The sequence below is a fragment of the Plectropomus leopardus genome, chromosome 20, assembly GCF_026936395.1.
Source record: "Plectropomus leopardus strain MGB_pleo_1.0 chromosome 20, ASM2693639v1, whole genome shotgun sequence".
Taxonomy (NCBI): Eukaryota; Metazoa; Chordata; class Actinopteri; order Perciformes; family Serranidae; genus Plectropomus; species Plectropomus leopardus.
In genome coordinates this window covers 20,717,561-20,861,739 of record NC_142195.1, presented here as the reverse complement: position 1 = coordinate 20,861,739, position 144,179 = coordinate 20,717,561, and the positions used below count along the sequence as shown (strand labels likewise).

At 39.1% G+C, this 144,179-nt stretch overlaps 5 protein-coding genes across 7 annotated transcripts in view; 2 read left to right on the top strand and 3 right to left on the bottom strand.

Moving 5' to 3' along the window:
* The window catches only part of smad2 (SMAD family member 2), a 24,796-nt gene extending 6,177 nt beyond the window's left edge, over positions 1-18,619 (bottom strand). The window contains exons 1-10 of one of the 3 annotated variants that reach the window (XM_042508731.2): positions 18,443-18,619; positions 13,633-14,162; positions 5,852-5,941; positions 4,913-5,106; positions 4,231-4,365; positions 3,969-4,031; positions 3,709-3,762; positions 3,245-3,457; positions 2,764-2,901; positions 1,831-1,975 (exon numbers count right to left, since the gene is read on the bottom strand). In XM_042508731.2, the coding sequence (XP_042364665.1) occupies positions 1,831-1,975; positions 2,764-2,901; positions 3,245-3,457; positions 3,709-3,762; positions 3,969-4,031; positions 4,231-4,365; positions 4,913-5,106; positions 5,852-5,941; positions 13,633-13,889 (1,289 nt within the window). In that variant the 5' untranslated portion in view covers positions 13,890-14,162; positions 18,443-18,619. Of the gene's footprint in view, positions 1-1,830; positions 1,976-2,763; positions 2,902-3,244; positions 3,458-3,708; positions 3,763-3,956; positions 4,032-4,230; positions 4,366-4,912; positions 5,107-5,851; positions 5,942-13,632; positions 14,163-18,442 lie in introns of all 3 variants that reach the window. The other 2 variants (XM_042508730.2, XM_042508732.2) reach the window with 2 other exon arrangements.
* Positions 18,620-20,119: 1,500 nt separating this feature from the next.
* Positions 20,120-24,980, top strand: LOC121959457 (N-acetyllactosaminide beta-1,3-N-acetylglucosaminyltransferase 2). Its single transcript, XM_042508733.2, has 2 exons — positions 20,120-20,207; positions 21,462-24,980. The coding sequence occupies exons 1-2, from the start codon at positions 20,120-20,122 to the stop codon at positions 22,826-22,828; spliced, it is 1,455 nt and encodes a 484-aa protein (XP_042364667.2). The 3' UTR covers positions 22,829-24,980.
* A 1,624-nt stretch (positions 24,981-26,604) lies between these two features.
* On the top strand, positions 26,605-27,346 carry LOC121960172 (heat shock protein 30-like). Its single transcript, XM_042509784.2, is given in 1 exon segment — positions 26,605-27,346. A coding segment is annotated over 1 exon segment (630 nt). The 5' UTR covers positions 26,605-26,716.
* A 902-nt stretch (positions 27,347-28,248) lies between these two features.
* On the bottom strand, positions 28,249-29,100 carry LOC121960068 (heat shock protein 30-like). The gene has a single exon (XM_042509667.2). It carries the CDS (start codon positions 29,022-29,024, stop codon positions 28,377-28,379), a length of 648 nt encoding a protein of 215 aa, XP_042365601.2. The 5' UTR covers positions 29,025-29,100; the 3' UTR covers positions 28,249-28,376.
* A 21,326-nt stretch (positions 29,101-50,426) lies between these two features.
* unm_sa34860 (un-named sa34860) lies at positions 50,427-128,625 on the bottom strand. The gene is made up of 19 exons (XM_042508910.2): positions 128,342-128,625; positions 121,897-121,961; positions 111,351-112,068; positions 90,386-90,541; positions 89,570-89,908; positions 80,222-80,346; positions 78,629-78,718; positions 78,350-78,419; positions 78,107-78,209; positions 72,636-72,703; positions 71,678-71,803; positions 70,719-70,904; positions 70,126-70,187; positions 66,015-66,082; positions 65,780-65,921; positions 64,133-64,282; positions 58,522-58,715; positions 57,142-57,306; positions 50,427-56,018 (listed from the first exon to the last, which is right to left on the bottom strand). The coding sequence occupies exons 1-19, from the start codon at positions 128,439-128,441 to the stop codon at positions 55,907-55,909; spliced, it is 3,039 nt and encodes a 1,012-aa protein (XP_042364844.1). The 5' UTR covers positions 128,442-128,625; the 3' UTR covers positions 50,427-55,906.
* Positions 128,626-144,179: the final 15,554 nt, after the last annotated feature.

The window sequence follows — 144,179 nt, the reverse complement described above, 5'->3', positions numbered from 1 at the left end:
AATAGGTTACTACTGATTCTAGAATATACAGTGGAAACCAATTATAGTGATCAGTTACATATATGATTTAAGAGCTTGAGCCATATTCGAATGCCTTTTAAATAATTTGCTTATAGTAAACAAGTAGTCTGTTTACAGTGTTCATTTTGAGGAAAAAGACATTTTAAACTACAGTAATTCTATATCTTTACGTGACTCCCATGATACTTTGCCTTGCAGTGACCCATCTGATTCCAGCTGACTACCTGAGGCCATTGCTGTGTAATGATTGCATTATGATGTGGAAAAAAAGCCATTTTCTCTCAATGAAAGCTTTTGACAAACTGAAAAAATAAAGAAAATGAGATGTAGTTATGAAAGTACCTGTGTATAGCCCCGAAAAAACATAGCAAAGTGTTTAGTTAGATGGGGGTTCAGCAGGATACTTAGTGAGACTGTGGCATTAATGTAATGCAGTAAACAAGCTAACAGCACTAAGGACAGATCTTAGGTGCACATCATTTTCTTGCAGACACTAGATATCAAACAAAAGCCAGAGACTGTCTCTTATTAAGTTGCTGTGAGCTGTAAATTCAAGACTTCTAGGCAGAAGAGAGAACATAATGTCTCAGAGACTTACAGCGCAGATTCTCTCTTCCTCTGTGTCGCTGCATCACGGCCGCCACCGATTGTACCAGAGTATCATAAAAGTCATGAGTGTTCGCTGGAGTTGAAGCAATCTCAGTCGACTGAGGGGTTTCCAACTGATGATTCCAATCTCCAGTTTTCAAGGGGAAACCCTACTTTTTTTGTTTAAGCAGTTGTGCCTTTTTCTGAAACATGATGTTTTGGTTTTTGAGTAAACCAGAATTACCACCTTGGGTTGTTTACCTCCATGAACCAGTCAAGTTGCAGTTACAGTTTAAATCTATGTCTGTGAAAGCATGGATGTGTCACACAGCAGCTCATACAATCTATACAGTCAGCACAGTTTCCAGGTGGGCACCCAAGATTAGTCACCAATTGTGTGAAAGTTAGTCATAATTAGCACGTGAATTCACAGTAGCCTTTGACTCCCAACCACCAAATTGTAAGTATTTCATCCTTGAGTCCAAGTGGAAGTTTGTGCCAAATTTAAAGATGTTTCCTCAAGGCATTATTGAGCCACAGCCATTGCCAGCACAGAGGCATAAAAACCTGAATAACCTTTAATTCCTCTGACACGCAGTCATACCTCAACAAAGAAAGATAAACAGCCACTGTAGCCAGAAACTAGGGATGCATGATATTGTTTTTATTTGCCGATATCCAGTATGCCCATATATGACAGTATGATGGGCGATTCTGATATTTAATTTTAAAGCCAATATCAGCAGATACTGAAGTTATGCCAATGTTATCATGCACCCCTACCAGAAACAGATAAATCTTGTTTAGCTTTATTCACTCCAGCATTCATACCAACAACATTTTGCGAAGAAATCAAATTTCAAAGGACATCACTATAGTCAATGAATTAAAACACAAGGGGTTAAGTAAATCTGACCCTTAGTTAGATTGCAATAAAGAGCTGGTGCTAAAGTTGAGGACAAAGGGGAGATGTCCAAACCAGGAAAGCTGTGTAATATCAGCTGTGTCACACCATCCAAAACTAACAGCAGCCACTGCACAGCCTGCAAGGAATCTTAATGTCGCCAAGCTTCCAGCATGACCTCTTGTGTGAGGACACACAAATGAATTTCCACTCTGGTCTCACCGCACTACAACCCTCCATTCATCACGGATGACAGTAAAAGACAGAATGGTGTGCTTTTGGGCTTATTTATGCTCATCATTGGATACGTAACATACCTGTACTCTGCTCCCCAGCCCTTGACGAAGCTCATCCTGATGGTGCACATCCTGGTTAATTGGTAGACCGCCTCAAACCCCTGATTGACTGACTGGGCCAGCAGTGCAGCAAACTCCTGGTTGTTAAAAATCTTCAGATTACAGCCTAAAAAAGGAAGAAAAAATGTATGTAAAAGAGATTAAGTTGGTAGAGAAGGGTGGACTGAGAAAACATTGAGAACAACAGAAATACTTTCAGGACTTTTTGTTGTATCCCAGATAAAGTCTGATATGTTTGATTTTTATGAATGCATTAGAAGGCTTAAGAATGATTCGAAAAGTTTCAAACTATAAATTAATTTACTGTATCCAGTGACTTAACAAATTGATTTTACCTCACCATTTCTTTGACCATAACTTCAAAGCACAAAGCGGATGCATTGTGAGGTGTGGGTGTTTTGTTTGTTAGTGATCATTCTCCGTAAGGCTGACAAGTCCAAACCCCTAAATGTCTACAACATCCCCATTTTCTTTCAGTACAATTCTGTGCCTCGGTAATGATACTGTTCACACTGCTCATTTGTCCAGGAACGAAACGTTCAAAGTTACATGGGCAAAGATGAGTCAGTGTGTGTGGGTGAGAGTCTGAGAAAAACTGTCACATTATGGAGGGCATTAGTGCTCTTCCTCAAGCTTTACTTCATCAATATCAGGTGAAAGAAGCTCAAGTTCCCCAATCCAGACACGTTTTTAACATGAAGGTTAGCCGGAAGTAATTGGGTAGTGCTTCTTGTTCCTCCTTATTTAAGTTTCAGTAGGAGCTCAATCCACTTTAAGTAAATTATTGTCAAAACTGCAATTTTATCTTTTTAGCAGACCCGAAAGGAAGCTTTCTGTCAGATGTGTATCGTCCATCTGGCTCAAAAAGAAAGAAACATTTTTTTGTTTACAAACCTGGGGGTATCTTGCAGACTGTGGCAGGGTGCCAGCCGTATCGCTGGTTGCAGTTGGGACTCTGGACAAAAATGGCACTGTCACTGAGGCACTCGGCGAACACCTCCCCTCCGATGTAGTACAACCTTACACCACGACCTACAGAGTGTGAGACAGAAAAATGTGAAAGGGGTGAAAGGAAAGGTAGGAAGACATAAATCATGAAGAAGTTCTGAATGCTGTGTTGTAGAAAATGTGTTTATTTAGCTGTATATCCATCCATCTATCATCAAGCCAAAGAACCTGGAGAAAAGCCACACTAACATGGAGAACTCTGCGACGGTGCTGCACCGCCGTGCAACCCCAGTAAATTTATAGTAAAACTAATTTTAAAATCTCTTGACTAGTGTATTTTTTCCAAAAAGCTTGACATCTCAGAGCCTTGACCTTTTTTATGATCTATATTCTGTATGTGTTTGTGTCGAAGAGCATGTGCTCGTACCTATATGTCTCCTTGTCATTTCAACAGTTGCATTCCTGTTAACGTTGCTGAGAAGCCCTAGACAGAAGCGTTCAGAGTTAGAGGGGTCGGTGAAGCCGTCGACTGTCAGAGACGGCTGTGAGGCGTGGAAGGTCTCTCCAACCCGCTGGTTTAATTCATAGTAGGCTATCGAGCACCAGAAAGCTGGTTCACTGTAGGTAACTGGCTGAAGGTCTGGAAAAAAATCAACGAAAACATTTATTTTGACATTTTAATGTCAACAACAGTTTCTGTTTCTCCATTTCCCACATGTGACAGCTCTTCCGTGCTTTAATTTGCAGAAAAACGTTACGATTTCTGTCCACTTATTCATATGACAAATTAAACGTTGAATGAATCAAGCAGTTTCTCACACATTTATTAACTTCCAAGAGCTATATCTGACTTACTATAAAACTGAAGAAGACTGATGAAAATAGTCTTACCCAGGCCATGACTGACAGGTGACAGGGTGCTGGGTGACATTTCTGCTGGTGAACCTGGGAGGAAAAAAAGACACATAACGTCCCACCTTTTTATTAACCATTACATTTGATGTATATAGTGAGCTTTATAATTTTACTGATGATTTTAGGTTGTCAAAACTGATCTTCTGATCCTTACACTGTTTTGTTTTTCAAACCAGTGAGATAAATAGCAGCATGTACACTAGCACAAAACTCAACTAGTCTACCTGATTCCATACTTTGATTCATCTGTTGGTCGCTGGTTTCCCCATCTTCACTGATGTAGCCAGGTGGAGGAGTCTCTGTAAAAAAATAAAATAAAACAAAAAAGTTCTTGTAAGTCAACATAAAGATGATGCATGTATGATGTTGTACAGTAGAAAAAAAACACAAGGCTGGAAATCTTACCTTTAATTAACAACTTTCTACTGAATGCAAATGTAGTTAGCTTGTATAAAAGCTAAAGTAAGGAGAAAATTAAAACATGCACTGCAAACACACCTGGTATGTAGTTATTCGGAGGGTCTATGCCGGCAGGGAAGTTGGTGTTTTCAGGGATGGAGTTTGTAAAGTCGTCTAGAGGAGGAAGCTCTGTCAGAATCTCTGTGTGACGGGGCACCAACACCGGAGGGAGCACTGGAGAGATAAAGACGTATCACTTTAAACTGTGTAATTAAATGCACTTTGTTTCTAAGAAAATATGCTGATGCAAAAATATTGTGCTTCTTATACACACCAAAACACAGAAAAATTAACACATCTAGACTGGTTTCCAATACACAAAATGGCAAATAGGCATGGGACGATATGGACATTTTCTGCCAAAATAATTGCAATTTGCGATCTTATCACGATAATCATCAAAATATGCTTTAAACAAATATTTTATTAGACACAAATCTTTTTAATGATTTTTTTTTTAGTGGAAAACAAACCTGAATATCCAGATAAATGTAAATTCCCCAAAATCAAATTATTTCTGAGGGCTTTTTAAAGTCACAATCCACAATTGCTCTATCCCTTATGGCAAATCTAAAAGTGATAATGAAATTCTAAACTCTTTCATATGCCAATACCACTGTGATTATAACCTTAATAGAGGACACCTTGAAGATCACAGCCAGCAGTAATAAGTCACAGAAACTCGGACAAGTAGACACACAGAATTCTCAAGAATAATTACCAGGCGTCTCCACTCTCTGGTAGTGGTAGGGATTGACACAAACTTCATCCTTTTTGAGGTTGAAGGCAAACTGGCAGGCGTCGATGGCCCTCAGCTCATGGTGGCTGTGAAGGTCGGGCCATCTCCAAAGGCGGCAGTAGATGACATGGGGAAGGCCCTTACGATGGGACACCTGAAGACGCCCATCCAGTGACCTGAGAAGGACAGGAGAAAGATTAATACTGACTCAGAAATGTGTCCAAGTCTGGACAGGAGACTGTAACCTGAGAGGAATGCATTAAGATGTTTTTGTTTTCTTTAGTATCTAGTTTAGTAACCAAGAAACACCACTAACTATTAGAGTTCAAAATGCTGGTTTTATAGCCAACTTTTATTTTTTTAAAAACTTTTCAGCACTTAAATTACCTCTCTGAAACTCAAACCTTGCAAAAAACACATTTATCTTGTAAAACAACCTTTACTTGACTAACCATGTTTACAGAAAAACTCAGCATCTCTATGGATATTATAACGAAATGCATCTTTATTCATGTATTTTGATGAGTAATCAACACTGCTGCTTGATCTCATAGCACAGACAGAAGACATCACTCATAATTTGAACTTAATGTAATAGATTATGCATCTGCAGCACCACTTACAAGCTTTTTTTTTTTTTACTAAAATACAGCTCAATTATTTATTTATTGGCAACATTATATAAAGTATTATTACACTAACAGTAATAAAGTTTTCTATAATATAATTGCCACTTGTAATACACTCAAAGTCTTTCAATGATCTTAAATAAACCAATACATAGCCATAGCCAGTGTTTAGTGATACTGTAAATTACAGAAAGATAGACAAACATTAAAGCAACATGTGGGCATCAGCATTTTTATTGCTTAACATTTGTAGGAATGAAGAGATTGATAGAGTGCGTGTGAGTATATTCACCTGCTGTGGTCATGGTATCCGTACATGCCTGCAGAGTCCCACTGCTCTATCGTGTGGCCTGAGCCCAGACCCCATAGATCTGAGCAATTACTACAGACACACACACACACAAACACACAGGACAAGTGCAAAAAGGATAAAAATGAAAGAAAACAGATGGTAAACATGAGGCGATTCATTCCAAATTAGTAGGATGAAATCACAAACATGTACAGTTGGTCTCTTATTGACACAAAGGAGGAAAATAAAGAGATCCGCCCTCAAGTTTTTCAATAAGAGATCCTAACTGGATGGCAGGTGATCATGTGACAAATCCAAATCAGACAGTGACATGATGCAATCAGGTGATGCAGGGAAAAGACAGGATTGAATTGTTGCTCCCTGTTAAAACTTTGAGATAAAGGATGATGCTGGATGAACGTATCTTCCAATTTATCTTTCATGCTTCAATTTTTGATAAATTATGTCAGATCATTTTACTTGTTTATAAGGCTTTAAATGAATACTTCAGCTGCAGAACGAACTTTTTTTCATCGATCACTTACCCTGTGCTATGTTAAATGTATTTTTCTGCATGCTGCCAGTAAGCGAAGAATCCAAAAATGAAGAAAATTCTTGATGGATTGAAGTAAAAGGGGTCTGTGTTTATCATCAGCAAAACTATCAAAACATCCGTCTACAGTAGTGTGGTCAGTACTTCCTAAACAGATAGTCCTTCACGGCAGGGAACTGAATGGGAAGTGAAACTTATCCATGCTCTCTTCAGAGTCCATTGACAAAAACAGTACTTTTACCTCACTGAACATGGGAGCTTGAATCTGACGTTTGTTTGTGTTATTGAGTGACTGGTGAACCAGAACTAACCCTTTTAACACCAAAGTCACACAATAACACACACTGATCGAAACAGTGGTAGTCCAGTAGCTCTGGTGTTCAGCAAGGTAAAGTTACTGTTCTGTCAATGGAGTCTGGCTTTGAAGAGAGCATCGATGAGTTTCATTTTTAGTTCAGTTCCCCGACGGAAAGGGCTTTCTTTATTTTTGAATTCTTCATTCACCAAAGTGAGAAAAGTTTTCTTCATGCATTCTACACAACATGTGGTGAGTAATTGATCTACAAATGGTCATTTAAAAAGGTTAAGTTTTCCTTTAAGGGTTAAATAAACTCCTGCAATGCCTGATGGCACAGAATATCTGAAGAACACATACAAATGATTCAAATTTCTGCAAATATTATTAAGTCATGAGAAGTGTGATGTGTCTACACAATAATATGAATGAAGAAAAAAAAATGTTTAATAGACTATAACAATGTGTCAAGACGTGACAACAGAAAAACCAGATACAACACAAATGTGTTTAGAAATCTACTACGTGTGTGTTTTACATACATCCCCACTGTTGCTAACATGTCCTCTGACGCTCTTATCAGTTTTTTCTTGACATGTCAAATAGAGAGGAGATTCTGCTGTCTGATCAGAGCAGGACCTGTCTGTACAGGACCTGCTATCTCTACATTTATCAACCTACTCAAAGAGTTCTACAACTACAAGCCCCGTGCAGACCATCTCTTGTCACAGCTAATGTCTTCCCTGCCTCCTTTCTCACCTAACACCAGTAAAATCCCAAGTGTCTATAAAAAAGTGCCTTTTTTTAGCAAGACTCTGGATCCTTGTTTATTCACCTGTAAGTCGCTAACCAGTTTTCCAATGAATATCCAAGCAAATTTTAAGCAAACTTTTGAAATGTTGCAATTAATAAATGTGAATTAGACACATTTCCATCAACTGATTTGGAGCGAATTAACTAGGCTCCGCGAATCATAGTTTCATCAGAAGCATGCAATGTAGGCTACACAGAGCAGAAGAAGTAAAGACATTTCCACTTCTTATTTTGACAACCCTATTTTGACAAGCACAAAAAAACACCTCAACCTCAAACCTGCTATCTCCTCACAATCCTCGACACACCTCTTTAACATCCTCCACCACCCAAAAAAGAACAAAAAAAAAAACAAAAACAACAAATGAAAAGGTTAAGAGCCAGAGCAATTTATCTTCAGCTTTTATCAACCTTACTTCTCCATGTTCAAAGGGAAGCGAGCTGAGCATCAAAGGCCGGACGTGTTATCTGCTGAAAACCACTGGCAACTGTCAAGTAATGCATCTGGACCTACTACTCCATGGAAGGGTTACCCCTATGCAGTCATTTCAACCAAACCACAGTCAACCTGTGAAACATGATGTTAACAAAAAAAAACACTTTCTCCACACTATTTCTGGACAGCGATACTTCAGTTCAAACTCACTGATTCCAATGTTTAGCATCTGGTGAATACAGGACAGGACTTGTTTAACTGTGCCCAAATTTATTAGTTTATCAAACAATGAGAGATAGCACTATATCATGCATTCATTGTATTTATTTGTACAACAATAACTGCCACCTTCACTGATTGGTTTGGTACAAACATAAGATGCAAACCAAACAAGAAAGATAGTTGAAAGAACGCACACTTTATGGTTCAAAGGCTTAAATCATGAGGATTCTTTTCAACTTGCATCTTTGGAGATTGTAGACAGCAGCAGAATTTAAGTGAATGTCTAACAAGATCCCACATCATCTTATCAGTACCACTTCAAGAGCTACTATCTAGCCTACATTCCTCAGAGTTAAGAAACACAGAGGCTTTGCTTCTCGGCTTTAGACACTTTAGCCACATGGTTCCACTTCTGCACGTCTTTATCCTATTTTGCCCACACATTTACAGTACTTCTGCAATGTCCTATTTCCTCAACAACGGGACCAGTTTCAGACATACTGTTAGCATACAGTATACAACTTTCATGTTGTGGCACTGCCCTGCTTCACACTACACTTAACCAATTACTCACATTCTTATACCCCTTTTCCACCACCATGGATCCAGTTCCACTCTATATCGCACACCTTATTTTAAACAGTTTGGAGCATTTCGACCAAAAATAAATGGGCTCGGAACCCAAAAAGTTGGTTTCCAGCTGAAACCAAAAACAGCAGGTCTTCCTTAACCTAAAGTGCGAACCATCACAACATCAGTGAGAATGTCATATTATAGAGGTAGGAAAGAGACGATGGAGTCTTTCAAGTAATAGTCTTTAGGGCTGCCCTTTGAGAGTCAGAGATTTGAATCATCAGTCCTCAGTTGACGGAGATTGCTTCAAGTCAAGCAGTTTGTTTGCTTTATTTGTTTGTTTTTGCTATTCAGCATGTGCAGTGTACCTCTGGGGATGGTTTGGACCGTAGATGATTTATGACCCATTGTTAGCACCATTAGCTTGCTTACTATCTGACTGAATGCCACTGCCACACTGACAACCTGCAGAGCCCTGTTTAACTTGAAAACTTTGGATGGAAAACAAAACAAATCATCGAGCATTCATATTGAACAGCCAAATCTGATTCCACGTGCGTTATTCTGAATTGTGTACAGCCCTAATAGTCTTCCACACCTCCTAATCATTAATAGGTGCCCCATGCTTTTTGTCGATTAAAACCAATATCTGAAGTAACAGAACAAAAGCTCATAGGTAATCAATGCAATCTATCATCTTGCTACTTCTGTTTACTGTTGTGCATTGTGCAATGCCCTCAAGGTTGAAAATTAACTTTTTTTGTCCACTTGCCACTGTGGCTGGTGGATTCCAAAATCTACCAGCCACTAAACAGATTACCATTGACATTTTGGCTGTTGATTGAAGAAAATCCAGCAGTAATTTGAAATTTTACCAGCATTTGGCTCATGGCTGGTACTAATTTCTAATTCTGAACACCTTCCATTGATGATGCATCCTTGATAACAAAGGTTCTGCTCAAAATTGGTGGAAACACAAGCTGTTTCTCTAGATAGCACCAATGTTACAAAAATCCTGAGCAGAACCGGTTCAAGAACCAGAGCTAATTTGGTGGAAAAGGGTGATCAGTGAGTTGCTCCACTGAGCTGCACAGACCTGAGTCAGCACTGATGTTCATGCTGGTTCAATTCTACAACTTTGATATTAAGACATGTAAGGCAGCTCGTCGATGTAAGGTGTGATCTGCAGAGCATGCATTAAGACTGCAGTGCGATTAGATTTGCCTGACCTCAGCCAGAGTGCATTGCTGAGAAGCTATCCACCCACCAGGGAACATTGACATCTGATATTGCTAAAGTCGTAGAGGATCCGATGAACCCTTCCATGGTAAAAGGAAAAGTAAACACCAGCAGCACATTACCACCGCCTCTGCTGACCCTGAAACTGTCATGTTTATTTTTCTTGCCACCTCTCCAGCTTCATCAAGCGTGGGCGCAATGACGCCAATACAATGCTGTAAATGCAAATGCACAATGCAATTGTTGTCTAACCAAATGCATAACAGATTTACATTGCAAAATGTGGTATAAATGAATTCCCACCAGTAGCATTTTTCAGTGAAAAGCCAGGGTTCCGACACCATTTTAAAAAAATAAAAAGCTACCATTTTGAGGTGTCTTTGAGAAGAAATTCCCATTAGCTACAGGTGAGCTGATCTGTGGCTGACATGGGGGTCGAGTGGGAGATGAGCAAAAAGGGGTAAATCTCTCTGCAAAGTAAAGTCTGTTATTGATACTTCATATTCAAAGGATTCTAAGATAGCAGGAAAGAAGAAAGGGTCGATTACACAGAAAACTTGAGAAGGAAAGCTCATAAAATCTTCACAGAGCAGCCTAGTTATCTCCCGTCTCTGCTGACCCTCAGTGGATTGATTGACGTCAATCACATGCTTCTCATGGGGCTCCTCTGACTTTGCCACCTTTATCTTGATAAGGTTTCACCTGGTCTGGTGACTTGGCCCGTGTACATTGTCATGCAGGAGAAATCTATACTAAAAGACACATGACCTGTAACTGTTCAGTCTGATCATCTACAGTATTGGCAAGTTTGGGCGTCCAGAAAACACATTTATACAAACTAAGTTTATTTTCAAGGTTGTCAAATGACTTCTTTTTTTTTAAACTGTGTAAGAAATGTGAAGATGTGCAACTTGAGTTCATGGTGTTCCATTTTCAGAGAGTACATAGAGATGTACAGACACAACGAATGAAAGGTGTCATTTTTCTCTTCTTCAGAACATTTGTAAAGAGTCTAGGGTGATAAGAGGACAGTTTCTACATTAAACGACTTCTTCACAGCTTTACAGCGCTTGATGCATTGATACTTTGTTCCATCATATCTTCTTTCTACAACTTTGTGTTCAGTCTAAGACTTTTTTTGTTAATAGTGTACAGTCTCTTCAACCTTAGTCATATATAAATCCATCTATACTTCTAAGGTGGGTAATGTATGCACCAAAGCCCATAGCGAATGTCAGATTATCAGTCATCATCAGCCATACAGATTGCTTTTTTTCAACAGTCCCTTTTATACTTCCTGTTTAAGAAGGGAATATCTCTCCGTTATGCCTCCTTGCCACTCTGTATAAAAGGAATTATTGCGGAATAGGGGGACAGAGTTATCCCGCCTTTGATCCAGCAACGGGAGACTTAAAAAGCAGTTAGCAGCAGTCATTGGCTAACTTGAAGAACAGTAGCTGTAAATGTCTGCAAATTGGGAAAACAATAAGATTTTGGAGCTCTTTGTCCTCCAAGCAGAGGACGAGATCAGCTGTCATTCAATAGGGACAGTAAATGATAGTCACTTCCGTGTTATGCGATTGTTATGGATTAGAAATGTTATATGTCACTCTAGGCTGATGCTGTTGTGTTATATCTCACTCCCGCCATGCCTCTTTCGCTTCAGTGTTGCTGGCATGCTGTATAAACTCACACACTGGAGCAGAATGATGCCGCTGTTGGTTGGTAAAAATGGCAGGCGGCCTAAACAAGCTACTTCTTTAGCAGCCCTATGGCGCAATCTCTGTATAAAAAGGGCTTTTGTTTTCTTAATTAAATATTTTCTTTACTGAAGAGTACATCTGCCTGACAAATTAAAGCTTTCCAGTTTTTTTGTTTCTTTTATTTCCAACAAGAGGTGCACAAACAAAATTTCTTCTGAACCAATTCAGACATCATCAACTTCAGTAAGTGTAGAGGACAATGCTGAGTACCAATCTAACATCACTCACACTCAAATGAATGCCATCAGTTAGAAACACAAAACTACTGCATCTGTCAAAAGCTCTATCATGCATTTTCCTTGAAGTTGCAGACTTTTTTTTTAATGCCAAAGAACATTTTTGATCAAAACCATCATAATACCTAAACTGATAATGAATGCTGCAGAGTGTTGGTGTGTCTCTGCTTTTAAAGCTATTTGAATAGTTTACAAAATATCTAAGAATGATGCTGTAAATACCTGTGATAAGCTCTCAACTCATTTAATTTCTTTTGATTAAATTTCTCTGATCTTAGTCTAATTAGCACCTCCTGACAGGCTACGTCAACAAATCTGATCAGCATAATGGGATGAAAGACAAGACTGTAACAAGGTTTGGCAGTTCCCAATTATGCAGCTGCAGAAGGATGTGGTGGAGGTGCAATCAGAGCCTGTCACACTTTTAGCAACTCAAACTAGAACAAATCATCCACGATGCTGCACACTATGTGAATGCACGGATATGATTTTATGCATACCGAGTTCTAACAATTTTCACTAAGTTTACAGAGTTTGGTTGGCATCATGTGTTCAACATGCATTTCCTCCGATCCAGTTTCACTTCTTCTGCCTTGCTAACCTGTGGCACAGCAAGAGGAGGAAGTGGACGTGTTGTTGCACAACAGAGACTTTTCTTCCTGCAAGCCTGTGGTTGCATCTCACTGTCATACTTTCATGTGTGTTGGCACACCTCCCTGTGCTGATCTGAATTGGTGGTATTGTGGTATACCAGTGCACAGGGACTGCGGATGTGTAATTGTGTAAATGTGAGCATAACTTGAAGAGTAAGTGCTAAAATGATGTGCCATTTCATCCATTCGTTTTGATGCACAATTGATTATTCGAGACATTTGTCTCAGTAAATTATAGTACATTTTTTATACTTATACAGAGTATAATGCAGGGTTCTCACACACTGTCATGGACAAAATTTCAAAATGATTGAATGATTTTTTTTTTCTTGCACCACTTGCTCGGGACCTTCAGATATCCAACAATAATTTTCTGGTTTTTACAGTTTTTGGCTATGAAAAAATTGTGTCATTTTGGTAATTTTGAAAGAAAACATGTCTTTTAATGTTAAAAAAAACTCCGTTTTTTAGGTTTCTTTATAAAAATGGCCAAAAAACTTTAAAGAAAAAAAATGCCAATTTTTTTGAAGAATTGCTGATTTGTAAGAAAACATGCTTTCCATATCCCTGGGCATGTTTTTAAAAATCTGCAGTAAAATAATTACAAAATACAGCCACTTAAAGTAATATGCCCCTCCCCTCAGCCACAAGGGCATACAAAATCATTTGAAATGCCTAATGGGCAGACGTGAAGGGAGAGTTAGAACACAGGGAGATAATGAAAAAAATGAAACAAATAAACAAAAACAACCAAAATGTTGTTACACATCAACGTACGGTATATTAGTTCATCAGCTACAGAAAATAAATTCACCGTTATGTAACACTGAGGTAATTTAATTTATTACACACAACACATTCCCATAATTTTTCCAGGCCTTGAAAATGTGGTTGTGAAATTCTATGACTTTTCCGGGTTTTCCATGACCGTGGGAACCCTGCAAATGTACAGAGCCAGAAAGAGATAGAAATACCAGATGTGTGTGCCCTCCTCTCACCTGGGTATGGTGACACACTTTGTGTTGCTGTTCTGCGTGCTGATGGCTTTCTCGAGCTCATCCAGCTGCCCGGTCTTCTTCAGCTTCTTCACCAAGCTCTTCACAGCCTTTTCGCACCACTTCTCCTCCTGTCCTCCCCCGTTTTGCTCACCTACTCCTCCGATGCCCCCCCCTGCTCCTCCGCTCCCTGCTGGAGTCTTCTTCCATCCCAGGAGGCGCTTCACAACCGGGGGAGTGAAGGGAAGGATGGAGGACATGGTGGCTTCTGTATGTATGAATTAATGTGGTTGTGTGTCGTAACGAGTGTTTGATGACCCCTTTTAAATTTGATAAAAAGATAAAAAGGGAGAGGGGAAGGAGGGTGATGCAGGTAATTGCAGGTAATTGTCTGAATTCTGGATGTTATAAACAAATATATATGTGTATGTATCTTTTAATTAATTTCTAGTCAGAATGAGGGCAATAGTTGTGGGGAATCTTGAGGAACATCAGATGGGAAGCAGGAAGTGGGAGGAGTGCATCCAAGAAACCTAAGAAACAAGAGGGGGGACAAGAGAAAGTATATATCAACACCTGTGAACAAGACACTTAAGAAGATGAAAGTGGAACTCACTGCATAATATTTTCTTCTGATATGACATAAATTATACCCACACATCCAGATTCGTGACAGGTTTTTTTTTTTTTGTCCAGAGCCACATCTATCATAGCCCCCTGCTGCCGGCTCTCCCACCACGTACAGTACTGTATGTACAAGCCAGAGTGGCAGACGTAGCACTACACACCCTGCACAGTGTTGAAGCATGAACTGATTCTGTTTCATATTCAGCATTCTTTCTCCTGTCATCCCCTGATGACTATACTCTACTGCTAGTGCACACTTTGCTGTGCAACTGTGAAGTGCTGTTTAGCACTTTTTCAGTTCGAACAAGATTAATCTCTGTTGTTTGCACAAAAAGGATTGCAATCCCACTAAACAACTTAAAGTCATTTACATCCTTAAACACAGATCTATTTTTGGGGTGCATTTGTTGATAATGGGCAATAACTGCTTACACACTGCATATTTTACCAGAATTTTGGCGTTGGTAATGTAATAAAGCCTGGGCAATATATCGCTATTAGATAAATATTGTGATCAGAGCTGCAGCAATTACTCAAATTAGTTGATCACATAATAATGAATCACCAAGTATTTTTATAATCGATGAATCGTTTCAGTCATTGTTCAAGCAAAACTGTTTAACACTTAAATGTGAGAATTTGCTGCTTTTTTTGTCATTTATGATAAAAAATTAAGTAGTAAATAAAGTTAGACAGAGTAAGCAAACTGAAGATGTGGCTTTAGGCTGTGGCTTTTTTAAATAAACAAACTGATTAAACAATCAATCATGAAAATACTATGCAGATTAGTTGATAATGAAAATAATCATTACTTGCAGCCTTAATCTTGACAAGAGACAATATATCATATTAGATTTCAAATGTCATAATATCGTAACCTTTGTCTTTTTCTGGTTTTAAAAGCTACATTACAGTAAAATTATGTAATTTTCTTTACTTACCAGACTGCTCGAGCTCTTTGGCTTTACCCATTTTGTCATTATATCCACATTACTGGTGATTAATTAGAAAAATATATGGTTAACCCTTCAATATTGTAGCAATATCGATATTGAGAAATTTGGTCAAAAATATCATATTTGATTTTCTCCATGTTGCCCTGTACCATCGATGATGAATTGATAAAGTTGCATTTGTAAAAACTTTAGTGATAGTTTTACAAAAACAAAACATTTTAATAGTGGAAACCGGGTGACACATATATGTCACGCATCATCAAGGCAGCATTTCACCATATACACCAGACTGCTGGGTCACAGGTCAGTTACTTAACTTCACAGACGCTGTTCGTACATCTGTAGCTTTGCACTAATCACTTAAAAACTTCCCAAATACCTAACTATGATCAACTGTACTCCAAATGGCAAAGGGGGTGGATGATCCTGTGTCAAATAATGTCTTTTCTTTTTTTTTTTATTTGGCCAATCTTTAAAATGTCATTGAAAACAACTGCATTTATAATGATGTTTAAGCATCGTCTTTTACAGAAAAAGAGCAAGGAATTTCTGGATGAGGTGTCAAACCTCTGTCAATATCTGCACTAATCCTATGCTAATCCCATAGTGAACCTATCCTTATGCTGAAACCAGTGTTCACCCTCTAATACTACAGCTTAAGAGTGTCACACTGTTAAAACCCAGTCAGGAGAAGGTGAGCGATTCAATGATTTGAAATTAATACTAAAGAGGCAATGATGCCGAAAACAGCTTGTAAAATGTGAAAATCAGTGGGCACACAACACACACTAAACTGTCAGCTCTGTGCGTTGACATGAGCTCCCACTTGCACATGTAACTTTATCCTATATTATAGCTCTCATTTTATTGCCAAGATCCAGTTTTCAGCTTAATGAGGAAACATGCTCAAACCAGGAATGACCAAGAGAGATTACTCGATTTGATTTGTTAAATTAAATTTGAAAAACATCTGGGTTTTTTTCCTAGTCCAGTCCTCTAAAAACAGTTTTGTTGTGTTGGGATAACTGCTTTAGATTATTGATCAATCTGATTTAAATAAATACAGACAGAAGCACTCAGTGATGTCGGTTTCTCTATTTAGCTGTGTGGGAGGAAGGGATAACTGTCCTTAGCATGGTACTCTGAAAGTCCAAGCTCCTTCTAAGAATTAATTTCACAGGCTTAACCCTTGGACTGCTTACTATTAGTGCAAGAGTATGGCTTGCAGAATGGGTCGAACCATTCCTGAAAATAATTAACTACAATCTGAGGACCTGCAGTTGCTTGATGTTGTCTAAACACTGAAACATGCTATCAATTAGGGCCAGCATACACCACATAATGACTGCTTCAGGGAGAAGGCTTTGATGCCAGAATAAGAGGGAAAAAATAGAGTGTAAGGGACTGTTCTTTATTTATGAGACAAAGGCGCTGGCCGGGGTGTGACTATGATTTTTTTTCCCCTCTTGAAGCTACAAAGAATTTTCCTTGAGCCTCCCCGGGTGACTGGAGAAAACGCATGACCTTCCCTTCACCATGAAGTGGTAGTTACATTTAAGAAAATGATTCTTTGATCTTTGAACTTTAGAAGTTGAGGACAGTGTATTAAATGTGCAAGCTGGTAAGTCAGTGCAAACATTTTTTGGCAAAATGTAAAAATATCTATATCTATCTTTCATTTTCTTTCTATAAATGGCTAAATGGCCATGTTTTGGGCAATTTTTAAAAGGTATATTTTCATTAAGAATCTGTAGTAAACTAAATACAAAATAAAGTCATTCAAAGTTGTATATCCCTCCCCTGAGCCAAAATATAAAACAAAAGTCATGCCCAGTGCTTAAAAAATATTTGACATGCCTGTCCCTTTTTCGAGGTTCCTGCAGCTTAAGACAAGGTCGATTTAAGACTTTTTAATTCCATTTGGAACTAAGTTTATGAACAGTTTTCTGATAACCAAAATTAAAGGACAACTTTGTTTTGCCCAAATGTTTATTGTAACACAAAACATGACTTTTCTTGTCCAGTGATAAAGTTAGATCATTTCCATCAAATGTTGGAAAAAGAACCCTTTCAAGAGAGGAACACATGGAGGAAAATAAACATATTATATTTTCATGAAATATCTATTTGGTGTACCAACATAAGTGGGAAATATCTAATTTCTGGGCTGTTTTCTGGGCAACTTTGTGTTTCTCAATCTGCATGAGAGATTCCACTGCTCGGACTCACATCATGACGAGTTTGAGAAAGGAAATGTATTCATTAATTTACAATAAAACCCAGATGGTACCTATTATTTTGAGATTTTACAATGAAACATCATAAAAAAAGATAAATAAATTCCTCCCACCCATGTCTGAAGACTTTCAAAAGATTATTTTAGGTCAATTTCACACAAATTAAGGCCGTTTCAACGCCTTTCAAGACTTTTTAAGGATTCTCAGGAACCCTGCTTCATGCACCACCCCACTCCCTTCTCACAAATAAGGAACAGTCCCTAAGTAAAATGTTCCAGGTTTGTCATCTTGATTGGGGTCATTGAAAAGTGATTGATTTACTAAATAAAGGATCGCGTAAAGGTAGGAATATGATCATTCATTTTGCAAAAGCCTACACAAAGAAGGACGTATGAACTCCATAACCTTTCGGTGTTTGGGGACGAAACCATGTCGTAGTGGGAGCCTTTCAAACTGAACACAAAGTCTTAATGTAAGGAACAAAAAGCACAAAACATGCTGCTGTGGCCACAGTTTAGACGTCTACTGGAAATGCTGACCACGGCTATCAGGGCCTTGTGAGCAAAAATAATCAACGTTATTTTGTCTGCAGCGTCTCGTCTTTTTTGGTGAGAAATACTGTCTGTTTGGGTTTCTTCTTCTCCGAAACCGCACACATAACACACACACGGTTTGAAGAATAAGCTAACGCTAACTAACGGCGATTTAGACTAAAACAACCAGCGCATATTGACTTTGACAAGCTACAAAAAGCGAGTTCATATCACTCAGGGTGTCATTTGAGGTGAGCCGCACGTACAGTGAAAATATTCGGGTTTCTTTTGTCTCGAAATGACTGGTAGCCCCCCTCCCCTCTCCTCCTCCTCCTAAAAAAGAGTACGAAAAAATCCGCTAGCAAGCTTGCTACTTTGTGTCACAGACAAATAAACAGGTCTGTTGCATGCTTTGTCGCTTTCAAATCAAAACCGTTTCATTGTTATAAACCACACTTACCCAACGAGGAGGTGAAATGGCGCTGTACGGTCACTCAGGTGCCTGTCTGAGAGGCCAGCTTGTTCATTTTATACGCATCCAGAGAGACTTTTAACTGTATTTTCCACCTCCGAGCCGCCGGGATGATGGCCCCTCATTCAAAGCTCAACCAAACATGTATCGCTTCACGCTACATAAGCGGCGGAGCGACGCCTCTATATCCCGCCTCTTCTCTCCTCCTATTGGCTGATTCCCGGGGTTCCGCGGATAACCTGTTGCCAAACGTGTGTTCTATTGGCTGGAGGTGAGGTCCGTCATACGTTGTTACGTACGAAGGTAAAGCGGTGATGTTTTTCAGTGGGAACCTTGATTGTCCTAATACAATTGCATAAAACTAGCTCGTCAATAGAATAGAATAGAATAAAACCCTAACCCTAACCCTAACACCCCCGTGTTGTAGGGTTAGTTTTATCTGCGAAAATGGTGAAATGATAGGGAATGAAACTTTAATTTTGTGGCAGTTTATGAAATACTATGTTTACATTTTTGACTTCTTTCTCTTAATGAACAATGTTAACGGTAGTGATCTCGTTATTTTCTTTAAGCGCTCTCTTAATCTCATTGTTTTTAAATGTTGTTTTGTTTGTAATCCATGTCATTGTGTTTTTGTGAAGCCAAAGATCTATCTATCTATCTATCTATCTATCTATCTATCTATCTATCTATCTATCTATCTATCCTTTTAAAAACTACCCTGATGACAAAATAGATCTCCTAAAATCACTGTAAACTCCATAAGCCTATAACAGTGTTGCAATTATACCATTAATCTATATGAAGCTATATTAGTATATCTGGCCTATAGACCGCGTGATTCAGCCTAAAAGCCTATAACCAACAATCACTAAACTGAATCGTATAAACATACAGTATAGCCATTTATTTTTATTATTTCGTATTGTTTTTTTCTTTCGGATTCTTTTTTCTTCATTTTTTTCCAAGCTGTTTTATTGATGTTATATATTCATTAGCTAACTCGTGTTTTGTTTTGTTTTTAATTTAAATATATATTTTTAAAAATAAATATTTAATTCGATTTTTTTAAAGAATTAAATTAAATTAAATTGCCAACTTGCTTGTTAATTTATTTATGCATTCAAAACTGCAAGCAACTGAAGGCTATAATAGGGACATTGATGCCCTCCAACACGCAGAGAATAGATTATGTGGTTTGCCAAGTACTTTTTCGAGTTTGTATAAGCAGTAAAATGTTGATCCATTATCATCTTTGACGGCCAGAAGGTTGCGGTTTAGTTCTCCAGTCATAGGCCATTTGAGCACATGATGCAAATAGCCCTACGCAGACAAATGCTCCCGCAGCACCTGCATGCAAATCAAAGTTTCTCTGTGGATATTTTATTCCATGATGAGGCTGCCACCCGATTTTAAATCAGTGCGTGTCAGTACAGGTAGACCCTTGCATTAATCCTGTGAGTATTTTTCTCATCAACACTGTGGTGTGTAGGAGCCAAAGAGGCGCATGCTCTGTGCGCACAGTCACTTGGGACCTGTTGCTCAGATGCGCCTGTACTGTGGCGAGAGGACGCGCTTAGATTTTAAGGATGCCTGTCTTTATTCTCCATCGTTATGGACGTAAATGATGCCTGATATATTACAACCAGCCTATAATCAAGCCGGATGAAACACTACAACATAAAGTGGACCCCAGAAATTACTCTGTCTTTTATCTTAGTCGGCTTTAACAAGGAAGGCAGCTCACACACTTGTAAGTAATTTTATGCTTTGTCTTCGATTAGCAAGGGCTTGGCAAACAGATATCATTGTCAGTGGACCTCATAAATTAAGGCAGGACAGGCACTCAAGGTTAAAAAGGGGCACCTGAGTCAAGATTTAAAGACAATTCACACCAACATAATTTAAAGCATAACCTTAAACTTTAAAACTATCCATATTCAAACAGAAAATAACATGGAAACGTACAAAAACCTTCATCTTACTCTCTTAGTGTCATCGTTCCCCTCTCAGGGAAATCGGAGGGGGGCGATGTTGAATAGCCTACATTTGATGAGTTGAGTGTGTTGTTATCTCATTTGAACTGACTTTCCCTTTAAATTTCTCAAAAACTGTAAAAGAAAATCACATAACATTTGACATGGAGACAGCCAGGCCACCTTGAACAAGGATCCTTTGAATTTTTAAATAAATTATGAATGCATTATAATGGCATTTTAATTGACTTTGGAGCTCCTATTTTAAATAAAATAACAGTACAGTATCTTCAAATTATAATGGGATTTCATGTAATGTGCAAAGTAATGTTATTTCACTTGATATGCTAAAATACAGGTCTTTCTTGATCCATTTTGGCCACTCAAAGCAACCATACGGTAACTGATCAAAATCCAAGCAGTGGCAGGCTTGGCTGTATATTTTATTTATAGCTGAATTTATTTTTATTGTTGAATTTATTCTTGATAAGGACCATGGGTATACGTTCACAAAAAAAAGAAAAATATCAAATATACTTGACTAAAATGCACTTCAGAGACTTTTGGCTAATAAGCTCTTTCCAACTGTAACAGTGAATATTTTGGGGGTAGTTGGGTGAGGCATTTTAGAAAATTCATAGTGCTGCTGTCAAAAACAAAAGGAAATAAAATACATGTAGCGGCTGTGTACAGCCCAAATCAAATACTATTGAAGCTAAATCCAAATTAACATGCAGTATTTACTCAACTTTTAAGAGCAAAGGAAGGAGTGAGTTAATCCAATATATTGCATATAAATGTTCCACACTATGTCTACAGGGGCTTTGTGCTTTTCAGGTAGGCACAAGATGATGCTCTGAATGTGTAGACAAGAGCAGATAATTACCCTCACTGGACCGTCACCAAGGAGACACTAACTCCAGAGGGCTGCTCACAGTGTTAGCTATAAAAATCTCTCAGGTAGGGAAGGAGGTGGGGAATTTGAATGTTTTCTCTGTTTAAAAAATATTTTTATGTGGTTCTTTTTTTAGGTGTGTGTCTGATTTGTTCACTACCGGCAATGGGCAAATGCTGCAAATGCAACGGGAGACTTCTGTGCATGTGCCTGCTGCCCTGCATGATGACCGGCCACCTCCTGATTTACATCATGGTGTCCATATTTGTCACCATCTCCTACACCCCTCCAAAAATAACCATTCACTATATTGCATCTGGGATTTCTGCTAACTCCTCTGCAATGGCCTCTCACCCACTTGGCCCATTCTGGAACCTTCGTCTGGAGGACAGTGCACTGTGGAACCAGCTGCAGCACGCTTGGGACCGCCAGCATAACCCAATACTGCTAGGAAACGCCACTGGGATCTTGAGGAAGAAAAAGATTTTAGCCGAAGTCGAAGATGAATGCCTTTCTGACTGCATGTCGCACAAGTGTTCAATCCCTCGTGTCCATGATTTCAACAGTTTGCCAGAACAAATGAGGGCATTTATATTGTCGATGCACTGCAGGGAGTACCCGCTCCTTATCAATCAACCTGGTATGTGCAGGAGGAACAACAGAAGCTTGGGTCTGGGCTCTCCCATGCTCATCATGGCTATCAAATCTCAAGTGGGGAACTTCGAAAACAGGCAGGCCATTCGTGAAACATGGGGACGCAGTGGTCTGGTGAGGGGAGAATCGAATAAAAGGGGCGGATTAGTGCGCACAGTGTTCCTGCTTGGAAGGCAGGACTCAAGTACAGGTCCCCACCCAGACCTCAAAAACCTCCTGGAGCTTGAGAATCAGAAGTACGGGGATATCTTACAGTGGGATTTCCGAGACACTTTCTTTAACTTGACCCTAAAGGACTTGCTGTTCTGGCATTGGCTCCAGCAATACTGCCCCAGTGCTATCTTTGTCTTCAAAGGGGACGATGATGTCTTTGTTCGGACAGGTGCCCTTCTGGATTACCTGAACAAGCAATGGGATGAGCACAACCTGTGGAAGGCCTATACAAATGAAACTAACTTGAATTTGTTTGTGGGAGATGTAATCAATAACGCAATGCCAAACCGGGAGCCATCCACTAAATACTACATACCAGAACATTTCTACAAAGGCGTGTACCCTCCGTATGCAGGTGGAGGAGGGGTGGTGTACTCTGGCTCACTTGCTTTACGACTGAAAGAGGTGTCTGAGAGGGTGCGCCTCTTCCCAATAGATGATGTGTATCTGGGCATGTGCATGCACAGACTCGGACTCTCTCCGAGCCATCACCCGGGTTTTTTAACATTTGATCTCCCAGAGACGGACAGGGGCAATCCTTGCGCTTACAGATCCATTCTGCTTGTTCACAGACGGAGTCCCAAGGAGATGCTGACTCTATGGAAGCAGCTCCACAACCTGCCAGGTCAATGCTAAAGCCTCATTTGCCAGGCAAATAGGATTCATTGAGTGCAGGACGAATGCTGTCACCACACTCATTTGGAAAACTTACAAACTGCGATTGTGTGCAGGTGGTCTGAAAGTCACATGCAATGAACCTTCCCCCCAGTGTTAAGTAACACGGAGAAGGAGACAGATCTACCTCAAAGTGTACTTCTATTCAACGTATCCTCATAGAATGGTTCATATATCTTTCCAAAATGCACACACAACAGCTCATATCTTCATACGAATTTAGGCCCCACAAATGACGGTGTGTCCTTAACATTAAGTTATGGAGGTTAGATTTTTGGAAAGCAAAGCTACTGTGGTTAGGTTAAGAAAAGAAACATTGTGACGTCACACCTTTACATCACTCAAAGTTCACTCAAAGTTCCCATGATTCCAAACGTGTCTAGTGCAGAAAATCCCAGGGGAAAGTTCAAAAGTTTTGAATATGTGAGTTATGCAAGAATTACTGAGGATTACATGGGATAGGTACGAATTTGGGTGCATGACCTCATTGACTTTAACAATGAGGGTGCAAACATGCTAGTTTTTACAATCAATACAGGTATCTGTATCCTTCAAACTTAAGTTATATTTTACTACATAAAGAAAATATAGAACCTTATATATTGTTTCAGAATGGTTGATAATTATATTACAGATATCTGTGCTCATTGATGAACATGAATTTATATATTTTGTCTTGTTTTACTCAGATTTTCTTTAGTTCCAGCTAAAAGTAGTTTTCAAAATGTCTCACATCTACACTGCCCATGATTTGAAATGCTACTAATTCTTTTTTTAACTTCAGCAATGATTTAAAACAATACTTTGACAGCCCTTATCACTTAGCCAGGGAAGATACAATTTATAGAAATTAATAAAGAATTGAATATATAGAAGTTTTTTTTTTTGTTGTTTTTTTTTTTACTGCAGAACATGTTGCTGATTTCAAAAGTGGCCTTAGATTTTAAAAGTAGTTTGTATTCACTCAGTTACAAAAGACCAAACTCCACCATGATTTGTTTCTCTTATCTGAGGGATTTTAAGCTATGAAACATTTGAATATGACCGACTCTGGCAACATTATATATTTTACTATGAATCAAAAGATTTTGTATTAAAATTGAACTGGATTCGAGTTTCATTACAGATGAACACAACCCCCCAGTGAAAAATAACATGGAAAAAACATGAACATAGTGCTACGGATGGTTGGCTGTATGTTATGTGCAGGAAAATTCTAATTTTGTGATCATTAATATATTTATGTTTTTACTAGGGGGTGTAAATCACACGTTTAATCGTGACACAGATTATTTTAATAATACAATGTTTTCTGATATCACAAAGTCTACCGCAATACAATTTCAATGCAATTCATTTGAGGTCCCTGCACAACATTATCTTCCTGGCGCTAGTCTTGTAGCCCTGTTTCAGTGTTTAGGAAGGAGATGTACTTGCATGGAAATGTTGACGGTGCTTTCACACCTGAAAGTCCGGATCAAGGACCGAACCAGGGTTCGCGTTTGTCAGTCGGTTGTGGCACATCTACAGAAACGGTGGCTCGCCAATTTCTTACCCGTGCTGCGCATGTTTGTCAGCAGGAATAGACAGCGAAAAATATGCGTTAATTATATTGACTCTATACCACCTTTAACTGTGTTGTCGGCAATGCAGGAGATGCACGACTTCATAGATGAGTGGAATTTGTGCTAATAAATGTGGAATTCATAGCAGCAGGCAGTGACATGTTTCAATGTGTTAACACCACAAGCACGAAACACGCTGCAGCTCGGCGAGGCTGCTGTCACGCACTGCTGACACGTGATTCTAAAGACTGCTGTAAAAAAAGTAGGTAACATCGGTGTTCCTTTGTACGGTTAGCCTGACGTAATTTCCTGTCATTGGTACGAAGGTCCGAATCTTTCAAAATAATGCTTTCACACTGGACACAAACCGAAACATGGTTCAGTTTGATCCGGACTGAGACCACCTCCTTTGTTCGGACAAAGGTTTGGGTGTTTGGTTCAGACCATGGTCCAGGGGAGGTTTCACACCTATCATTTTTGTTTGGATCAAACTGAAAAGTCCGAACCAAATGACATAGGTGTGAAAGCGCCATTAAATGTGCCATGTGTATTTCAAAATAAAGGCGAATCTTAATGACAATATGTATCCATGTTTTCACTTTGAAGCAATGATATTGGATCGTTTACCATTGAATCACTATATAGATCCAGATTGATGGATAGTTACACCCCAAAATGACCAAAAATCTAAAATTAGATCAGTAGAAAAATGTATTTGCATCTATTTTGAGGCATGCAATAAAAGTAAACTAAAAGGTAAATTTTTGTAACGAGGTCTGGTCGGACCCAATTGTAGCACAACAGAACAGGTGAGTAGTTGGTAATCAATCAGTCCTTTATTCCAGACTCAGGCTCCATATAAAAAAATAAATTAATAACCTTTATTGAACCTTTTGGCAGGTTGAATGGAGCAAAGGTGAGTATAGTCACGCTTGGCGGGAGGCTCTAAAAACAGCCAGAAGAATGGCGATCTCTTTCGACAGAGCCGAAGCAGTAGAACACCACACAGCTACAGGTACACAAGAAAGTTGACAAAACTCAAGGTTGGAGACAGAAGGCTGTTAAGGCTTAACGTGGCAGAGAAGAGGAGAGACGAGGAGAGGCGGTCAGAGTCAAGCAGAGTCGAAACCAGGAAAACAGTCTGAGATTGAGTGCTAGGAAGTCAAACATGGAAGCAAAGACAATCTGGCAAAGAGTGAGAGTGGAGCAGAGTGGAGTGAGGCTGTTGCTTAAATACTGGCTTGACTGGAGATGAAGTGCAGCTGGTAGCACCAGGTGGAGGTGATGAGGAGGAGTGGCCAGGTGGAGAGAGAGGTGGGGGTGGAGTAAATAGAAAAAATCCCACAGCAGCAGGAGAGAGGCAGAGCAGACTGTGACACACTGTCATTTACCCTGCTGGAAAAAGAGCCAGAGGAGATGGGAAATGAAAACCCTGGAGTCGAATCCTCTCCAGGGAGTATTAAAGCTGTTGCAGAAAAACACCAACAAAAAGAGACAGATAAGACACTCTGGATGAACCATTCAGCAGCGATCAAAAATCGTCTCTCCTTTCCTGCTGTCTTTTTATTAGATTAAAGCCTGTTCTTGTCTGATCGCTATCATCGATTGGGGTACTAATAGGCAGACAGTGGCTTCAGAGTAATGTGGTTGCAGAAGGAGATAAGTCTATCTAAAGTCCATAGCAGGAAGTCTACTGAGCTGCTGAACACTAATGAGGAAATTGAAATATGGAGGAAAAGTAAGCTAGATTTTGACATAAATATAACAAAATAAGGCTACAAACTCTATGCAAAAACTGCTCAGTTTTGAATACTGTTCTTATCAGAGATAGAACTGTTACTATAGCTGTGAATTATCTTTTAATTATTTGCTACAAGTGTTTTGTATATGTACAAACTGGGTTAAAAAAACAACAACAAAAACTACTATCTAGCAATGTGAGACACCACTGGGGGTAGCATATTATAATGATTACTGCAATTAAGAAATGAAAGGAACACTTGAATCTACTGACATGAGTTTGAGTGACATCTAGTGTTGAGCTCCTACAAATGCAGGAATATTGCAATCCTATAACACAGGACTGACCTGGTGACGTCAGCACTGCTGAGTAACAGCCCGACCCAGTGGAGAGCTGTGGTAATGACAGGAAAGTTCCTGAAGACTCTGGAGCTCCTCCAGTCAGAATATAAAAGCTGGGACAGTCCCACTGCTGAGACAGAAAGCACCACAGAAGAGAAGACACACTTTAACAAGAGGACGCAACACGAAATACACACTGAAGATGCTGTGCACTCATGGATTCCAGTCCACCCTCAGTCCAGTCATGGACTTGTACTGGCCTGTACGCAGTCTGAGGTCAGAGGTCAGACCTCTGCTCTACCAGCAGGATCTACTGCAGAAAAACCTACAGGAGCTCCGCAGCACTCTGGAGCTGATGGACAAACTTCAACACAAGATCCTGGAGGAGACGGAGCCTTTCCAAAGCAGCGTGGCCGTGCAGCCGCTCTCCTACCAGCTGGAGAAGGAGGGAGAGCGCTTTGGCCTGACCCTGGACACTCGAGGCTTTTCCCCAGAGGAGCTGTCTGTCAGGCAGGTGGGCAGGAAGCTGAGAGTCAGCGGGAAGACAGAGAAGAAGCAGGAGGACGAGAAAGGCTCCTACTCTTACAGACGTCAGGAGTTCAGACAGGAGTTTGATCTGCCTGAAGGGTCAAGCGCAGAAGCTGTCACGTGCTACATGGCTCCAGACGGGAGGCTCCACATCCAGGCAGCCAAAGCTCCATGTGTGGAGGAGGCTGAGAGAGAGCTGACTATCAAGAGGAACCTGGAGGAGGAAACACAGCAGAGTGTGTGTTCACACACAGAAGACAAAAACTCACAAGACACATCTGAAAATATGGATTAATCTACATGATGATGTGCTAATGACCTACAGTAAATGTGTTTTATACTTAAAAACAAACCCCAAACAATTCAAGTGTTAAAATTATGACTTCATGTGCTGTTGTGTTTTTATAACTGAGTATTATAAATAAATTGGTATAAACGGAAATCCTGTTTCTGAAATTTTTTTTTTTTTTGCACATATAGCTATCCTTTATGACAAATATAATACATACTTCCTATTTACATATATCTTTTCATACTTATATTTAGTTCTATGCTTCCAGAGGAGGGGAAAACATTTCACCAATTTATACTAGTAAATAGCTCAATGATTTTATAGGAAAGCTTATGGAAATGGTTCAAATGTTACCTTTGTCTGACATATAGAGATAACTTTACATGGACACACACTTGACCTTGTGCTTCCATGTGGTTTTTAAGTCTGGCCATTGATGATTTTTTAAAATTTGTTTATTTTTTTGTATTTATTTGTTTCATTTCCTGTGTGTTCATTCGAATAAAAAAATGGATGTCCAAAATTTCCTGCAGCTGAATGACTCCAAATCAGAAATAATGATAATACCCCCTCTGGTTCAAGCACTAGCACCATTTCCATATCTCCCATAGTCTGGGTGCCCTATCTAATAATATCAACACAAACAATTGTAGGTGTCATTTTTGACTCACTGTCACGCTTTTTTTTTTTTTTTGATGCCCAGGTGATTGAACTGGTGCAGTCTTGCTTTGCCCAAAGACATTTAGGAAGATATGGTCATGTGTTTCCTCTGAGGATTTAGAGAAGATGATACATGCTGTTATCTCTCCAGACTTGATTATCTTAATTACTAATATGAAGTATATTGTATGTAATATGACATTTGTTTCATACAGTAATCAAAGTTTTATGTGCAAAAGAAAAAAAAAATTACAAACATGATTTTAGTTTACACATTTATTTGTTATTCTCAGTCAAAAAAATGCAACAGCACATATAAACACCATTTAACACTTGAATTCTTCTTATGTATGAAACACATTTACTATATTTTGGTACAGCGTTATGTAGATGAGTCCATGTTTTTAGGTGTGTCCTGCGTGCTGCTGTGTGTCTCTGTGCTGTTGTCTACAGTGTGTGAACACACACTCTGCTGTGTTTCCTCCTCCAGGCTCCTCTTGATAGTCAGCTCTCTCTCAGCCTCCTCCACACATGGAGCTTTGGCTGCCTGGATGTGGAGCCTCCCGTCTGGAGCCATGTAGCACGTGACAGCTTCTGCGCTTGACCCTTCAGGCAGATCAAACTCCTGTCTGAACTCCTGACGTCTGTAAGAGTAGGAGCCTTTCTCGTCCTCCTGCTTCTTCTCTGTCTTCCCGCTGACTCTCAGCTTCCTGCCCACCTGCCTGACAGACAGCTCCTCTGGGGAAAAGCCTCGAGTGTCCAGGGTCAGGCCAAAGCGCTCTCCCTCCTTCTCCAGCTGGTAGGAGAGCGGCTGCACAGCCACGCTGCTTTGGAAAGGTTTCATCTCCTCCAGGATCTTGTGTTGAAGTTTGTCCATCAGCTCCAGAGTGCTGCGGAGCTCCTGTAGGTTTTTCTGCAGTAGATCCTGCTGGTAGAGCAGAGGTCTGACCTCTGACCTCAGACTGCGTACAGGCCAGTACAAGTCCATGACTGGACTGACGGTGGACTGGAATCCATGAGCGCACAGCATCTTCAGTGTGTGTTCACTCGAGTCCTCTTGTTAAAGTGTGTCTTCTCTTCTGTGGTGCTTTCTGTCTCAGCAGTGGGACTGTCCCAGCTTTTATATTCTGACTGGAGGAGCTCCAGTGTCTTCAGGAACTTTCCTGTCGTTACCACAGCTCTCCACTGGGTCGGGCTGTTACTCAGCAGTGCTGACGTCACCAGGTCATTCCAGATTGATCTGGAAGTTTGCTGTAATGCACAAATTAGTGCACATTGAGACCTGACCAGTTTTATAGACTCAGTCTGCACAGTATGAGTTTTGACCAAAATCAATACATTAAGGAGGAATAACTTTTAACTTTCTTTCCAGAATCACTTCAGCAACTATTTCTATTAGATGATGAAGATAATCTATTAATGCCGTTTTCTAAAACTGTAAGAAAAAGATACTGAATTATTATTATTATTATAATATATATATTACACAATATAATATATATTATTTATATATATATATATATATATATATATATATATATATATATATAAACACAAATACGCTCAATAATAGTAATAATAATAACAGTAATAATAATAATAACAATAAAAGCCCCTGATCTTGAATAAGTGTACTTACATTCCACCACTTTTAAAAAAAACACATGTAACTATTTTTCCAACTCTAGTTGATACATTTTAAATGATTTCATTTGTAGAGTATTCTGTACTCAATACTATTTATTTTTACCCATCACAATTCATAATATAAAAAGTAAAAACAAAAAAACACAAACAGTTTCAAGCATAAATTGGGAGCCAGATTGCATAAAAAAGCATCAAACCAGAGTTTGTCAACAAGAAAAAAAGGAAGGATCCCCCTGGACACCCCCTTAGGGGCTAAGCCGCTAATGTCCTCAAATCCAAGAAACATCAATGCATCCATCTATTAGAGCACAAATTACATTCACCCAGAGATACACCAACTACTTCAGAGAGAAAACTGAAATCCATGAGTGACAGCCTTTTCATTGGATGTTTAGTCTTTTCACTTTCTCAGATGAAACACTTTGTTAAGCATCTCAGCACGAGACTGACTTCTTATGTTATACAGATTTCCCAACACAGACCGTACCCTGTTATTTGCACATACACTAGATGGCAGCCTTTCCTTCCACATACATTTACCAGGAAACTGATCCTCCAAACTGTAGCCACTTTCCTGCTATCTCAGCACTTTGCCACTAGTTGTCATCCTAGTTTCACAAAAGATTAAAATAATTTACTAACGCATGAGAAAAGCCCCACTGTGCACCACTACCAATGATTATACACAGCTTCTAATTAATGCTGCAATTGTTTATTTGTGCTTTGCATTAGTACTGTTTTATTTTTGTGTCACATGCTGTTTTAAGCATTGATCTGAAGTGAACAACACAAACATATTGATGCTATTTTGCATAAAGTGATAACAATGCACTGATTATACAGCTTGCTTTTTAGTTCATATCTCCCTTGTGAAGAAAGATCAGCATGTGAGAGACCTAATCTAGATGCAAAAACTATAAAATAGTAGTTCACACCTTTCATCTTCCAGTTTTTTATTTATTTATCCAGTCAGCGTACAGAAAAGATTGATACTGAGGACTGCGTGGAGAAGTAGGGCAACAACAACAACACAGAAGGCAGGATTTAAACCCACCGTCTTCTTTTCAACATATTCTATATCTCCAAAAAACAAGGACGGATGATGAAACCTGGACTGGCAAACACAGCGCTTTGCTGCTTGGGGATATAGTGTCAAGGCTGGTGTCAGTATTTTTGACACAAAAAGAGAATATATGAGCTTTTTGAGAAGGGGGAGAGAGATACTTTTTTTGCCAGGCGTTCACCTTTGGATGAACTCCCCAAAGTGAAGGCAGGATAGAAGTGAGGAGGAGGAGGAGAACAAAGGGTAACGGAAACAGAGGAAGGATGAGGAGGAGGATGAGGAGGAGAAAGCAGGGCTCCATGTAAATCATCCGCATTGTTCTCCTAATGCTGCTTGTATGCACAAACACACATACATTGAAGACACCGGGAAAGCATCAAACACACACACACGCACAAAAGAGAATCTCAGGCACAAACTTCCTTGTTCCTGCCTTAGTTTGTCCCTCACGGAGATGGTTTTTAATGCGCCATAATCCCCCTCTCTCCCCTGAACACATAAAAGAGATATCCCTCTATCTGTGTAAGTGGTTCTGACGGCCACCAGCTCATCACAAACACACACATAGACACACACACGTAGAGCCGCCAGCTCATCAACATGCAGTTATTCCTTTGGCGCTGGATCGCAGGCTGTTAATTGGCTGCCAAGCAGAATGTGTGTGCTTCCGTGTGTGTGTTTGTGTCTGTACTGCAGAGCTGGGGTTGCTTAGAAATTCCCGTCACGTCTCCGAGCCTCGATTAAGACGTTGCTCCAGTTTCGAACAGACAGACATGTGGGGAGGAGGGGAAGAGAGAGAGGTGGAGAGGATGCAGCAGAGGTTGGGGGGGGATGAGAGAACGGCAGAGGAGTGGGAAGGGAGGAAGAGAGGTGATGAGGCGGGACCCGGCAAAAAAAGTGAAGGGCGAGTGAGAGAGAGGTTGTGAAATGCTGCAGTGGTCCTGTGTGGAGGACCTGGAACTGATAACTCTCCTGTACTGCCTTCCTTATCTCTATTATTGAGCTGCAGAAGAGGAGGAGTTATTTCGGGCGTCTACTGTAGAGTTCCAGTCGTGAGTCCTGTTTATTTTCTGCAGTGTTAGGTGACTGTCACAGGTGCACCTCAACAGCTTGGGAAGGTACAGTGTATCTCCTGACTGAATCCTTGGTACAAAAAAAGAAGCAACTGTGTTAGAAAAAGTCTGCTCCATTGATAAAAAGTCAGCAGTATATAGCATACCGGTAAGTCTATGATGATGACTCTAAACACAAGCACTAGCAGAAATGTGATGGCCTCACAATAAAGTACTGCTTTAGTTTGTGATTTCTCAAAACTGTTTCATGTACTTTGGGAGTATGTGGGCAGGTGTCTGATTCCTACTTTGTTTCCATTTTGGGTGAATTCTGTAACCGTGGTGCAGTGTTTTGTTTCCAATTGCAACAACAAAGCATTCTGAATTTGATGATATCCAACCCTAACTAGGTTCTTGGGTGACCTAAGGATGACACACACTGGCTGTGCTCCCAAGAAAAATGACAGAATTAGTTCTTGAGCAAATTCCCAAAGAAGACATATATTTACATTCAAGTGACAGGGATTTTGATGATTCTTGTCTGTTGGGAATTGAAGAAGAACTGGTGTGGTGTTGTTTTAGAGCCGCAAAATCCACAGAGGGAGGAAATTGGGATTGGATGGACACAAGAAACTGCTGTCCGTTTCCAGTTTTGATTGATAGCTAATGTTTAGTCTGTCTCACACATGCACTGTAAATATGAAATGATCTAGACATTACCCAATGGGTTGTATGTGAGAAAGCACATGTCATGAATAGAACGTTAAACAGTCTTTACCCTGTCAGCTCTTTAGTAAATGGTTAAAAAAATACTCAAAGCGCTTTGACACTACAGGTCACATTCACCCATTCACGCACACACATTGACACAGTGATGGCCGAGGCTACCATACAAGGTGCCACCTGCTACTCGGGAACCATTCATACACACTCACACTCCAATGGCGCAGCATCGGAAGCAATTTGGGGTTCAGTATCTTGCCCAAGGATACTTCGACATGTTGACTGGAGGAGCAAGGGATTGAACCACAAACCCTCCGATTAAAGGATGACCCGCTTGACCTCTGAGCCACAGCTGCCCATAGTACTTAAGTCTGTGTAATGTCCAATTGAGCCCAAGTGTGATTAGAGCAGGTAATTGTCCAAAGAATTCACAAGACTGATTAGGTGTGTTGATGACATTTCTATCATGAAACAAAACCGGAAAACACCCAAGAATGAAGAGGAAAGGTAATTTACACAAAGGCTGAAACGAAAATATGAAGCGATAATGAGATTCAGGAACTTCTGTCCTTAAAAGCCAAAGCAGGAATCGTCGCACAATGTAAAGGTATGGCAAGACACTGTGACCAAATTCTAGACTGTCTATGTGCCGCAATGTAATCCAACTCATGTCCTACCTCCTGCACGCCCTACCCAGGTGTTACCCCTCACGTAAACCAAATGTAGTATTTCCAGTTGATGAGAATGCTTCTTACACAGTCTATTGCTGTGTGCTACACGTCAAAATAAAACTCCAAACAACATATGAGAAAACCACTTTGGTTTCTTTTACCCATGATTAGGACCGTTCCCAGTCAAGTTATTACTGTATCTGTGACAATAAAGTTGCCATTTTAACCCAAACCACAATGTTTTGCTAGTCTTACCAAGTAGTTTTCATGCTTAAACTCAATTAAACCTTTATCATAGCACTGTAAGATCATACATACTTTTGATCTGTGATCTGAAACAGTTTGTTAAGCATGAACTAATTACTTCATTGTGCTGATAGGGGTGTCAGATTACAAAATGGCAGGCTTACATTAGAGGAGCAAACTACTGGGGAGCTATGGGGAGCTTGGCTCCTCCTAATAAGACATGAGCTCTCCTAAAAAATGTATTTGTGGAATTTTGGCAGCAGGTATTACTTACTTACTAACTTACTGATGATATGATATTTTTTGCCATAAATTTCTATTTTTCTATAAAGTCATCATCATGCATCATGCGTGAAACTCGGCTATTATTTATGTATGATTCATGCGTGAGGATGATTCATCATGAATTCACTTAAATAAAGACACGACCATCAATGGTATGCTTGCCATCGAAGCGTGGTGGCATAATATGAAAAAAACTTCAACCGATGTGAGTCAAATATTAAAAAAAAAAAAAACTTCTTTATATCAGATGTGCAGACATAAAGCAAATAGGCCTACATGCTTGCAGCTATGAATGTTTCTATTCAACAAGAGTCACAGTTAGTTGAGGCAAAAGAAAGCACATCCCCTCACCCTCACCATCCCCCTGCAAAAAATGAGCTCCCCTATAGTTTGAACACAGGTTTATATGCATCATTTTGAGGGCAACGACAATCATTTTGTAATTTAATTTGGGGACTTGTTGCAAATGACAGATTAAGAAACACCAGCAGCCAGTGTTTTCTATAAACTTGCACACTCATGTTGTCTCAGCCTATATCATCTTAGGTCAAGATGTGTCACTGTCCAACATTAACACTCGCTAACTCTCTAGAAAAGTAGCATCTTATCATATTCTATCACCAGTTTGGCATATTCTGTATGGCATGTTTGGTGTGTGCAGTAGGTTGTCAAATATATCAAAAATATTGTCAAAAAACCTTGAATTGGGAATTCACGTTGGGAAGAGATACTTTTGGTCACAGCTCCTCCCACTCTGCACTGTGCTTATGAGAGAGAGAGAGAGAGAGAGAGAGAAGTTAGTGGAAAAAGGGATAGATGACATTAAGAAAACTGTGAGAAGCTTGGTATGATAATACATAAGAAAAATAAGGGAAAGTGAGCAAAATATCTACAAGGAAAAGACACACACACACAGTGTGTCAAGGAGCGAGCAGGGTGATGATTTGAAGGTTATAGACTCTGAACTTCCAGTTTATTTCCTAATGAAGCCATGAGAGACTGTTCGACGTTTCTAGGTCACGCATACGCACTGAGTCACACGATACACAAACTCGCTTTCAATTGCATGCACATACTGTACACACACAAAACACACGCACAGATTTCACTGCAGATTGCCCGTTATGTAATCATGCCAGAGAGTGAGAGAGAGGACAGACACCCCTTCCTAATCAGACATCAGTATGTACACACACACACACACACACACACACGCACACACACACACGTCTCACAGCTGTCTGTCAGACATTGACTGCGGCCATGTTGCTCTTTCCCAGCTGCGGCATCCAAATGGCTTGTTTTGGTTTGGCATTGACAAGTCATCATCTGTATAAATATTTTGATTTCAGTCAGAAAGTCCTTGTCATCTATGTCATATGGTGACAGTAGACAACAACTGCTCAATAGCTTTGTCACTGACATGAACGAGGCTTTGTACCTCATGGCACTTAAGCTGACATTTGGTGCGACCCAGTCACCAGAAACCACAGACATGTTACACTTGCATGCTATTGTATAGCAGATACATTAAAACTTTATGTATCAATACCGCTGTGGTTAATGTATAGTTAGGTTAAGGAACAAAAACCACTTGGTTATGGTTTGGAAAGGGTCATGTTTTGAATACCCGGTTTTGTGGGCATAATCCCAGCAAGAAAAGCAGCACTGTCTCGATAAATAACAATGGCTTCAAAGTCATCAAAAACGATAGAAACATACATTTCATACATTTGGAGCGTTAAAAGCCAATGCAAAACGACTTGTCACTTCAAAACATCCATAATGGGAGCCTAAAAGCCAATATAAACACACCAACAGGTTGCTACCAAATTCCCACATTTGGAGCCAAAAAAGCAGATGGAAACACACTGACAGGTCGCGACAAAACACCCGTGTTTGGAGCCTAAACCCTCATGGAAACACACTGACAGGTCGCAACAAAACACTGCCGTTTGGAGACTAAAAGTCAATGGAAACCCTCCGCTGGCATGCTAAAACACAACTGGTTGGCCTTGGCAGGTGTTTTGCCATCTCCTCCACCTCCTGACATAAATCAACTCATACACTGCGTTACTTTAGAAATCTTGATCTGATACATATGAAACCTGTAAATGTTTCATTGTCATGGTTTTCAGAATTATTTCTCGTGACTGGACTGCTCAGTGGCGTGAGGTTGATGGCAGCACGTGCTTGCAGTTCCTTTACGAGTGTCATCAAACTGGCCATTAGTATGGAATTAAATGAGATAAATCAAATAATACAATCTTACCTAATTGCCTCATTTGTTATTTTTTTACTTTTCAAAGGTCAAAGAAAAAGGTTAATTAAAGAAGCCTCTATCTTTGCTCTTTTGTGAATGCAATTGTGTTTTTTTCTGAACTGGTGACCTTGATTCTCTTTTAATTTCCATGATAGTTAAAGGAAAAGTGACCCTCTACCTCGATGTATATTCTCTCTCTCCTGCTGTTTAGGGGTGTGTGTATATGTGAGGAAGCGTGATCTAAGTGATCTCAAGGTGCTATCATGTTTGTTTGATGGAGGATAATTAAATAGGTAACAGAAACCAGCCTGCTCTCATCAATATCGATTCATTTGCAGCACACACACACATGCACACACTCACACTCACACTCACACTCACACACAAGCTCAATACCCTAAAGCCTGCGGTCTCTAAGAGGAGATGTCTGATACTCCCACATCAGCTATCAACAAGCTTTCATGTTTTAATGGGTCTGTTTAACCTAATCCACATTAGCCCCCATCCTTCAACCCCCGCCACCACAAATTCGTCAGTGTAGCGGTCCAAATCCATTCGCTGAGTCCTTCACTGAAAAGTGTTTGTTTGATGAAAATCAAACAAATAATCCCTCAAAAGACTCATCCTCCATCACAAGTATTCTCAAGACCCATGAATCTGAAGCAAAGCCAAACCAAAGGGGTGAACTAAAGGGAAGAAGACATCTTGAAATTAAAGACTCACTGCAAATTCAACTACAACAACAGCTTTATATCACACGACTGTTGCAGTGTCTTGGTGAGAGCTCGCATAACTCAAAAAAAAAAAAAGATAACAAAGGATGACCTGCCAGTCATCACTGTGGTGTTGGAAGCAAAATTCATAACCAATGATTATTTTTGGAGCCTCTGGCTATATTGAGTCCTCCCTTTATTCAAAAGGAAGAGACATTTGAGAATAGATAATCATCTCTATTGGTATTAAATTATCTGGCGAAAAAACATCTGCTCCATGTATTTGGTAGAGACATTGCTGTAAATTGAAGGGTCAGTTTCCCCCAAATTACAAAAAAAAAAAAATATATATAGTTACATTTCAACTTACTCTTATGGTATCTACAGGTAGCTTTGGGCAGTGTAAGAAATATTTCTTTTGTCCATCACTGACAAGTGTAGACATGAATATATAAAATGTGATGCAGCCCAGTCACCAGAAGAAAATGTTGGCATTGTCATATTTGTATGATATGAACGTTTCTGAAGTGATGTAGTCCTAATTACATGTATATGAACTCATGAATGTACTGACAGCTAGGTGAGGTGGCTACCAAACTCCAGATCACAGTTTGAGCCTAACAAATAACAAAACCAGATGTTTTTTAATTTGAAATCTGCAGCATTTCCAGCTGTGATTGTGCCACTAAGGTGGATATTTTAAGCCAAATCTGATTTCTAATCTTTTCCAAACAATTCTAAAGTGTTTTTTGTGCCTAAACATAACCACGTTAACTACTGTGTTGTACATACAAACAAATATATTTACATTTATATCTACTGAACATTTTGCATATGGCATCTATTTCAACAGAGCGCCTGCTGTGTTTGTCTTTTCAAAGTGCGTCATGTTAATTTAACACAAGCATCATAAACCGCAACATGTTTCTCTGCTCCATGTGCGCCTTTGTTCTCTACGTGTGTGCCTTTGTTCTCTGAAATGTGTTTTGTTTGTCCATGTATCTGTATGACGATGATTAGCTGTGATGGATGATAGTGACCCAATAATTGTGACAAGGACACAACATTAACATTGAAGCAGGGACAATGGCGCTGCAGCTGCGTGGCCACTGCATTATTCAGACAGGATGGATAGATGGTTGGAGAAAAGGGGAAGGGGAGAAAATGGGGAGTGGGAACAGGAAGGAAGGATGAGACAAGGGAGGGAAAGTGGGGATGGGAGTGGGGATGGGAGTGGGGCGACGTATGTAGCGATTTATGGATGGAAATAGAATGGTGGCGGGAGGGAGGGGGCGCAGATGGATGTACAGTACAGATGGATGGTTGTAATGGAGGGAGAATAGGTGGATGGGGTTGGGGATGGGCTAACAAAGGAAAGGTGAGGTGGATGCATCTGCATGGGTGGTGTAGTATGTGGGCAGTGCCATTTGGGAGCCCTTACCCAAAGCAATATACATAGAATTAAACGTGTCATATACCTAAAAATATATGAATTGCGCGAGGGAGAATATTACATGAGGATGTTTATTTAATATATCTAGAATCAGTGGTGGACTTTGAGACAACTGGCCCCTGGGCACAGACATGAAGAAAGGCCCCTACACCTTTCTGTGTCGTTTTTTGCATCTCTTTGCAGTCATAATGCATTTTTGTGGTTTTGTGTCCCTTTGTTTTGCGTCTCTTTGAGGTAATTTGTGTCTCTTTTGGTTATTTTGTGTATCCTCTTAGGTCATTTTGTGTCTCTTTGGGGTTATTTTGTATCTCTTTGCAGTCATTTTGTGTCTCTTTGGGGTCATTTTGTGTCTCTTTGTGGTAATTTTGTGTCTATTTTTCTCATTTTGTATCTCTTTGCAGTCATTCTGTGTCCCTTTGGATTAATTCTGTGTCACTTAGGGGTAATTTTGTGTCTCTTATTGGTTGTTTTCCCCTTTTTTTAAAAAAAGAATTATTTTTAATCTCTTCCTGGTCATTTTGTGTTAATAATGTCGAGGGCTATAGTGAATCTATAAACATAGTCTTAATTGACTCTCTAAAATTAAGAGATTTGTCTATGAAAAAATCTCACCTGCCATTTATTATATAAAAAAAAGGAACCCCATGCGATTTTCTCGCTATATCCTTAAACAAAACAGAATCAGCCAGAACTGAACTTGCACTGACAGTATGACAGAAATACATATTTATGGCTCTTATGAATAACAGGGAACCCACTTTTCAAAGAATGAAAAACAATTATTTATGCGCGTATGTCAAATAATATTGATATTGTGACATCAACAGCTGTGAGAGTACATTTTCATAATATATTTGTTTCAGTGTTGTGTCTTTATAAAATTGAAAAGGCACTCTCCAATGCGATAAGATACAGGGACTGTGACTAATTATTACATTATATGTACTCACCAATGACTGGCCAGCACATCTAAAGAAAATGTATTAAAAGAACAAGACCACCATCATCCCCACACACACAACACCCAGCCCCCACCCTCGCTGCTATAGGAACTATTAGTGGAAACACTATGGGGACTCATGGATAAAGCCTCACATTGCCCAAGCACTGATCTGTAATCACCATTGTCTTTTAACAAGGAATAAGACAAACTGGGTCCAGAGGGCTCGTTTTTGTATCTGTTTAGTCAATCTCTGCGGCGTCAAGAAAAATGTGAACCTTATGTAAAATATCCTGTTTACACTTTGTCTAGACTCGAATTCTATGTGTCTATTCCCCTGTTAAATAACCAAAAGCAGACTGTGTTTACTCAGTATCTGAAAAAGAATTATAAATAGTGTGTCACAATTTGAATAATTAATCGAAGAAGTGAAACTTTCTTGTAAAATGTTTATAGAATATGTATTTGTACCATTCTAAACATGTTTGTGTTTGTGCAGGATGAGGTTAGGTGGCTTTTGGCCAATGAGGTCAGGGGGTTTAATATTGCAGTTCCTGTATTTGGTCCTATCATCGTCTATTTTAAGTTTTTGCTCTATGTTAAAATTTGTTCCGTCTTGCCTTTGGTGTCAGCGAGCTGATAAAATATGCATGGTTTGGACTTTTCACCTTTCCGATTTTTATTCCTTGTATAAATCAAAGGAAAATGGAGCCTTTTATGGTTGGAGCTCATCCATGTTTGATGTGCAGCCAGGAGGGAGACCTAGATAATAGAAGCTATCAGAGACATACAGCACTCTGCGTGTGTGTGCGTGCATGCACAGGCGTGTGTGTCTTCTCTCGGATTCTGTTTCATTCCCAGGCATTAATGGACTTGAATGTATTACGACATACACTTTCAGAAGGTCTGACACTGAGCTAAATGGGTTCACACACACACATATACATGCTGGTATTTAATAATCGTATTAAAAATTTGACTGCAGTAAAATGCAACAACATGAGACGGAATCAGCCTCCGCGCCAAATGAGGTCAAGCAGTCAAGACTTTCCTTTTCTTCTACTTCAGACAGATGTTAAAAGCAGAGACACGTTTGAATTGTGCGCTCTGAAATGTACTCATCTTTTAACCTTATGCATCATTCATTCACTCCTTATCCATTCAGACAAATTCACCCATTCAAAGTAATTCAAACATTCATTGATTTTTCTGCCAGTGTGAAATAAGAAGACAATACCTCTAGGGGAATATCACTAAGGAAAAAGCAGACAGTGATCAAAGAACAGCAAAGATATTCATCATCAGCTATGGATGATGACTGATCGTCAGCTGGGATTATTCTTATAAATACTTCACTCATATCCCTGTCTGTGTATTTTCTTGTGACCCTTAGCAGCTCGCTCTTGTAGCTGTGGGACAAAATCAATAGTCATTTTAGAAACATGACTTAATAATGACTCATTACACACTGCAGTGAGCAATACTTTTGAGCAAAGGTCAGTATGAGCAGCAATTTCTCAGAGATTTATGTTCATATGCAACCATTTAGTATTAGCAAAGCATATTTTTCTACCAGAGATATCAACGTATTAATTAAACATTTTCTACATTGAGGCGTTGTTAAGATGGTTAAGGCAGGCTTTTTGTTTTTTATCTTTAGGCAACTAGATGAGTTGAGATTGAGCACTTAGATAAGGTTTGGGAAAAGATAACAGTCATGCTTAACCGACTAAACATCATGAAAGTCTCTTTACAGTCCTGGGGAGGACTATGTGGAAAAAAAGTTGTATTAAGCCCTTTTGTACAGTGGATGAAATGTTTCGAACAACATCCAAACATCCAACAACATCCAAAATGCTTTGCAAGAAAAAAAACTCAAAAACCAAACCAAACCAAAACAAAACACAAGGGCACTGACGGACACAACACACAATACAAATGCAAAAGCCACAACACAAGTGAACGTCATGAGATATTTACAATAAACTTGCCTGTTTCAGGAATAAGTGAAATGTTGTTTGCTAGCTAACTATGACTGCTATCGCTAGCCTATATGATTGTCACAAATTAGCAATGTTGTTTAGTGTCTTATATTTTCATAATAATGTACTCTGCAGTCTAATGTTAGCGTTTGGAAAGCTGGCTATGCAATAACGTCATCATTAAGCAGTTAGCAAACATTAGTCAATCAGATGTAAACTAGACGCTGTTCCCGTGCAGGCCTAGACAGATATAGAAATATTAAGGCTGATTTATGGTAGGTTCCTTAAGTGTCTGTCCACAAAAATTACAAGCGCTGTGTTCAATTTTTGGTTTTTGCATTTATGTTGTGGCTTTTGCACTTGTTTTCCTTTAATGTGCTTGTGTTTTTGGACCCTGCAAAGGGTTTTGGAAATGCAGTTTGTCTGATTTATGTGATTTCAGAGGAAGCTGCATAAAGTCTGATCAAATATGAAATACATTTGTGGGTGCGGAATAAGAGTGAAAGAAGATTACCGGACCTCTGTTGCCCACTCATCATCTCTGCTTGAGGCTAGCGGCTACATTAGCTGCTAATAGCATAACATACCTGAAAATCAAACCAGTGCTTGAGGGTAGCACTGAGAGAATGTGTTGAATGACACAGATCAGTTGACTTTGATCATTTTCTATTTATTTAATTTTAATTTATTTTCTTTTAAACTGTCTATAATGAGTAGGTTATGTGAGAATATTTAGAAAGTACAGTGCAAAATCTATGGAGTCTCCTTTTAAGGGGTAAGTTAACAGATAATTTAGTATTTATTTGAACGTGATTCTGCTGCTAACCTAAAATAATGACGATGATGGAATTTAATTTGTGCTGCTCAAAGCACTGAAAGATTACATTTGAAAAACTCACTAGAGACAGTATGCCTGTCTCTCAGGATAATTCACAGACTCTGCTGTCAACAGTTTTTAATAGGACTATTTCTTCTGATAAACAGTAATTGCACACAATCACTTTTTCCTGTGCTACATAAGTGTCACACTATTCTGTGGATTGGCACTTAATGTGCATTGGCCGGTGAACGTAAGTCATGATTTAAATTCATTGCATGGTGTTCCAAGGAGACAGCGTTGGACTGGGAGCCACTTCATTACACATATATGATGCATGACACATGATACTGAGCAAGATGCTTACAAATGTGCAACAGACATAGGGAGACTAACTGCAGTAGAACATGGTCACATGCTCAAATACAGACACGCGCGCGCGCGCGCGCGCACACACACACACACACACACACACACACACACACACGCTTTTTGTTGAAATATAATATCCAGGTGATGCATTGCAGTCATTAGTTTGTCTATGCAGAGCACAGTGAATATCAAGATAAATGGGGTGTTTCTAACAGACACTGAGACATTCTCTTCGCTTAACTCCACTTTATCTGAGGAAAACCACAAATTTAAATATCATGCACTACAGAAAGTGGTGATCTTGCTTTTCATAAGGAAATTATATTTTCATATAAAAACCGCAGAATTGCTGCCTAATGTTTTTGTGCTCTATTTTGAGTCTGTTTTGATTTCAAATTTTTTAAAATGTGAGCCTAATCATCTTTCGAACCAACACTTTCTTGGATCAAAAGATTTGTTATGTACTGATTGGAACTGATTGGATTTTAATGAGTAGAAATTAATCTTATTACACTCCACACATTTCATTAAACTGATCTAAACTAAAATAAATTGAATTAATTGGACATATTAATGCAGATCTGGATCTCCCAAATTATAAAGATCAAAAAATTTGTTAGGCCTACATAAACTGCAAAAAAATTAATTCTACAGGGGAATTTTCGTTGTTTTTTAACTTCACAAACCAAAAATGTTGCGACAAGTTCAAACTGTGAGAAACATCTGGCGCTGCTCTCCCTCAGGGTGCTTTCACAGGAGGTTGCTGCTGCTTTGCATTACTGTATGCAACATGCTAAATCGAGTCAAAATTATGAGTTGGTGCACTGTGCAATCATCGCTGTGAGGGATATCACAAGGTTAATAAACAAAGTTATGGGTTTTGCATGTGGAAGCAGCAGTGTTGTAGTGAATCTGATATAAAGAGAAGCAAAAACAACTCTAATGAAGCCTCCAGTCCAGAAAACAAGCCTGCAAATCTGAATGTGTTCTTTCATATTTTAATAAATAACAGGACTGGACTGGATATCTTTTAACAAAATTTGATGTCAGTACCAATAGCAGTACCCTTACCAGCCCAGAAACACTAAACTGTCATCTAAGAACTAATGGTGATGAAGGCCAATGTTGTGTTGCTTCATGCCACCTGTGTCTCAGCCAAAAAGTTGCACCTGAACACTTTCACTGACAGGCTCTGACGCCGATTCAACGTGCTGAATTGGCCAAAAAACAGTGCAGTGTCCAACAATGCAGGACACACAGCCAAATCTAAGGGGACAAATTCTCACTGAAAGCCTGGCATTGATCAACTGCCGACGGCGGTCAGCTCGGTGTGTCAGGGCCCTGTGGTGATACCAATACCAATACTACATTTTATGCACCCCCCCCCAACTTCATTCACATGATTGGCATTCAGGTGTGTAAAATGCCACCACAAGCATGTATTACAGCCATACTTTCAAACATTTTGGTGGCATCATGGCATGCTAAACTGCATACTCGACCTCACCACACACTGTCTGGGTTGTGGCCGCTGTGTTAGTGGGCCAATCACATGTTGCATTAAATCGAAGAATGCTTCTGGTGATTAGTTAAGAGCAAAACTATACAAATAGTTTATTTTCAAGATCTAGATACAAAAAGGACCAAATGCAGGTTTCGTTTGACTCACTTTGTACTAGATTATCCGGTACTAATCATTATAAAAGCAACATGTAAAATGACTAAGGTTCATTTGTTAAATGCTATCCTCATCACTGCGTTGCGCACACATTTTGTACACACACACATGTATGCACAAATGTAGCCATGCATGGCGAGGCTGATTATGGAGAATGTATGGCAAGCAGACGCTGTGGAGAATAATTCCCTTCCAGCTCTCAGTGGGTAATGTCAAAATAATTATCAGACGAGACAGCTCAGTGGGCAGACAGCACCTCTTCATTATGGAGCAAGGTTGAGGGGGCTAACAACCTCCAAATGAAGCAGTGCACACTGTACAGTACATACAAGGTTTGACGTGAAACTCTTTTCATCCTTTTCACATCATCCTCAGTTTTTGCTGCTTTTTTAAAGTTTGTTTTATAGCACTTTATCATCTGTTTTTGCTGCTCTTGTTTTATAGCACTCTTTGGATCATGACATAGAAAAATATGGTCTGACTTAAGATGACCAGATTATTTATTTCACGGATTTGACATATTGGCAATAATTATGACACATTTTCATAAAGTCATTGCAGATGATTTCATCACTTAACATGGAAATTGGTTTGTGAGCATTCAAGAGAATCCTGAATGAAACTGTTTCGGATAAAGATGCTTGATTTGGTGGAGAAAAAAAGGAACAAAGACTGTGTGCCCTGCCAAGTCAGTTAAAACCTGTGTGTGTATGTGTGTGTGCCAGACTGACGGACCTCATTAGACCAGAGAAATAGCAACTGTACGTGTGTGTGCACCGTGTGGGAAGTATTGTAGTTGTTATAAATATATTACCTCCCTGAGTCTCAGGTCAAATGCACTTTCATCTCACCTTGACGGTCCTTGCGCACACATGCATGGATGCACACACACAAACTTAAACACACACACAGAGCCATTGCGCCAAAGGGACTTCACATTAGGGACATTTCTGCTCGTATGATTGACTGTTTCGAATAAAGGACCTTGGAAAAACATCTGGGCAAGTGACAAATACGTCCCTCTGGCTGCCGTAGTATGAGGGAGACAGATACTGTTGCCGAGAGAGAGAGAGAGAGAGAGAGAGAGAGAGAGAGAGAGAGTTGAGTTGAGTTATCTCTAGTGTTACACAAAGACCTGCCAGACTGCTGCCGCTGTCGAGGTTTCTCTGTGAGTGTGTGTGTGAGTATGTGTATGTGTGTGTGTAAAACGTGTGTAAACGTGTGTCCTTGCCAGCCACTTGACATCACAGAGCCCTCTCTCATGGCAGGCTTCTCGGATCAGTAGCAGAATGGATAAGGCTATTTACCAGCAGCTTATTTGGTCCGGGTCAGACCTCCTCTAACAGTTTAATGGGTGCTGAGGGGGGCTGCTACAAGGAGGCGAGTTGCTTTATCTGGCAACATGCACCTTGAGCTCACATCTGCATGAGAAGTGATTGAAAACATTACATTTGACAGCAAGGAGGTCAGGACCTGGACATAAGAAAAACATGATTCCAGGAGAATATGAGGAAAATATGTTTTCCTATTAAATTTTGAAAGTGGAAATTATAATTTATATCAATATTGGCTGCCAAAACCTGCCCATAGAAGTCTTTTTAATGCTGACAGATGGCAGTGGGACTGTTACACTTCCTTAATGAAGGGCTCATTTGCAAAAACAGATAAATCCACTTTAATTTATTTTCCTGAATTATGTGTGTTTGCCTGTGTGTGCGTGTAATTCCCTATAAGCCAGTGAATATCAGTTAAAATTGGTATTAGTTGTTTTAATAAGATGTTTTTCATTTTTCGTAAATCTTTTTTTTTTATGAGCACACAAATGAAAATCAGATGGTTTCATTTCAATAATGGCTTCTATCGTTTTTTTTTTTTTTTTTTATTAATTCACAAGTCGACTTAAAAGTGAAAGAAAAACCCCAAACATTGCATTCCGTAGATAGCCTATATATTATAAACAAGAGTTTATTGCAGGGAAATTTCTGCAATAGGAGTTTTTATAGCAATTGACACAATAGGCAAGCATGCTCACACAGGCAACTACTATTTCCACTCAGGGGGTGATTCCTTCCCGTGGAAAACAAAACAAAAGAAAAAAAGGAGTATTGGTGTGAGGTGACCATAACTTCACACAACTTACAACTTCCCAGCAAGACTCTGCATTTTTAAATGGCTAGATCGAGTCTACTTTAAATCAGCACTGCAATGTCAAATGCCCAAACTACTATGAAATCTGCAACAGAATCAGCTTTTGACAGCAACTTAACTCCCTGCATCCCTTTCCGACAGGACTCTTTCAACGATGTGATCTAATCCCTACTTGTCATATTTTGCAACTTGGGCAGAAGCATTGCATATTACTAAAATAATGCTAGGGACAACCTTTTGCATTGTATCTTGACACAGAAGGGATAGGGTTTAGGTTTAGGCAACAAAATTATTTGGTTTACAGTTAGGAAATAATTACGCACAATGCTAAAACTACTTTGTTATAATCAGGATAAAACATGGTTGACGTTAGTCACATGAGGCGACTCACGTTAGGCATTGACGGTTCAGTTTGGGCAAAAAGAAGTACTTAGATAAAATTGCAGGTATCGCTTAAAAAAACCACCCAGCTTTGAGTGGCACAAACGTGACAGTAAGAAGGTGTTGGTGGTTATATTTCGGCAACACTGCTTGGTTATGGTTAGGTAAATAAGGCTGGTGGTTAGGTTTGGGGCAAACAACTCCTTGATTATTATGGTTGGGAAAAGAAGAGGATGTTGCCTAAAAAAAAAAAACCCTCAGCTTTGAGTCCCACAAACTCTCTTGGAAAGGCAGTGGCAAACCTTAATGTTGTTGGTTGTTGTTCTCAAATATCACTTTGCTAAGTCAAAGTCCAATGTTTATTGGATCCATCCATCTCCCCTACTACCCACCCTCAGCAGACTTTCATGCTCTATAAACTTTGTCTGTTGCTCTGAGTATTTAATAATGACGTGGATGAGTTTACATTGGAGTTGGTGGAAAACAGGGGCCAGGGACAGCCCCCTGTCCCCCTGGTTTCATTATAGTCACGCTGGGGACACTGTCCAAACAGTGTATTTTGGCACTGTGTGAGTAAGACCAGGCTGCTTATGATGACCTTTTTCTATAGACAAAGAAATTGCATAAGTTGTCCAAAAGCCCATCAAAAGCAAAAGTCCAATGCAGACACATGCACGAACATAGATGCAGCAGTACAAATAAATGCATTCATACGCTCACAGACACGCCTCCATTCTGACATACTTACACAAAAACCCAAAGATTCACAGACACCCACACTATCACACCTAAACTGACAGCTAAGGTTCTGCTGAAGGTCATTCATAATGACTAAAGAGGCATCTCTGCAATGATTTTCAAATGACCCTGGGGACGCCTCGACCACTGACACCTCTTCAATAGAAAATTACTTTATCGTGCCCTGGGATACCTGTCTTTAGACTGATATGGTGGCGATGTAATAGACAGTGAAGACTGTAAAGAGCAGCGGACTGGGACGGAGATGTAGAGGAAAGCAGAGAGCCAGACAGGAAGACCTAATAGAGTTACAAAGTGAATGTCACGCAGATATGAAGATGTACAGGCGTGTAGCAGTTGGGCAGACGGAGCCGATCAAAACAAAAAGAGAGGCAGACGAGCAGGCGGGCGGGTTATGTGAAGACAAGCGTACATACAGGGGGATAGCCGGGCCTGCCCAAAGCGAGACACCCGTCCATCCATCCAAGAACAATTCCAGTCAGCACCAGTGGGAATACAGCCCCAATGCAATCCCAGCACACACACACACACACACACGCCCGCCCACACACACACACACACACACACACGCACGCACACAGCCTGCAGCTCTTTTCTTCAAGCCGCTGATACAGAGGTTTTGGTAATAGCCACACTGATGGTGTGATGGCTAATTTCACCTTCATACAATTTATGTGTGTGAGTGTAATAATCACCTTGAGCTATACAGGCACTGGATTCCCCTAGAGATCAGCTAGGCCTGACTTGATGTCATAACACACAATCTGGACATTTGGTGCTGATATTTACATATAAACTACTGTATCACTATAAGGACTGAGTGTCACCTTCACACATGATTCAAGGTTAACTCAAAAATCATGAAACTATGTGTGAATTTGATCTTTTTTATATGTACTGCAAAGAGATTAAGCAAATAATTTTCTACTGCAAAACCTATCATAAGGATTTTTAAGAAAAGAAACTCCACAATGACCATTCACTGCATTCTCTGTATGTAAAAACAGATAATAATCTTGTACAACACGCTAATTGTTAGCAAGGCATTCACCCTGGAGTGAACACACAATAACATGAGTTGCTGACATCAGCAGCTAACACATCTGACAGACACATCATTGCCTGGTCTTGCATCATCATGTTTTAAAACATCATGCATTTTACAGAACCTCACAGCTCATTATCACTATAACCCGGTGATGAACTGTATTCTGCTGGATTGTGTTGTCAGCCATGATGCATCGTCGACAATAACTTTCACCAAAAAGCACAGCACATAGATGGGGACTGTCTTATTTAGGGTGACATGCTTTACTGGGGCATTATTTGATTTGCTTCGTAGATCAAAAAATGCCTCTGTGTTCATTCATCCATCTGTCTCCATCTATCGCTCCCTCCCTCCTCCCCTTTCACAGACAAAGAGAAAATCTGCTAACTAGCTCCCTTGTTACTCTGACAATTGGTATCTCAACCAATAAACCATGTCTAATTGCATTACTGGGTTAACATCTTTCAGCAATTAAATTGTTTGGCTAAAATAGCTCATTACAAAGAAACTAACAGGGGATATAAAGACAGAAAAACAGATCACAAATTCTAACAAATTACAACACAATGAAATTTAAAGTCTGCTTTTTGGGATATTAACTGGAGAAGATTAACAGCAGTAAGAAGCTATAACATGCAGTTACATCCATAAAACATTTCATTACTAATTGAACTATGTTTTAAAGCAATCTAAATCCTATTCTCAGCCAAAACTGTGATAAGTGTAGGTGTTTCCAACATTAGCCAATTTCCATGAGGTAAACTAATACTAAAGTCAACATACTCATAATGACGATGCTTACAAGCAAATGTTTAGCAGGTATAATGTTTACCAGGTTTGCCACAAGCCCCTAGGAACAACGCTTGGCTTTAAAGCCAACATTCTGGTCTGTCATGTGATGCCACTGGGCGCAAAAAGACTCTTTCCCAAAGCATTACGTTGTGAGAGAGACATCTGTAAATCCACAGCCCCGCCAAATAACTTTTCTCTTTATCAGAATTCTGATCTATTTGATCCAATAACATTTAAAGTCGAAGAGCTGCAACATTAAATCATGTTATTCAAAATCAAGTTAGCAGCACGCTAAACCTCCACTAGAAGCCATCCTGGCCAGCAAAAGTCTCTAGTGCACTTCCTCTAAGTGCCCATGGATACATAAGACCTGGGGGATTTTATACCTGGAAATCAAACTTTTTGGCTTCACCTGCAACTGAGAAACTTTCACAGGAATAAACCAGGCCCTGGGTTTGATCCGTTATCCAGGTCTCTTTATACATCCATGGTTTGCCATCTTAGTTGTGTTAGCATGCTAACATTTAGTAGGCTAAATGAGCACCAAATGGCCTGAAGTACAGCTGATTTTTAATCAGTGTGGTTTTGTTTTGCAGCAATTTGGCTATAAACCAGTTATTGAACCAATAAACATTTTGGCCTGATGTTGGCAGTACCTGGGAAGTTAAGAGATCAATGAATTCCATCCATCAAATCGTTCACATAGATGTTGAGATATTTTACTAAATAAGTTAAAATTTGACCTGCTGTCAGTTAGATAAAAACATCACCAAAGTCAATAGGATTCAGCTTGTGGAGACCAGTGGAAATCCATCCCCTAAATATTTGAGTCTGGACCAAAGTGGTGGACAGACCAAGATAGTCATCCCTTGAGGCATGCTGTTAGCATGGCTAAAAATAGCTAAATATGTTGTATTGTAATTCTGTTTGTTCTATGGGTATAATTAAAGCATGAAAGCACAGATTTTTTTTGTGTTGGGCCATCATAAGCTAATTTAGTATTGGTGCCATACAGTAAAGCAATTATTAATGAATACCCTACCTGTAAAAGTGTTGTGTCATGCAGTAGCACTGTCTGAGAGGCTCAAACATATTCACAGAAATCTCAAGAGTTGATTTTTTGAAAGTTTTATTGCAAAAATATAGAATTTGATAACACACTACAAAAACATCAACACAAACATAATACATGACAGTCTCAAAGACAAACCAATAGCACATCAATAGTATCTTTACTGTGCTTTCAAAGAATCACAAAACAGTTTTTCAGTTGTTTAAAACCTTATGTTTGTGTTACTGATAACATGATTGTTGTCTTTGACCCTGGGGAAAACCTAATAACTGCATACCTGCCTTTGTTTGTTGATACTCTGAGTGAAAGCTGCACATTAACCCTAACCCATAAGACCATATTTCTATGACCCAATAAATGTACCTATTTTCCACTTCCTGAGAAGTTAACCATACAGATTTGAAGTGGGCGGAGCCATAGTTTTTTTTTTTTCCCACTGCAAATTTCCATTTGACAGTTTACTTTCAGCAAAAATCTCAATGTTACCCAATACTGGAGTCTTTGATTCCATTATATTGGTTGTAAATGTTTGAACTTACAGCAGCTTTTGGGACACATTTTTTTTGTCACTGACTGTTGCCATGACAAATATGTGAGCTACAGATGTGAAATTAGGTCAGGCTTATTCCAAATCTTCTTGAAACCAGGAACAAGACTCTTCACGTCCACTGTCTTGTGCCTTTGACTTTTTATCTGCACAGTTGCTCATTGCTTGGAGCTGACGATTCAACTGTGAGAAATTTCATACTAAGTGTGGGAAATACTCAAACAGCTTGTCAAAAATAGTAAAATTGTCTCACAAAAACATTATGACTGATACTGCCAAAAATGTGTCCAACATATAACCCTGCCCACTTCTCTGCTTAATTTCTGAGGTTTTAAAAGACACCAATGCTATGTTTTTATCATTATAAAATGTCTTGAAACCAGTCAGATATCAGTGCAACCTTTTTTTTATGGTTGTTATGTCCCCAGGTATTTGTGTATGCAAATATGATTTTTTGCTATTATTATCAGGTATTGCTTTTGTACTTTTGCTAGAATTCAGTCAAACCCCCTATCCAATGGTATATGCAGTGCCTTTATTAAGAAGCCAATTCCAACAAATCCTATTGTGTACGATTGCAAGAACTTGTTATGGAAATTTATGTGTATATAGATGTGAAAAAAAATTAGATTACCCTCCTCTGAAAGTCAATCTCAAACAACAGAGTTGTTGATTCAGATGTTACATCAAATGTGTTACATAATGTAATTTCACAAAAAAAATTGGCTCCGGCATAAACACTTCACTGCATGGCTGATGGGAACTCCAGCTGACAGTTACTGTAGAGTAACATCACATCAATACATCTTTACAAGTCTCTGCTGGTTTGCTGTGCTTTGTTTCTTCCTGCTAGATGACAACTGCTTAACAAAAGACGGTCAGGATAAAATAATGCCATTGCAAAAGTGCTGAGAATAAATAATTTGAAATAATGGAGATGTTTCGTGCAGCTACACACATCAACTGTATGTATTGTTTTCAATGACAACAAATCAATACCTGTTTTCACACTTTTGTACTAAGCAGTGGTAATGCTAAAATGCCGCAAACACTCAGACAAAATGTCTGGGTGAAGTTTGTTGACATCAAGGGCTAGTGCTATTGACGTTTGTAAAAAGTCATATCATCTGCTCTCTGTCCTAAAAGATTTCTGTCAAACCCTGTGCTTATACTTTCTGAAGGTGTATCATTGTGACGTACACAAGAAAATGGTGCTCTACATCAATGATGCTCTAGTTTTCATATATATAGCTTTGATTTGTTTTGAAAAATATTACCAATGCTTTGTGCTTAACTGTCAAATTTTATAATATGGGAAGCATTGAGAATATGAAGTGATATAATCAGCATAAGGAAACACAGTAATTCTAGGAACTATATAGTAAATTATTAAGAAAAACTTTGACACTAAAAAGTCAGTCACCTATAGACATTTTTAGTTAAACAAAAGGTCAACAGATTTCTCGTAAAGTGCAAATTAAATTAGTTCCAACATACACATTGTCTGACATTCTTCTTATTGCCTTTAGATATTGTTGGCAAAAGGTAAATACATAGAAAGTTGGGGCACAATTAGGGCATAGGATTTTGGCGAGGGAGGAAATAATGGTGCTCAAAGATGATAGGCACTTAAAAGGTTGTACAATTCACCAATTGTTCATGCCCCAGGCATAGGTTTTAAGCTGAAATTAGGTTGGAAAGGGTGGTTGTAAAAAGCCAATACCATGAAATTTGGGTGGGATCAAAACATTGTGAAACTTCATCAAGCTACTGTCGTATTCATATGACTTGGGAAACCACCCAGCACAATTACTGTCACTTTACATGCCTTACATGGTGTAATATAAACGTGCACCATATTACTGACGCATTCCCCCACTACATTAAAGATCTGCATAGCCACAATAGCCTACATATCGTACATATATTTTACTGTCAAGAAGTTGGTTGCATTGCAAGTGAAGAAAGATAATGATGCTTGAATAAAATAGTACACTGTGGTTTAAAAAAGGTACCAAACCACAGATCTAATGTTGCTAAGTGGCTCTTGTTCATCAACATTAAAACTAGAATAAATGAACAAGCTGGGCCCTAACCTCCAAAATGATAAATGTAGACTAAAGAGACTACGCAGATGTTTATCTTTCAAGCAAACTTTCACTCTGGTAGAACGTTTCAACTTTTAAAAACACATACCCATATAGAATAACAATTGTGACCCCTCTGCACTCACATTCTTTTACAAAATAAGTCAAGAAGTATGACCTTGACAGCAGGTGGAAAAGCTTAAACACCACAACTGAGGTGGCCTTCTTTTGCCTATCAGGGCTTTTAGCCTGCTTCGAATCCTCTTTCAGTCAGAGGGAGGTTTTGCGTGATTAAAAGCGAAACATATCCTCTAAAAAAGTGAAATACCCCTTTAAAACCTTACATTCTTCTTGCGTGTTTTTCTATGCTTTTCATATAGTCAAGTGATAACCACTTCTTATAAAACTAGCTTTACAATCTCATTTTGTTTCCACTCCAACGCCATAACACTAGCATTACACTGTGTATAACCAAGAAAAATATTAGCATGTCATCTGCAAAGAGGAATATATACTATATACTGTCAGAACTCAGTTCCTGCTTAGGTGGACACGAACGTGAAAAGGGTTAAGTTTTCACAATAAAGCACTGAGTAGCAATGTATAACATACCATACCAAAGATAAGTAAAGCAAGGGCTTGATCATTGACATCATTTTATACCTTTAAACCATACCAGAAGTTCATATATCAATCCCTGTGCACAATTCTCAGGCTTTTAGAGACAACAGCGTATTTAGTGCTGCCTCATTTAGAGCCACTGAATATATCTCCAGGTCTTGCACCAAAAGTTAAAATGAAACACAATCACCAACAACATAACATGAATATCTGATAATTCTGTATACCCCTCTGGGCACCCCTCCAAGGGGACAGATGTGCTGGTTGCCTCCACCTGACAGTGGCCCAGGTCTAAGAAGCAGGAATGCTGATTTAGAATATTTGTCACTATTTACTAATGTGTACTACTCTGAGATGCTTGATCAATACCAACTTGTCTACATGATGGTAGACTGAAGAACAATGCTCCCTGCTTTAAATATATAATACATTATATACATGAAAGACATGTAGGCAGAGCTGCTCAGTAGTCCAAGAGAGAGTATCATGAAGAAACACAAACTGTCCACATCATTTTTGCTCATGTTTTTAAACAAGTATAAATAAATAAATGATTATCAAGTCGATCAATATTGCCTCCCTTTTTTCAGCAGTTCTATCAGTGAGGTTTATTGTGGCGTGGCAGACGTGGTGGAGAGAGACTCTACGGCATGGTGATCTGAAAAGATTGCAGAGGGTTTTTCGCGGTACCTGAAGGTTGTTGGTTCTAAGTGAAGGCTCCATGAAAATCTGAGTGCATTTTTGAGTGAAGAGAGCTGCATTGGAATCCTCGTAGCAATTCCATTTGAATCTGAGCGAAGGTTTCATTAGAATATCCGTAAACTGTCCCACTTGAATCTTTGTGATCCTTTCCATGAGAATCTGACTGGCAGTTCCATTATTACAGGAGCAAATGTTCCATCAGGATCGTCTGAACTTTCCATGAATTTCCATGAATGAAATTTCCATTGAATTGAATGTTCCAGCTGAATCCTACTAGAAGTGCTTTTGAACGTGATGTGACATTTCCATTAGAAGCTGTTTGACTGTTCCATTTTAATGTCTGATGTGCTGTTGAGTTTGCATGAAGGTTCATCAGAATCTGGTTTAAGGAGCCATTAGTATCCCAGTGCAGGAGAATCTCAGTAAACAGTTTGTCTAGACTCGGAGTGAAGCAGACTAACTTGAATGTGTGATGTTGCTAGAATCCACACAGCGGTTCTCAGCATCGGAGTGAACATTCCACTAAAACATGCAGGAAGTATCCAGTATATGATGGAAGCTTCCATCAGAACCTGTCAGGAGTGGATAGCTGTAAAAGTTCTGCAGGAACCCATCAAGATCTTACTGGAGATTCTGACAGATTTTCAAAAAAAAAAAAAATGTACAGAAAACCAGCCGAATATCTTAAAATTTAAATATAAATAACATTTAAAAAATTTGCTGCTTCATTGAGAAGCTGTTTTTTAGGACCAGATTGATTCTTTTGCTACATTTTATCCCAATTTGACACCATTTACATATCAAACACAACCACTTGATGCTGCAACTGAGAGTTGTGTTCAGTGTGGTGCTATACATTCAGCCAGACGAATGGTTGTAGAAAGTGTCCCCAAAGCCCTGTATATTTTTGCACTTGTCTTACATAGCTTCAATAAATCTTCAGCAGAAATCAAGAGCCAGACGGTTTCCTTGTCACAGACTTTGTTGTATTTTAAATGTCAGCCTCTTTAAATAATGGTTGCAGTATGTACTCTTGTCTTGCATCGCTTTGGAAATAGTAAGGTAAACGTTGCTGACAATGAGTCCTTCTGTGAGTTGTACAGCTGGATTATAATTGCAGTCTAGTTGCTAGAAAACAAAACCGGAAGCATATCAGCATTGCAAAGCAAAGACTGAAACGAATGAAGACGTTGCTCTTGGTCCGTTATTACTTTTTCTCCCTGCCTGAGAATGTTGTTCAGTTCATTGACTTGCGATAAAACAGTACTTCCAGAGAAAATTGCCAGAGAAAAAGTCAGTGTTGTTCAGATCCACTGGGTTCAGATCACCTGAGACAGGCTGAAAAAGTTCAGTTTGAGCCCGCTGCATGAAACTCCCGTATTTGTGATACAGCCAAAAAAGTGCTGGTTGCTCTCAGAGCCAGATCTGTGTTTTATGTTTCATGTTTGATCTGAGAGAATCCAAACAGTGCACAGAGATATCACAATCCCCAAGATTCACACGAATGGAATAATTAAAATGAAAAATCTTCACTTCACTTCAGTTTAGCTCCCCATGGTCTTCCCTTCATGTAGCACCACTCAGTTCAGTTCAGTTTGGTTTTAGTGTTGCAATGTCAAATATTTTCAATGACACTGCAAGCATACTCCACACAAGAACCACAAAAAGTGTGAATCTTTCAGTTCAGATCCATAAACACTGGGTTTCTTTGTCCGTAAAAAGTGCTAAGCCGCTCTAGGTCCAACAGCAAGTCTGAGTCTTTTCGTCACATACTAGGTCCATATACTATATGTATGTTCGTATGTGTGTATTTGTGTGTGTGTGTGTGCGTGCCTGCCTGTACATATGCATCAGATGTTTACAGTAGAGTTGATGTTGTTCATATGGACTCTCATCTCCTGAATACTAGTGATGATTTTTTTTTGATGTCCCGCCAGGTTCACGCCAACTCTTCGCAAATCCCTGAAAAACAGTGCAGAAAGATTAGACGCTTACTCATCAAACAGTCTGCAAAAAAAAAGATACAAGTGAAAAAATCAAAACACGCTCCTCTTTTAAATGTTCCTATAAAAGGTGAGTTCGTAATGGTTTAGACAACTAGACATTTTTACTGATGTTGTTGCTCAGAGTTGTTGCAATTAAGAGAATCAACATATATAGTTAAATGTAGCTATCCTAATTAAAGCAATTAAAAAAAACAAAAACATAATAATTGTAGTTTCTGGATGGTCCCTGAATTATGCATTCAGAGGTCATACTGACTTCCTCTAGCTATCTCTTTCTTAACCTGATATCACAGAAATACGTGAATTGACCACAACTGTTAAACACTGCATTATGTGGCACGTAATGTTTTAAATAATGTGCAGGCACCACAGAAACAGTACCAATGGAAAGTCAATTAGGAGCCTTTGTCGTGGTGGACACACAGTTTCCCTGGTTCCTTAGAGTTCCCTAGTGGTGGGTAATGTTAAGACCCCACAGGTAGTATGAAGACTGAGAAAGTCTACGTAAGACACAGGACTTTCAGCCAGGAGACTGTTTGCGTAATTGTATCACATAACTTGAAGTACTTGTGTCCTACACATAATAAACAGGTATTTTACCTGAAAACAAAGTCTTTGTCCAAAGTTAACCAATAAATTTTGTTGCCTAAACCCAACCATGCCACAACCACGCAATTTTAACACATTAATGTACCTCCATCATGTAATGTGATGTTAAGATGTTGGGTCATTTAGTGTATTACCGCAAGATCACGTTGCTTTATCTTTATTAACGTTCTCAGTTCTATAAAGGCTACTGGCTTTCTGGAATGTTTTCACATTTTCAAAGGGTCAGTCCACCCCAGATTTTTGGCAAGTGCCACTTTCTACCACAAAGGAATTGTCCCAGTATAAATAGATAACCACATGGCGTATTTGCTTTAAGAAAATGACAAATTTCAATGTTTTAAATAGAATTTTACAGACATTTCAGAGACATAGTGTATCTAAAAACCTGAATGAATTGAACCAAAACTATATGCATGCCTAGATGTCTTGGGACGTCTTTATGCATGCATGTGCGTACTAAGAGGCCTTACTCTGATGTCATCTGAGCCACTGTCTCCAACGAAGAGTAACCTCCTTCCATGAACAGCTCAGTGTAACGACCCATCTTGATGGAGTCAAGCCATTCCCCTACGGTTTGGCTCCGAGTGCTGCAATTCCCCTCTACACTGGCATGCTCCACTAACAGGTTGGAAACTCTGGTACATATGAAGATAAAAATAAAGTAAAAAAACAGACAGTGATCAAATTGAAACACAAAATTATGCATTATTTCAGCCAGTATCCATTGTCAGGATGTAGTAAAAGACACCAGTATTCTGGATTTTTCGGGATTGGGCACCAGCCCTGTTTCACATCATTATAATAAATATTAAGGAGTGGAATATACTGTGCAATCAACTTCATTTTAAAGCCCACGGCTGAGCTCAAGAGTCCTGACAGTTACCAGGGAGGCTTCGTTATGCTAGTTATGCACCATCACGCAAAGCTGAAAATGCTGTCTACCCAAAACTCTTTATCATTCAGCTCACTCCCCATGCTAACAAACACAGCTTTCCATGCTATCAAACAGAAATGTTCATGCAGGCTAACAGTATTCTCCATGCTGAAGCGAGAACAGGAGTGTCATGTGGAACAAGCTGCGTCCTTTTAATCTGGCTAACTGTCATATGTCATTGCATGGGCTGTTAGATATGGCATTGATTTATTAACTGTGTTCCTGTGTGTGTGTCTGTGTGTAAAAAGAAAAGACAACACTCACATCATTTCATTATCTCCGCAAATAAAGTAAGGTAATGAGGGTGTCTGGTTAAATGTCTGCTGCAGAGCACTTACAGCCATTTCATGTCATTATACACTAATGCAATGCATATACATAGTGGGAAATTCTAATTGAATATTCAAGTGCTACGGTTATCAAAAAATACCCCACTGAATACAATTCACACTAATGTGTAGTTTTAAGGAAATTGAGCCAATTCTGTTTATTTATCTACTCTACTTTGCAGGCATGCAGCAGTTAGAGACCATGTCCACCCTGATTTAATTATGCAGCTACAGAAGACTTCAATTAAGACACTTTTTACATTCCATCTGAACAAGTCTATTAGCTTGCAGAGCTTGGTTTAAGTCACCTATGAATGAAGAGTTCAATTAAAGCATAATACCTTTTTGACATTTACAAATAAATGTCAGTAAAAACCAACATAAAACTCTCTCTAACAAATGAATAGGTCAATTAGAGCAAAATGCATTTTCAAGATTTAAAAACGAAGTAAGAACCAACATATATCTCCTAAAAGCATGCTCAAATATAAAAAGATTCATGTTATTTTTATATAAATGCAACAGTTGGCCATCTACTGTTTGTACTGTCTATTGATATGTTGCTTTTTTGTGGTGAGAGTTCATACCTGTGTGAGGAATTGACCAGTTTTTTTAATGAGCTGGGATTGCGAATGAGTTTGTCTAGTAGACAGACGATCTCATCAAACTTGGGGCGGTTGCTGCGTTCTCGCTGCCAACAGTCCATCATTAGGTGGTACAGAGCCTCAGGGCAGTCCATAGGACCCGGCAACCTATAGCTCTCCTCCACCGCCTTTATTACCTGCACACAGACAGGGGGATGGAGAAAGTCGAATAGAGGTTAGGTTTTCAAAAAGCCATAAAGTGGTACAATACTTCAGGACAGCACAAAGGATCTGCTAACTAATGACTTTCCTTCATATAGAAGTTGAGAAAAGAAGTGGAATGGAGGGAAAGAGTGAGAAAGGAACGTCCAGTATTCAGTGACAGCACAAAAAGGTTTCGGGCTAGCAGAGCGGAGACCAGCCAGGGAAGTGAACTCCCCATGTGAGTCTCAGTCCTCTCCTCTGAAAAGATGGCTTGGAGCCTGCTCTAGCTTCAACTTTAACTTTCAACTGGAACTTTTAGCTCCCAAGTGGAAATTTGTCTTGTGGCCAGGTTAAACCACAGGCTGTATGATAAAAATTGACGGCCCCCCCCACCCCACAAAAAAAACCATCATGATTGCTCCTTGGTGGCTGGCTGCAATATAAGCCACAAACCCCGCCCTTTCCATGTTTCATGGATGGGACACGAGCCAAACTAAATAAACATGAAATCAAACATTCCCAACAATAGTTTCTGTCATTTTAGTTAGTTCTCATAATGCTACTGTATGTGATATTTGATGCTATAACAAGGGGGTTTGATGTCATAATTGCTGGCTTTTTCTGCCAAATGGTGTGGCGCTGCTCGCTATTGGTCAAACGGGTGTTAAGGGTAGGAACTCAATACTGTGGAGATGGCCCGAAATTATTTCACCAGCGCAAAACTGCAGTGGCCATCTCTTTTATTTAAACACTGCTGGAGTCTGTTTGCACACATTTATTAATAATGTTGGACTGTTTTAGACCATAAGAATAACATGTATGAATTTTGAAAATGGATGTAGTTCCCCTTTAAAGACACAACTTAGTAAGCTTAGTGGTAGAGAGGAGGAGTTGGACTGGTAAGGTCTTCATGTGATTGGACCCATGTATATGTACAGATGTGATGTGATAAGTGCATGTTTAGAGGTGGCATAGTAACACGGTAAGTGAGATTCCCCCTGACCTTCCTTTTTTTACACTCCTGAGTTTCTCACCTGACATAAGTGTGTCTGGTTAAACATATGGATGTTTGAAAATTTGCTAGAATGAGGTTACTGTGCCTCTGATGCCGCTGTGAATGGAATACAAATAAGATAGGTGGATGCAAAGCCTACATTTGGTATATGATGTTTCATGTGTCTGTGTGTTCACTTCTATATGACTACATATGTTTCGTGCCATAAAAACGAAGAGACAGACAGTAAAAAAAGTTTGAGAAAGAAAGAGAGACAGCAAATGTAAGACATCTACTGCACGGACAAAGTCTGAAGTCGACAAATCATTTCCAGGGTATGGAGAGGACACAACTTGTTTGATGCCTGCACATGTAATAACCTTTTCACAGCAGGACCACGACAAACTTCAGCAAAAGTACTGTTACATCCAATTTCAAATCTCCCAAGCAAAATCCTGAATCCTGATATTTTGCTGCAGGGATGCTCCTGCTCTCTATCTGACCCCAAACTCAAACCTCCAAGAAGTTAGCAAGCAAAAACTAACCCCCTGCGAGGATCAACAAAGCAACACATCATAAAAGCATTATTTGTGTTTTGATACGCTGCACATCCCGGTTAATCATTTCCCCAAGTAACAAGATGCATCACTGAATCACAGAAATGTGTTCTTTTTGGGGAGGGAAATTGAGTTAGATGAATAATAAATAAACCCTGGCTCTCTCCGTTAGACCCCGCAGTGAAAAGCAGGCTGGAGTTCTCAGCCTAGTTCTGCCAGTGCAAGACACTGGAGGGAATTGATTTGTTGAGTTCATGACAGCCTTTGCTTGTGTCAAATTCACACAAAAGACAGACGCGATAGCACTCCAATCCGCATGCATGCATGAAAGGGCACGTACACTCGCGCCAAAGCGTAAGAGAGGAGCGCGGCATCAAATCATCACTGCGTGCTGAGAGGGAGAAGAGCTACACATGGCTGACTGGCAGGGAGGAAAGATCAGAGGGTGGGGAAATGAGAGGTGGGCAAATTAAGAAAAAAACGGACAAACAGAACACAAACAGAGATTCCAAGAGACAAAAGAGGGGACGAGAGAAAAGAGTGAGGAGGAAAAAGGGTAGAAATGGGAAACAGAGGGAGAGCTTAGAGAAAGAGAGTGTGAGAGCCTGCACTTTCTGGCACAGATCAGAGAAAATCCAGCATAACGCTTTCAATTAAACATCAAACGTCTTCTCCTCTCCTCTCTTCTTCTCCTCCTCTCCTCTTCCCCCTCTCTAGACTTCTCTGAGACAGACAGCCTAATAACGAAAGGAGGAGGGAGGGTTCTGAAGCAGGGGTGGAAGAGGTCACTGGAGGGCTGTGCGTGCATATGTGGCCTGTGTCTGTGGGTGGGAAATGAGTACGTGTGTGAGGTGTCTGAAGCAAATGATACGTTTTCCTTCATCCATATGTGGCATCATGGCTCAAAAGAGTTGATCTTACTTAAAACCAGGTTTGCACACATTTTCCAAAACTTTTGTTAATTTTGACTAATTCCATGCCTTTTCCAGGTTTTCCATGATCGTGATAACCCTGTGAAAATAATCTTGGAAACCAATTGCTTTAACAAGTAACATAAATATCACTATTAATCGTAACTTATGTTTATTTTCTATCTAATTGTTAAATTTAGCTATATAACTTAATTTTGTCAGGTTGTTGCAACTTAAATGTGACAAGGGAAATTACCTTGTTCTTTCTTAGCGTTAGCAACTTCAGTAAACCAAGTTATTCTGACTTTTTTGGGATTTAGCGAATTATGCAAGGAGATCTGAGAGTTCTGTTTTCTTAACAAATTTAAGAATACACAAATATGACTGACTAGTTTGCAGTCAGCAGATATATACAGATATATAGCACAGTATACCTGGTTTACTTTAGTTGCAAAAACTTGAAAAGATTAATCTGATTAAACCTGTCAAATTCAAGTTGCAACAACTTCACAAAACTAAGTACATATGACAAAAAGTTAAGTTAACTTAAAAATTGGATATAATGTAAATTAGTGGTTCCCAACTGGTGGATCATGGTTTAAAAGTGGGTGACTTGTGAACATGTAATGTTTGTGACATACACACATTATTTTGATGTACTGTGGATTTCTGGCACAGAGCTTTTATTCGAGAGCTTTTTTTCAAGTACTGCAACTATCTTATTGCCCTGTTCCTGGTATTATTTGGAGTATTAACATGTTGTATTGTGTTGCAGCATTTCTGCAGTGCTCTTTAGTTTAAGTAAAGTTAAACTAAAGTTTAAGTAATTGCAGTTTATTCTTGCAATATGTTTTTTTCATCGTACTCTAAGCTCATGTATTATTTACATTTTGTGATATTAGTTGAATATGTGGTCATCCTTATCTTACGTGTGGAGCTTGAGCTAATGACTTCTGGACCCCGCAGCTGGACCAGTTGGGAACCACTGATGTAAACATCAGTAAAGATTAATAGTTATATTTACTAGCATTTTTCTTTTTTTTTTTTTTTTTAAAGTAAAATCAACTAATTTTACAGTGTAATGAAGTGCTACACTCTCCTCCTCTTTTCATCAGCCTCTTCCTCTCAGACACATGCAGGTCATTTGGGTACTTGGTGAGAAGCGCCATCTCCCGACCACTAGTAACCACTTATTTACCATTCTTTTACATTTAGCCAAATATTCTTAAAATTGCAGCATTTTGTTTACTTGCTGTGTTTTTCTGCTTAGCTCTGCACCTCCATGCGTATTCACCTGTTTCACTCTTTTGCTTACGCACACCTTTTCTCTGCACCCTGCATTGTCTCTTTCTGTTTTTCCATTGAAGCTATTCATTGTCAATGTCCACACTTTGCAGTAATAGATTTATACTAATAGGTCTCCACACAGCACTCCACTATTTCAGCCTCCTGACAGGAAACATGTATATTTCACCTACATGCCTTTCTCTTCCTCAACGGCTCCACGGCTGTCTTTTTTAAACACAAGTCCCTGAGGAAAAATGCACTCAGCTTTGGGCCAACATTTTCTACTTTAATGGAAGCAAATACTGTGCATGTAAATTCATGTAATGGCATTAAATTGCATATCTATTTTGTCTGTTAACTTATTAGTTTATTGTATTATATTCAGGTGGGTGAGTGTGATGAGTTGTACACGAGAATGAAGGGAAGCTCCTAAAACCGGTGTTGTAGTACTCGAGATCAGTCTGTCTCAGGTTCCACACTTTATCATAAGTGTGTCCTGCAGTGTGGGACTTGCACTGGTCTGGTCTTGGTCATGATTTGGTTTTGGTTGGACCTTAATACAAATTTTTGACATTTTGAAATAAACATATTCCCTTTCTGGCAGAGAATTAGATGAAAAGATCAATACCACTTTCATAGCTGTTGGCTAAATATTAAGCCTCAGCCAGGAGACTGAAGGAAACAGTTAGCTTGGCTCTGATAAATGGTAACAAATCTACCAACCAGCACCTCTTACAGTCCCTAATTAACATGGTATATGTCATTTGTTAAATGCCAGACAATTTTTTCGGGTGGTTGCCAGGCAACCAGACTCGAGAAAGTTACTGGTTGTGGCCAAGAGATAATCCGGCACATAACTCCCCTGCGAAACAGCCAATTGTGATGTTTAAACTTCGGCATTTGCATGGATTAAACACACAAGATATATAGTGTTAATTAGTGAGAAAATAAGGAGATCTACAATTGCATCGCAACTGCACAAACACATGAACACACAAGTACATGGACCTTGTGGTGAAATTGTATTCTCAGCTGTCAATTTCACATCTGCTGTGAGGGTAAAAAACAAAATCCACTTGGTAGTTGAATTTTGGGGAGAACAGTAAAAAAAAAAATACTAAGTAAAAATACTCTGTTGCAAGTAAAAGTTCTGATTGGAAAATGTTACTGAAATAAAATGGGTATGATTGAAACACCTACTTAAAGCATTAAAAGAAAAAGTACCCAATCCACTTAAATAAAAAAAAAAACACCCCTAAACTCAAAATTATTCAACATAAGTGAGCAAAGACTTGTTTGTCAAAAAACATTGCCAATACATTCTCAGTCAATCGGCTAATTAATTGATCAACCTCTTGTTTCAGCTGTACTTGTATAAACTGTCAGGTTGTTTAATTATCAACATCATCTAAACATAATTTATAAACTTGTTATGCAGAAATCTTAATTTGTAAATTAACTACTAACTACAGCTTTCAGATAAATGTAGTGAAGTAAAAAGTGAAATATTCCCTTCTCAAATGCAGTGGAGTAAAAGTATGAATTGGCATAAAAAAAGACTCAAGTAAAGATCCTCAAATTCATTATTAGGTACAGTACTTGAGTAAATCTACTTAGTTACATTCCACTACTTTAAATAACCATGGTTACATCAAACTTACATCTTGATTGGACATCTCCCAGTATGGCCTCTCTCCATATGACATCACTTCCCACATGACAATCCCGTAACTCCACACATCGCTTGCTGAGGTGAACTTCCTGTAAGCGATCGCCTCTGGAGCTGTCCAGCGAATAGGAATCTTGCCGCCCTGTGACAACATGCAAGAAACATTTAACAGATGATGCAAACAAGGAGAGGAGTCCTAAATAACCAGCGATCCATCTGTTGTGGAGCTTCAAATAAATAACTTAGAGATGTTTACATCAACACCGGCTCAGTGCCACGCACGCATAAATGACCTCCCACTGTATAAATACAGCTACAGGGATTCAAATTTCTTACATTTTCTTACACGAAGACAGAAACCAAGAACCGACCTTAATTGAGACATTTTTGCCGCATGTGGTCCAACCCACAATTACGCTAATGAATACCAATTAAGGAACACGTTCATGATACCGAATTTCACTTTCTTTAGCATATTCCCTGTCCTAACTGTCGGGGGTGGTCTGACATTCCTCTGCTCGCTTTCCTCATCTTCATTATCGCGCTTTCATTGCAAAGATAGAGAAGTTCACAGGATGACTGCTGCGTTCCAGAGGAAAATGTGTTCTCAGCTGATGAGTGGTGAAATTAGCTTGATGCAGTATTGATGAACACAGCAGCGGGATATCTCAGGGTCTGATTATTTGAAGGGTGCGAATTATGTTATTCTCACTGCTCTATCAGAGAGAGAGAGAGAGACAGAGAGAGAGAGAGAGAGAGAGAGAGAGAAAGAGAGAAGAGATGTAGTCTGGCAGTGTGAGGTGAGTGACAGGATATCTGGCACTAAGGCAGCAAGTCTCAGTGCTAATTGAGTGTTGCGGAGACCGAGTTGAGTACTAATTGGCCCTCCTCCTGCAGGAAGGAGCCTCTCTCTGGCTGACAGGACGCCACTCAGCCTGGGACACACAACTCAATTTAAAACCCGCTGCTACCGTCTGTGTGTGTGTGTGTGTGTGTGTGTGTATGTGTGTGTGTGTGTGTGTGTGTGTGTGTGTGTGTGTGTGTATGTGTGTATGTGTGTATGTGTGTGTGTGACAGAGAGAGATTGCAACTATATATGCGTATACAGTTTGAGCAAGATGTCAGTGTAAGCATTTTCAACTTAATCCAAAATTTGATATGCCACAATATGCTGAAACACTTTGGATTAAATATAAATGTCCTCAAAGACACAATAGTGGTCCCTCTAGTCCCTCTAAACTTTTGAAAAACTAAACTGCAACATGTCTTTCCAGAAATGATGGCTCAGTTACTCAAGATAATCCCCAGAACTTGTTGTGAGCAGTTTCACGTAGAAACTATTTTCTTTCTAATGAATTACAGCTCACCTAAACTTGCTAATGTTACAGCTCAGCCGAGGACGCCATTAATGTTAACATTTTGTGTAGTCACGAGCACGAGCCTTTCCACCACGAGAAGACGTATGCTTCCTTCTGTGATTTGAAGACGTCACCTTGAGCTTTGGGAAATTGTGACCAGCTGTTTAGACTTCATTACATGAAATAATACTCAGACAATACAGATTAACTGACAATCAAAATAACAATAATAATAACAAATTACATAGCTATTATACATAGATAAACATGCACAGTCTTACCCGTGTGGTGTACGCAGCCTCCGGGTCATCTTCCAGGACTCGGGAGAGGCCGAAATCAGACACTTTACAAACGAGGTTACTGTTGACCAGGATATTACGAGCTGCAAGATCACGGTGGACATAGCCCATGTCGGACAGGTATCTGCATTTGTCAACACGATAAATAGGATTAAACCTACACTGACACTCTGCCCCAATGGTTGTGTAATAGGTGTATGTTTATGTTTATGTGTACCTCATGCCAGATGCGATGCCACGCAGCATACCAACCAGCTGGATTACAGTAAACTGCCCATCATTTTTCTGAAATAAAAGAAGGGACAAACAGGAAAAAAACTTATCTTGATGATATTTGGTAAAAGTATCTTACAAGTTTTTTAACATCTCTGACCGCTGTGCAGAGTCTATGAGAACAGTGAACGCAGCGCATTCAAAGGAGAGTTGAGGGAAAAGGGTTTGATAACAGCATAACATGTTAAAATCAGATAAAGACACAATGTTGCAAATACTCTGAAGAGAAGTCATATTCGTTTTGGTTCATTTATCTGCCAATAAATATGATGGTGTCTAAACTGCAGGGGATTTCTGCATTATAAATGCACTTGTTCTGTAATGCAAATGGTGCTCCCAAGAGGTTTTACATTAAAAATTATCGGAAAAATGCAGTGAAACATTGTGGTTTAATGCAGATCTTTTTTTTCTGCATTTTTTTCTTTGTGTAGCCTGCAAAACTTGGTCATCTTGCAATATAATATAGAGAAGCAAAAAATAGAGGACATGTATGACCTCTACATTGGAAAATGATGGCTAAGCATTCTGTTAACAGCCATATACGCGTTGTCTTCTAGCATGAAAGCCACACAGCCATTAATGCCAAAAAGCCAATTACTATAAGTTATAGTATAGCAACAAAGACACACCTCTGCACATCCAACTTTCACTCACGATTTTATGTTAGTGGAAGATTTTGAGGGTAAGCACATTACTGCATCAGACTCTCATTTTATGCTCCTCATTCCAGCAAAATTTAATTATTAATGTATCTCTAATGATTATAATTTCCAACATCTCATGGCAATGATGATAACCATCGAATAATCACGTGTTTTTGCCAGTTGCTCCCCTGCTCGACGGGCAATTCCTCTGATCCTACCCAGAGCTTGTTGCTGCTCTGCTGTCCACAGTCACACCATGTTTTATGAAATCTCTGCCTCTGGTTCAGACACCAGCAGAGCCGCTACTCCCTTGAGCAAGTCACGGCCACTTTCTCATTCCTCACTTAAAGCCATGACTTAACCTTCTCTTGTGTGACCTTCAAATCTCCACACTCCTGTGTTAATAATTAGCTCTCTTTAATAACCAAGGCAAAAATGACGATGGGGCAAAGAACTTTTTGCCAAGGACAGAAAATGCTTTCTCTTTACCATTGCTTAATTATCCACAATGCAACTCAGGTTCTGATACGCTTTTTGCAGCTAATGTAGGTGGAAGCTGCTAGACTAAAAAAGAGCGAGCTTAAGAGATCTGGTAAGCTAAATTCACCAGTACCACAAACTTTTTTAAAAATTTATCAATTTAATGGTTGCAGTTTTAAACACATCCTAAGATTATAAAACATTCTCAGTTTTACTTCAAAACTTCCTGGTTAGGTTTAGGCAACAAAAATACATGGTTAAGTTAAGGAAAACATCATTGTTTTGCCTTAGATTAGTCCTTTTTACATTAACGTATCATTTGTTATGTATGTCACTAGCACAGCATGCTACACATGCTAGCATAGCAGGCCATGTTGTTATTAAAAGAATTCAACATTGACTTTGGGCACAAAGACTGATCTCCTGGGTTAAGTCCTGTGTTTGTTTGACTCATCCCACTCCCTTCCCACACACTCTAGGGCAGGCATGTCAAACTGGTCCACGGGGGGGCCGGTGTGGCTGCAGGTTTTTGTGCCAACCAACCAAGAGCACACAGTTTGACCAATCAACTGTCTGAAGACGGAGATCAGCTGATTAAATGAAAGTCTGGTGTGCTGCTACTTGGTTGGAAACAAAACCTGCAGCCACACCGGCCCCCCTGTGGACCAGTTTGACATGCTGCTCTAGGGCCTTCTTTTACATTTGTTCAAACATTATGCTGATTTTGTCGCTTTTCACGCTACATTACTTCTCTTCCTCTTTGGTTTCTGTAATAATTACTACAGCCACAAGAGGGCAGTGCTTTATAATAAAGGTACCTACAGGTTGGAACAAAATATTTTTGTTTGTTGTTTGTTATTTTTGTGTTTGTTTATTCAGTGGGAGCTGGCTGGCTCTTCACATCCTATTGAAAACCCATCTACCAGGGTTCCTCTTAGTTTACTCCCAAATACAGCACTCTGACTGTTAGTTGAGCCCGAGAGTTGTCCCATTCAAATTTTAACAACCAAACTCTCGCCTCATCCTTTCTCCATATTTCGACAGCAGACATGTAGCTCTCCTACTTTCCTCATGCTTTAAACCTCAGTTTTTATCACTACTGCAACTACTTTCCCCATCCATGCACAGTGGCAGAACATCCCACTTACATGTGAAATGAGATGTTAAGCCAAAGATGTGAGTTATGAGACTTATACTGCATTGTCCATAGCTGTGACCCCCTAATCCAGGAGCCAGTCCAGCTCCTGCTTCTCTCATGGCTGTCATTTATACCAGCCTCAGTGCACCAGCCATCCATGTAATTACTTCACAGGGTTGTCTGTGCTGCTCCGCCTGCTGGTCTCCCAGCTCCTCTGCCATCCAGGATTACTCCCAAAGGCACACACGGTCAGCTGTTTCCACTGACCACAGCCCCATAGCACATCCTTCCTCTGTCTTTTGTCTCACAGTGTCCACATAGACTGGCTGAGAACATCTTGTCCAGGAAAAGGTGTTTGATCCACCTCCAAACATCATCATATTATTCTCACTTTACCCAAATTTTCATAAATGTTGCTCTGAAATATGCTGATACCATCATGCAAACGCATGACCTTATTTCTCTCATCTCTCCACAAGCCATCTGCTGCAGGGGTTTACCCTTTTTTTTTCGTGAAGGACTTAGCCTTGTCCGCCAACTGAGCATCTTGCCATTGTAACCAGTGAATAGACTTAAGTGCTCTGGAGAGGGATCACTTAATTCAGAGGTTTGCCAGCCTTCATTACAGTCCACCTTCTCCACTCAGTGAAGTCCAAATTGTCTAGACAGCACAGACGTGATTTCAGCCCTGAGTGCTCAGATGTCTTTCAAATTTCCTGGCAAAGTGATCTGTCTCTCAGCCGGTAAACATTTAGAGTAAGTTTAAAATCTGGACCATGTACACACACTCAGATGGACACTGAGCTCCTGTGATTATTCCATATTATTTATTGTTGCTCTCCTAAATTCTTGAGAGAAATAATACTCACTTCAGCCTGAATACACAAATAAGGAACTTCGCTTCGCCCTTGAAAGATGTCACTTTGACACCTGCTGACTTTATGCTGCTCACAGTCAGGAGCTTTTGCACAACACTGGCTAAGAATATAACTATCACATATTCATCTCGTTAATTTCTGCTTGAGTGTGTAGAATGGTGAGGCTTTGTACCGGAATAATGACAGCTTTGGTGGACATATTCTCCCACAGTTGTTTATCTCCATCACAAGCAGCTCTCATAAATGTATTTTTCTTTCGGGAGCATTAAATTGTTTTTTTTCCCACCCCTGTGGTAATTGTCTTCCCAATTTTGTATATCAGCCAGTAGTTGCTCTCCACCCCTGCCCATTCGCCACTGATCTATGTCTGACTCCATTTCATTTCCATATACCACAAATATGCTACAGAAACAGTTAATTCTGATTGATTCTTGAGAATCAATGGCAGTTTTCCTTACCCTCTTGCTTTCTTGCTATCCTTTTGCTTTTTCAAATAGTCTATCATCCTCTTCATCCACTGCCTCCTTCCTATAATTAGTATCCTACTCTTTCCAGTGCTCATCCACTTCCTGATGTTCTTTAATTCTCCCTGATTTCAGATCATACTCCCATTAGAAGATGAGTGGTTGTGTTTGGAAGTTTTTATTGGTAGAAAGGGACGGCTGATGTTACAGTGCAGAGATGGTAAGCTACGTATGAACTGGAAATGCAGACCAATCAAAGCAGACTAGGCTTTTTTGGGAGGGGGGACTTAAAGAAAGAGCAGCTAAAATTGAGCCTTCTCAAAAAGAGCGTGAGTGCAGGTGTTCCAGCACAGATAGTTTAGAGAGAATAAACTGTTTAGGAACCAAAATACTAAGATGAACATGAAAATGAGCAGGTCCTTTTAAGCATCCTTGCCCCCCTTTGTCCTACCTTCAGAAAAGTGTCCAGTGATCCATTCTCCATGTACTCAGTGATGATCATCACTGGCTTGCCTGAGAAGCAAAATACGAGAACATACTTCACTATAAAAACAACAATACATGAACAAAGAAACATGCTTGCTTGCATTCTTTTCAGACATTTCAGGTATTCAGATTGGCAATACAGGAACTTTCTGACATGTTACATTTCATTTTGTTATTAGTGTAAGACTTGATGACAAAACGGTATGTACGAGTCAGAAAAAGGTCATTTCAAAAGTACAGCTCAAAGTATAGCTGAGCTTTATAAACCATAGCTGAAGCTGTCAGAGCACATCAGAACTTGACTGATGCAGAACAGCTGAGTCTCATGGCTGTTAAAAAACCCTGACAAAGTACAGCTTACAGACTAAAGAATTCAGAGCAGAGTCTGACAAGTTGAGCTTGAGATTCCTAAACATCTTCACAGCACAACTGCCATATGAAAAGTCCCGGTAATCTGCATTGTGACACATTTTGCAGGGCAAATCTTGGGCTCACAGCCAAAAAGCAAAACAAAAGTAGTGCAAAGTCTGACTAGAAACAGACACGCTGATGACTCACTCTTGGTGACAACGCCCTCCAGACGGATAATGTTTGGATGGTTAAACTGGCCCATGATCGACGCCTCCCACAGGAAGTCACGTCTCTGCTGCTCTGTGTAGCCTGCTTTCAAGGTCTTAATGGCGACCTGGATCTCTCTCTTTCCGGGCAGCCTCAGCGGTCCGCTGCACACCTCGCCAAACTCCCCTGTGGCAAAGAGACAGAGCTTTACTGTGGCCTCGACATTTCAGCCCACCTTGACTTGCAGAAGTCCAAGGATGAAATAAAGCCTTTCATAGCTAAAACATTATTTTTCTATTATTTACCACTACCACCCATTGCAATTCATGTATTATGTTTGGATCAGTGCCACAATACCACCAAATGACTTCTGTATAAATATCAGGCAAGCATCGCTCAACACAGTGCTTATTACTACAACAGATAGTAACCTAGAAACCAAAAAAAGTGTCATACTGAAGGGCCTGTTTTACTGCTGCACAGCTAAGAGGCTTGTGGGGCGCCCAAATGTTTTAAATCAACATGTTTGTCAGCAGGGCACAATCACCATTTACAGCTGTCATTTTCTAGTACAGTATATGGCTTAATTGTGTGTCTGTGAAGGTGCGTTGATACATAAATGGGCCATTATCAATGTGACAGGTTTATGCAGGTTATTAAACCCTCTTGTAGAAGTAATGAGGAAATTCTGTAATGACAAAATTAGGCAAGACTCATTACTGCTGTTACTGTAAATTGGTGTTTTTATACAGTGTTGTTTGAAATTAAGCTGTTATAGGATAAGAGTATTTTTACATGAGCATGCTTGACTGAACAGCTTTACTTCAGTATAAACAATAACATATTCTGTGTGGCCAAATCAACCCTAAACTGACAGAGTGTATCACACCAGAGTGTATATATAAAACACTAACAAACACACAGGCTGACAGGGAGGGAGGCTCAGAGAGTTGACTCACCAGCTCCAATGATCCTCTCTATGGAAATGAATGAGACGTCAATTTCTTGGGCAAATTCATGCACTGCCTGGTTGGGATCTTCATAAGTGAGGGGGTCGATGTAGGTGCGCACCCCTGGGAACTTTACTGCAGACACACATGCATAACATCATTAACATTTAGATGTAATTTTGCATCATTAACATTTATTGAGGCTTGTATCCACAATACAATGCATACATAATGTATACTAAAAAAAACAAAGAACTAATCAAAAATAAATTGCGGAACAGGGTTATTTAAATAAATCTGAAGAATTTCCAGTTTTGGGATATTGCTTTCCTAAGAATGGGACGAAATAACCCAAAACATAATACCTCTGGCCCAAGATATTGCTCATACTTAAAGTACTACCTAAAATACTTCATTTAGAGAACAAAATACAACGATTCATGTATTTAATTTTCATCAAAAATGACACTCTTTCAATCCTTCTTTGTGGGCATGATAAGTAATTAATATTAATTTTAAAATATTTTCTTTAATCGTATGATTCAAAGTGGCAGTATACCACACATACTGGCACTGTTGCATTTTCATGACTTCTGCTGAGCTGATGTACCCGTCACGCTCGGCTCTGACGCCAGCAGATGGATAGCAGGATACTATGCCAAAAATGTGGCCAAATATATTAAGCTGTCACAGTCTATAAATCACCATAGCTTTGTGTGTCTGCCAACATGGCTGCTATGGAGCTGGTCTGTAGCTGTGCCATTCAAAAAATAGCTCCCAGTACAAAACATTGTTAACTGTACTTGTAACACACACATGAGTGGACCTTACGGGGATGAACAAACTCATACAGACATGACCGCTGTCTGAACCCTATACTGTACATGTATTGGGAAACTTTGGATGAACTTCCGTGCACATACACAGGCACACATATACAGAATGAGTTTGGGCTTTCTTAACTTACTGTGACCGTTGTGGAAATGCATCTTCTCCTCTTCAGGATCCTGCTTTGCTTTGCTGTAGCCACACCGCCTGAGAGGAGGGACACATAAACACATTAGCATCAATGTCATGCCACAATATTGGTATGTCCAAATGCAAAGGCACTGACTGGCGTTTTTTTTATTGCAGAAAAGCACTTGTATTAATGACACATGCTGATAATTTACAGATAGAGGACATAGTAACCGCAACATGTCATGAAAAGGTCTTGTAAATCAACACTGATAAAAAGGTGGTACAAATGAGGTTGTAAAGGTTTGAACTTAAGTAAAATGAATTTGACCTGAGTCAGACTTGAGTCACAAATCTGATGACTTTTAAGAACCTAGTTGACACATTCAGAAAAAAAAAACTGCAACTGTACTTGGACTTCAACATCAATGACCAGTGACTTAATTTGGGCTTGAGCCTTTTGACTTGAAAAGGCTTGAAACCTATTCCTAAGTCGAAATATTAAACAGTTTATGCTTTAAAAAGTATGCCGCAAATCAGTTTATTTCCCTTCATTTCCTGAATTATCATGCATCAACTATTCAAGCACATCTAGTCGCCCTTTAATTCCCCAAATGATCCACTGTGTTTAAACCAATCCAACAGAATAATCAAGCTGCAGAAGAGAACCATATGATGTTTCTGAGCACTAGTTGGGAAAAATGATACCAAAGGTAATTTAGTTCAAGTAACAAAATTGCAGTTTGCAAAATATGCAGGTCAAAAATGATAAAAGATGATGCAACAACTACAAACTTAATTCGACATTCGAAGTTGCACAAAAAAAGGTAACTCATGGCTCAAATTACAATAGTTAACATTATCCTAACAGCTAAGTAATTTTAACTAAACTAACTAAATTACATATTGGACATATTGTATTGAAGAGTGCATCAGGACTTGGTAAGAACTTGGGACTTGGGACTTGTGACCTGCAAAACAATGGATTGGTCCCACCTCTGTGAAGCTGAATGCCAATTAACAACATTTACTTTGAGAGCCAAGTTATATCTGGGGTTCAGTTTGATCTGGTCTATTAACAGGAGCAGCATTTTACATGTAGTAATATATGGTTGCACATAGCACTGTATGCAGCTATCTACTGTATGTGACATTTTCGCTCACAGAGTAGGAAGTCTAACAGATAGAGATCCCAGCAAAGATACCATGACACAGAGCAGCAAACCCTGGCACAAACACGTGACTCAGTCACACATGGATTTGAGTGCAACACAAGCGTTTTTATTTCCTTATAGGTTCTGCTAACCTACAACTGAAGGTTGCTGAGAATGCTGAAACCTACCAGCCTTTTAGACATTAGCAAAGGACTGCAGTTTTCAAAGAATATAATTTTCCAAGAAAGCCCTTGTCAACAGATCAACTGACTTTTGGCAGTAGAAAGCAGTCTTGCACTTTTCGGTAAAGGTTATTTTTGGTCAAGCAAAGAAAAAAGGCATAGAAAATAAATTCTTTGAAGAAACACCTCACAGAACTACAGAGCACAGCCAAAACTTAGTACTAAAGCCTGACTTTGCATAGACAAGTTTCACTTTCAGTTCAGTTTTAAATAGTGTCCCCAATCAATCAATAAATCAAAAATATTCACTATTTTCTGTAGTTTTCTTTGCAAAGTTAAGGTAAGATAGCACGACTAATTGATAAACAAATGGTAATTTTGTGGGTGAAGTTTCCTATCCCTTTATGCAAATGTCTGTGCATCCCCTGATGTATAGGCCAAAACCTGCATTCATTTGTTTATTGCACGGTTATTGTGTGTGTGTGTGTGTGTGTGTGTGTGTGTGTGGTCTGTGTGTACAAAGCTTCCGTATTTCAATATTTAGACAAGCAGCATCAGAGATAATCACAGATGACCCAGATTAAACAGGAGGATTGATTTTGAACTTGATCCTATATGCATGCATGCACGCACGCACGCACGCGCGCAGGCACGCACGCACTCATTCACTCATTCCCTCATTCACACACTCACACACACTATTCATTTACTTTACTGCATTTATAAAACCAAATGTTTTAGATGGCAAAGTTCTCGTCATCTTGCAGTTCTTAAAGACAAAAGCTGGAGTGCACTAACACACTGACAACACACAAACACACATACACACACACAGGGGTCATGTCTAAGTCTTCTCATCACAGCTCTCTGTAGGACAACCAGACTTGGCTGGAGGGGTTCGGTATGGGCAGCTGGATAGTCTGGGGGAGGGGAGTCTGTGTGTGCGTGCGATTTTGTACATGTGTGTCTGCCTGAGGGTGTTTAGTTTGCCGGATCTGTTGAGTCAAGGGGTTTGAGCACGCACATGCCCAGCCGGCCCTGCAACTTTCTACATGTGTGTCTGTGTGTGTTAACCCATGCATGCATGCATACATCAGGGCGTATGTGCGTGTGTCTACACATGTGTGTTGGATGTCTGTGCATGTGTGTGGAGTCTGGAGGGTCACATGCAGGCGGAGAGAAGGGGGAGGCTGGAATACAGTGGTTGGAGGGGGTTGTGGTGCTTGTGTCCCAAATCCATCACTGGAAAATTTGGCATTCCTCCATCTCTCCTCCCCCACACCAAACCGGAGCGATTCTCATCCCTATTCGGCTAAACCAAAACCACCCATGTTTCTCACTGATTTGCTTTTTTAATTCTTTAACATCACTAGAGCTCCCACTGTCCACCCATCTTACCATTCATTCAAATAACTACATTTTCACCATCGTTGTGAATATATCACTGCATGAGGATTTAATTAATAACTAGAATTATGACCTAACACTTATAAGGGATGGAGGTTTCTATGAATGAAGGATGGGTAAAGAACATGAATGAACAGATCAATGGACATAAGATCAATACTACAAATGCATGAATGAGAGATGACTGGATGAGCAGACCATCAGAACATGAATGTGAATCTGAAATGATACTTTAAGCTTTGTAATACTGCCCTCAGTTAAGTTAATTATGGTTCAGTTAAGGCATCTGGATATACAGTATATGGCTGATAATTAACTCAATTATATACACATCAAAGGAAATTCGAGGAGGATGAAATGAGGCACAAAAAAGTTCAAGAGTTCAATGAACTTTAAGAGACAAATTAGTTGAAAGGGACTTGTAAGGACATGAGATCATATGAGTTAAAGAGGCTTTACTTTTTATTCTGCTTTGCATGTATTTGAAATGCATGCGTTTAACTCTACCACCTGGATTGACATCTACTTGCTGCATTCAGATGTCTTCAACAAGCGTTTTAAACTTTCAAATCTGAGAACATTAGCTTAATTTCTTTCAAACACAAGTATTTTACAATGTTTAGGGGAAAAAAAGAAAAAAACTAAGGAAAAACTATATTTGTAGCTAAATATCATGATTTCATATTTAAAATTATGTTTCAGAATTATTATGATTTTAAGCACTTTCTCGGGTCATTTTCTTATTTTAAATGCATTTATTAATTTACAAATTTTGTACTTTTTACTCATTTAATGCTAATTTTCAGGTTGTCTCTTTTTTTCTTATTTGCTGCTCTTTTTCTGTCTTTGAAAGAAATCAAGCCTATTTGCTTGGAGTTCTAAGGTTTAAAAGCTTTCCCTGCTATAAATAGCATTCGCATTTGAGTATGTTTGCGTGCATATGTGAAAACGATATTGGCAAATTGCTTGTACCAATTACACGACTGGGTTAAGTGAAGGTCAAACGAGCCCAGAGGCATTCAGATACAACATTAATGCAGCATGTAATGTACTATATGGAGTGCTAAATGTGGATGAGTAACAGCAAAGTTGTGTCACTGGACTTGAGGAGTTTCTGTTAGCTTTTGTGCATCAACCCTAAAGCTATAACCTAAAAAGCAACCCTTAATCCTGAACTATTACAAATCTGGAACCCCAGGCTGTGCATATAATCCCATAATGCTGCTCAACAATGCAGAAATATCTGGGTCACAAATGAGATTTGATATTTGGTCATTTTTATTCGTGAGCAACAGGTCAGAAGAGGACAAGGGGATGTCCTATGACTAAGCTCACATACAGTATGAGAAAAATGTGAAAAATTTAAGTCAGAGTGTCCTGTGTTTGTAAAATGTAGTGGGGTTTTTTTTACTTGAAGAGAGCAAAGTCTAGAGAAGCACCAATTCGGATGATTTTCAGCTCAATTGGCCATGAAACGGTAATCAGCCAGTCAGTCTCAGATATAGCTGAAACTGCACCAATCAAATTTACATGCATGTGCTGCATGATGGTTTAAGTGATTTATTCAGACCATCAGGGAAAACTCTGTAATTCATTCCCATGCATGTTTTTCAAAGTAATCACAGTGATTGGCTCGTTTCCCAGCCACATGGAGTCTCTCCTCTCCTCTTAATATACAACCCACTGTATGTACACAAACCTTTACATTCTTGTAAATACATATTAATTCATAATACACACACACACATATGATTAAAAACCTGACATTAAACAGTGCAGAATTATTACAGACTGTAGTATTAACGGAGTTCCAATGTTCTGCAGTTGGTATTGGAGAAATTACAGGTGGAGAAATTGGAGAAATTACCAGAATACATTTTTTGGTTACTTAGGTTACATAAACATCATCTCATACTGTTTTTTTTTTTTTTTTATCTCACCAACTCCATTTCTAATTTGCAGTTAGATTAATACATTCGTCTATGATGCATTTTCACTCTTCAATCATGAGAGCTCTCTGTGTCTGAGCCTGGCAGTAACGATAAGAACAGTAGTATCGTCAAAATCTTAATTATACCCATCCCTAGTTAACAATCTATATATACTCTATAACAGGCCTATAACCACAGAATATTTTCTCTGACTTTTCTTCTCTGATATATTATTAGTTTGAGCACAGATCTGTTCCACCTGTTTCGTTTTGAGAAGTAAAAAGAAACAAACAAAAAAAATAGATAAATTATCTAATCACCTGGAGCACTTTTTATTTTGAGTTTGAGCAAGAGAAGATCCTGTAACCTGGTACGGTTTGGGGGAAATCTAAAGGTTATTCAACTTGCAAATTTTTATTATAAGCATACAACTGAATTTTCCATCAAAGAAAAGTTATAAACATGTCTCTGTTTGCTGAATGTTATAGTTCTTAAAATGACAGAAAATTAGATTTGGCCAAAATGTGAATTACGGCATGTTAGATTCCTTAAAATTCAGAAAAAAATTGAAATCGGTTCATCTTTAACAATGTCTTTAAGTTTACTCTCATCACCCAATAATGTCACATACTTCAAAGATAAGAGGATGTCGAGTGTCAGTAAAAACTTGCATAAATTACTATTTCAGATATCATAATCACTTGTGTTTTTAAAGGAGAAAAATGTACATGTTACACATGTAAAAAATATTGTAAACATAACTTCCTGTTGTGTTTATGCTCCTTCAGGTGTGTATTTGTATCTTACCGTCCACTGAGCAGGAATCCAGCGACCACCGCCAGTAGGACTAGAGCCAATGTGATGGCCACGGCTACTATGGAAGCCTGAGCACGCTCGCTGGTCGCAGTTACTGCCAAAAAAAAGAGGTGGAATTAGACATAAATACACAAAACCACACCTGGCATCTGTTGTTCATGCAGCCTCCAAAAGCAGGTGGGAGACATGTACAAGTTGAACTTGCATGCTCACGCACTCTCTGGTTGTACTCACAGTAAGGGCTGGTCTGGAATTCAAAACGGCGGCTAAATGCGCCATAGCCTGCTGAGGTTCTGGCTCGCACCTGCAATGCAATACAAGAGCTTTTTTTTTTTAAATATTTTTTTAAATATCTCTATATATATATATATATATATACATATGCTTTACACATGGCTTTAATCCAGCCTCTTTAGTTGCTTATTCTCTTCTTCTCATCTCTGACTAGTGCTTATCGTCTTCATATTATTATTAATCAATGGCATTTTAAAATTTTTTGGAGGCATGTTTGACCTGGAAGATGTAGACTGATGATGGCTTTAGGCCTTCCACCACCATCTCCGTCTCCTTGGATTTTATAATGGTGTAACTGGAGTCCTGCTCCTGTGAGGGAAAGGGGAGAGGGGGGTTATTGTAATTCAGTCACTTGCCTTACATATATTTTTGTAGCTCTGATGATTATTTGCTCTATAATTCCTTTTTCTTCCGCACATTTTTATGGCTAAGCAACCTGTAGTACGTGTGGGAGTGTGTCTAAGTGCATGTGTGCAAGGATCAGTTTCCCAACTGTAACCACATCAGGTTTAAACACAGCTAAATGTCCCCTCCATTAGCCAGAAGCCATTAGCTAACCACTGACCACAAACCCTGCTCTGCTCTCCTGTATACCTTTATTCTGACCTTCCCAGAAAAGACAACAGCAGAGGATGAAAGAGAGAAAAGAGGAAGGGCACAGGAACAATGATCTGAATAGAAGCATCAAATTGCTGTCTCTATACAAGTTCAACTTAACAAAAAAGGAAAGTAAAAGGAAAAAAAAACCCCACATAGCTATAGCGCCATTACATGAAAGAGACTTTCTGTTTTATCAGTTCAAGATAAATTGGATGTATATTTAACTGTATTTCTGAAGGCCAATTTGAACAATGTTGGTCTATAAAATTCTGCAATTAGATTACAATATATTGTACATTGGATATGTACAACAAAGTACTGTGTTAAGGCAAACATCCACTGGTGATAGGGGTTGCTCTAGCAACATCAAGTCAGTATACATATATCACATGTTACTGATTTAACGCAATTACATTTATATATTATAACATTAATTTTCATTTGGGTGAACACGACACTGAAAAAAAAGATCAAACAGAGGTGATGAAATTTGCATTACTGTGTTTACAATTGATAAAAGCAGAGTCTACATACTAGACTATGCTTCAGTAAATTTACATTAGTAAAATTACATTACCATTGAGGTGACATTTCTAGGTACTTGGGCTGTACCTGACTTGAAATTATGCCAGTCGAATCAGATCTGGTTGTTCAATACGAATATTTGACGATTTGTTTTGTTTTCCATACAAATTTTTCAAGTCTGCCAACTCAGCAACAAAATATGGGGACCAAAATGTTCCCAGAAGCACAATGCACAGAAAAAAAGGACTACTCGACTGGAATCAATCTTAGTAGACTGAGGATCTCCGAATAATCATTTGAGTCTCTTGAGTCTTTAGTGTGTTCACATAATTGGAATTTAAAACCAAAACTAACTGGATCAAAGGTAAACTATGTAACATAATCGTGAACCTTGTCTCAGACTTTCAGATGCAAAAAGGCCATTAAATTGTGTGGTAATTACCATTTTCTGAAGAGAACATTTATAATCTCCCCATATCATAAAGCTAAATTGCTAAATTGTTGCCAACACATGTGATATAATGTAATACACCTAACATCAGAACGCACACAAGATCCATACCTCTGTGGAAACATCTATTTATAATGAGCTTTAGAAAGGTAATCAAAAACCACAGGAAGCTCAAGGCCATTGGACAAAGACGCAAAGCTTTGTATACAGAGCAATAAATCTTTATGTTTTTTTACCTTCTCAAAATACTTAATCTCGTACTCCAGGATGATACCGTTGGGGCGATCAGGCTCAGCCCAAGAAAGAGAGATGCTGCTCTTCCCCGTGTGACCTTTCCTTACCACACTCACTGGGGATGGTGCTGCACACACACAAAGACATAAAGACATAATACAGTTTTTAAGTACCAACATTAATTTGCTCGAGTAGTAGAAATCCAGCAGTTTAATATGATGCACCCAGTGCATCTTTTTAATTTGGGTATTTAACATGATCAAATCTAATAAACAGTGATTAAACACGAGAGGAATGGTGCCAAAATTGTAAATTCTGTTGGGTATCATCAGCATCTACAAGACATCCTTCTTTTGATGACACCTCATCCTTTGATGTTTACATGAGCAGAGCTACTTGTGATGCTCGCTGTGGTTGCTGTACATTATGAAAAATTAAAGTGGAGATGAAACATCAAAGATCACAAAAAATAGACCAAAAAATATTTAAACATGATGATAAAAATAAAAGATTTGCTATATTAGAATTTACACAGTGATGTACATGTGTCTTTGCTGTTGTGTTGTTTTTGTCGTCAACATAATTTCCATGGAGATTCTTCTTTGGAATTTAAGTTTGTTAGTTACCAAAGTTCCTCTGAAGTCATTTGGCACTGTCCATTCAGCTTTAACTCAACAACTGACATTATTTCTGGTTCCAGTGCAGCTCTCTGAAAAAAAATGTCTGCAATCTGGCAACAAGGTGCACCTGTGCCTAATTAAACTATCCCTTTATATCTCGCTATTCCGTAGAAGCTGGCGAAGAAGCACATGAAGTCAACTATGACCCTACACATCTGGCACACAGCTTTTAGTGTACCAAGTTTGGCAGTCAAAAGCGGTAATATTATCACAGGAGAAAACTTTCTTTGGTCTTATGGTGTTTGTTTTTTGGCTGTTTGCAAAGTTTCCATTTACATTATAGGATTTGGGGTAATTTATTCTGCAAGTTCTGAAAAGTCAAGTGAGCTCAGTTGTGTGCGTTTGCATCAATCACTGAGCCATCCTGTTGTAACCTGAACTGTTGGCCCATCTCTCAGAGGAACAGTTGGAGAGTCTCTGACACATAAAGAGCTTTTCACCAGGCAAAATGCTCCCTCAGGCAACATCCCGATAGTGTGTGTGTGTGTGTGTGTGTGTGTGTGTGTGTGTGTGTATGTGTGTGTGTATGTGTGTGTGTGTGTGAGAGTGTAAGCCTCTACTTCAAATGCTAAACACCGTTTAGGTTTCAATAGCCTCAGCAGAACTCCACAGGGAATAAATCATCGCTACAAACACAGTAACTGTATCCTGAGTGGATGGTCGCACAGAAGTGTTATCTGCAACATCTTAAAAGCCTGAAACCAGAGACCGAATCACACACTCACACTCAATGCTTAAATGGTATAAATGCTGGGATGGGATGAAGAGAGAGAGGGCTTCTTTTCCCAGCAGCTTAACGGGTAACAATACACCGAAATCTAAGTTTAAATCCTCCAGAAATGGATGCAGTTTGCCATTCCATATTTAATCAAAAGTTTTCAATAGAGGGTGTCATATGAGGGTGTGTGGATTGTAAAGCTCTCTGGTATTCATACATGATTTTCGGTTATATAAGTAAACTTGAGGTGACACTCCACATATGAAGTCTATTCCCATTTCTAGGGCTACAGCAAATATTTTTTGTAAGTAATTTACGAATCTGTCAAATGTTTTTCCAACAACCAAAATGTAAATTTAATAGTAAAAGAACAAACCTCACATTTCCCAGAGGCAAATGGATGTCTCCAAATAGCTTATTAGGATCAGTTTGGCTGGGTTGATGTTATGCCACATCAGGACATTGATTTAATGACCTCCACCCACTATACCTAATATTTATATAATATAACCTCCATAAATGTATTAAGAGACCTGGAAGCAGCATTTGCAGCAGGGCCTCATTCATTCCTATGAGAGCTGCTCAGTAGCGCATGAAGCAAAAAACACTTAATTTCTGCGGTATGATAGTACCGGCATCTTTTGTATAATAAGGTCCATAAGGCATGTGCACTAGAGACTTAAGTGGCCAAGTGTGCCCATGTGGGTAACTTTCGCCAGCCAAACAGCTAACTTCCAGTTTAGCACTCGCAAATTTGAATGGGGATAAAATGATTTAATCTTGCAGCTCTGCTAGACTTCCCAAATGTCATTAGAACGTAATGATCACATTCTGATAAATAAATGAGTCATTTCAAAGGGCTTTTGAAACTCTAAAAACTGTATCCACTGATTGACAGACATCTCTTTCCCAATATAAGTCAATGGGAAAAGTCTTCCTGGGTCCCATGGCATCACGTGATTGACCTGCACTGTGTAATTCCACTTTTGGCCGCTAAAATTTACCTGGCACTGTTTCTGGGGGCTTGATAAGTGTCCAATAGAAAGTGGAGCCTGTGTGGGATAGAACAAAGGTTACAAATTGTAACCCTAGTTCTATTAGCACCCTTTACCTAAGGGGCCCTGTCACACACTCTTAGGCAGCTCCCTGAAGAGAGTGAAGGATAGCTGACTGCACCATATGTCTCCTTTATACTGTTGACTCTTCACAGATTTAGGTAGGCACATCCTGATTGTCTGGCTACGTTTATGCATATTTCAGTGGGCGAATGCATGCTCATGAATGGAGAAGAGTATTACTTATAGAGTCCATTAGGAAAATTAGCTTTTTTCTGGGATACAGAGAGAATGACCTGTCTTCTGATTTTGACTGGCTTACCTTGAAATTCCCACCCTAAACCTAATCAATCCAGCTCTTCTTGCCTAAACCGAACCAATCCAACCAACAAAGACAATGAGAACAAGCCAACCTGTCAATCAGTCTTGCAATACATGCCTTTGCATTCCTACAATTCATGAATTTGCGTCCAGTAGAAGGCAGAGCCTGTACTAACAGAACTAGTGTTGTAATATTGTAACCTTTGTTTTGTCTGATACACATTCCAAAACCCAACAAATCTTCATATTTGAAGGGCTGGAACTGGCAGCTGTTTGGGGATTTCAGCTTGAAATATTAATAAGATGATGCATCTGTTATTTAAATTGTTGAATTTTCTCTTCATTGACTAACTCATAATTTCAGCATCAATTAAAACTTTAAATACCAGCAATTCCAGCAGGTCATGCCTGTTTTTATTTTAGTTTGGAAAAATAAAAGCTGCTAAATGTTCAAGTCTGAACCTTCCTTCATTGTAATTTACTGCATTTTTGTGCATCTTAATGAACAATGAATTCTATTTGGAGGACATTTACAAACAACAAATTGCTCACAGACCCGTCAGATAATTTCTGCTTGTTCCTTCTCAGCCTTTTCACCAAATACCCAACAGCACAGACGCACAACGTCAATAAATAACACCCAAAAGCAGCATTTTAGTCAACAGAAGTTGCACAATGTGACACCTTTTGGTGCCACAACTGAGCGACTGAGTCTAAACAAACAAGTGTTTTAAAACCTGATGGCTCCGAGAAACGCTGATGCAGAAAGAGAGAGGGGAGGTGGTGGAAGAAAAGAGAAGGGTGGGGGGGGGCAAGCAAGTGGGTTGACAAAAATGGAAAAAAAAGTAAGAGATGAGCCATGGAAGGGGAGACGTGGTGAAAGACAGGGCGCCAGCAACACTTTCATTTTAGCAACAGGGAAGACAGTGGAATCACACTTCCTGGTTTAAACACTTCCAGTGTGTTGCATGTGCTAATAAGCACTTTCAGTACGCTAACGGAGGGCAAAAAAAATTAACTCTAAATATCCGTGAAGCCATTTCATGTTTTTCCATTTAAGTGAAGCTTTATTTCATGCAGAGAAAAGTTAGAAAAGACTGTGAAAGCTATATTCAGCGGACAAGTGAAGCCCTCCAGTGTAACAACTCTGGCCTCAGATAAGAGCAACGTTATCACAGTGCAGAACATAAGCCTCTCAGACCACTATCTGTCTGAAGCATCACCAAAATCAATACAAGACCTGCAACTATCTGGTTTATTATCCTTTAACTAGCCTCAGAGAATGACAAGAAAAGAGACCGAGAGACAGAATGAGAGAGAGACAGGAGACACAGAGAGAGAGATGGCTTCATTAAGGTTGTAAAGTACCAAAGCTGCTCTCATCTTTTTTGTTTGCAATTTAACTTCCCGCCTACCCGCTCTATCTCATGCCACTCTCATGTTTTTCATGCATTTGCAACAGTGACAGTCATCTGGCAGCCTCGAACTGATCTGTCACACAACATATTACAATCCTATCTGTTGAAACTCACACATTTCAGTCACTCAGGAATTCATGAAGGTTGTAACAGGAAGAATATAGACAGTATGAGACGGCTTCTTTGCCTGGCGTTATCCATGAACTGTTTTTTTGTATGTCATTCACCATCTCTCTTCCCTTAATTCCCAACATGTCTTCACTGTCGTCTGACTAATAAAGGCCCACAACTCATTAAAAATATGTTTGAAGGAATATTTGATTCACAAACTCAGTCAGTTGGAGGTAAGTCTTCTTCTTGTGAAAGAAGATGTGTGTGAAGTCACAACAATCACAAACAGAGGTTGAATTTCTTTAAGTAAAAAGAATGACATATGAACCACGGCTGACTTCTTTTCCCACCCACTTTACATCCCATATATGGTCTGCTCTGATCCACAAAATGTCTCATCTGTCCTCTTTAATGTATTGTATCCCATTCCTATTTAGGAGAAAGGAGTGACTGCAGTTCCTGATCCACACTGACAATAAACATTAATCAGGTAAACCAGACAGTGTGCATGAACATGCTAAAAGACTGCATTCATTGATGTCCTCATGTTTTTGGTGAACAGTAAACTGAATGTATCCATTTACAACCAATGAACGTGGGCGATCACTTTCATGATACTTAACAATGCTCACATACTGTTTTATGGCACCTGGCATATCTGTCTTGTGTTTAAGATGGTTTCCCCATCAATATATATTTAAACCGACCTGAATCTGAACCAAAGCTAACCATGGAGGATGGTGTTATGCAATTCAACAGGAGGGAAAAACTATCCGACCAGGCAACAAGCTTAAAATCAACACCTGTATGGCTGGTGCAACTAGAAAATTCAGACAGCACAGCTACTGGTAATGTTAACGGTGAACCAGTTGATATTGATAACTGGTAAATGGTCTGCAGTATCTCAGCCAAGGAAACATGTAGATTGCAGGGGCCAGGGATTGAACCACCCACCTCCTGATAAGTGGACCACAGCTTTACCTCCTTAGCCCCAACGGCCCATATTGGAGGGAGTTTTATGAACAAATCAGTAAAGATTCCAATGGAACAAAAATGTTGCATCTTTATGCAAGTTATACCTACTGAGAAAACAAGTCTGATCATCAGCTACATTGGCAACAAATGTAAAATGACACATCAAGTTTAGGTATCTGAGCAGTCTTAGGAAATATCTGCAAGTGAATGATGATCACAAGATTTATTATTTTTTAAATAACATAAGACATTAAGGTTAACCAGCACTTCAAAGTTCAAATTGTGAAGTATGAACTAGATCATTGTAATCTATAAGAGCTGATTTTCAAGCTAGGTTTCATGAAGTGTGTGTGTTTTTTTTCTGGTTTCAATACTGAAACCAGAAAAGAAACCCCCTAAAGTTTCTTGTTAAAGTATCAATATTTTCTCAAATTGAAGATAGTACATCTAACAATTCTACAGGCAGATCTCCAAATAAGACTTCTGGAAACTTCAAATGTGCCAGTGAAACCAAATGTTAGTCTGAGTCACTAAAAGTGATACATTTTAACTAACTTTTAAGCTAAAATACTCATAAATTAGCAGTTTTGAAGAAGTTAATCCCTTCCTTTTCCAAATTGAAGTAATTTCACTTTCAGTTACATCAACCCTTCCTGCCCCACTACTTTTTATTCTACATCTAAAAACAAAAGTAAGACACATGGGCAGAGCACCAAGCTGTGCACTTATTCTTACCACCCACAAGATAATGTATCACGGTTCATTTGATTAATAGCCATCAACATCAAGAACAATGTATAGGAGCATTTAGTGTGCAGTTACTGCACAGCGCTCCCACACTGTGAACAACATGAAAAACAAATGGGCAGAAATAAAGACATAATAGAGCTGAGCTACCGCAGGATCTCATTTCAAGCAATCATTAGGCTTATCTGCAAACAAAAGACTGCTTTGTCTGTGATTACTGGCGATTAATGGTCGGTTAGATTGTTTGTTTTAGCTTTTGGATTCATGAATGACATCTTCTCCTTGTATGGAATCAACACTGCCACTCACAGATTTATTCACAAGGCATGAAGAAATACCTAAAATACAGACGCTTAGAAATGCCGCTGGGTTGCAGGGGCAGGTCTGCAGTCAGTTTGGTGATTTATTTTCTTTTTTTAAATTAATTTCTACAACTTCATAGTGGCTGCCAGCTAGCTACCTTATCAAAACAGTATTGGTGTGAAGGAAACATCAAAGCAGTGCAAAATATATGACTTCCATTTCTTAAATTGTCAAGCTGCACCAGACCTGAGTGTTTTTCAGTGTGTACATGCACTTAATGTCCACCCACCTTTTCCCCTCCTCTCGACTTTACCTCCTTTTACTTCCCCTTCCTTCACCGCTTCCTGCAATCTCACCTTTTCTTTCTTTATCACAGCCTCCCCATCATTTCTCCTTCACTTCCACCTCTACCTCCGTCCTGTTGTTCCGTCCTCCCCTCCTGCCTTTCACCTCTCCTGCTCACGAGCACCAACACTTTATTATTCAGCAGGGCTTCACAGGGACACTGTGAAATCACCTATTTCACGGATCCCTTATCGAGTGTGACACTTCCCACACATCAAACGGCAGATCCTCTGACTCTTTCTCTCCGTCTCTGTACTGTCTGAGTCTCCCTGTCGCCCCCGTCTCAGTACTTCAGTCTATGCATCTTGTTTTTTTGCCTTTTTACCCTCATGAGCACAAGCACAGTCAAAAAACAGATGTTTACATTGCTGATCAAAGTCCTCACTGGATAATTACAACTGTGATACAGACACAAGGCAGGATGTGTTGGTTACGATTATTGCTTCAGGATTATTGTTAACATGACTGTTCTGACGGAAAATCACTTGGCACACAACCTCTGCTGGTTAAAGTTGTAATTCCACTGCAGTGATGTAGAAAAGTACGTATTTGAAATCACTGTTGGGTGCAGTTAGAGGTGCAGCAGAACTTGTGACAACATTCATCAATGATGCTAGATATGTTAAGAGGTGCACTACACAACTGTGGAGGTATGTTAAAGGGATATTTTACCCCAAAATCAAAAAAACAAGGCAAGTATCATTTAGTTACAATATCTTAGAGAGAAGACAGACACTTCTACAGCTTATATGTCCAACACTTTGCAACTCACACCAAAAAAAAAAAAAACAAAAAAATCGAGATTGATGCAGATAAAGGTAAAATATATTCTTTTGATTTGGGGGTGAACTGTACCACACTGTAACATCTGGCAAGTTGACTTTACTTAATAATTTGAGGAAACCGATTGCCTCGAAAGTAAATATAACTACTAGTCTTAATAAATTTACTTAGAATTTAGTTATATTTATTTGATTTTGCGAAGATGTTACAACAGGGACTGTAGATTATCTTGAGTAAACAGGTCATGATATCTGGGAAGAAACATTGCTGCTGAGTTGTTTAAATGTATTTATTTTGGCGTTTTGAGCAACACCTGCCATCTAGTTTCATTATATTTGACAGAAGGCAGACATCTCTACAGCCGATATCCTCAGCACTCTGCAACTCCCACCAAAACAATCAAATAGCACTACCGGTTAGAGGAAAAAAAGCAACACATTTTTTATTTTGCGGCTATTTTCACTTAAAGCAAAATGCACCCTAGCCTAGCCTATACCACCTCTATGCCAAAGAGCAGCACATTCTTATCTGTCTGTGACTCTGCCAGCCATGTGTAATCTAGTGTAATCCCTAATCTCCACCAGGTCCAGCGCCTGGTTAATTTTAATCTAGCCACAACTCCAATAAACTGAATGTGGGTCCTGTAGTATGCTGTAATCCACTCAGTCTGCTGACAGCCACAACGACAGCACAGTTAGAGGGCCGTCGGTGCTCTCGACTGTCAGACAACCATCTGCCTCTTTCTCATTCTCTCTCCTCCTCCTCCTCCTACTACTACTACTACTTCCTACCATTACTTGACTGCCAATGAACCATTTGTTCAACACAGGAACAAACATACTCCTTCAAAAGTTTTGTTTTTTTTTTCCCTTCAGATGGAAGCCTTAGAAAGGAGAACATTAATCTCATATTTTTCTCTTTTCATTACGCCGTATGCTACCTATTTCATTACAAGCAAATAAAATAAACTACACAAGCACATACCTCCCATAAACATAAAAACAGGCTCCTGAAGCCCATATGAATTTTAATCTCAATTTAAAAGGAAAGCCAGTAAAGCTTTTAGTATTTACAGCGATGGGGAGTAGTCGGCCTCTTTCATTGTCTAATATTAGAGTAGTCTTTCATGTTTGACCACAGTGCTGCTCACTTTGTTGGTTTAGTGCCTTGCTCAAGCATACTTTATGGCCACACAGATTTTCTGGTGCCCTGGCATTGCAAATAAAAAAGATTCCCAGAAGCCACAAGTACAAAAGATTACATCAGCTTAAGTTTTCATTTGTTGCTCAGATTTTGATGGATAAATGTACTTCCCAGCCTAAAAATAACACATAAACCTATCCATTATCAGCCCGATTCATCATTTTTGATAGGCATGCAGGATGACACCTGCTACCACACAAGACTCCCTGCACACAAACAAGCAAATCAAGAGCTTTCATTACGCCCCCGATTCCTGCAAATCTTGTTGATGAAATGTGCTGCCTAATTGAGGGGACCAAGCTGCCTTTTCAATGACAAATCTGGATGCAAAAGCGAAAACAAAAAAAGCTCTCCACTGTGCAATGTTCCCTCTTTCACTGCAGGGATGGCACACGCGAAGAAATGAATACAGCGACAGATTTGTTGGACAAATACTGTGATAATTTGATCATCTGGTGTCTTTGTTATGGAACCAAGATATTCGCACCACGAATCAGACATGCAGGTTGTCTGTGGAAGTCTTCATAAGGAGGCAAAAAAAAAGTCAAAATGGTGATGATTTGGGAAATTCAAGTTTGAAAACTGGGGAGGGGAATGGGACAGCTGTGGTGCTGATTGGAGAACTCGTGTGGAGGCTGTGATTGGCAAAAAAGCAAGTTCTGACAGTTGGGACAGATCTGGTGTGACATACCTGCCTGATTGGTCGTCACATTGAGCGACACATACTGCTTGGCGTGGTCTCTGGCCAGCTCTGACACCCCGTTGACAGCCTCCAGCAGGAAGCTGTAGTTGGTGTGTGACTGCAGGTCGGCCACCATGACCGAAGTGTTTGACAGGCCAACACGTCGCGGCAAAAAACGTACACTGGGGCCACATTCCTCCAAGCCCCTTCCATCTGGCAAGACCTGTCTGCAGAGGATGTTGTAGCGCACATCTTTCCTGCCACCTGTTTCCATGGGAACAGACCACTCCAGGAAGACGCTGGTCTCATTGACATTGGAGATGGCGTTGCGTGGAGCGGAGGGAGGGCCTGAAAGAGAGATGGAAAAGGGGTAAGCAGAAGACAAAAAGATCTAGTAATGTTAAAACTTCCAAAATCTGATTTTAATGCAGCAGCATTATATTATAAAACAAAAGTAGAAAAAATGTGGAAATGTTAAAAATGAAAGAGATAGTTTTGATTTTTTGTTTGGGATACTTCATAGTCAGTAATATCCGCTTTTGCTATCACACAGAAGATTAAAAGCCTTTTCAAGACCTATAAAATGTGACTGTGATATTCCATCACTTTTCCAGGCTTTTTTTAGGTGGCTAAAATACATTTTGCTGCTGGCCCCATCCACATGAGTATATTGCTTTGCTTCTGTGTCGGCACCCATGCCAAACTGGACTATGACAAACATCAACTGTAGGTAATATACTGACTATAGATAACTACCTCAAACACCCCAACTTCAAAAAATCTGGACTGTCCTTTTAAGCAAATATAAAGGTGTTGTGTCCTTACGTGTACAGGCCATGTTTGGAGGGTCGGAGTCAATCTTATAGTATCCATCCTCACAGCTGCAAGCCGTGGCTCCTGTCTGCCTGGCCACACTGTGGGGTGGACACTTACTGCAGGCCAGAGACTCCAACAGCGAGCGGTAAAACCCCACTTTGCAGACTGAAAGGCGAGGAGGGGAGGGGGTGGATGGGGTGTTTGGGTTTGGATAAAGAAGAGATGAGATGATAAGAGAAGACATACAAATAGGAAAAGGAAGGGGGTCATGGGAAGAGAGGTGAAAAAAAGAAAGTGGGGGAGAGAAAAAGCAGGACAGCGTGGTTAGTTCCTTTGAAAAAAAAGGAGGTCAGCATCAAAACGGTAGCCACAATTTCCCTGGGTGGTTGCTGTTTTGAGGTTTTCCATCAGAGATAGCTGAAATTAAAAGAGGCGTTTGCCATCTAGTTGTGTTGTCAGATTTCCTTTTGTAGTGTGGAAATAAGAAAAAAAAATCTTATTTCCCTCTGGAGATTATTTCTTTTATCCAACCTATGCAACCTTGCTCTTTTCAGTTTTTATGATCTTAACCAAAAAAGGAATATTTGTTTTCCTATTGTGGGGCTTTCCTTCTTATTCAGTCAATTCAGTGACCATCATCTGATTCGAAATTGTGTGCATCTGCTGCGTAATATTGCACCTACCCAGCCCCATATGTGAGACATATACAAACAAATACATCAAGCACAGGAACAGACATAATCTCCCGTCCTCCCACACAAACATACACTCAGACGGTTGATCTAAGTGGAGCAGGTAGACGGCTGGGTGACACACTCAGAATGTTAACACGCGTGAATACATCATCAACCTCTGTCGCCATGGCGGCGCCCCTGAGCCATCTGATCATGGAGTTATCACGGCATCATTTTCTTCCTGATTTTGCTTGACAGATACAAATAGACACATGCAATAGAGGATCAGTGGAAGAAGTATTCAGTCCTTTACTTAAGTAAAAGTACCCACACCCTCCTGTGAAAATACTCTGTTACAAGTAAGTTATGCAAAGACAAAAGGTACTTAAGTAAAAGTATGAATAATCTAGAAAAAGACTAAAATTATAAAAGTTAAAGTATCCAATGCAGAAAAATCTATTAAAAAAAAAAAAAAAAAACTCATGGTATTTAAAAATAGACAGAACACCCCAAACCTCAAAGTTAAAAAGAGAAAAATATCAACATTATAATACTTAAACATGCACCAAAAACTTTCACATTATAAAAAAAACTACAAAAGAGGAACACACATTCAAAAACTCAAAATTGCAAATAAAAGAGAAAAAAAATACTTCAATGGTTGTCGAAATAGTTGCCAATTAATATTCTGTGAATCAACATATTAATTTATCAACTAATTATTGCAGATGTACTTGTATAAACAGTTAGATTAATTTATAACAATAATCACATTTTTAACAGCTCTTGTGTTTTTCATGCAAAAATCTCAATTTGTATAGTAACTAAAGCCGTCAGATAAATGTAGTGAAGTAAAAAGTACTGTATTTCCCTCTGAAATGTAGTGGAGTAAAAGTATAAAGTAGCATAAAAAATACTCAAGTAAAGTGCAAGTACCTCATATTGCTACTTAGGTACAGTACTTGAGTAAATATACTTAGTTACATTCCACCACTTTAGAAGATGAAACAATAATGGGACATTGGACTCTTGATAAGAAGAGTTAGTCATAGATAACAATGTATTCTGTAATGAAAAAGATTGAGTTTTCTTCATTGTTGAGGAGAGGAGAGCAGAGAGAGGAGGACAAAAGAGAGGAGATGTTTCATCTGTGTTTGTCCTCTGAGGGCTGAAAGGTTAGGAGCTCTTGTTTTCGCCCATTGTTTCTTAATGTGGCTGTTGTAAAGCCATTCAGGCAGCAGCTGGGATTAACAACTACATAATTAAACTTCAGGTAAGCGGACAGGAGGATAAAAAAAAAAACAGGAGAGGAGAAAGCACACAAGATGGAGAAAAAAGAGAAGGGCGGGGAAGAGAAAGGGGGAAGAATGCCGATTTTACAAGCAGAGATGGGGAGAGAATAGAGGAGAGAGGATGAGACAAAGAAGGAGCGGAGTGGAAGATTTGTGTGCTCGCGTGTGTGTTTAAGGCGTTAGGCGGCAATGGCTCTGATTCCCCTTGACGGAACCTTGGTCCACTGTCATGGAACATTAGGCCTGAAAAATTCTCCCTCTGCCCTGGATCGCTCTGTGTGTCACCTCTACTGCGCGCGCACACACACACACACACACACACACACACACACACACACACACACACACACACACACACACAAAAGGCCTTGCATGTGCTTGGCATGCAGCATGCCACACATACCCTAATTATGAGTTGCGGCTCTAGAAGTTGCTTTTGAGGCATTCAGGAAGCTGGCCTAGTTTTGAATGAGCAGATAGTGATACAGCTGATGACATAATTCATGCTCAATAGACTGAAGAGAATAATGTATGCCTTCAGGGTTCACTTCATTCCAACATGAAAATCTGGTCTAAATTTTGCGGCCATCATTTTTTTTGTTTTGTTAAAATTGGATATTTGCAGAAAATGTAATAATAGGAAGAAAAAGAAAAAGAAAAAAAAAGAAGAAATACATTTTATTAATAGGTGCTGAAAATAAAAAGAATAAGAACTGCTGTGTGTGTTTTTTACCTTAAAATTAACGGAGTGTGCCATTTTGCCCTGCCACATTTCTACAGTAACTCAGAACATACAAGGCAAATACTGGCACTAGTTAGGGCCATTCATGTTGGCACTAATGTGAAAGTGCTTTGTTCAGTTTTTTTACTGGCCTTTTAACACCTGGTCCAGGTGTTTTGAAGAGGAAAAGACTTTTGCAGATAATTCAGATCCCAGTAAAACTCTCCTAAACAATGAACAGTGAAGGAATTCTAACTGGGAGTTCGTACTCCGCACATGGAAGAAGTTTCAGCTGGTTGCAATCTACAAACTTCACCACTAGATGCCGCTAAATCCTACACACTGCTCCTTCAACTGTGAATATTTTCTGGTCTCTTTACTCCTCTTTGACAGTTAACTTTGGGTTTTAGAAAAAAGACAAAAGACATTTGAGGACGTTGTCTTGCACTTCAGGAAACACTTTTTTTCGACAAAACAACTAATCAATAATCCTGAAATAACTGACTGATTAATTTAAGAATGAAAATAATTACGAGTTGCAGCCCTAATTTTCATTCAGTGCATAACAACCTCTTTACTGTCAACGCGTGTGCGTGTTAGAGGAGGGCAGAGGCATTCAGGGCAGTAGGACACACCTGATCCTTTGTCTGCTTCAGCCCGTTGCCCTGCAGACATTTATGGTTGCATACAGATTTATTGCCATCGTCTGGTGTCTCGCTCTCCTTGACTTCATCCTCCAAACCCCCATGGCCAAATCAATAAAAAAATGGGATGCAGCTCATTTCACAAAGACAGACACACATGCAGTGAGTGAAGAGGGGCAGAAAAATAGCAGCCAAAAAAAACATTGCACATATTTATAATTTGAGATATGTTCAGTTTCATGCCAGTATAATGATGATTATTATTTATTTTTTTCAGTTTGGGTGCCAAACTCTCACCTCCTGGTGTTTCTGTGCTGCACTCCCCAAAGATCACCTGCCAGTCAAACAGTAGGCTGTGGGCACAGTGTAGTACCATGATGGTTCCTTATTTAGGTTTCCTGTTGATAAAGTTTTGCGTTTCTACCATTTTTTTGTCTGTCAGCCACAGTGGCAGTCAACTAAAGGATAATTTATTTGTTTTTGGGAACATATATCAGATAACACTTACTATATGATGTTGGATTTTTCATGGTAAAGAGTGAAAAGACCCCATATATCTTTTGTTTGTTACTGCTGAATGGACATAAAAGAGACAGCCATCTAGATAGATGTACACATTTGCATAAACACTGGCTGATAACACTGTCTCAAAGATTATATGATGCATTTTGATTAAATTAAAATAATGCATTTATTGCCTCAGGAAGTTGCAAATGATTAGGAGTATGATATAAAAATTTGCAATTAAAATGTGCAAATTGGTGTGGAGAAAAAAATCCATTGCATGCCACTTTAATGAAAGTCAATTCCAGCTGACTTACAGTGTAGTTGTTAAGGTATTTATTATCATTAATTCTAACTCATTTCCATTTAGGCTAAATAGATTTGCCATGCTCTACAGGAAAAATGAACACATGTGGAAATGAACTGCAAGGACGTTTTGTTGAACATGACATGTAGCATGAGCGCATAGTTAGATCATGCTCTGTTTGCTAGCATTTTTTTGCTTAATTATGTGCCTAAGGATTTACCACACGCAGGCAAAAGGGGGGCATAAGGTCAGGGCAGCCAGCTGAAGGATGAAACTGGGATAAAGTGATTAAAATGCCACAGAGAGTGAAGAACATGTATGTTCAGAGTGGAATCTGAGAGCAAACCACAGCTGAAGGGTTGCCATACAGTCAATGGTGCTCTTATCAACATGTAAGTTGACTTAATTGGCATGGCAACTGAATTACTGAACATGTGACAGTGATTACTATTTTCATTTAAATGTTATAAACTATTTGTTATTACAGCAAAATGAAGGTTGTTATTATAAATGACAGACCTTTGTTTCCTTACAACATGCTCAAGCATGAAGCAGTGTTCTGTTATTATGCAGCACAAACCTGGAATAATTATTATATCAATTGAATATTTCTTTTCTGATTTGTTAAACTATGGTGGTTCTACATTAACTCTTCTTGAGCTAAAAAAGTGATTTCAAAATAAAATGGGGCCAGTGGAAGAAACACTACTGTGCACATGCAGCGGGCCCGTTACCGCTAAAGTAAACCCAGAAGCTCTAAAACTTTTTCGGCATATGCGCCATGCGAGCAGCTCCATTGGAATGAATGGGTGCCGTCTATGATCTTGTATCCAGGTATTATTAAAGTTTACGGGTAAACACAGGTCTTTAGGAAAGCACCCAAGCATTGCATCCAATAATTCCTAGAGGCCCTGTGGCCCAAAAAGCATTTTCCCCATAGAACACCATTGTAAAATGGAACTGCAGACAAGGTCAATTATAACCCTTCTTATTGTAAATTTTTGATCCATGGAGGTTTTATATTCATGAAATGCAAAAATGAGAGAAGCAATTTTAAAGCAGGAGAAACAGTCCTGCGCATATTTAGTGGGCAGCATGCACCAGGCGTATGAACCAGACTACCAATTCTTTTTGGCTGATAAGGCACCATCTTGGAGTCTGGTATCTGGTTATTATTACACCTCTATAAGGAAACATTATCGACTTAAAATCAGCATGTTAGCATGACTGTATTAGCATGCTGATGTTAGCATTTTGCAAAAAAGAAAAAAGAAAGACAACAAAAAGTACAACCCTTAAATAGCCATGAGCATGACTGTAACGACACACAATAGCAATACACGACATACAGGCTGCCAGTTTGTTTTTTAAATAAAAAAGTAAATGTAATATTAATTTTGTAATATTAATTAATATTAATATTAATCAATGTAACATGAAGAATGGATAATATATTTCCTAAATATATTATGCATGCCTGAAGTCTTTAAACTGACCAGCACCATAAACTTTAACCTTTAAGACCACATTGCTACCTGCTTAATAATCATCTTTATTAGTGCAACTCTCGTATTATCTGTATTTTCATTAACTTTCCATAATTTCTTCACTTAATTGAATCATCTCTTCATTATTCATCTCGTTAAATGTCCTATGATGAAACGTCTCTAGATGCAAGGACAGGCAGGCTGTTAGATCTCTGGATCCAGTCCTATACTTCTTAAATTGTCTTAGGGACACACCCCCTCACGCATGCATCTTCATATCCGCACACGCACACGCGCACACACACACACACACACACACACACACACACACACACACACACACACACACACACACACACACACACACTTGCTGTGGTGAGATTAGTTATTGTCATGGCTGGCTGACTGAAATGGCTCATTCGTCATTGCGAATGCAGTGTGAATAGGCGGTGTTGGTGGTATTAGTGTGTGTGTGTGTGTGTGTGTGTGTGTGTGTGTGTGTGTTGCCCTTGGGCAAGCTGTCTTTCTGATGCCACGCAGCTCTTAATGCACAGCACAAAGGGTAATAGGTAATTAATATGCAATACACATTAATGTGCCTGCGTGCATGTGTGTGTGCGTGCATCTGTGTGTGTAAGGTTAATACGTAATTAATATGCATCACACACTGGCATCCCAGGCAATTAAGGATCCAGCGGTGTCCGTTGATGCTTCTTAACGAGTGTCCTCTTTAATTGGAAACATTTCATTGTAAACATGTTGATTTATATGACTGGCTGTCGTTTGGTGGGATTAGAGGGAGTAAGCGATTAAGGCAGAGGGAGAGAGACACACTCGAAAGGGGGAAGGGGGGTATAAAACAGAAGTTAAAGTTAAGGGCCCCATACTGTGTATCAACAGGATATTGGATTTAAATTCATTTATATTCATGGCGACACAGTAAGGATCCAAATATTAAAATAAACTCCTACAACACAAATATAATAAAAATCACAGGAACAAGGTTCAGTATTCGCAAACCTTCTGATGACTACTGCCAGTTAGTTAGTTGGCAAACTGATGTGTGAAATCTGCTATAAATTGTAGAAACTTGAAAATGGTCTGCAGTGATGGAAAAGGAACCTTTTACAGAAATAGAAGTAGCAACACCAGAATGTATCAAGGAAAAATGCACTTAAAGACATACTTCATGACCATCCCCAACAAATGATCATTTGTATAATAATTACTTACCCCATGTTACATTGAATTCGTAAAGAAAAACCTTGTTTTTCTGGCATGCCTCCGGTGAGCGAAGAATCCAAAAACAGAAAATTCTTGATGAATTGAAGTCACAGGGGTCCAGATTTAATCTATGCTCTCTTCAAAACCAGACTCCATTGACAAAAAACAAAAAACAAAAAACATTAATTTTATGCCACTGAGCACAGGAGCTGCTGGTCTACAGCTGCCTTGTTCAGTTGGTTTGTGCTATTGTGTGACTTTGGAGTTTTGGAGGGTTAGTTCAGATTCACCAAAGTCACACCACTTGAGGCAGTGATAAACCAACACCTCTTAGCGAAGTAAAATAAGGAAAGGGCTGTCTGTGTGAGGGTTTATAAATGTATGTTTTAATATTATTTTTATTTGTTGTTAAATCTGGACCCCTATGACTTTGATTCATCAAGAATTTTCTTAGTTTTTTTTATTCTTTGTTCACCGTGGAAACATGCTAAAAAAACAAAGTTTTCCTCACAAACTCAATGTAATATGGGGTGAGTAACTGATATACAAATCATCATTTGGGAGTGAGGTATTCTATTAAAGTAAGCATTGTTATATAGTTCATCATTAGTTGATTACATATGAATTAACATGTGAGCAGCATTTTAATGCCAAAGCTGGTAATAGTAATACATAATATCATAAGCTTCTTATAATAATCTCAATATTATAATCTGCCTCGTCAGTGTCAGTGACACTAACAGTCGCACAATTGCAAATGTGGAATAAAAAAATACAATATTTCTTACTGACATTTAGAGGAGTAGGAAAGTAGCATAAAATGGACAGATCCAGGGAGAGTACAAATATCTCAAAATTGTATGTAATTATTTAAGTAACATTACTTAAACAATTTATTTTATTTTTTTTAACTATTCTTACAATTCACCACTGAATATCAAACAGAACATCTGACAAAATAAGAACAAAGAGCCAAATGGCTCAAACTCTTAGTGGCACATGACATCCACTTACATTTCCATCATTCTTGTCTCTCTTCCAACTGTACACAACTTCAGCAGGGTTGACATAAAAGTAAACTTTGACAGAACACACTCAAAATGGTAAGGCTGAGATTCAATACAATACCACTGTTGTTAACAGATACTATTGTGAACCAATAAACCAGACTAGGAAACGCAGTAAATATCCTGTTCCTGTATTTGTCCCACAGCGAGCTACTGGCCTAAAAGAACATAAACACAGCAGGTTGTGTGTGTATTTGTGTGTGTGCATGAATGATGGTGTCACACCTTCATGCTTTATTGTTGCAGGACTGTGTTTGTGTGTCCGCCTCTGCATGTGTGCATGTGTATGTGCCGATGCATGCTCATATTTGTGTATGCTTCTGTGTGAACACAAACAGAGCCAGATAATAATACTATAATAATATACAATCAAGTCAATGGGGTTTTCCTGTCTGTAGGTTGGCGGAGTAGGTCATTGTTCAGTACCCATTTATTCTCAGGCCTCAAGCACAAACCAAGAGGTCGAGCGGGTCACAACAGCTTTCCAACATAAATCAATTTATCACCCCAGTCAAAGTCTAGTGGTGGAGATTAAACATCAGCAATACATCATGATGTTGAATCAAGTGTCAAGATATGCTGAATAGCAATGACACCAGACTCCATATTATATTACCATTTCAGCAATTTCATTTACTTGATAAATGCACTCCACAGCAATGGACCAAGAACTGCGAACACAAATTGCAAGCATCCACAGATTACATGTACAAGGGTCAGGGTCTCAATGCCATTACAATACTCCTGAGACATGTGAGGAAGGTGGAGGGCTTTCAGGTCAACATACGTGTCAAATGTGTGCCCAGAAAACTGGTTGTGAAACAAATTAACACTTCTTTTGACCCTTTTAAATGCACGTATATCGTGAGTCTGTGTTTCTAGATGCACATTTAAGAGTTAAACTGTTTTGATGCATTTTTATTTTATTTGCCCGATGTTATCAGAAATTACAAAGTCATCTAGAGATGTTCTCAGGGTTTACGTTTCCCCACAGTTTGAGTTATCGATGGCATTGTTCCCTATGGAGAAATACTTAATGGCATTAATAAGTAATTAATTCATTAATACGCATTAATTCATATAGAAATAAGAAAGCTAATTTTAGTGTTGTCCTTCATTTTTCCAAACTACTTTAGATGAAAGAAAGGTCCCATGGAAACCACGCATCTCCAGGGGTCCAGCTCGGGATTTAAAAGTTTGCTTTCACTCGCCTCTGCAGCAGCTGCTTTTCTAATCTAATCACTGCCGCATTGTTTGTGGAAGTCGTGAAATTCATGTCCTTCCCATATTAATGTTTAAATTTGTAAATGCATTGGGCCTACAAAAATTCATAAAGCATCTTCCTAAAGTAAAGAGGATGCCAGAAAGGGTTACAAAATGTGCATGTATGGATGCTGAGTTTTGCTAATCTCACTCTCTGCAGAACTACAGACAGCACTGAGATACACAAATTTAGCCCAACCACGATGATGACATTTACAAGTCTGCATGTATTTAAACGTCACCATCACCTCTTTCCAGGCTTCAAGGGAGGGTGTGAGGTAGTGCCGTAAAAGTGTAATTGTTTTGTAAACTGTATCATTTGGGAAACTCACCGCCTGACCTAAATGCATTAGAACTACCAGTCTAACCAGTACTTACAAGCCACTGCTGACTGATACTCTGGAGATGACCAGGCTTTCATGGAAAGAAGCTGGCTCTGCTGAATGAAGCATTTTATTAATATTTCACCAAGTGCAGGAATGTGTGTGTGTCTGTGTATGCTCTCTTTGTGAGGACGTTCTAGCTGGCCCACATTTTTCCTACGAAGTGTTTGAGGGTTTAGTCACAGTTTTAGCGGTTAGGTTAGACTAAGGTGTGGGTTAGGGTTAGGTCAAATGGTGTTAGGCACCTAATTATGACTGGGGACGGTGGATAGGATATGTACTGTGTCAATTGGGGTCCTCACAAGTATAAAAAAAGCATGTGAATATGAGTGCATGTTAGCAGGGGGGAAGGGTAAAAGGGAGGAAGCACTTCTGGGAAAGTCAGTTTACCCAACAAGCACTCAGGAAGCACTTTAGTTGTCATGACAGCATCACCACGTTGAGATGATGGGGTGATGGAGAGGGGGCTGGGGAGAAAGATGGAGGAGAGAGAGATGCAGGAGGAGAGGACTCAGTGTAGTGAAAGGAGCCAGCAGCAGCTTCTAATTGAACAGGATCTAAAAAGATGAATGGCAGCTCTTTACTCGATAAATCCAGTCGATTCATACTTCAGGAGATGATGGACAAAAAAGGCTTCCTGCCACTTGCAGATTTTTGCGCTATCATTCACCAGGCTGTTCTGTCTTCTGAACAACTCTGGGATGAGTAAGGCTTTTCTGAATATTGGCAACTCAAATGATAACATTTAAAAGCCACACTGCAATAGATACAGGGGAGAAACTAGTTCTGATAAAAAATTACCATTTGCAAGTTTAAGCTGTAAAATTGCATCCACAGGCTAATATTAATTTGCTACCACTGCTTTTTTAAATGCAACCATCAAAGATAGTTAAATTAGATGAATGAATACGAAAACAAGTAAAAGTTTAAAATTTTCCATTGTAATTTTTATGGGGAAACCTGTAAAATTTGTTTAAAAAATGTAAAGAAAAAAAATTGATTGATTTTTGTTTTGATTTTGACAATCCCATGTGAGATGGGCTAAAAATTTCAAGAGATGCACTGTTGTGAAATTCAGGCACACACTGATATTTAAAATAACAATGTTGCTTTTGTTGTTGTTTTTGCAGTTGCTAATTTTGTTATTGGTGTTACTTATTCCCACTGTTGTGACAGGGCAACAAAGATTCATTATAGAAAAATAACAGAACTGTTTTATAGTAATTTATTCCTTCATTACACTATCCTTGAATAAGTAAAAATTCAATCATACAAATTTATGAAACAACCTTTACTTTAACCTTCTTTTAAATGAAAAACTATTTTTAAGAAATCACTTCAAACACCTTTTTATTAATTTATCATAGTTCCTTCTTTTATACCTATTTTACATTGCTGTGAAAATATCAACACATTTATCCATCAAATAAATGGTATTTATTTAAGTTTAGTGCAAAATAAACCCCCTACTTTTTACAAGGTTACATTTGAACACTGATTTTCTTACTTACTTACAACGATTTTCTTTTGTCCAATACTTTTGTTTTTTACTGAGTAGACCTTGTACACATCATAATGTATCTGAATGCAGCCTCCAATGGCTGTTAGTTCTGGCCACCAACTGGCTTATAGCTAACCTGTTACGTCAACTGATTTGTTGTTGTATCAGGGGGAATAAAAGGTGCATCCAGATATGTGTCAATAGTGCATTTACTGCATCCTTTGTTTCAAAAGCATTCCAGGGAAGCTGCCTGTTCATCTGAGACACATTTTCTATTATCCCTGGGATGCTATTCGTCTGCAGCCCTGCTTTTTACCCTGTCCAAAATTGATGTAACGCAATAGAAAAACATCGGCCACTTTTATCCGTGAAAGTCATATTAGGTGAATATCAGTCGATACCTATATTCGGCTGATAAATCAGGTCATCCCTACGTGTAATATATCAAACAAAAATAAAAACAATTAAATAACTAACTGAATACCACAGATGGAGCAACCCAAAGCACTGATATGTTGGAACTCAGATCCTTACCAGCACAAATGGTAATCATTTTGAAACGGCAGATGCCCCCACAATCAGGTGTGTATCTGTGTTACGCAAGCTACTGTAATACCCTCGTCACCATCAGCCACAAGCCCCTCACTGCAAATGTGAGCCGCATGCTCGCCACGCCATAATTCCCTGGAGACAGAAGGCAGAAAGCTTCCTCACATTACTACACCAGTGAGACAGTTTCTGATGGCAGCACCACCACCATGACCAGATCGAGTTTGACATATGCTGCAGTGACGTCTGACAGGCAGGCAAACACAGAGGAACACCAGGGGAGCCCTGACACTGAAACAAAGTATTGTCAGGGGGAATCCAGCTCTACCCATGACACACTTAAGACGCCACTCACGAAACAAAATTCTCGGTTTTATTATTCTACCAGTAAGTGGCAGTTTCAGTCTGCGCAATTCTTCTAATTGATGATACCATCAGTCGTTCTCGTTTCCATTTGTATTCCTCATCTTCTGTCATCCCTTTTTTCTCTTCTCTGCCTACTCCTACCCTCTCCACAGCTTCCCCTCCTCCCTTCCCCCGACCTCGCTGCCCATCTTATACCTCCAAGTCTTTTCTTCTGTCACTTGAATTCAGTGCAGCCTAAATCCGAACATCACAAAGCTGTCAATCCCAGGATTCCATTCAGCCGCTATTTCATCTTCCCAACATGGCATTCAGCTCTTATTCCATCTTTCCAACATCCAATTTAGCCCTTATTCCATTATTCCAACACTGAATCCAGCTGTATTCCATCATTACAGTATGTCACTTAGCTCTTTTACTGCCATTACAACATTTCACTCAGCTCATATGCCATTATTCCATCATTCAGTGAATCCCTTCCAGCAAACAATCCATTCAATGTTTAATTTATCATTCCAACATGATTTTCATCCCATATTCCATTAAAAAAACATCACTTCAAACAGAATTTCAATTTTTCTAACAACTTTTTTAACCTTTTTCTCTTTTTGGTTTTGATGGTTTGTATATGTATAGTTTCGATTATTTTTAATTTTTTTTTTTTTTTGCACATTCATACATCATTTTCTGGATCCAGAAACCTCTTATGCCAGTTTTAAGAAACCTGACTACTATCAAAATAGTGCCATGAAAACACATTATGCAGGATGCCAGTGGGCCATAGTGCCGGCACATTCTCAACTCAGTTTGCCTGTAGATGAATAAAAAATATGAATGGAAAAAAAAAAGAATATTATGATACATCATGTTGAAATTATATTTAAGTTTATTTGTGTTTTGGTATTGTGGTTCTCATTGTCTATGACTGTAAAGGAATACTTTATCAGCAAAATGCCCATTTCTATATTAAGTAGTCATCGCGTGTCGACTTTGTAAAGAAAACCTTATTTTTCTTGCATGCTTCCATGATGAACAGAGAATTTAAAAAAAGGCAAAACAGCAAAACTATGTCAATATATCCATTTACAACCTCTCATGCAAACCCCGTTTTATTGTAGTACTCTTGTACTTTAAAATTCAAGTCTCGTTTATCCATTTGTAAGCTCAGTACTTCCCAATATCATGCATTTTTGCTAAAACATTACAATTTAAAAAACTAAAGTACAAAAAGTCCCATGCATGGATGAGAAGTGTGCTCTACTCATAGTAGATGCTGCAATGTGACGTTTTTGCAAAAAGGCATTTGCGAGTTGTGAGAGAGTTTGTAAACTGATTGATATAGTTTTGCTGTTGTTAAATGTGGACTCTGATCTTTTCAATTCATGAAAAATGTTTTCCTTTTCTGGACTTTTCATTCATCATAGAGACATGCAAGACCAAGTGTTTTTTGTTTTTTTATTTCCCCACAAATTCAAGGTAACACACGGTAAGAACACTATGTACATGATCCTTTTGTAGATGAAGTACTCCTTTAATGCCGCCCTGGCAGCCAGTCAACAGGCTTGGTTCGTCCTTCACTACTCAAATAACTGAACTGATGAAGAAATGACAGAAACTGGCTGAGAACAATGTACAACATGATAAACAGGTTTTTTATGATCCATTCAAACATCATATCCTGAATATGGATCCAAAGCTTTTCATTCAGCTCTCTCGTCATGAAACCAACATCCAATTCAAACTTTATTCCAACGTTCCATTCAGCCATTATTCCCACATTCCTTCTAGTATTCATTCAGACTAAGTCACATCTGTGAGGCTGAACTCAATCCACAATCCCCCTCCTTTCCTTCTCATCCATCTCCTCATCCATCTGCCCACTTCTATCCTCTGTTATCCTTCCTGTATTGCAATCACCGCTGAAACAACACTCATCCATCTCTCTGTCTCTCTGCCCTCACACCCTGTGGTGAGAAACCTTCAATTTATCTTGTGTCCCCTTGTTTTGCCATCACTTCTCCTCTCTGTAATCCTCCCATCCCTCCGTCTTTATGACCATCCACCTACCCATGGAAACGCTCCCCTCCCTCCTCCCCCATGTCCTCTTTCTTCAGTCACGCTGAGCTGACAGTGCTGCGGGCTATCAGCAGTTATCCCAGCTAAAGTTGTGCCTACATCTATACATCTCGCACAACCACATACAATATCGTTACATGTCATCTGACACAGTGTCATATAACTCTGGTGTAACAAGACTATACATAAAATGATCAATCGGAGGCTGGACAAAAGCAGAGAACACAGCACAAATTACTGTACATTCCTGCAAAAGTTACTGCACGGTAAAAACGTGCTGTAGCACATTCTTCAGTGCCGCCCTCCACTGTAGAAACTGTTTATTTCAATGCTTGAACATTGATGTGCAGAAACATTTTTTTTTATTTGTTCATTTATTGAAACTGGTATTAATACATCTACTTTTGAGACAGATTTGTGAATTGGTACAATCTGTATATAAGGACATTTCACTAGTCTAAATCCTCCATATAAATAAAGCGCTTATACATTCACAGAGGGGGGCAGTAATGCAGCTTGCAGGCCAGATACCACCCGCCATTAACCAGAAGAGGAAGACAGGGCAGCAGTTGCAGAAGAGTAAGAAGACAGCAAGACTGGTGGACCGACCTACCGACCACCTAACGCTGGCCACTAATGCGTACGGCAATGTTTTAACGTTACAACATTAAGTTATTTTTAGGAGGATTGTTTTGACCACAGATAACGTTGCACTGTGACTGAATTTACCACATAACATTAGCTACAGTAGCTGCCCTATGCTAAAGGTATATTAGCAAGTTAACATGACTGTCTACGTGGCTATTTTCATTCAAGGTGAACGTGAATAAAACTTTCAAACATTAACACGTCTGTTAACATGATTTCTGTCTCAGTCACATTAGATAGACTTTCATCGCTACTTCAAAATGTAATCAAAGTCTGTCTTTTGTTATTGTTTTGTTTAAGAAACAGCAGAATTTATAAACTGGGTGTAAAATGTTAAAAATCGTCTGTACAGAGCTGACATACTGCAGACCAGAATTGACATTTCTTCATCTCCTTAAGATTTTATTTATTAACATAATTTTGACTATGAATGTTTTGAATCAATCTCAGATTTGTGAAACATTTGGCAAATGTCAGTCATGCTCTGACAATAACTAACAGTTAAAAAGTTATCCATATGATGATCTTTCACTTAGGAGAAAAAAAAAATCAACCTTTACACTTTCAAGAAATAATGATTTGACTTAGATAATTATCAATATCAACCAATGGGAAACTTTCATAAAATGATAACATTTTCAGCCACAACGCCCAGCCCTACAAGTATACCTCACTGACTGAGAGGCTATGTCCTCACAAGATGGGCACTGTAGAAGCACTTATTAAGACGTAATTAACTCCCTCTCGCTTTTTCTCTGTATGTCCCCATAAAGTCCATTATACCATAATTCTTGTGTGTGTGTGTGTGTGTGTGTGTGTGTATGAGAAAAAGGGGGGTAAATAAGACAGAATTGGATTGTTGATGGAGAAAGATGGACAGATCTTTAGAGGAGGGAAGGAGAGATAAGTGGAATGAGAGGCACTGCCAACAGTGTAAAAGACAGGAGATTGCTGATGTAGGTGGCAGCAATAAAGAGGGAGAGAAAGAGGGAGAGATGGAGAGGCGATGAATGATAAGCAGCCACAGGAAGATAAAGTGAGAGAAAGAAAGAGATAAATAAAGAAAGGAGAAACTGATGTATAGACAGAAAGCAAATGAGTAAGACAAAGAACTGGTTGTGAGAGTGAGAGGAAGAAAAAGACAAAGAGGGGGAGAAAGAGCTGTCAGTAACGAGTTCTGTCCTACATTCACAAAGGCTGCGTTAAATCATGCTCTACTAGGCAGCACACACAGCCAGGATACACACAGACTTACACATTTTCTTTCACACTCATTGTACTATTTTGACCCGCAACCCACTGATTCACAGTGCTCAAAGCTCGAACTGAACAGGCTGAACAGACTATAAAATAAAATTTGGTTATTAACAATGCTGCATGTCTTTTTAAACAGCTCTGCCCTTTTTAAAAACACACTGGCATTCACTGAGAGGGCAAAATAGACATAATAGAGTGGAAATTAAACCACTACACCCAGTGCAGGCACCTAAAATCCAGATCTGCAGATGTTCAGAACTGCACATTTGAAAGGCAACCATCCCAAAAAATTCAAAAACGACACTGAATACATAACTCCTCGCAGTATGGAGTCCAGGCACTCGTCTCAGAATTCGACACTTAACACTCTGATGTGAGTGAGTGAAACGAACATGAAAAAGTGTTTGCTAAAGCAGTGAACACATATGGTTACAAAGCAGGAGAGAGAGAGGAAATCCTGCCATCTTTCTCTCTGTAGACGGTTTCAAAGGCCGTCAGTCTCATCTACATATGAGGGGGGAAAAAAATCATCTTGGAGCTTCATTAATTGCTGCACTACTCTGACAGCTCGCTGTTAGGTTTGTTTACTTCTTCTACATATGGACCAGGATACACAAAAAAATTAAAATCAATCAATTTTACTGTGAGCACCGGGGATGTTTTTTATTCTAAAATGTTTAACCAATGAGAGAAAATTTGCATATCACACGACTTTATCTTTGCAGAATGCAAAACACACTGAAACTACTTGAAATGAAAAAATCAGTTAAACCTTCTGCAACTTTTCTCTGCTGCAACAGGAGAGTGAGAACAGGCCATGAGGGGGACTGTCAGCTTCCTATGATACATGATGGCCGGGTCAGGATTTTATCACAGTGTCATCTAGGTGATGCACTCACCTCAGAGCGAGGGTTTCATTTCAACATTGGAGGGGAATGTGGAACAGGGGATGTGGGTCTACTACTTCATCAAATACTTAATTTCCTGCATCTTGGTGAATTTTTATTCACAAGTTTGTGCATTTTGTACATCAATTTATGTCATACTTATGTATGACATATTTATGTCTTTAATTTTTATCAAAATAAAAGTCCTCTGCTACTTTCGTGTTGTTGTTGGAGAGGACAAATGCACATTTCCTAAATGATAGATAGCTGAAGTTTTTGGGGTTCTTAAGTTGTTAAATGTTGCAGTATTGGATATTGTTGTTTTATGGCATGTTAAATGTATGCATTATTGCATGTGAGTGCATGATGTATGGTGTGTATGAGTATAAATGTATGTGTGCATGTGTACATATATATGTGTATATATACACACAGTAGATTTATGTAAAATTATAGAAATAGTTTAGCTTTTTTCGTAAAAAATCTGCATTTAATCAGCTGTTAACTGAGCACGGATGCAATAAATTCAAACTTAACTCAACTAATTATAGAAGAAATGTGTTCCCGTCCTTACCGAAATCTACACTCTCTGTTTTGTGTGTCTCTTTAAGATTAATCTGCACCAGAAAAGACTAAAGCAATAACACTATTTTAATCTCCACTGCTGTCCACACCGGCTCCACACAGACACAAACACTTCTCTGTTACACACTTTGCAGGTCTTTTAAAACATATTTCAAATGAACAATGTTGGCTCCTTGCTGCCATGTGAATAATGGTGTTTAGTGCATTGTCATCTGCCCACTTGAAAATTAAAAACTGGGAAAATGTTTTCCTCCACATTATTTTGAGCTATGTACAGTACGCAGATTATGCTGCTGACAATAAACTCACATTTCTAAAAGGGGAAAACACACAAACATACTATTTATTTAAATTTCTCTTCTTTGTGTTAACTAATATTCTGTGCTTGATTTTATGGTGTTTGAGGTGCTACTAAAACACATATTCCTAAACCTGCAGTACAGCACATGGAGCTGACATGCTGCTGGAGCAATGAAGCTGATGCACGGTAAATAATGTATTACTGTTAGCACCATCAAAGTATGTTCCTTTTACTTCAAAGACTTGTGCTCTTAAGAATAACACGATTGAGAGTCTACAGCCATGCTGGTGGCTCAGAGAGGCTGTACTTTAATACTAATGTCAGCTTGCTGAAGCTCAAAAAAATGCTGTGCCAAACTTTATCAGGTGTAATTTTTACCTTGGTTGACTTTTTATTCTAGCACATTAGCAACGCCAATATATGATAATTAGCACTAAACACAAAGTATGACTAAGGATAAAGGGAGTCTAACCTGATGATATTACTAGATGAAATGTTAAGGCATCACCAAAGCTATTACAATTCATCCTGAGGGAGAGATGATTATCTGTACCACAGCACCTGATGATCCAACCAGCATTTATTGATATGTATATAGATATTCTTTTCCTAACCACGAATGTCAAACCCACGGTGGTGGTCGAGCAAAACTCTGGAGATCACCGAAGCAATTAGGATTCATCCTCTGGGAAGCTTTAATGTCTGCACAAAATCAATACTAATCTCATCTGATAGTTGTCGAGATATTACATTCTCGACCAAGGTGGTAGCTGTTTGGACCATCTGATTGACAGAGAGTCGCTCTGGCAGTCACCATCTCAGAAGCCATGCTGCGAGCGGGCCCCTGCGTACTGGACTTTGAAGCATTTTTTTTGTAGTGGCCAAACAATGGAATTACGACTTACAAGTCTGTCACTTGATGTCATTGGGCCAAGAAAGACTTTTTCCCTCAGACTTACACTATGAAAGAGACGTCCATGCATTCTTCGGAGTGCCGCCACCCCCGCAGTTATCACAATTAGATCTAATCGGTTTAATAACATTTGTAAAGTATAGAAGAGCTGCACGATTAAACCATTTTATCTCCATGCAAGTTAGTGGAGCACTGAACTCATTCAGTTTGCTCGTTCAGCTACTGGAAGCCTCTGACGCACTTACTTTATGGGACCAATGTTGAAGAAGTGACGGCGATTATCCAGGTAATTTCATATGCAGTTTTGGCTGTGCCATGGGGCGACTTTCATAGAAATGCTCAACTTCCCTGTTGTATGTAGTTTTTTATTTACATACATGTTTGCTAGCATGCTAAAAAGTAGTCTATGATTTATTGGGTTAGATAGCATGGTCATAACAAATGAAGCACATTGTCGATATTGTAGAAAGTTACAGCATTTTTTAAAATTTAACCATTATGAATATTTTGCATAATTCTGTTGATGTATTATTGTCCTCTCAGTGCAGTATTCATGCAGTGCTGCATTCATGTGCAGTGCATAACATCCTCAAAGCTGTTCCTTTCCCAAACTGCAAAAATTAAGTTGATCTTTTATTTTTTTACTCATGACTACTGCCTGTTGTTAAGCAGCACAGTATACAATAAACTCTCATGTATTATTGTTGAACACCAGAATGCTTTTTTTTTTTTTTTTTTTAGCCTTGTCAGCCACAGATCTGTAACAGTGTGTGTGACTGTACAGTCTGTGGCAGTATGACTCCAGGCGGGCCAGTGGCACACTGACAGCTATTTCCTAATGATCTCCCCACAGAGACTTCGTGTCTGACGAAGTTAAGTTAGAGATAGGACGCACTTTGTTACACAGCTGCTATGTTTTTACCATTTGATTATAATGACCTGATAGTAAGAAGAGAGGTGCTGGTTCTAACAGGCCCGGATTTACCTCTGGAGGCATTGCATGATGAATTCAATGGAAAATCACATTTGGAAAGTGCTCCCTGAAACCACTGCTGCTATGTACACTACCAACCATCCTCTCCATACAGTCAAGCCAGTATCCAATGTATGCAATCATACAGGCTTTTCTTTTTTATGTCTGCATCTGCCACCTGTGGGACATCACTATATATCCAATCAACAAAAACGAGTCAGAGAATATCTGCATGTCGGATATCAACAAAAATCCTTGCATCCCTAATTCAGATGTATTATACTGCTATATATGTGCTCACTAATACAAATGTGCAAATTAGAAAAGCAAAATGGAAAGTAAATCTCTGCACGCACTGTTCAAGAGTTGGATGTTTGCATTTGAGGCCAACCTTTTAGATCATCACTTGAGACTGACACCTGATCTGCAGAGCTTTGTATGAAGAGATGAAACACCCAAGAGCCACCAAATAATCACACATTTCAAAGCACTGTACCACAAAGCTTCATGCCACTGTAATAACTGTTCTCTGGATTTTTTCTGAATTTTCGCTATGCCACTCAGAGCTGCTCTTGGTTGCAAAAGTAGAGTCTAGTGTGCAAGTCTGAAAATTGAGTAATTTAAAGACAGCGCAGGGCAAGATTGGAGAGGAGTGGAGGAGAGAAAAATAGAGAGGCCCTGTGCGCCCGTGGAAATGGCAGTTAAGGTCGGCGGTGGGAATGTTTGGGCTCGACTTGGAGCAGAACAGCGGCTGTATGAGAGCAGCAAAGTGCTGCAGGGCTCGAGGGAATACCCTCCACAAAGCTTGGGAGAAACACACACACGCACGCAGCAAGACACACTCTTGGTAAGAATAAAACAGATCTGTGCACACACTCAGGTACACAGAAACAAACATGCATGGATACAAAAATAAACAAACAGGATGAAGATTGCAACCCGAAGAAAACACACATGCATGTGCAGCCTGTAACCTAAAGAGACCAGAAAATGTGAACACTGGGTAATGATTTAACCCTTTGTGACCTGAGCAAATCTACTTGATTTCTTTCTAAAAGACTGGAAGAAAGTAATGAGAAATTTAAAAATACATTGCTCCCAAAGATTAGTAAAAAGATTCAAGACAATTTCCTGAAAAATAGCACAAAAAGGAAAATAAAAACAAAAAAAAGGAAATGACCTGAAAAAAAGCGCTAAAATATACACAAAAAATGATATATTCTCACATTTAAGAATTTGTCACTTTTGCTTGATGAATGACTTTAATGTCTAGCTGATTATCAAAATTACTGCTGACATGTTTTTTATCATTTTTTTTTTTTCATATTCTTTGCACACACATTTCCCCCTCTTACCTTGACAGGATCCGTTGATTTCCTCAAATCCTGGCTGGCACACACACTTCCCGATCGGCACCAGCCATTCTCCTTCCGTGCTGCAATGCATCCTGGGAGGCTCATATAAAGGCAGTGAGTTATTTACGCAGCGGCCCACGACCTCCACCAGCTGCGAAGCCTCTGAGCCCGGGATGGTGTCAGGAAACTCGGCCAAACTCTTCACCAGAAACGGGCAGCGTTTGTAGAAAACACGCACCGACACTAAAGCAATACAGGCCCCCAAATCCTGAAATGCCAGGTAGACGCCCTTCTGGGTCAAGGGACCCAAATCACGGACTTCGGTATTGAGCTTCATGACGCGGTCCCCAAGGTCCAGCTCAGTGAAGCTCTCATCAGCTGCTATGGTGTCAATTTTGATGTATTTGCTCTCCTTCAACGCTCTGTCTTCCTCCTCCGTCATCCCCGTTCCATCGCTCATCTCTCCGTTCATTTCCTCCTCCGCTCCGTCCGTTTCATAGTAATACATGTTAAACGTCTCCTTGCAGGTCCCAACCCCGCCGGGCAAGCTGTTGCAGTCTCTCAGAGTGAACTTGAGCTCGATGAAGACCCGCTGGGCGCCCTCGGTCAGGATCCAGTTGGTGTGGAGCCAGTTGTTCTGGTTCTGCTCCATGACCCGGCACACCTGGTAGGTGTGGATGGGAGCGTAGTCCTCGTCTACCTCTCCGATCTCCTCCCACTGAGGCAAAGAAAAGAAGATATTAATGAACAAGGGGCAAAATAGAGGGGGAATATAAAACAAAACAGCAGCATAAACCTTGCTACTTTTTTGACACAGGATGACAGTGTTGGAAGAAAATTGAAAGAAAGAGGAGTTTCACCCACATCCTTTAAAGTACCCCAACTAAATTTCTGTTTTCAGAATGCCATTTAGCTTTAAACTTTGTCTTTAACCACCACCATTCTCTTAGGAGTGCCCAATTAGTACTGCACAACTCAACAGAGAGGAGTAGAAAGTAAGATGGCTCACTCCTTAGCTACTTTCATCATCTAATTTAATCATCTTTTGTTCATGTAAAATCCTAATCTGAGTAACTGTCAGATAAATGTAGTCAAGCGCAAAGAACAATATTTCCCTCCAAAGTGTAGAAAAGTAGAAGTGTAAAATAATGCAAAATGGAAATACTAAATTCATGCAGCAGTTCCTCAAAATTGTACTTAAGTGCAGCACTTAAAAACATGTACTTTCCATCACTGCTGTCCAAACAGAGTGTTTGCTTCAAGTTTTAAATCATAATTTAACACTATAATCTATTCAAACAAAATTATTGTATACCTGTTAAGCCATCTTCTAACATTTGAGAGCTCTGGCTTTATCTAAAGGCATTTGTAGAAAACTTCTCCCTATAGAATTTAACAACGTTGGGATTAAAATATAAAGTACTGTCATGGCATCTGTGCCAAAAATCTGTCATCACATCTACACTTGTATCAGAAAGTTTTGGGTGATATCCAGATGTACAGAGAAATGAGAACCATGGAAATGTAGTCAGAAACCTTTTAGAGAGGCTTAACAGTGGTGAGGAAATTATAGTTAGTGTGTGTGTGTAAGTGTGTCTAGGTATAGATAGCAGAATAATCCTCATCCCTTCCACCTCGTTTCCTCCTATTGCAGCAGACAGAAAAGAATGAGATAGTGTTATAGGGTATATATGCATTTACCATGAATAAGGGGTGGAACTCTTGTCAGCGAAAAAAAGAATTAACGTGCACTTAAAGGTGTGCTCATCTGTGCGTACTGTATAGCAATACCCCTTTAAAGTGTGTATCCATTCCTGCCTGTGTGTGTGTGCATATATGTAAATGACTCGGTGCTCAGGCTTGTGTGTGTGTGAGCATCTGCATCCATGGCTGCGTGTGTGTCAGACAGCAGCATTAATTCCCTCTGCAGGTCTCCTGGGACGTGGCTATTATCTGCATCACTAGCACTCTCCCATGGCTAATACAGGCGCTTCATCATGTCACTGTAATATGGCCAGAGGGACCAGACTATGATCTGGTGTTATAGCTTAATAGCCCATATTAATCAATCCTTGCTGTAGCCGTTGTGTATAGCCTTCTGTCTTTTCTCTCTCTTCTCCATCTGTCTTTTTTTTAGGCCTCCCTGCTTTAGTCTGCTTCTTTTGTTTTTTGGGTAGGATCATGCAGGTTGTGAATGAATGAAGGCAGGGTGTGTTTTTGTACTCTTGTACCTCTATCTTTGAGAGGACCAATTTCTGTTTGAGGCCTTTAGATGGGGGACATTTTTGGAAAGTGGTGACATTTTGACCGACCTTAGTGCTTTAAAGGGCTATTTGGGGGTTGACACTTCTTTTAAGAGTTAAGGTGAGGGTTATGGTAAATGCATTGTGTTGAAGTACACTGTGCTTGTGTGTGACTGAGTCCCTATCTCTCCCAGACTCCGACCCAGTCAGTCCCAGTGCAGACATTAAGCCTCTTACTGGTTAGATCACACAGATCCACCAGCCTGCTTTGAGCTTTACACAGCTTAACACACACATACACACACACACACTCACACACACACAAACCAATCATTCTTGGTAGCCCAGCAGGGAGCATAACAGACAACGTTCTCTAGTTTTGCCTGCAACCAAATGGGTTCAGTTTTTGTGTATAAAGTCAGGTTGCCACTGGAAATCCTCCCACTCTGCAGCTCTACTGTATTAACAATGTTTGATTACTAATGTAAATTGACATGATACTTGCGTAAGCTCACTCTTTCAACTGAGTCATCAAACACTGATGAAACAGGACCAATTTGCAAGTAAATACCCTTTGAAAAGAGAACTGAAACAATCATTTCCATTAAAGTTAGCAGGGGTTTAACGCCTTTGCTTTTAAGGTTCAGTGAAATGAAATTCTTACTTTGTTGATGCATTTCCTTGGAAAGCAAGGCTTGAAAAGGTCTGTCTTGAAGGGCTATGGAGATAAATAGTGATTTGGTACAGCAGACACATGCAGAAAGATGCTGACTTTGAGCATGGTTTTCCAGGAATTATCTACTTTATTACAAGTGTTTTTTTTCCATGGGATCTTTTTAACTATTGTACATGGTATTAGGTGGCCTCTGGGGTCAAACACAAAGCTTGGTGCAGAGAGCAACATACTAACACTGCAAGGTCAGGACCACCCATGATCATGTGAAGCACTAGAAACTAAAGCATGTACTTACAGTCTACATTTTAAAACCTAATTACTAATCGTGCATTCATTTGTTGAACTGTGGATCTATTTCTGCTTTGCCTCTTTTTCTCTCAGTGATTCTGTAGCACAATTCATCATCAATTTGTTTTAAAGATGTGATACTGGAATCTTCAGTCCTTTCACCGCACTGTAACATAATTCACACAACCTCTTCTTAAAGGGTCAGTTCACTCAAATTCCACGAAAACACCATTCCTTCACTCATCCCTAATGGTATCTAGCCACACAGATACTTCTGTATGTACCCACTGAGTTTTCTGCTCTTTCTTTCCTTAAAGGTTCACTTTGTAGGATTAAAGGGGATATATTAGCAGAAATGGAATATAATATAATATAATGGGTATGTTCTCTTTAGTGTATAATCATCTGAAAACAAGAGTCATTGTGTTTTTGAAACTTTAAAATGAGCTGTTTATATCTACAAGGAAGCGGGTCCTCATCGATGGAGATCGCTATGTTGTAAAGCTATGTTTCTACAGAAGCCCAGAATGGACAAACCAAACATTGGTTGTAGACTGGGCCATTCACATATTCGTTTCGGCGACCTTAGTTAGCTGCCCTTCCATTAGAAGTAGCTCGGAAACACACTGGTTTTATGGTGTGAAACTGCTTTATTCTGTGTGTTTTATTGGTATAAATCAGTGGGTCCGTTGGTTAACATCTGGATCAGTAAAAAGGTGAGCACACAGCAGGTGCTGCCCTAGCCCATCTGTGCAAACCAGCATAGAAGAAGCACTGATTGGTCACGTAAAACTGCTTCACACAGATTTCTTACTGGTTTCAATCACCGGATTAATTGGTTTTAGAGAGGAAGAGACCTCTGCTGATAATTCAGCTTCATGTAAAAATCTCCTGAACAATAAACACAGAAGAAATGCTAACTGGGCGAAGGTTCAGTTGGTTGCAATCTCCAAACCTCACCACTAGATGCCACTATATCCCCCTAAATATTTTAAAACAGTATCCCTTTTTATTTAGTATAATATATAATACGAGTATCTATAATAAGGCAAGGCAAGGGGAGGCAGCTTTATTTGTATAGCACATTTCATACAACAGGGCAAGTCAAAGTGCTTTACAGAGTAATAAAATATAAAAAGATAATATATATAATGCACAGTTTGCTTTGGGCAGGTCCTACAGACGTTGCTGATGGGAAAGAATGTGAATTTTCCTCAGTAAGGACACTGTTTTTTTAAGGGACCATTTCTTGTGGGTTCTCCAAAGCTTTGAGCAACATTGCAGCAGAAGCTTCAGAGGCAAATATCTTAACACCTTGACATAAGCCAAAGTTATCTGCATGACTAGACACTAGCAGTTAGATTTTTATAAGTGTTAATTGCATGAATTGACACTTTACAGATTGAGAGTTTTTGGTCCCAATAATTAAAGGTTCTCAATTTCAGTCCTTTCAGACCTCCTGACACAGTCCTAACCTCTCTTTCACCTCTGCATTGCCTCTTCTCCACATCGCTCCCCACACTGAACTGTCCCTATAGGCATCCCTCAAGCTCCTCATTAGTGTGTGTGTTTGTTTTGTTGACTACAATGTGTGTGGGTGTGCGTCCACGTGTCGCCTCCCTCAGCAGACTCCCTGTGGCTGTGCTGAGTGGCCTCCCGGCTCTAAGTCTATAAAGCTGTCTCCAACTTATTATTACCGCCCATTACCACTGACCGTCATGACACTGTGATAGAACTGTCCCTCTCACTCCTTATCCATACATGAACACCCCTCCTCTCCTCTTTACTCCCCCCCCCCCCCATCTCATTTATTCCAACATCCCTCTTCTCAGGCCTCATTCCTCTGCCTTTTCATGTCATCCATGTCTATCATCATTTTCCCTCTATGTGTCCTCTATTCTTCCCCTAATTATCCAATCATAAGTCTAACCTAGAAACACTGTTCGACCGCTTCCCCCCTTTTCTATCATCCCCCTCCATGTGAAGCTTCTGCCTTCCTTCTTCTTCCTTGTCCCCGATTTCTGCTTCTCTCCTCCTCCCCCTTACTCCTGTTGCACTTTTTCTAGCTAATTCCCATTATTCTCTTGTATTTGTCCTCTTCTGTCCCTTTTTTTTTTACCACTTCACCTCCTCTCCTTCATGCCTCCTAAAGTCTACTAAATAGCATATGAGCTACAGCACAACAAATCTCTAACTGCTCAAACTGTGCAGCTGCTCCCCTTTTCTCATTAGGGGTGGACACTTAGGACCCTGACACACCAGGCCAGCTGTTAGCTGTCATTTGACTATCATTTAGTGTCTGTGGCTGACCACTGCCCAGAGTTTTTGCAGTGTGTTCAGAACCTTTGGTGTTAGCTTGCCCCTTATTTTTGGTTAACTGAACATCAGCAAAGGTAGTCAAAGAAAAGCAGCACAGTACCATGTAGGAGAAGGAAGGCCAAGCTGTTTTCCCTGGTCTACACACCCCTGGGTCCTGGATGCCTAAGCAAAGTGGAAAGGGAGGCTCACTGTCTCTAGAAGACAGCTGGATACATGCATTTCTGACCTTCTGCTAGCCTATGAAGCCTAGAGACCTCTAAGGTCATTTAGGACAGGTCCACCTTGTGTCCCCAGAGTCAAGACTAAACACAGGTAAACAGGTTTTAGGTTTTATGCACCATATATCTGGAACAAACTTCCAAAAAACAGCACATCTACTCCAACAAAGTTCTTAAATCAATGCTGAAAACTATGTCTTACTAAATCAAATATTAATTATTTCCGTGCACTGTACTGTAACCGTCTTACTCTTGATTTAATGTTCTATTCTCTAACTCTCTCACTGCGTTTTAAGTTGTATTTTATAATTACATATATTTTATTATGTGTTTCTTTTGCATTTTTTCTCAATGTTTATGATATTTTATGTGAACTTTGAATTTACTTGTTGCCACAATGTGCCTCATTAATAAATGCACCTTTTAGCTTTGTCTTGAGTACCCCAATGAAGGAGGGCAAGCTGGGTGTCCCCAACCTCCAAGGCAACCCTAACACCAACGCTAGACTTGTCCTGGTCCTGTTGGACTTAAGTATGTGTAACATTGTCAGAGCAGAGACAAGGTGTCGACGGGCAGCCATGCTTGGCTCAAGGGGGCCTAACGGGCATCCTTCTCCAAAGGATGGGGAGGGTTGAATAAAGAGGAGGAGGTGGAAGTACCAATCAGGAGGAAACACTACAGTTTTAGAGTTGTCAGGCTTACACATGCTGTGCAGTGCCAGAAAAAGATTGTCCTAACTAAGATAACAAAAGGGTGTTAAAATGTATCATTATTTGGGAGAAATATGGGACAATAGTGACCTTAAGAGTAAACAGGGAGTGGGCAATGAAAAATGTGTTTCCTGGAACAAACGGTAGGGTTGGCAGGTATGAATTACACATAGCTTTCCACTAGTCATCAGAGAATTAACTGTCAACATTTCTGATAATCAACTAATTATTTAAGTCTTTTTTTAAGCAACAGTACAAAGTATTTTCTGGTCGCAGCTTCCTCAGTGTAAGGATTTGCTGCTTTTCTCTGTGGTATATGATTATAAACTGAACAACATCTTTGGGTTGAGGATGGTTCTTTTGACAAAAACATCACCTGGGACTTTGGGAAAGTTCATATTATGAGCATGTATCAACCCATTTGAACAGATTCACAGTGATGGGAAAAAAGTAAGGGATAGTTTGGCTTGTTTGTCTTTGTGCAATGCTGAGTCATTACATTTTCTACTGACTTTTTCCCTCTCATGCGGGCTCAGAGCGTGATGCACATCAGCCGTCCGCTAGCCATCAGCTACAGTCTTTGTGGTTTCTTCTGATGAAACTTTTAACAGAAGAACTGAGTTGACGAAAGGTGGCACACAGCATTTCATCAGTCAGCCTTTGTCAGTGCTCGGTTCTTTGAGTTCGGCTGTGTCAGGGTCTTTCTGAGTGGACACTGCCTACTAATGCTCGGATAAAGACAGAGCAAAATGGGATGTAATGGAGATAGATGGGCGGTAAAAAAATCCATACCTTGGGATCCATCCCTTTGATGTCACCTTCCTTCCTGACTTTTCTTACTTTATTCTTGTCCCTTCTAGATCGTTGAAAAAGTAGCTGCCAAAGGCATCCACCAAATTGCATGTGACAACCAGCTGACCCAAACTACAAACAAACACTCTTACAATGCAAGGTGAAGAGGATGGATGTATTGGATGATTAAGGTTTGACAGAAAAATAGCCTAAAAGGGCAGGAACTAATTTTAAAACGTGTCCATTTTTGTCAAACACTTCACTGATATTAATGCTAAGAATGCAAACTGTCATTTACCTACTAAAATCCCACGTCTTCTAACTGTAGCTTTTAGTGGAGCCTCAAGTCATTCTCTTGAACTTTGGTGGATGTTTAAGTTTTAATAAGCCTGGTTTTCTCTTTATGTCAGCAAAATAACTCATGAATGTCCAATTTATATATCTACCCAACTGCTAATTAATGGCATTAATCTCTGTACACAAATACTTTCTCCAGATTATCACTGCCTTTCTGAACCGCTTCTGAGGTTTTGGTTTCCTAAAGTCACAGTCTGGTTTCATTGAAGTTCTTTCTTGTTCAACTGAAGCTGTTACTGTCCGACTGTCTGCAGCACTCAATCTCTCTTTAATGCTTTTCACCACTGTCTCACACCATACCTGTCTCTACACTGCCAGGATAACCTGCTAGGAGGCCTCAAGGCAATAAATTTACTTTAGCCTCCTGGTAGCTGTAACTTTAAGACAGACTTCCAGTTAGATTTTGCCTCGTTGTAGCACACCTCTGTTAACCAGACACACTTTACACCCATGCTTATAGAGCTGTTGCTGCAACAAAGCTGCATATTCTAAAACACGAATGCTTCACACACATTTAACCTGGAAGCACAGAAGATCTAAACAGTTACCATAATTGTACTTCAAATAATAATGTCACCAAAATCATGGTCAGAAAAGTGTTTTTGCATTTCGTTCACAGTTTTACCTTTTAGATACACAATGTCATCACTTCATTTTATCTTATTAGACATTTGTATGAAATTTTCTCATAATTAGCATATGAATTCTTACGTTATGAACAAAAGCCTGTTTTGTGAGGTCACAGTGACTTTTGACTACCAAAATTTAATCAATTTATTATTTAGTCTGAATGGACATTTGTGCCAAATTTGAGGAATTTCCTCAAGGCATTCTTGAGCTATGGCATTCTTGACAATGAGATGGATGCAAGGTCACACTGTCCTTGACCTTTGACCACCAAAATCTAATGAGCTCATCCTTGAGTCCAAGTAAACATTTGTGCCAAGTTTCAGGAAATTTCCTCAAGGGGTTCTTGAGAAATCATATTCACAAGAATGAGATGGACGGACAACCCGAAAACATAATGCCTCTGGCTTGTAACGGCATTTATAATGGCAGTTTATATTGTACTCGTGTATAAATAAGGCTGTGTACCAGGAAGAAGGACTCTAAATACTAAAGTTCAAGGAGCTTGTCATAGTTCAGGAGAGAAGGGTTTCCACTGACAGCTTAAGCTCTTACACCAGAATATTCATGTTTTACAATCTACAGTCTTCACATTCAAGCTACTATGCCAGCGTCATGCTGTTCATTGAAATGTGTCACAACATTTCAAGGTCATCCATCAAATTTCAAACACTTTCTAAATCCCTTATTTTACTCCATCTCCTTTTTGCTTAAATGCATGTTTCAAGAACTTTCAAAGCACACTGAAGCTTTGGGAGAGGAAAGCCGCGCAAAGACGATGGTGAGATAAAAAGACAAGCAGATGACAAGAATGAGAAGAAAACGGGGATAAGGAGGAAAATGAATGTTTTGGGGACGGGGAAGGATGGGAGCTGAGCCAGAAAAAAAAAAAGTGAAAAATGAGAGAGACGATGATGGGGATGGAGGGGGATGGAGGAGGAGAAAACAAGGGATGAAACAAACCATCTGGAACATGAGACAAAAAAAAATAAAACTTGTGCCTCCTCAACATCCTATTTAGCTACGGAAGACTGCTGCTGCCAAGCGTGAGAGTGCGCGGAGAGCGTGTGAGTGGATACTGCAGATTGGGTTATGTCGTATAAATGCTAAACATTATAGGAACTATAATGGCCAACAATGATAACATCTCCTATTTAAAATGCCAGAAAGAGAATAAAATATTTATTTTGTCATATGTGTCATTTCAGATTCAAACAAGTTAAATAGAGAAAAAAAGACATTTAATCACCTTAATCTGGACCTGAATAAAAACATAACGGTGAATAAGACAGAATGTCATTAGGAGATTGTTACATCGCCTTAACACGTCTTTTCTCCTTCCCCCCTCTGTCTAAACCTGAGTGCAGTTATTTATGCAGTTGCATTGTGGAAAGTACACACCATAATCACATCTTCATTAATATGATTGCGCATACGGCTGCTTTTGTCAGCACTATCTCGCCCATCTACATACAGCCACACGGTGGGCCGTGATTTGAATACCCAGAGCTGAGAAAATACCACGGTCAGCACTATCGGTCCGACGTGTACAGCTGCATATTTGCCAACAGGAGTTGTGACTATATGTGGGATTTTTCTGTGTGGATCGAATGGATGCACAAATTACTTCCTGTTTTTAATGGCTCTAGCACTATCAATCCCCTGGAGGTTGAGGAATTCCATTTTTCTCGAAAAGGGTGCGAGATATATCTGTTGACGACTGCCTCATGTGTTGAGGTAGCGTTTAAAGTCCAGAATACATTATTACCCTTTTTTAAATACCAGGTTTTTTTTTCATTAAAAACACCATATAACCCAACTCGAGTACATTGTTCTCTAATTAGCGTTCACCCTGGGAATACGTGGAAATGGAGTCTCAATTCCTTGCTTGAGAATAATAATATCTCATGGTGACTTTCAGTATCTTATTCATGAATTCAGTTGACCCTGATAATGAACTGATAGTTCTTGGAAATGACATGACCTGCAACCTTAATAAAGCAAATGAAGAGCCTGTACTTCAGTGTAAAATAATGAAGTCATTGGTGTCTTGCATCATACAAATGAATTGAGTTTACAACCTAAATTTTTAATTATTTTTTTGGTTATCACAAAATCTGACAATTGCTGATAGATAACTAGATTTAAGTAATCTTCAATCAATTAATAAACAATGACACTATTGTCACTCATAACGTCAAGATTACGTTTAGGTGTCACCACAGCAACCGTAAAATAAATATACACCATATGTCGAATTTGATTCCTATTTCGCCAAAATTCACAAATAACTAAAACATTAATAGTCATACTCACCCCATTCTTGGGATATGCCACCCATCCTAGGTCTCCAATCACGGAGCGAGAATCCAGCAGGTTCACTGTTAAATATTAAAAACACAGTTTTAAGCATAGATTTAAAAAAAAACAACAAAAAAAACCAAATCCATAACATACTAAAAACTAACTACTAAAAGCATGTACATGATGGGTATTCACCTAATAGAGCTCAATTTTTTCAGGTGCATCACAAAGGCTGATGATATGAAGTTTGTAGTTTCAAGAATTAACACGAACTTAACCACAAACTAAAAATTAAATAATGTAGAGATCTGTTCCACGGACTAAATCTAAGGGTAGGTACTGTGTCATCATACAATAATTCCTATTCCATTTCTACCCTTATTTATTTATATTTTTTTACCAATAACTGCCAACAAACTTTAAACTCCAGGTGAATCAGTGTCTTAAATAAATACTTCACCCATAACACAACCATTTAAATGTCTTATTGTGACAAATTTAAATTACTTATTGTGCATTAAATTGTGCATTTGAATTTGTGAAGAAAAAGTGAATGAATAATCCCAAAACAGTCATATAAAAACCCTCGCAAAACTTAGGCAGTATATTCCAAGTCCCATTTATCCAGCTGTATGCTCAGTACTGTCTAAAACATGCATTTTTTGTCAAAACCTTACTATTTAACACTTTGAAACATGAGAAAATTTGGATTGATTTCTTTTAAAAAAAAAAGTGGAACGAAGGCAACACGCAACTTAAGAGGATATGACCTAAACATTTGCAAAAATAAAAAAATAAAAAGTACAATAAAATAGTCTGAAAATTAGCATGAAAAAAGTTAGGAAAAAAAAAGGAAGAAAGGAAAAGAAAAGGACATGATCTGTAAAGGGGTGCATACACAGAATAATCCTGTAAAATAATTTAGAATTCTTATAATTCTAATTATAGTTTTTTGGACATTTTTCCCCAGCTGCATTTTTAAAAAAATTAAATTAGCCCTGTTGCTCATTGCCTTTTCTCCATGTTTTCGAAAGAGATCAAACCAATTTGCTTAGTGTTTGAAAATTTAAGTACTTGTGAAGGCGTCTGAATGCAGCACAAAAAAGGTGATGTCGATCCAGGTTCCAAAGGGTTAAAAACACTTCTGCATATGAGTAGACCACCTAGGCAAGCACGGGCACCTGAACTCTGCTTGTGCATTCCACTGAGCAGAATTCAAACGTGGAGGTATGCAAGAAAAACAACGTTTTTGTAATTGATATTCAAACTGCCATTTTGTGGATGAAGTATTCCTGTAACAGTGCTCTCTGTTCAAACTGATCCACTAAAATCATCCTTTCTCCTCTTGTGCGACACTGCTGACAGTGATCATGAGGTCTGTGTTATCTTTCTTGTCGATCTTTCTTTCTTCAGTGTGTCCAAATGCTTTTTCTACAACAAAGTCAGAGTTGTTGTCAATAGCGTAGCCTATCCCTAAGAGGCAACTGTGAACTTCCAGAGGTTTTGGCCACACTGTAACACATTTTAAAAGTCAAAGCAGTGAAAGTGTCTCCAGGCTGCAACCGTTTCTTTGGTGGCTCTGTGTTTTACCACAGATTTACGCCTGATCAGCTGGTTGGCTGTTCATGATAATGCTGATTCTAAAGACAACTGGTCTGAAGTATATTTCAGTTATTAGATGATGTTTCTTCAGTAGGTTACAAAGAGTGAAATATTCCTAGTCAGCATTTTCACAGACAAGAGTCAGTCTCATCAACGAACATATGGTGTATCTAATTTGAAGCCACCTTGCAACAGCTTTAGAACTCGTCTCAGTTTGCCCTGACATGACACACACTCATAAACATGACTCAAGTTTTGCCAGGACGGACTTCAGTTTTCTTTATCTCATGTGTGATAACATTAAGCTTGTTTTATGTCTGACACAGCATGAACCCAAACAATAAAAGAGAAAGTCCGACTGAAAGACACATTGTCTAGCTTCTCGTCTCCAAGTAATGGGAGCAGATTAAGAGCTAGACATTTGAGCATACCACTAATAGAGGGAAAGTAGTATTATTTCACATCAGTAGCTGTTCTTACAAATCTCCCTTTTGGAATCTGTACAGAATACTTAACCATTGTAAATTCTCTGTTTTAGTCCTTTTTAACCTTGGATACATGCTTCAAATCACAATATATCTTTACTTCAATTCTAAAAGGGTACAAAAAAAGTCAGGAGCTTCGTTAAAAATTCAAGCATGTCATTATAACCAAATCAGGTGCCTCAGCATGACTGCTTCTTGGAGGAACTGACATTTTTCTGCAGCATAACACCTCACCTACAGTGAACTCACTTGAGATGTGATGTAGTCCAGCGCTGATCAGTAACGGTGTGCTAGCACTTCTGGGTTCTTCTAATGATATATCAAATTAAGGGACAGGGCTTATGCACTCTTTACACTGATATAAGGAGGTTTAAATAACGTGGTCCACTGAGCTGAACAAATGCACAAATCCTGAGATAAAACATGATCACACTCACGGAAAGACGCCCAACAATCCAAAATATTCAAATGCATACTAAAAACATCTGACATACACATATTTGTTTGAAATTTGACTTTTCCAATAACATTTATCTATGCAAATTACAAGTACTGAGTTGCCCAACTAATGCACTTTTAACAGCTGGTGTAGATTTCACACCATTGACGCACACTGGAATTTGGGGATTGGACATGTCAATAGTTTTCCTACAGAAACTGACACATTCAAATTGCTTGTCAACACTAATTACAGAAGATGCACGACTCCACACTATTAGACATATTTCCTGTCTGTTCTCTTGGATGTAACTGAGTATCACAGACAAGTTTTGAAAAAAAAAAAAAAAAAAACAGTTTATCTTGCTGACTTTAACCCTTAAAGATGTTTTACTACTTCTTACTACTTCTTATCAATTCTTACTGCTGCCAACAAGAGACATTTGCTCGTTTAAAGTTAATACAGAGCAAACACCAATACCGCATGTTAGAGATTCAATCATCCAAAAGTTTAATGCCATGTACTATCCATGTCTTAAAGCAGCTGTCGAGTACAATATGTCCAGTCCTACAATAAGCCATGTTGTAAAGCAGATGACTCTGCCCCAATGTCAACAAAAGAATAGACATCCGCAAAGATAAGATGGAGAAAGCAGAACAAAATATGAGACAGAAGCTAGTTCACTAACTGAGACATGCTAGCTCTGCAGCCCCTCCCAACACACACACACACACACACACACACACACACACACACACACACACACACACACACACACACACACACACACACACACGCCACACTACACTAGTCTTACCGTCTCCGCTGCTCTGCGGAGAATAATAAAAGATGTCCTTAGGAGGCGATTAGACAACTAATTAGGCCATAAAGAAGAGATAAGTGATGCTGAACTAGATCATAAGGGATACGTTACCTCTTTAACTCCCTCTCTCGCTCTCTCTAAGGATCAAACCACCAAACAAGATAGAGCTCAGCCGTGATGATCTGCACAACTAATTGTTAAAAGTCATCACAATTTGAATGAACGAAGCAATTTTAAGTGTAAATATTTCAAATGCAAGTGGATATTCAGCATGGTAAATTTTAATAAAATTCTCTTCAATGATCTGAAAGTGACGAGGTTGCTATTTATCTTAAATTGCACACTTTTAGCACTCCGGTAAGTGGTTGGTTTAAGCGCCAACTTGACATCGGTGATCCCTAATACGATCTTTTGTGAAATCATATCGTACCTTCTACTTCTGAGACCAACAGTTCAAGTGTAAAGCATATAATTTTCTCAGCACATTTGCCTCTTTAGTACTTTTCCCTCATCTGCATCTCATGTTTGATTCACTTGGATTGCTCAGGGCTTGGTGGCCTGACATCTCTGACACATACATATACACAGAGAAGTAGGCAAACTACTTCTTTCAACTGTAATTATTCCAAATCCACCGTCTTCATTTGATCAACACCAACAAAAAGCAAAGTTAAGTTTAAACTCCCTCAAGTGTCAGCTCGCACACCCCTCATTAGTCAGGCTTATTAATAATCGAATCTCTAAAACAGATGTGAGGCATCTGGCTCTGCATCGACATGTTCTAAGAAATTTTTCAACTTAAATAAGAATTGATTAGCTTCAAGAGAGGAAATTAATCAAGGTGGCACAGTGTGTAAAGTATTCCTCAGTATCATTCATGAGTGGTGAAGCCCCACTGCAGAATAAACGTCCTCTCTGTTCAACGCTAATAAAATTAAGGAGGACTTCAGAACTTGTGAACTTTTACTTGTTTCCCTTTCATTCAGGGAGCAAACATAGATGCAAATGAAATGTGAGCTTCAATTTGAAAAATGAGGTAATTCTGCTATGTAATGTGAGGACACATTAGCATGTAGCCTGATGGGATGTTACAGTCACATTAAGACAGAAATTGAGATTGGTAAGTGGCCAATCCCCACTGATTCCTTCAAGATGTTTAAAAGGAGCAGAAAAAATGGTTTTAATCTTACTTTTTTCAATTACAATAAATTAGCCCAATGAGAGAATAGCGAGTATTTTAATTAAAGGCTTCACCCTCCTCTCCCATTATGCATGCAATGTATGATTATCCATTGCAATGCAAATATGTGGCAAATTAATGTACAATTTGACTCGAATGGCAGCTTCTGGCTAAAACTCCTTAGGGGAATAGGTGTTAAACAGTTGAATTTTACATGTTTGTTAAGAAGAAGTTCAGCCAAATTTGACAGAAATAAAAAAACAACAGTTTGCTGTCACAGAGTTAAACAAAGGACAGGCGAGATGACAAATGACTGCGTTTAAGATGGTGTGTGAGATCAAATGTGGATTTGTTTTTCAGGACTTCTCTCTCTTTTCATTCACTGGAGTCAAAACACGCACCTATGATCCAGCCTGCCATTGATTCACAATTCTCAGAGCCTGAAGCTTGGCTTTCACAAGGCAGGAATTCAAGTATTGTATTGGTGTTTCAGACTACAAACATCTTGACTCATTAGTTTGGATAGATTTTCAGTAAAATACTCATCGATAGGGATTTTGGTGAACTTTTCACTCTTTCGAGGGACTTGTATTCCAGTTTGCACATGTGAAATGACATACTTTATCCCATGAAGCTTAAACACAAATGCCCAAATCCCAAACACACCAATGTTCTTCAGATGACACAGACACAAAGGGGTAACCTATTCATTCTAGGTAACCTTTAACTATTCTATGTTGCCGAGGGATGCTGTGCAAGCCGCTCCAGGACCCCTGAGTGTCCCATGGTCACTTTGGGAACCACTTTTGTGAAATCTAAACTTTGTCCAAATAAATCTGCCATGTGAAGAATAAGCAGGTTGATGAATGTTCATTCTTTCCCGGATGATGCTGTCTAATAGCCCCAAACAATGCCATTCATCTCAGAGCTATTAAAATGCTGCTGCTGGCCCAGTCTGCAGACAATAGCGTGGGAAACTAATTTTGACACACAGTTTCATACATTATTTTTAAGCCACATTGCAAATGTCCAAATTTGGTATTCAGTATGAGGAAATGCAAGTGGATTTGTTCAGTTTAGATGAAAACGATTAGTTAACACTTTGCACTGCATGCATATGGAAATGAGTGCACCAAATTATGAGTGGTGCCAAATAAAACTGTTAATATCAACACCAGGAGAAGTAATATTACTGCAAGATACTATGAACTCACTGGCTGACGTGCATGTTAACAGGATTCAGAGGTTAAAGGGTTCACTCCGCATCTTTCAAGACGAAGTGCAAGGCTAGACTGAACCTAAAATAATCTTAAAGCGGAATGAAGAGAAATATCGCCCTAAAATATCCTTAATTATTTGTTAAAAACACTATGGGGTCAATTACAACTCACTCTGCAACAACGCCAAATGAAGAAAATGTAAATTCTTCGAGTATTTTTTGTTTCTTTATCGTCTGAAATAGCATTAAATGAGAAAAAGGTCAATGCCAGCTCAACAGTGTTAGCACCTTACACCCTGCACAGGACGATGTTTCAGATCTATCCAATGATTTTCGCAGCGCACCGTGCGTCTGTCGGCGCTGTCAAGTCCTCCAAGGACTGGTTATCTGGAGAGACGCATGTTCCGATCAAAGGTCCCTTTTTTATCTAAGCCTTTACCGTTTAGGAACACACTGTTTTTACAGACTTGGGGGACATAGCTGTCATAAACATTAAAGGCTCAAATGTATTTTAAAGGCGACCTCCTTTTCGCTCAAAGTGTCGGAACCAGCCTGAAGGAGACAGACGGGGTCTGAGGCGCCGGAGGAACAACACGGACCTCTCACTGCTCACACGTGTCAGTGCCAATTAAAGCCCAGTCGTGCACCAAACAGTCGTATCATGAACCCAAAAGTGTCCTCGTGTGTGTGTGTGGTTTTTTTTTCTTACCTTCATTTGCGGGGATGCACCACGCTCCGAGCATTGCCAGACTCCAAACCCACGTCCATGCCACCAGCCGAATGCCACAACTCCACCAGCGAATATGCATGGCGCGTCCAAAAAACACAACCGGGAACAGGGAGATTTTTCCTAAACAGCAGCAGTTTCGGTCACCATAAAGCGAGGTACCGTAATGAAACCATCTGTATCGTTATGCGTCCGCTCAGAGAGATGGGAGCTCATAATATGCGGTGATTTGAGGAAGCAAGTGAGGAGCTGTGTGCGCTCTGCTGGGTTTGGGGAGGCGGGCAGCGCGCCGGGGGGCGGGGTGAAGCGCAAGCCTCTCCAATCACAGAGTCTCCACAGGTGAACCCCGCTGATGCTCCACATGATAGTCGATTACTCCTCGATCGTTACAACGTAAAAATGTAACGTTATTGCTCTAGCGTGCCTATTAAGGTTCCCTCTTGCGTGAGACTATGATGAACAGAACCGGGCTATTAATTAAAAACCTTGTTTCCATGTGAGCAGTCATTTAAAAACCTAAGCAATAACACTTTTAATGCCGTTCCCTGCTACACGGACTCAACATGAATTTGAATTGTGAGTTTATGAATATTAAATATAAATGTTTTACCACGTTGTGTTAAAAACCTGGAGCCACATCACTTTTCTTGTGCTTCTTTCAGAAGCCTTTCACAAGTAAGTATTATTATCATTTTTTAGCACTTATCCCAGTTGTTTTTTTTAAATTCCTCTTCATTTTTATCTATCTATCTACAGGTTTTTTTTTTTTTAATATTTCTTTTTCTTTATATTATTATTATACTATAATTTTTGAAAAATGTCTTCTTTCCGTGGTTGTTAAAAAAATATTCTATAAAGAAAAAGTTTCAAAGGGTTAAAAGACATTAGCCAGATTGTAGAACTACAACAGTGTCAACCCATGGGTTTACTGTGGAGCTTAATATTTAATCAGTGATGTAATATCACTCAAGAAATGGTTCCTTAATATCCTGAGTATCCGCTTCATCCCAGGAGCATTATTGCTTGACTGTGAATGCAAAACTAATTCCCCAGTAGGGAGCAATAACATGTCATGTTAGGGATGTAAGACTCTGTAAAGAAAGAGATGAGAAAGTCAACATGGGTACAGAGGCCCTGAGCACTCAATACCCTGTAATTTAAGAAACCACATGCAAATAGACACAAGGCAAGCAAATGAAGAAGCTTTTTACTAAACTTACGCGCATGAAAGCACCAATTTAAAAACACATTATGCAGCATTTAGAAAAAGTGCAGCAACAAACTCACAACCATAAACTGTGAAAATAATGGACACAGTTTCTATGACGTCAACTGTTTTATGGACTCCTGTTTTGAAGCTTCCTGTTTTTATGATCACATGATTCAAATATCATAATTATAAGCAAAAGGCTAACACTATGTTAACAGCATGGATCTGTAATAATATCTGAATCATGTCATCACAATGTAGGCCAAATAATAAAAACATAAAATAAATTAATATAATTTTCCAACATCATTGATGGAGTAGACTTCTATAAATTTATGATCCACAACAGGTGCTGCATGTCCCAGCATTGTGCATCACTTTTTAGTGTCCCATGGAAACAGTTTGTGTTGTGCTGTGAGATTCTTGCACGACTTTTGCTGCATATGTGTCATAAAACTGATGTTTTCTTGTGTTGTCAAGTTGGTGCTTCTTTATTTGCCTGTTTTTTGTCTATTTGCACACATTTTTAATTTGCATTACGTTAAGCTCTCAGGGCCACCATAAATGAGCCTAACTGGCATGTAAAAAAACTCATTCACGTAAAGCTGATTTGGCAGCTGTGTGCTGTTAAGGGGCCAAGAAAAGCCATCATACCACATCATTAGTTGTTGTTTTTTTCTTACTGCAGCCAGGTAGCCTTCTCTGTCTTCCTATATATTTTTTCAGTTTATTGTGAGTTTTACAGACAACCTTATGGCTATATGATAACTCAAGGTGTGAATTTAAGGTGTAATCTGGAGGACAGGTCAGATATTTTTGAGATATGACATGCAGCAAATGTTCCTGACCAGAATTAGTCAAAGAAAAATGCAGTTACATGGTATGCACCTTAGCCAACAGGGTGACTGAGCTCTTGCAGCCCTTGTTCAGGTTATGGGACAGTCCCCCTCTGGGGGTCAGGTCAGCAAACTATTTTTACTTCTTTTTCTTTTCCTTTGGTATGGACTTCCATTCTTTCACTTGTAACAGTAAACTGCTTTGTAATCCTGGTTTTGAAAAAAATGCATTAAAAAATACTTACAAATACTTGTCTATTACAGAGGTGACATTCAATTTTGTTTGATCATCACCAAAAGTCAAGATGTATTTTACTGATAAGTTCCTCCTTTGCGGTTTAAAGACTCAGTAAAGTGCAGTTTGAGTTTACCAGTTTAAAGAAAACCAAATTCACACATATAAATGTGTAAAGCAGTTTTCTTTTAGGGTTCATTGGTTTCTCATGTTGAATGCATTTAGAGAAGATAAGTTGCATTTTGGTTACCTGTATTTCAAACCTTTCCTCTAAGTAAATTTTCTACTTTCAAACATCATTGTAGCTGATCCAGAAATATATGTGGAAAAAAAGCAAACACCCAAAGGAACAACAGAAATGCATCACCAAACAGTAAAATTAGAAGATGCATCATGATAGCTGACTGTTGGGGGTGGATTTTTTTGCACTTTTCTCAGCAGACATTTTATAGAATTAAGCTGACAACACCTCCACGAGACAACAACAGTCTCCTGCATCCCAGAACCACCTCCACACCCGCTGTCAGCGCTGATCAGACCCCTACATGTCTCCAATCCACCATCATCATCACCACCCTGGCATTACACCTACAGATACGGTTGTTCTTGGCAAACAGTGTTTATCATTTACTGAAAAAAGCAACGTTTGAGATTTGAAGATGAGAAAATTGGTGATAAAAATAGGAGTTTGTTCATCTATCAAGGCTGAAAAGGAAAGTGGCATTGGGGTCATTGAAAAGCTGAATCTTTTTCTATCTCAGGTTAGTGACAAATGTATTGATGCATGTATGTACGTATGTCTGTGTGAGCGTGGGAGGTGCCAGCAGGGTAAGCCACAAGAATATCACCCAGAATCCCTCAGTGATCAAAGAATCTAATTGCACCATGGAGAGTGAAACACAGGCGGGAAATAAATAGAAAGACAGACATCTAGATGGTGAGGAATAAGAGAAGAAGAAGATTGAAGAGAAATGGAGATCAAAGACAAGATGCCATTACAGAAACATCAAATATCTTACAATGTTATGATCCCATGAATGTGAATTAATTGAACACACTTGATGATAGGACACTCTTTTACAGGTTGAAGTTAAAGAAAGACTCTGTTTTAAGATTGCTTTACTCAAACACAACCAGAAAGCAGACAACAAATTGTCATTCACAGCTTCAGTGTGGAGAGTTGGCAGAGGGTATAAGTGTGTGTGCTGGAGGCGGGAGTGTATAGTCAATACATTTTCACACTTCAAAGATGTGTGCACCTACACTGTTCTGCGAGACTTATTAAAGGGGCCTTTATAGGGCACATTTAAGAGAAATCTGTTACTATTTAACCATCTCTGTCTAGACTGTTCCACTTTGTCCTAGTGAATTCAACTGAATGACTTAAGTTTATATGGCCAAAAGACTACACTCCAGTTTTGGAATTCAGTTTTTTTTAATCACCTCCTGTTTGATCACATTAATTCTCTTAATAGTAGCACTAAATATAGTTAAAGACATCATGTACTCTAGTAAATACACAACAAACTCAAATACCTATAATATGAAAATGTACATGCCCTTCTAAAGAGTTGTAAACCATTTTTAACCTTTTTCTTTGATGGTAAAATGTTTTTTTTTCCATTACAAGACACAGCCGCACCAGCACACAGCTATTTTCCCAAACCAATGGTTTGGTGCAATCAGATGTGATGGTACCTTGGGGGCTGAACAGTCAGCTGTGATTTTGTGTCAGCCCACTCATGACAGTAGGGGAGGGAATGGGAAAGCAAGGTCAGACAGGGTCAGTGGAGCACACACAGACACACACACACACACACACACAGACACACACACACGCAAGCACACACGCACACACACACACACACACACACACACACACACACACACACACACACACACACACACACACACACAACAATCTGACTCAGTAACGCACACACACAATTGTAGCAGGGAGTACCTTTGTATTTGGCAGTAGAGACACCTTTGTATGAAGCAGAAGTAGGAAGTCAAAACTGAGTCAGTCCTCCAACTGAGAAGATTTCACTTCACATGCACTTCACACACACACACACGCACGCACGCACGCACGCACGCACGCACGCACGCACGCACGCACGCACGCACACACACAGGTACAACAAGAGTAAGGGAACTTTACAGCCATTTATAGACATTGCATGATTTTTCAGCATATTGTTGTGGTTACAGAAATTCAGTTTTACACTGCAAGTGAAGATGCATTTAAATGTTTTTAAATGAAATATGCCATCTTTTAACCCTTTCAAGCCTGGAGCGACATCACTTGTGCTACTTTCAAAAACATTGGACAAAGGCGATGAGCAATATGTTGATAAATGTTTCACAAACTGCAATAAGTTGGTAGATTTGGAAAATTAAGTAGATGTGTAGGAAAAAACCTGGGGTAAATATGTATTTATAATTATCATAATTATGTATTTATTTATTAAGTTCCGCAACAAAAAAATCATATTTTTTTAAGTACTTTCCAAAGACATTCTGTTTTTTTTCAGAATGTTTTTTTCTTCCTTTAATACTATTTTTGGGTAATTTTGATGGACTTCTTAATTTCTTGCTAATTTTTGGGTCATCTTTTTTTTTGTTCATTGCCTTCTTACCATGTTCCTAAAGAAATCAAGTCTATTTGCTTAAGTTTTTAAGGGCTAAAATCTCCCTCCATAACTTTTCCTATGTTTGCATTGACTTGCATTGATATACTTTGGCAGGTGATTTCACAAAGAACTGGACACTCTGATTCCACTATGAAATGGTAACAGTTGTGGGAGTGTGATGGTGAAGTGACATTTAAAACACCCCTTGAGCTATAGTTAAGGAACACTCCCACACCTCTACAAAACACACACACATATTGCACCCCATTCCCAAAATAATCAGCCTCGAGACTTCACCAGCTGGCCTATACTGCAAGGAACTCTGGGATTCTCCAGAAAGCCATGGCAATATGTGGCTAGACATTGAAACACATGGGGCCTCGTGAGCAGCGTCTGTTTTATTGCAGTAACTGAGATGCTTTTACATGCTCTCAGTTGGGAGCCCCGGAACCATCAGCGTGGTCGGCTTGAAACTGTAAAAGTGGAGTTCATTTTGCTAATCATGCCTTATTCTTCCTCATTATTTCTTAATATGCTGGATATGATAACAACTTATTTTATGAAATCAGCTGTCAGTGTTCAGAGCTTGCATTTTAATTCACAGCCCGAGTTAAATGAACTGGAAACAAGTTGAATCTAACATTGCTTTACCCCTGTGAGCCTGAATGAATTATGTTTGGGTGCATGGCATGGCAGAGAAAAACACGTTTACAAACCTGATTCGAGGTGTTCCAAAGAGGATGATGGCCCTTTTCACTGGCAGACATTTTGGCATTTCATAGCAGAAAAAGCATGTGTCTAATTACTAACATGAATGGTGGCTGCATTCCATTTCCATCCCAATTCCAGAGCCCTGCTATTGTGCATGTCGGCTCACTGGCACGGCTTACTGGAGCACTTAAATGAAAAAGAGCCATCATTCATGTTGTAAGCTACACCTGTGCTTTTCAAGACGAGTAAAAATACCTGCCGTGAAGAAAGCCAGGTGGAAAGTTTGAAAGAGATCATGCAGATATTGATGCACTGGCAACTCCTGCTGGTTGGTCAGGTCACAGATCATTGGGGAGACAAGATGTGATCTAGGAGGTAGTGTGTACTGTATTATCTGCTCAGATCTAATGGTGAAACTCCTCCCTGACAGTCTATAATGACTCTGCAGCAAGAATGAGCAGCTTTGCTCGATGTTATAGCGAGACCCCTATGTTCTTGTTCAAATACTGCTGCTTTGTCAGGTATTTCGGCATCAGAAAAGCCAAAAAAGCCACCTATCACATCAGCATGATAGGGAGGGCAAGAGAGGTGGTGGATCGGACCAACAGACCTTGGACTTATTCATGTTGGACGTGTTCGCTTCCCGTATGAATGAAGCGCCAAATCATGATGTTTTTTTCTAAACCTAACCAGGTGCTTTTGTTGCCTAAACCTAAACACAAGCCTTTGTTGATGTCTTGGCCTTGGCTGGGGTGGTCAGAAAAGTCAATGACATATGACCGAGGATACCTAGAGCGTAATATGTAGATAGTGCACTGACAAAGCAGTGGTATGCGAGGACGAAGGATGAGAACATGTTGCAAGACCCCAATGTTAAGGTTCATTGAACAAAAAAAAGATCAAATTGATGTTCATAGTTTCCATTTCTTAACGTATGAAAAACCTTGTTATCATCATTTACTTGCAGATATCTCTTTTTCTTTTCTGTTGTTTGGATCCATCCCGTGCTATAGGGACTGACCTTGCCCTATAGGGACCTTCGTTGTCCGTATATTACATCAATACAAGTAGTCAATACGAGTTGGGATCTTACTCTGAGAGTACTGCAAAAGTGGCGGTATTTGATGATTTTGAAATGAGAATGGGCTGGAACTCCCATGCAGGTAGAAATGAAAGATTAAACAAGTTTGTCTTCCTTCCATCACCCCCCTGCAATTAAAATGCATCTGTAGTTTACTCCCCACTTGACAAGTTATCAACCCTCAAACAAAAAGTTCTGCATTTCAGATTCTCTGGCCTCTATTTGACCCCAAAACATGGAGCTCTTGTTTTGGGCTTATAAAGAAGGAAAGCACACAAAAAACGACACACATACTCACATTGACATGCACACACACACACACACACACACACACACATACACAACCCCCTGGGCATCGTTAAGCCCTGCTTAGCAGCTCAGTGAGGCTGGCAGGCAGCGCTGCTGATATTCTCTCTCTATTTTGGCTGCTCCCCTCTGCATGCTGCTCCAAATCCTACAGCTCTATTTTCACACATTTTATCTCCCAACTCAGGACCTACAGAATATATACTTTATATGAAAACGAGTATGTAGGGGCTGAGGGATAACATATTCTAAGTGCAATCTGTGGAGGGCAAAAAAATGCCTGAGGGTCCAAGTTGAGCCAAAGCATAAATACTCGAAAACAAAGTGCTTTGATTTAGATTCCTATAAAAAGCAGCAAAAGAAACATTTACCTTTTTCTTTCAGTTTAGAATTATATTCACTGAAAGATATTTTAAGTTTTAAAAACGTGATGGCACAATATTACTAACATATGCAACAAAATGAAAAATGTACTTACTGCAGAGTACAGTATAATGCGGTAAAAGTACAATAAACTGTTAAGGGCATTCATGTACATGGATGTATATGTGTGCTGAACCCTAACCCTGCTCCTTTTCTTATTGTTCACTCAATTCAAAATAAGAGTAAACCCTAACCCTAATTCTACATGTGTTGGGTGTCTATTTTATTTAACCCGTAGTGCTTATTATATTTTAAGCACTTCCTATTTTAACTTTTTAAAGGGATGTGTGTAATTTTTAATTATTATATCAGGCTAATAATTCAGTTTGAACAATGCTCATTGTAAGACCCTTTTTAAAAACAAACAAACAAAAAAGAACTTCTGTAATAAAGTGTTTTTTTTAATTTATTTATTCACTAATTATTATTAAATTAATATTTTTCATTTATTGTCATATTAACAGCCAGCTGAGTTAATGTGGGAGCTCTTATTTAACCGACTTGGATTCTAAAAAGGAACTTTTAAAGTTTTTTTTTAACATTCACAGTCCCCACACGCCTGTGCCACTCGTAGCCCTCATTTAGAAAGTGACGGACGAAGCAGGGGGAGTCATTGAGATGCTAAACATACTAAGCCTACCAAATCAACAAAGTATGAACAATTTAAAAGACCAAAACTTTGATCTCCTGAGCTAAATTAGAACACACACAGAAAAAAAAACAATTTTACACAGCTGATGGACAAGAGATCAAACTGATCCTATTAGAGTTGCTTCTGTAATACTTATCATAGAGACATCCGTCAGTGTAAAAACATTGACTTGTCATGCATTTCGTGACATATTAGGATGCATAAACAATGCTCCAGCTTGCCCTCAGGTTCAGGCAGTTCACAGGAGACAGTTCCTGTGGTTTGATTAGACAGAAGTCAACTTGACGGGGAGATGCTCCAGAATACAGACTACTCTGCGATTCAGAGCTGCCATTTTGGAGTTATATAACACAAACCCCCCTCCTCCTCCTCCTCCTTTTCCCCCCAAACACTTTGGCATCTTTTTCTATCGATTGCCTCCATTTCCCAAAGGCATGCCCCGCTCTCCCATCCTTTTTATCTGTTTCATCCTTTTTGTCTTTTCCAATCTACCCCCTCCTCTTCCCCGCCCGCCTACCCCCATCCAGCCCTGTACTCCTCTGTCACTTTACTTTTCTCTCCCTCAGCTTTTTCTCAGATAACACACCCGGCACATTTTTGCCCTTTTTTTCTTGTCTACTTAGCTCCTGTGCTAACCTTTCTCTATGTGCTCCCAGCCATTCCTCCTCCTCCTCCTCAGTCTTAGCTCCATGCACAACTTTTTTAGCACTGTTTATGTTATGTCTCAATTCAATAAATGTGATTAAGACAATATCTGCATTAGTTTTAATCACTAGGTTTATACTTTAATATTCATGTATTTCTTAAAGGACTTTATTGTTTACCACTATTATTAAACCTCTGTGTCTCTATAAAATGCAATAATTTTTGATAACACCAATACCTAAAACTACTAAAATATATATATATAAAATCTCTTCACTTAACATTCCTCACCATTTAACTCCTTGAAACCTTGAGCAACATCACTTTTCTTGTGCTGCTCTCAGACACCTTTAACAAGTATTTAAACCTGTGAACCTTAAGCAAAAGTATACATTTTTCTTAAAAAACACATGGAAAAAGGCAATGAGCTACTTGGTAAGAAATGTCCCACCTACTGCAAGGCATTAGTATATTTAGAATTTTTTTTTTTTTAAAGCTAGAGGAAAATGTCTGAGGAAAAAAATAACAAAGCTAAGCTGTACTTGAAAATATTATAATTTCATGTTAAAAAAAATGTTACATTTTTAAGCACTTTTTCCAAGTCATTTCCTTTCCCCTCCACCCCCAAAGAGACAGACCATAACAGAAATAAAGGCAGTAACAGATATCACACTAACAGAAACATGACAAGACTTATTGGTTGCAGTGACACCAAAATTATCAATAAGCTACACATATAAGATAATAAAAATAATGAATAAATAATGGAAAAACAACAAAACAGAACAAAAAATAAACAGAAAAAAACAAAACAAAAAAAACCCACACCAAAAAAACAACAACAAAACAAAAACAAAAAACAAGAAGGCTTAGTCATCACAACCAGGCAGGAAGGTCAAAGAATCAATTTAATATTATTTCTTTCCTCTTCTTTAAAAAAACAAAAAAAAATTTATTTAAATTTATTTTAAATTTATTTATTTTTTACAAATTTCTTACTAAGTTTGGGGTAATTTCTTCTAACATTAGTCATTGCCTTCTTCCCGTGTTTTTTTTTTTTTTTTGGCTCAGGTTCGTAAGTGTTAAATCTTGTGAGGATATTTAGCCTTCAGCCCTCAAGTGCATACATCCACACACATGCAGAATACATCCATTTCTAAAACCCTCTATTTCCTCTTGCTATTAACCTACCACTTTCACGTCACGCTGGCTACACACACACGCACACGCACACACACACACACACACACACACACACACAAACACACACACACACAGACACAGACACACACACACACACCCTGGGGGTTCAGGGCAATCCAATCAATTGTTTGTCCAGTTCAATGCTGTTGACAAAATGCTGGCATCTCTGTTTTTTTCCTATTTTGGTCCATCTGTAATCTGTCCATCTCAGCCTCCTGGCAAAACATAAATAAAAAGGCAAACAAGTCACCTTTTCACCAAAATGCAATCTATGCCATTTGGAAAACATGACAAACACATTCATGCAAACAGAAAACAGCATGTTGTGCATCTAGGGAGAATGTATGGACTGTTCAGTACAGTATGATGGCATTGTCACAATGATTTTGTGCTGCCAAACACATGGAATTACTTAAATTCTCCCTACATCATAATATTCAAAAATGTGTAAGTGATAATGTACAAAGAGCTGGAGATCATCACCATATAAGCTGACGAGGGGTAAATGAGGAGGTGGATGCACAACAAAGCATTGAAGAGATAGATAAACAGATTGTCAAAACACTTGTTAGCTCTGTGCAAGTAACGATAGACATTTTCAGGCACAAAATATTGATTCAAAAGAATTTCCACACAAGCTAATTTGGTTTAGTAGCTTCCGCAGCAGGATTGTCTGCACCAAGAGTAATTCTGGAAAATCAATACCATCAAATGGAGTACACTGCAGATAAACTTAACCGCAGAGATGTTTGTAGATAGCATTCAAGGGCTATGTTAAACTACTCAAATAACCGCAGCATGAAAAAAATCCCAAAACAGCCAAGACTGCTGACAAAAATTTAAGTAAAGTTCAAGTAAAGTAATGTGTACATTTCTCCTGTGTTCCTAACCTACAGAGTAACTGCCTATAGTGATTTTCCTATTAACCACACAGCGGGTCCATTGACCAATCAGACATCAATATTTTACTAGTAGATGCACTATATTTGATTTTTGCCAAAATTCAATATGCTGATATTTTCCAACTCATTTGGAATGATTGTCAATTTCGATACTGATGTATGCACATAGGTGTTTTTCCCCACCTAATTGTAGCAAGACCATCAAGACTATCAAAATAAAGTCTCTCCTGTAGCATAATTAGCATACTATTATACCTGCTCTAATCCTGATGGCCCACTAGATCTCACTGCATCTCACTGCATCTCACCAAGCATCAACCAGGGTAAATTTAACATATTTTAACAAATTAAAGGTGTATAATTGGCTTGATTTCTTTTAAAAACATGAGAAGGCGGCTATGAGCAACGAAAGAAGAAATTAACCTAAAATGATCAAGAAATGAGTAACGCCTCCCGTTTTTTCAAATTTTCCCAGGAGTGTTTTCCCTAATTGTTTTTTTTTTTAAAGAACTTTCTAAATTTGTCAGTTTCTTGCAAGTTGTCGGACATTCCCCATGTTTTTGAAAAACATTGCACCAATGTATTTAGGGTTCAAACATTTAATTATTTTAAAAATGTGCCCAAAAGTAGCACAATAAAAGTGATGTTTCTCCAGGTTTCAAGGGGTTGAAGCATCGTGTCATTGGCCTGTCATGATGGTAGAATTTTTCATTTTGGGCTGCATTTCTAACTTTTATGATTTGTAATGAGCAAAATCAATGTATCCCCTCCAGGCAATGTCAGTCACATATAGTATTTTGTTCACAAACCTCAAACACCTACAGCATTCACATGCATACTGTATCCGTATTTACCCCTGCCTTCCACTTCCCTCCTACTGATATGCATGTACCACCAACCCCCTGCCTGCACATGCACATGGTGCTTAATTTAAATGTTACTTGTGAAAACGAATGAGTCCCTATAGAGCAATAACAGACTTGATGGTGTGTGTGTAGATGAAGAACGAAGAGAGATGTTCCCTGGGGAGTAAACATATATCATGGTTGCCTTTTATTCACATGCAATGCAAGGCTATTCTAGTTTGCACACTAGGGCTTGTTCAATACTGTATGTGTAATCTTTTTTTTCATTATGTGCAAAAATTCAGTCTTAAGTTTTGGTCAGGGGAGTTGATTGGTGGAGATGAACAGCTGTCATTGCTGGTTGAGCAAGATGTCACACTTTCAAACCGCCCACATATTACTTCCTATTTTTTTTTTTTTACAATTCAGTGACTCACATTTATCACCCAACTGTAATTACTCCAGAACTAAGCCCCACCTTCTATCATTGGCACCCATTATCACTGGAGACATGTGCGACACCATTTTAATATCATGCTAATCCTTGTGTTTTGTAAAAAAAAAAAAAAAAAAAAGGTTTCTAAATTACCTCAATTGCAAAAGACCCAGGTGTATGTAATGTAATGCATTTTTTTAACAAACACATCTAAAAATGTGTTTTTCCTTACTTGTTTTTCTTTTTTTTTTCCCAACACAGAGTATTTGCAGAACCAAATAATGTGGAAATTGAGTTCTTTTACCTCAATAGGATTATTGGGAAATAACATGAATCTGACGTGCTATTATGCAAAGCTTTTAGCCATTGTTGAATAAAAATGGTTTGAATCCAGCCAAACAATGAATCACATATTGTAAAAAATAATTTGCTTCAATCTGATATGAGCTGTTGAAACACTGTGGCTGTATGGCTGCTTCTTGTGTAACCGGCTGCCATAAAGAAAAATAAGTAGTAGCATGTTATCTAAAATTGAGTCGTTTTTACTGAAAATTACAACTCTTTGGAGCAGAACCTTGATCTGCACATCCAAAAGCAAATGCATGCCTTTACTCTTCACCTTTTATTGTCAAAAGTGGAGTACTACCTGTTTTTACTCATGTCTGCACCCTGTAATCCTTCTTTGTCACAAGTACACGCACTTTCAAAAAATGCCCATGTATTACTATTTGCATAAAATTGAGCTTTTTTAAGACCAGACTTAATTAAATCTACAGTGAGGAGAGACTGGGAAGAGAAAGCAGGTGATGACAGAACCTTTTGAATCTGTAAAGGTTTGAGCCAGGAGGCAACGTAATGGGCAGAAAATTGGGCTTGCTGGTCAAAGGGTCAACAAAGGAAATCTTGACTGTCTGAGGCAGACACTCTGGAAAGGGCCTCAATATTTGGGGACATATGCTGATTAAACGCAAGGTTTGAGTGTCCTCCGTCAGAAGATTTTGAGCATCAAACACGTTTTTATGCACCAGTTTTTCTGCATCAATATGGTTTAACTGTTAAACTGTATTTAATATTGTCCAAATAATAGTCCTCTGATACTTTCATGTTTTTTGGGGGGTCGAGTTAGGGTTAGAGGTTAGAGGTTAGAGTCCCCTTTGTCTCCCCTGAAATATACACTAGAAAGCATAAGTAATTAAGACAGACCTTAATTTCTTATGCTTAATTACTTACTTTTGAAATTAACTGTCCCTCTGTGACCAACCACTTGGATATATATGCTGATGTACATTATTATAAAAAATATGAGTAATTTATTTAATATTTGATTGCCAAAATGTAAGCTAATCTAAATATATATCTGAAATCCATAAAAACGCTATAGAATATGACAGCAAATCATCCGATCTTCTTATATTTTATCTTATATCTTATTTACAGGTGAAAAAAATGCATAAGACTTCACATCAAGTCTTACTGAAAAATGAAATAATACATCCATGAAATTACCCTCAAAAGGCGAATTTGCTAAGCAAGGTGGACGTGCAGTTCATGTCACGCAGGGAGCCTCCTGAGTACAACAGACGACAATTTGCCACAGTCTGGGATTTCACTCTGGTCTTATATCCAGGATTGTCTGTCGTTCCCACATGGGACCCATATTTTCCGTACCTTGCAAAATTGATTCATCACACCATTGTGTCGCGAAATGTGCTAGTAATTAAAGCCACTGTGGCCAGGTCAGGGGCTATCTCTCTCTAGCAGATTCACTTCTTACATCGCTTTTGAAACTTCTTTTTTCACACATAATATAACTGAGCTTATTTGCCTTGCAGTTTTATTATTTCAATCTACCTTACATCACCAGAAATAAGAAGGACAAGGACATCCAGCTCAGCACTTTGCAAATCAGGTAAAATATTGTGAAAATATTAAATCTGAACCAAAACAGGTAAAGAAAAATACAGACGTATGGAAGCCAGCACATCACTGTCTGACTTTCGAGCTGCATGAAATAAGCATTTGCTCTATTTCCGTAGCTGTGGAGGAATTGGTGGTACAATGCCAGTCTAAAGGAGGACATATAGTGTATATAGTGTGTTGGTGTCACTGCCTGATGCCCACCGACACAGATGGTTTTGTGACTGTCTGCTGGCTGCCAGGAGAGAGCTGTTACAGCTGGTAGACACTGCCGAGGCTCTCCAGTAACAGCTTGTATATGGGCTCACTGGATGCTCACAACGCATCACTGAAAAATTGTGCCTGTTGTGCCCAGTAGGTCATTTATTACTTTCACATTTGCATCTTTTGGCATTTAGCGTCTTTAAATTAGGTTGAACAAGCTGATATGGGTCAAATAAAGAAATCTGGTTATTTTGAAGGTGAGAAATGGCAAAATAACTGGACACCACATTAACATTCAAACTCCAGATGTCAAATTTAAGCTTTTCAGTGGAATCTATGAAACCTATAGCGTTGAATAACTGGTTTATCATCCATGCCAAGGATTCCTGAAGGTCAACATGATCATATTTTTCATGTTTTCAGATGCAGTCTATTTGCCATATGCCATAACACATTATGTTTGCCATATTTTATTTAAATGCAGCTACTTGGGATGCAAAACAAATTTTTGCTTAAAAAGCTGATGTTACGACGCTATCTTGTCTCATCAGGTCTCATCATTTACCTGCCAAGGGAGCAGCGGCACAGCTGGCGACACTGCAGTGGTGCTGGGCGAACAGCTTGCACCCTGACATATAGGACAGCAATGAAAAGAGACATAAAAAGACCTTATGGCTTTATGTTTCTTTCATGTGCTGGGAGACACTACGGCCAAAAAATGCTGAAACCACTGATTTAAGTCAAAACCTTCATTATCCCAACTAAGATGAATTAAAGAAGTCATAAACTTAACCCTATAAACAAAAACCAAACATATCACAGTAATTAAAAGACCTAATCAAACATGAAGGACAAAAAAATGAGAGCTCATTGACCTACATCTACTTTCTGGAAAGGTAGCTGAGAGGTTTTCTTACCCTTGTGCAATAATGTGCTGCATTGCAGTTTGTATTAAAAAAAGCCCTCTTAGCACCATTATTAAGAAGTATTAGACATGCACAGGGACTGGAATGATGCATTAAAGAATAAAGTTTCACAGCTACAAGAGTCCACATTCCTCTGTCAGCTTATTCCAATCCCCTCGATGTAACCTCTGCAGGGATCTGTGCTCGCTATCTGAGTACAAAAGAGTTGGCTGATGAGCTCGCCTTCCAATTTACCGTCCAATATTTTCTTAATAAATAACAGAAACAACAAAGAGTCAAGCAGGATGTAAACAGGGTGATTGCTATTGTGTGTGCATTATGTGTGTCCTGGACAGGATAAGCGGTTTAGCGAATGGACGGATGGATGGACCCACTTAATCTAATTCAGGGTTCACCGTGAATTGGACTGGACCACATCCCAGCATACATTGGAAGAATGACAAAAAAAAATAAATAAATCTCAGCATGCCAGACTCCATTTATATATTGTTGTATGTAAACCAATAGTTAGTTTTATGCTAATTTCCCTCATTTTGACAGGAAGAGAAAAGAACAGGATTAAATGCCTCATCAACAATTCACATACCAGCTTGGGCCATCTGATGTTGCCTTCCGTGACAAATATGTTCTGCACTGCAGCTACAAAATGCTA

What these genes read in the sequence shown, in the direction of transcription:
- LOC121959457 (XM_042508733.2), top strand. Translation starts at nt 20,120, where the DNA reads ATGAAACACTACAACATAAAGTGGACCCCAGAAATTACTCTGTCTTTT. An exon ending in GGAAGGCAGCTCACACACTT is followed by an intron (nt 20,208 to 21,461) that starts GTAAGTAATTTT and finishes TTCTTTTTTTAG; the next exon opens with GTGTGTGTCTGATTTGTTCA.
- unm_sa34860 (XM_042508910.2), bottom strand. Translation starts at nt 128,441, where the DNA reads ATGCATATTCGCTGGTGGAGTTGTGGCATTCGGCTGGTGGCATGGACG. An exon ending in TCCAAACATGGCCTGTACAC is followed by an intron (nt 89,909 to 90,385) that starts GTAAGGACACAA and finishes TCTCTCTTTCAG; the next exon opens with GCCCTCCCTCCGCTCCACGC. An exon ending in TGTGACGACCAATCAGGCAG is followed by an intron (nt 80,347 to 89,569) that starts GTATGTCACACC and finishes GTGTGTGTGCAG; the next exon opens with CACCATCCCCAGTGAGTGTG.
- LOC121960068 (XM_042509667.2), bottom strand. Translation starts at nt 29,024, where the DNA reads ATGCTGTGCGCTCATGGATTCCAGTCCACCGTCAGTCCAGTCATGGAC.